A 105,127-nucleotide genomic window follows, 5' to 3' on the forward strand; every position below is an offset into this window, starting at 1 on the left:
CTGTCTTATAAAAATGTAAACATTGGCAATATTTCTTTCATCTGTTGATTTGTGTTCATTCAGTTTTGTACAGTATTTCATAATTCTGAGGGCAGATGCTTGTATTATAGCGCCCCCTTCTGTCAGTCACTGCCATTCACTGTATGGCCAATGCAGGGTTTGGCACAGATTATGACCATGTGTTCATTCCCTTCAAATATTCAAGTGGCTCAACAGCAAATATATACACAAAAAATAGATTTAAATTTGGTGAGATTTAAAAAGAAAATGCTGAAAACATCATAAAAATATCCCATTAGAAATTCATCTTTAAAAGGTCTGACCAAGAACCTGTTTATGAGATATTACCCTAATATGCAGTGTATTTTCATGTCCCAAAAATATACATATTAATATATTGAATAAAATATTAACTATTCAAATTTAATTTTAAAGATGAAAATTTGTTGTCTTTATCAGAAAAATGTAAACACGGGTGATTTTTAAATAATTTCAAACAAAAAATATTTAAGGCTATTTCTTTAGATTGAGACATTTCAATTTTTGACACATTTTCATTACATTTAATTGTGTAATCATCATCATTTGTCAAATTAAATTAATAAAACTTTAAATATATATATTTTTTTTAATTTGATGGAAATTTGTTAAGAAATTGAAATGTATCAATCTAAAAAAAAAAAAATAAAAAAAAAAAAAAATTATATATATATATTAGTACAACTGCTACTGGCATGAAAAACTTGCAGTTTACTAGGAAATATGAACACACTTGGTAAAAAGCGAATACAAAACCACTACTTTCAAGTCTTTTGTGGTTCAGAATTTGCCTATTGCATAATAGGATTATTTGAAGGCCTCTGCTCTTGTTAGACATTCATAGTCTGCATTTCACATTAGAATTTGCAGCTGATATGGAGTGTCATTGTGATTCTTGTCCAGTAACAAATGTAGAAACGCAACTGACATAAGTCCTGTAGTCTTTCAGATCTAAAGAAATAAAATGGAGAGATAGACAGATAAAAGTTTAAAACTTCACTTGAATGCACTTTTCTAAGTGCCCACCCAGAAGGTGCCTTGGCCCATACAGTATGTACTTTTTATACTATACTGGAATGTCTGTGCGTGCAACGCTTTTTGGTCCTTTAGATTACTCCAATGTTCCAGCAGCAACATTTTCCATGTACAAAAATAAATTAAAGTTCTATGTCTCTGCAGGGTCCAAAATTATCACTTGCCAAGTCAAAAAAAAAGTTGACAATTGTCCTTTAACTTTATTAGAAACTGTAAAAGTACATGGTTCAAATTGAATTGTAAGAATGATATTCTGACCCTCACTGGTAATAAATTGCATGATTAAAATTAAACCGATCACTGAAGACAAAATCTGTTGTAACTTGCACATCTTCTAACAACCTTTCCTCATTGGAAAGTTTAGGATGCCTACAGTTTTTTTTTTTTTTTTTTTTTTCAAAGGTTCATTAAAAAGAATCTGTTCATAAGAGTCAATTGTTCGTGAATCAGACTTCACTGGTCATGCTGTACATCTGTTGTGGCATCTGACCAGCAAAGACAATGCAATATAAATTCTTGCTGTCTATTTATTTTCTTTGTATTATTTCATGGTAGCCAGTCTTCTCTCTGGCCAGACTGCAAGCTCACAACCTAAACAGCATTTCTTATGTAGAAATCTGCTGTGCTGAAATGTTCAAGAATTATTAAAAGAACCAAATGCCACCAAAATGATTCAGCTCCAGTTGTTTTTTTGTTTTTCTTATAATTAGTTCTGGTTTTTGATTACCACTATAGTCACAAACATGCGTGGGGTGGGTGTGGGTACCAATTCCGATGACATTTCCATTTTCATCGGGATAAAAATAGTTTTTGTTTATATAAATTGCAGATTTATCACCAGTAAGAAATATTTATGAAAGGTCAATTTTCTCAATTCACCCATTATTGGCAGCTGTGGCATAAAGTTAATTTTGGACCCTGTGTGTGTGTGTGTGTGTGTGTGTGTGTGTGTGTGTGTGTGTGTGTGTGTGTGTGTGTGTGTGTGTGTGTGTGTGTGTGTGTGTGTGTGTGTGTGTGTGTGTGTGTGTGTGTGTGTGTGTGTTTGTGTGTCTCAATGGTCCCTGCACTCAGGCAAAGAGCCAGAGTTGGTATTTGTCAGCTGGATTGCAGGGCACCAGAGAGGGGTTCTCATTTCGAGCAGTCAAACACTGTTTTGAGCCCTTGTTAAAGAACAGCTGATCCTGCAAAGAGAATAAAATAACAGAGCAACATCTATCAACACTGTAGACTCAAATCACCAAAGCAAACATTAGCAAGCATTAGACAGAGAGCCATAAATTACACCTGAAACTGAGAAGATTCATTTCTCTCTTGTCTTTGTCCTTTAATATGTGCTTCAGTTTAGCCAGCCCAAAAAGAACACGTTTGACTTTACACAGGCAAAACTCACAGGCTCTGTTCCAAAACCTAGTGAACCTAGTTTTTGATTTGTAACTAGTAGCACCTAATAAACCTAAAGCAAATAGTTTTCCTAAAAATGTATGTCCACATATGTAGACAGCAAGATTTTAACACTAAACTATAGAATTATTTCATCAAATTGTTTGTGTTTCCAGTTATTCATGTTTTTGAGACATTACAGACATTACATCAGAAAGCAGCATAATTAATTCTCATTCAAAGTAATGTCCAGCATCATCCAATCACAGCCAACCATGTTAAAATAAAATGTAGCATTATAAAGTTCTGAATCTATGTACTGATCATCATTGTCCCAGGTCTGCCAAACATGTTGAGTGGAACAAACATCATCTGCAGCCTGAAACTGAACTTTTGGTTGGATTTTAGGATTGAATGTACTTAGCTGAATAGAAAAATATAGGATGATCCCTTGCTCCCTATTTAGTGAATGATTTAACCTCCAGTGTGCTGTCTGTCTTTACTGGTCTCAGAACAGTTTGAAATTAACTAATGTTAATGAATAGAACCATATTGTACAGTGATAAAATAAAATATAACAAAATGTATATTAAAATGAAGCAAAATTACCCACAGATGTGATTCAAAATAACGAACATGTTTTTCTACTTTTGAGGAAATGTGGTACGAGTTTCCACATATGTGGACATCACGTTTATCAGGGCACTGGCGCAAAAAATGAATAGATTTTTTTAATGCGGTATATCAAACGAAACTAGAGACTCTCCTCTTTACAACCAAACAGGTTTCAATAAAAAATAAATACAAAAAAACATAGAAATTTCTTACCAGAGGCACTTTTGTTGGCGCTGCATCCATAGGAGCGCTTCAAGGAAATCGACAGCATGCTGTTGTGTCACACTACTCGGTACGGCCGAAGTTAACCCTTTAAATGACAGTCTAGAGTCTTGTGAACATTATTCGGTTTTTATTCATTTAAATTATGCGTTGTGTATAGCAAAGTCAAAATACAATGTCCATGCATGTGGACGCGAGATTGCACGAGGTTAAGCTGGTCTGATGGAGTCACGGCGAAATCGTTCACGATCGTTAATTTAATCTTGATATTCGTTGGAAATTTTGCCTATGGTGTCCACATATTGTGCTAAAACCATGGAGGGTGTGGTAAGGGACCGTCTGAAAGCATCAGCCATAGACTGTCCCGTATTTCAAAAGTGGCAACCCTAGTATCATGTTGATAGCTTAGCAACATGCTAACACCAAACTCTTTCCTTTTTACAGCAATCTAGCAAACTATTTTTCTATTGAAAATGTTTTAATTTTTGTATGTAAATTTATAACATAATTCCTTATGATTAACAAAGCTGCTGAGGGAGTGACAGTAAATTGGGTATCTTTCACTCTTCTGACTGCCATAATCCATCTCGCATGGCCGTCCCCCTCAGTAGCGATCGCCTTCACTCCTTCAAGTGATCGCAGTGGATTTAAAATTATTCAGCCATGACTTCCTGTTTCACAGGGGTATAAATATGAGGTAGCACACAGGCCAAATTCCCTTAATCATCAATCACAGTGGGTTAGACAAAAGAATATAGTTCTGATGTGTGGCAAAAGGTTGTTGAGCTTCACAAAATGAGAAGTGGCTATAAGAAAATAGCCAAAGCATTGAAAATACCCATTTCCACCATCAGGGCAATAATTAAGAAGTTCCAATCAACTGAAGATCTTAAGAATCAGCCTGGAGGGGTGCCTGGGTAGCTCTGTAAACGCTACGCTGACTACCACACCTGGAGTCGCAAGGTCGAATTCAGGGCATCCTGAGTGACTCCAGTCAGGCTTCCTAAGCAACAAATTGGCCCGGTTGCTAGGGTGGGTAGAGTCACGTTAGGTTAACCTCCTCGTGGTCATATCTAATGTGGTTCTCGCTCTCGGTGGGGCGTGTGATGAGTTGTGCGTGGATGCCGTGGAGAATAGCGTGAGCCTCCACACGCGCTACGTCTCCGCGGTAACGCGCTCAACAAGCCACGTGATAAGATGCACTGATTGACTGTCTCAGATGTGGAGGCAACTGAGATTCGTCCTCCGCCACCCAGATTGAGGCGAGTCACTACGCCACCATGAGGACTTAGAGCGCATTAGGAATTCCAAATTGGGGAGAAAAGGGGAGAAGAAAAAAATGAATCGGCCTGGAATAGGACGTTTGTCTATATTGTCTCCACGCACAGTGAGGAGGATGGTTAGAATGGCCAAAAAATCTCCAAGGATCACAGCTGGAGAATATCAGAAATTAGTTGGGTCATATCAGACATCACCTACATCACCACAAGTTGTTTGGGAGGGTTTCAAGAAAAAAAGCCTCTGCTCTCATCCAACAACAAACTCAAGCGTCTTCAGTTTGCCAGACACTACTGGAACTTCAAATGTGACCGGTTTCTATGGTCAGATGACAAATAAAAAAGAAAAAAAGAGCTTTTTTGGCTGCAAACACCAGAGTTGTGTTTGGCGCACACAGAGATGAAGAAGTCCCCAATGCCCACGGTTAAATGTGGTGCTGGATCTTGTGGGGCTGTTTTTCTCCCAGAGGTCCTCGACATCTTATTCGGATACATGGCATCACGGACTCTATCAAATACCGACAGATAAAAAAATCAAAACCTGACTGCTTCTGCCAGAAAGCTTACAATGGGCCCTGGTTGGATCTTCCAGCAAAAAAATGATCCAAAACAAACATCAAAATCAACACAAAAATGGTTCACTGACCACAAAATCTAGGTTCTGCCATGGCCATCCTAGTCTCCTGACCTGAACCCCATAGAAAATTTGTGGGGTGAACTGAAGAGGAGAGTCAACCAGTGTGGACCTTGGAATCTGAAGGATCTGGAGAGATTCTGTATGGAGGAATGGCCTCGGATCACTTGCCATATGTTCTCCAACCTCATTAAGCATTACAGGAGAAGACTCGGAGCTGTTATCTTGGCAAAGGGAGGTTGCACAAAGTATTGAATAAAAGGGTGCCAATAATTATGGCCAAAGCATTTTGGAGAAAAATATTTATTTAATAATGAGATATTTCCCATTTCAATTGTTTTACTTCAATTAAAGCTGTCTGTCTGTGGTTATGATCCAGCAGCAGGTTTTGGCTACACATACACAGAATCTCGAGAGTATCTGTGGTTTATGACATAGAAGACCAGCATGCTAAAAGCCTAGCAAAATGCCTTCAGTCTTAAAGTAGGTTATATCGAGGTAGCAATTTATTTTTTATTTTTTATGAAAGATCAAAAGTATAAGCAATGCAGATTTTTTTCACTGCCGCCTTTGCTCATATTTACCAAGGGTGCCAATATTTTTGTTGTGTGCACATATATATATATATATATATATATATACACATATACACACACACACAGTTAATAAATAAATAAATAATAATAAACAGCAGTGCGTTAATAAACGTGAATAAAGTGCAAATATTTTTTAATAGCTTTTATTTCCATATTTCAAATGTAGTGGAAATATTACACATTCAATTCCAAACCAAAGCATTAACAAATTTTATCAAGTCTGCATTATTTTTTTACAGGGAGCAAAGAAAAGGAATATTAATCTGTTCAAAAAAATAGCAGCGTCAACATTTTTCTCTTCAAACTCAATATATAGTTGCATAACCACTGTTTTTGATAACTGCTGCGCATCTGCGTTGCATCGAGTCAACCAATTTCTGGCACCTAGAAACCGGTATTTCAGCCCAGGACGAACAAACTACATTTCACAGTTCCTGTGAATTTTTGGGTTTTGCTTCAGAAACTGCATTTTTAGTGTCACCCCACAAGTTTTCAATAGGGATGAGGTCAGGGTATTGAGCTGGCCACTCCATTACCTCAATCCTTTTTGTCTGGAACCAAGATGTTGCTCGCTTACTCGTGTGTTTGGGGTCGTTGTCTTGTTGAAACACCCATTTCAGAGGTATTTCCCCTTCGGCATAGGGCAACATAATCTCTTCAAGTATTCTGATGTATTCAAACTGATCCATGATCCCTGGTTTACGATAAATAGGCCCAACACCATAGTATGTAAAACAATCCCATACCATGCTTTTTGCACCACCATGCTTCACTGTCTTCACAGTGTACTGTGGCTTGAAATCAGTACCCGGGGGTCGCCTGACGTACTGTCGATGACCACTAGACCCGAAAAGACCAATTTTACTCTCATCAGTCCACAGAATGTTACGCCATTTCTCTTTAGGCCAATCGATGTGTTCCTTGGCAAATTTTAACTGATTCTGCACATGCCATTTTTTTCAACAATGGTGCTTCACGGGGGCTTCTCGCTGATCGCTTAGCTTTGATCAAACGTCTTCTGACTGTAACAGTACTTACAGGTAATTTTCTGGAGGTGATGACTGGCTGAATCTTTGCCTTTCTGACTATTCTTCGATCCGTTTTAACAGTAGTTGCTCGTTTTTTTTCTGCGTGTTTTGGGTTTTTGTTGCCATTTTAAAGCATTTGAGATCATTTTAGCTGAGCATCCTATAATCTGCTGCACTTCTTTATACATTTTCCCCTCTCCAATCAACTTTTGAATCAAATTATGTTGTTCCTCCGAACAATGTTTGGAACGGCCCATTTTACTTAGCAATTCAGAAGGAAATATATTTTATAACAATGTGTGAAACATTTGCTTCCCTTCTCCCTTAATAAAGGACAATTAATGACACCTGTTTTTTCACAGAATGAATGAATTCTCTAATTAAACTCCACACTGCTATTATTTTGAACACGCCCATTTCAATGAATGAGTCAATTACTCCGATCAAGTAGCATGCATGTCATGACAGTTGGGTCTGTAGTTTTTCTACTACATCTACAAGTAAATTATTTGCAATGCAGAAATATCACTACTACTAATAACAGTGGTTCATCAGGTTGTTCTGCTATTTTTTTTAACACAACTGTGTGTGTGTGTGTATATATATATATATATATATATATATATATATATATGTATATATATATATGCTATGGTCTTCTATTCACTACTACAAAAGATAACCCCACTATGATTCGCATTCCTAGGGTTGCTAACTGTCCCGAATTAGCTGAGACATCTCATAATTTTTCTGGAATAAAGATGTCCCGTATAAGATACCTATTATTCCATATTTTAGCAGGTGGCGAATCGTCCCATATTAAAGCAGAAAAATGCTCAAATGTCCCATATTCGTGTCGCCATTTAAATCAATTTTAATTCAAGTCTCCTCTGTGATTCCTGTGAGGAGTGCTATTTGAGTTGCTGTCTTGGTCACTTGTGAAGATACATCATGATTAGGGTGCTGCCTTAGAAGTTAGCTGCCTACTTAGGTAATAGACAAGGCATCTCACTAAGTTTTGGAACACTGATTTTGCTAATTAAAATAAAAAATGAACAAGCACAACAAGAGACAAGCCTCTAAAGACAATGTTGTGTTAAGAGATGAGTGAGTTATGAAACAGCACTGCCTCAGGCTGTTTTGAAGTCGTGTTTAAAGCAAAGATCAGAGTCTTCTGAAGAAGAGAGAAAGAATGTGAGAAATATCGAACCAGAGAGAGAGAAAAAGAACTCCACATGGCCTTTAAATGTTCTTGTACCTCTCTCAGCTCCCATTTCTGCTGAGGTCCTGTCATGGTGTTGTAACCTTTATACTGGCACTCCTCTAATTTGACGATTCCATCGGTCGTGTGCAGACACAGCTCCTTCTGAATATTGTGTCGTATTTCATGATGGGTCGAATACTCGAAATACTGTATAATCAGAGAAGAGAGAAGACCTTCACCAGAGGGAAAACATTTACATTTACATTTATTCATTTGGCAGATGCTTTTTTTTTATCCAAAGCGACTTACAAAAGAGAAATAATACATCATAAGCGGTTTCATCTTGAGACAGCGGTACGAAAAGTGCTGAATTAAGTTTCACTAGCATCAGAATAGTAGTATACAAGACAGATTAGAGTGCAACAAGAAATATATATTTATATATATTATGAGTGCATGGCTAAGTGCTCATGGAAAAGATGTGTTTTTAGCTGTATTTTGAAGACAGAGAGTGAGTCTGCTTCACGGATTGAGTTGGGAAGGTCATTCCACCAACATGGTACAGTGAAACTGAAAGTCTGGAAAAGTGTTTTGGTGCCTCTCTGTGTTGGTACAACAAGGTGCCGCTCATTAGCCGACCGCAGGCTTCAAGTGGGCGTGTAGCTCTGCAGAAATGATATTAGGTGCACTGCAGCAGACCCAGTGACTGTTCTGTATGCCAGCATCAGAGCCTTGAATTTGATACATGTATCAACCGGCAGCCAGTGGAGAGAGACAAGGAGTGGTGTAACATGCGCTCTCTTTGGTTCATTAAAGACCAAACATGCTGCTGCATTCTCGATCATTTGCAGGGGTCTAATTGCACATGCAGGGAGGCCTGCAATGAGAGCGTTACAGTAGTCCAGTCTAGTTATGACAAGTGACTGAACAAGAAGTTGTGTGGCATGTTCAGAGAGGAAGGGTCTTATTTTCCTGATATTATAGGTATCATGATCGTGCTGAATTTAGTTGGTTATCGATGGTTACCCCTAGATTTCTGACCATTTTGGACATATCAAGAAATTTACGCAGATATTCCTGAGAGCTACTGGCAAACTAAGCATTCTAATTAAAATTATATTAGTGAAATCATACAGGCCACGAACACACTGCAATGTTTTGGGAGAGACAACTGCATTCACTGTATATGCGGAGGTAAACTGCCTTAAATTATCATTCTGTGTGTGTACAGAATACAGCAGATAGATGCTGTTCAGACCAAACTTGTTCTTGCGTTATAAAAGCTAGACGCCATGCAACAAATGGCACAGAATGCAGGTGAGCAATTGAGACCAAATTTCAAGACCAAGTTCTTTTGACTACACAGTGTCTTAAAAATGTGACGTTCCTGCAAAATGTGACCAAAAATGTCCGTCTAGTGCATGTTTACATCAAACATAATTTTTGCATTGTTTTTCAATAGTTTTTCTGTCTGAACGGCCCCTTATTATTGAAATTGCGATGGTTGACATGGTGATGAAAGAACTATGCCAAAGAATGATTCGCTCACATATTACGTCATAAAGGCTTTTAAGTAATTTTTTTACTTAACATTTTTACTTTAATGTAATGTACGGTAAGCCTACAATAATGTTTTTACATGAGAACTGTCGGGTTAAATTTGGCAGGAAATTTCAGGCTTCCGTTATTTGTCCCTGTGTTTGTTTACGTCATGTTGGTAAAAAAACAAAACAGTGAGCCCGTTTACTTGCATATCTATCCATAGATTACTCCCAAAAATCAGCTTATTTAAAAAATCAGACAAAGCACGAAATCCGTGTTTACATGACATTTAAAATAATTGTTGTTATTCTCTGCATTTGATGTCAAACTGTGAAGAGGCATGCGCACAACACTTGCGCACATTGGATAAGCCAGTAAGAACGCCGGTTAATGTGTTTACATGCAACGATGTGTAATGGGCAAAAATCTTCCTGTATCGATCGGTTTATGCTTATGCCGTTTATGACCTTACACAAATAAAGGAAAGCTGTTTAATGCATTGACATGACCACACATGTTGTCGGCTTATTAAGCATAATCGGCTTAAGAACGCGCATGTAAACGCACTCATTGTTCCTCCGCAATTAACTTGCTATTTCATATTTCAACCACAGATGTCAATAAAAAGCCCAGAATTCCATAGAGTGCCTTTTATTCATTTCCATCACTTTTCCAAACCCTGATATTTCCAGGTTGTCCCTAACTGTTACCACTAAAGTAAACATTCAGTATGGAACATTTCCAAACTAATCTAAATTAAAAATAAGCAGTCTATATTGTCTTTTTATCAATTCCCTTGATTCACTGACAGGTCACACTGTTTGCTCTGGCAGTACCTGGTTTCCTCCCATCCCGTGGCAGGGGTACATGATCAGAGACTTCCCTCCCTCATTATTCTCTCCAGCGTCCAAACAAGCCTCCTTCCCCACGTTCTTTATCTGGAGAGAGACACGGAATGTGAGACAGTCAGAGGGAAGAGAGAGAAATAGAGTGGGAGGGATGGAGTAGGAAATGGGATGGATTGTGGCGTCGTAACATGAAAGCTATTAAAACACGGAGGCATGCACTCTCCGAGATCCGCTGCATGGTGGGAAACCACAGCCACCAGACACAACACACTGCGGTGTGGGGAGAGAGAGAGAGCTGAATAGAAAGAGAAAAAAAAGAGGGAGAGGTGTTGGGGAAGCCACTTGGAAACTGTAGCTTCCAAATACAAGTTCCTCATAATTTAAAGTTAAACTACAGTCAAACTACTCTAGCTATAATTTAAAAAAAAAAGCTAACTACACATCGAAGCTATTCAAGGTGGCAATATCTATAAGTCTGTATATAGTATCTATATTCATATTAAAACCTATAATATATTCAGGATTTACACTCATATATTCAACATTTTTATTTTCAGGTTTATATTTGAATATTTTCCTTTATATATTCAGGATTTATAACTATATATATATATATATATATATATATATATATATATATATATATATATATATATTCAGATTTACAACTATATATTCAGATTTTATATAGTTATTTCCTGTGTGGCAAACAAATATTCATTTGTAATCAGAGCACTATTTATATGGCACAAACAACAATGAGGATCTTAATTAGGGTCACATCATTACATTGAAAATCTAAATGTAGAGTAACTTTTTCTAATTAATTTCTATATCGGAGTAGAAACATGGTGAACAGCAGCATTAAATACACAAAAGACGATGTAAAATACTTTACAGGGATTTCTGTCCAGGTGCTCAAATCGTAAATTTACACGAACCTTCCGAACGAACTGATCCACTAAAATGAATCAGACTTTTTTACTATCATCGAGGACAGTTTAAAAGTGTGTATTTTTTCAACTCGCTTGGCTGCAAAGCTGTGTGCGCAATACAATATCTAAAGAAAGAGTTTTGTCGCTTTTTACACACATTTAGGCCACTCATACTGTAGATTCTTCACTATTTTGAAAGCAGCTGAGCTACAATACTGAAAAATGTAGTTGAGTTAGTACTGATGGTACTCTTAGTAAGTTATTCTTTAACACTGCTGCCAGTATACACACACACACACACACACACACACTCACCGCGCCAAAATGCAGTGGATTGAGATCGGGCATGAAGACCTCCGGATAGACGTTCTTCAAATACCAGGAAAAGCTCTTACACTGAAGCTTTTCCCGGAGATCTACACGCTTGGAGACATCACCAAACAAATGCTGTGGAGAAACAAAGAGAGATGGTTGCTTCATTACTCAAACTGCTTTGAATTATATATTCAAGCATCCCTCAGGCTGTCTGAGGCACCACTTTAAAGCTGTCTGTCTGTGGTTATGATCCAGCAGCAGGTTTTGGCTACACATACACAGAATCTCGAGAGTATCTGTGGTTTATGACATACAAGACCAGCACGTTGAAAGCCTAGCAAAAGGCCTTCAGTCTTAAAGTCGGTTATTTCTGAGGTAGAGTTGCATTTTCTCGAAGGTTATTTAAGATCTATGCATGACATAATTTTGTATTTGGGCTCTTTTTAATCAGGAGCATCTGCTGGTTTTATATTCTGTTTATGTTTTAAGAAGTTAAAAGCGAAAATGCACAAAAAGACACATCTGTTTACATTAACATTAACATTTATGCATTTGGCAGACACTTTTATCCAAAGCAACTTACAGTGCACTTATTACAGAGACAATCCCTCCCGGAGCAACCTGGAGTTAAACGCCTTGCACAAGAACACAATGGTGGTGACTGTGGGATCGAACCGTCAACCAGTTCTGTGCTTTAGCCCACTACACCACCACCACATCTGTTAAGCACTTTAAACTCTGGACTCTTACTCAATAAATATTTGGTATGTGAGAGACAAAATATTTGTCGTATTCTACTTCAGACGCTTATGATCTGTATGATGTTTGACAGTATAGTTTACAGCAAATAATCTTATTTGAAACTATACTAATTTGTCAGCAAAGTAAAAAGCACCTGCTAAGAGTTGTTTATACCAGGACATTTTCAAATTGGGGTCCAGGGACCCCCAGGGGGCCACATTACTCAAATATTGGGGTGAAAAAAGTAACACTGTCAAAATAATACAAAGTAGGCTAACTATTTTCCAGATAATTAGGGATCCACCGATATTAATATTTTTAACCAAAACAATACAGGTTTTAACAAAAAAACTAAAGGTCGAAACCAATATTTTGCCACTTATCTTATCTGGACATCATATTACTGTTTTGCTAAGGATTATGCTTTAAAAATGTACAAAGAGGTACAAAAGCTATTTTATCATTCTAACAATAAATAACTTCCATTGTGGATTGGATCTGTTGACAGACATTTTATGAAAATCACAATGAAAGATAAATACAAATAAAAAATATAACATGACAATTTTCTTTTCTTTTGAGGAAAGGGTAAAAAATAGAACTCACATTTTACACATTATGAGAGAACATTATATATTCATATCACAAATTACTATATTCGACATTCGACTTTTTCTAGATTTCATTTGTTTTGGTAGGTATTTATATTACACACATAAAAAGTATTGTAAACTTAATACAACACAATACATTCACATATAATTATAAATAAACCATCGGATGGTTGATATTGGTGGTTTGTGTTGATAGTTTTAATTTTGGTCAATAATTGCCCAATAAATATGGTGCATCCCACCAGTTAATAAATACGGTGGCCGATACATCGGCGCGTCCCTACAGATAATATTTTAATAATTTCTTTTGGCATTTGTAGGCTAAAATAACAATATAAAAGCTATGTCTATGAAATCAGACTTAAAATTCATCTTGATTTCGCTCTGTTCTTTATGCACAAAAATATATAGCGACTTTTTATGTTATTTATTAGGGGGTACCTCGCAAGGGGATTGTCATATTTGGGGGTCCTTGGCGTTAAAAAGTTTAAAAATCCCTGGCTTATACAGGTAAAAGCTATATGCATTGTAAAGTTCAGCTTCTTAGCTTTAAAACAACACCTTTTTTGTGTTGGTCATGTGAGTACTTATTTATTTATTTTTCAGAGCGGTGCGTCAAAGTGTACCAAAATATGTATTTAGTTATAAGCAACTTAAGAGTGAGCATACAGTATATCTATGATTTATTTTCTCTCTGCATGGCAGCATAACATGTAAATGAAAAAACATGTATATAAAAATCTCAACATGTTCACATACTTTGATGAACTTTTTTTAATGCTTCAATAATTAAATAAATCCTTTTGAATACACAAATTACATTGCTTTGTTTATTTATGAAATGTATAACTATTTCAAAAATGAAGGCATTTTCATTTACGGCGTTTACGGTGTAGGTTCAACGCAGAAGTATAAACCGGCCTTAAAGGTGCTATATGTAAGATTGACAACAAGCGTTTGAAATGGGTACTGCAGTCCAAAATCAAAATATTGGAGAGTTGTCTGCCCCGCCCCAGACTGCCAGAATGTTGACACGCAAATTAGCCAACTCCGCATCCGTTTTAAAGGATTTCTGGGCTTTAATCTGTCTCCATCTTCCAAAGGCATCTCCATTATTTATCCTTGTTTTACTATGCCTCTGGTCATGGTGGTTTTTTAGACAGATTGCGAGGCTTTTTAGGTCAGGTGGAATTTGTTGTTATCTCTGATCCAGTTTCGTTTGCTGGCTTCCATGGCTGCAGCACGCAGTGTTGTTTGCCAGCTAACTTGTTCAAATCTGGCAACCCGGAGGTGTCAAAATACTACTGGTGAGTGGGCAGTGGGCGGGATCACAAAGGCCAAAACAGAAACAGAAACTTAAAGTAGAATATACTGGCTGTAGCATTGTTATCGGAGAAGCCAGTATTTCAACTTAGCATGTTTCCTAATCCTCTAATGACATATTATGGTCATTTTATGATTTAGTACAGTAAAAATATTACATATAGCACCTTTAACTTCACACTTACAGCAACAAAAATCCAGGCATAACCAATTTGGCACATACTGTAATTATTATTATTTTAAATAAGCAAACAGATTATACAACAATAGTGTTGTATAATAGTCTTGCATAGCTAGACCCTTGACTAACGACAAAGTCTGTCACATTGCAGCTTATTCTGGCCAAGAACTGCCCAGTTAGACAGGAAGAGACTGTATGACTGATATGAAATGCAAACAACCACAGTTTGCTTTGTTTAGGGGTGAGTTTACTGTACCTGAAATTGATTGCACCACAATAGTAGACTGGTGTTAAAATAATGGTGCAAAAGTAATAAATACCGATTATTTCACAGATACGAAATATCTCAAAAACATAGCGGAAAATACATTTCTGTGTGAGGATATCTAGTTGCTTGCAGGTTAATGGCATTAGTTATTTTTCAATCAGGGACCTTTTAAAACCTGAATTTATTTCCAGGCAGATAAAAAAATAAATAAAAGAAAATCTGATTGGAACCGGTTGGAATGCATTTTTTTGCACTGAAATAGATAGACACAGCTCAATGAATAGAACAGAACACAGGTGTCTTGAATCAAAAACATTTTTAAAGTTGACGTACAAGATACGCAGGTCTCCTGTGCGTAACTCTATGAAAACAGTGAGATGCGGTGCAATGGTCAAAGTTGTCAGACGTCTAGCACGTTTACGTAGAAAAACAATTGAAAAACAGTGCAGTCAATCACAAAAATGCATTTGGTGAGAATGGTTCCTTATTCTGTACCAGCTTATTTGCTTAAAAATGTGACGAGGTCACAGCATGCCACGGCAGTCTGTCTTCTGTTAACCGTACCCAGAACAGACATGCATCCTCACACTTTACATTACGTAACTGGGGCTGTCAACCATACAGTCATAAATATATCCTCCACGAGGGTGTAAAGACTAGTCAATGGGAGCTACACAAATAATAAAATAACTACATAAACAAAATCCCTATTTATCTTGGAGTTCAATATTAGTTGCAACAGCTTCTACACACAGACTATTAAAATGCTCTGTGGGTGAGTAAATATACCATGAAAAAATGACTTTCTGCTTGCAGCTCAAACACAAACATGATATAAGAGTAGTCTATGACAATCCTCAAAGTCTGGCCCACATCGCAGTTTATTCTGGCCAAGAACCGCTCACTTAGACAGGAAGATACCTTCTGACTGACAAGAAATGTGACGAATCACAATTAATTTTGTTTCCACATCAAGTACAGGTCTCTGTGGAACAGTAATGGGTGTTTTCAAACCAGGATGGGCGTTTCTAAACTCTCCAATGTAAGTAGGGAATCTCAATGTAGTAATCAGTGGGCGATTCCAAACCAGGATGGGCGTTTCTAAACTATCCAATGAAAGTAGGGAATCTCAATGTAATAATCAGTGGGTGATTCCAAACCAGGATGGGCGTTTCTAAACTATCCAATGAAAGTAGGGAATCTCAATGTAATAATCAGTGGGTGATTCCAAACCAGGATGGGCGTTTCTAAACTATCCAATGAAAGTAGGGAATCTCAATGGTTTGAAAACACCCACTGATTGGGAAAAGCCCATTTTTGTTCTGCAGAGACATAAGTCTCATCCACATGCTATTAATGGCAGGTTTATCTAAAAAAAAAAAGATTTTACTTAATTATTTTAAAAATGGCGTGGTGGTTTTTGCAAACAGTTGAACAGAAAGAGGTGAAAAAAATTTCTGTCCATCTAAGTAATAAGTACTGATTATTTCACAGACTAAAACAGTTCTGCTTGTGGATATCTAATTTACTTGCTAGAAAATGCCTCAAACTAAGCTCTTTCAAAGATTTGCTGCCATTAACCTTGCATCAAACTTTTCCAAAATATTAAAGAAACAATCATCACGGTTACAGTTAAATACATTTTTGTTACCTCTTTGGCGATCTGAGCCGCCTGCTGGTTTCTCCTGTAGAAGATCTGTTTATAATCATCCATCCAGACCTCAGCAAGTCGCACCTGGTTGCGAGCGATCACCTGTGTGCCTTTGGGGAAGGTGTGAGGGCTCTTTGTTCGGAACACATGACCAACGACAGAGCAGGGGATGATTTCCAGCTGCCCACCACACTGCCACACCTGAAGGGGGTCAGGACCAGAAAAACACCATGAGAATGAATATGAAAGGAAATATCGACCTTAACAGAGCATAACATTGCCCGACCACTTTTTAAGCCATCTTGGTTCCGAACATATTTTTTCCATAGGGATTTCATAAAATCTTTCATAAAAGAGTTGTGAGCCATGAACCACACCAACCAGCTCCGAGGTGAATCACAACATTACAAACTTTGATTAGAAGCTAAAAAGCATTTGAAAAACACAGAAAAAGACAAAGACTGTGTACTTAACATCTTTCATGAAGTAATTCAATTGTTACTGTATTAAAAACTATGGAAAAATATAAAACTATTGATTTAAAGTTGTTGATTATAAGTATAGAATCAGTATATTTTAAAGTTTATTGCAAAATATTCAGATGTATACTGCACAAATCAGAGCTGTTGAAATTAGCGAGTTAACGCAATTTAAAACGTTTAACGCATACATTTTTCTTCATCACAATTAACACATTTACTGATTTGACATTTTATTCAGCTCTGTGTGATAAAGTAGAATTTATGTGTGCAGTGCCAGGGCTAAAAGCAAAACAAGAGGTACTCTGCAAGCGCTTTTCATGTGGAGTTCAAAATGAAGCGAATCATGTACTGTAAATGCAGCTTCACGATTGCTGTAGCAAAGTGAAGAGCCATGATTAACTTTGTGATGGATGAGAGTTTAAGAGATTTAATGCCCATTGCAATGAATACTTAACCTAGTTCTTACAGTCAACCTCCCACTTAGACTTTGGAAAACGTTTAATATTATTTGAATTGGTGAAATTTTAGTGTATTTCTGTCTATATATTGTAGAATACTTTGTTTGGGAAATGTTAATAAAACATTAGTTACATATTGTTTTCTTTTCTAAGAAGAAAATAAATAAATTTTGACAAGTGTATATACACTGACATCACAGGTCAAATAAACTACAACACATAGAGATTGTATCACCTAGTTATCACATAGAGACCTAGATATCACATAGAGAAATTCTGCCGCAGAGTGATGACATCTCAGATCATTACCTCATATATTGTTTGCTGCGATCAGCTAATATTACTCAATCTACACCACGCTATCGTTCAGGTAGAACTATTCTTTCGACCTCTAAAGACAGCATCACTTATAATCTTCCAGATTTATCTCATATACTCAGTAAGCCAAAAAGTCTTGAAGAACTTGATTAAAGAAAATTAAAGAAAAAAGCCCTCGCACCATGGTACAATGATCACACTCATGCTCTCAAGAGAGCAGCTCGGAAAATGGAGCACGAGTGGAAGAATACAAAATTACAGGTATTTCGCGATTCATAGAAGGATAGTGTCTGTAGCTCCTAGAAAATAACCACAAGAATCCTAGGTGTTTATTCAGTACTGTGACTAAACTGGTTAAGAATAAAGCTTCGACTGAACCGGATATTCCATTGCAGCACAATAGTGATTACTTCATGAATTTCTTTACTGATACAATTTAAATAATCAGATACAAAATTGGAATTATGCAATCGTATGTCACAGTACCTCAGAAAACAGTGTCTCATCATTTTCCACATGAGCAATTCAATCCTTTGCTGTCATAGGTCATGAAGAGCTAACAAAATTTAACGAAATATCAAAAGCCACATGTATGTTAGATCCAATACCAACTAAGCTCTTAAAAGAGGTATTCCCTGTAATCTCAGAACCTCTTCTTAATATTATTAACTCCTCGCTATCCTTAGGACATGTCCCAAGAAACTTTCAAATGGCAGTTATCAAACCGCTTATTAAGAAGCCACAGCTTGATCCTGGAGAATTGGCTAATTATAGACTGATTTCAAATTTCCCGTATATGTCGAAAATACTAGAAAAGGTAGTGTCCTCCCAACTATGTTCATTTCTACAGAGAAATAGTATATATGAACAATTTCAGTCAGGATTAAGGCCCCATCACAATACAGAGACTGCATTTACAAATGACTTGCTCTTATAAACTGATCACGGCTGCATTTCAACTTCAAAGACATTAGTCATTCATCTTAAAGTTCATACAAAATCTTTGTTTAAACACTGGCCCTTAACACTTACTTAGTTTACACATTTTAAACCATGACTTGCACTGCACACAAATAACTAATATTGGCAATGCTGTTTAGCCAAAGGGGAACTGGCCCCCACAGTGAGCCTGGTTTCTCCCAAGGTTATTTTTCTCCATTAACCAACATCTTATGGAGTTTTGTGTTTCTTGCCACAGTCACCTTCAGCTTGCTCACTGGAGTTCTAAATACAACTAATATTTAATTATTTCATTTCTATACACAGTTTACGATCATATTTAATCAAACTACACAATGATCACTCTAAGACTTAATAGATATTACGGTTTCATTTTCTGTTAATGCACGATTTTCTGTAAAGCTCTTTTGAAACGATGTATGTTGTGAAAAGCGCTATACAAATAAAAATGACTTGACGACTTGTATATCGAAATATGCGATTAATTGCGATTAACTATGGAAAAACATGCGATTAATCACAATTAAATATTTAAATCGAGTGACATCACTAATACAAATATATAAGTACTTTGAAAGTGTAGTAAGGTCGACTTGATTGTGTCATTCACAGTGCGTCATGGAAGTGAGAAGTCGCTGCAGAGCTCTTTTGCCGCAAGTTGTTAGCTGCGATACTCTGATTGGTCGATTTTCCCTCTTCAGAATCATGGGTAGTGTAGTTCTTCACCAGGAATCCCGCTATTTAACACAGTTTTTTAAAAAATGAAGTTGAAATAATGCAGACTGATGGCTTCAACAGAAGCATATACCATCAATTAACAACCTTGGAGCTCACGGTAGGTCTGTCTTTAAAGGTTTATAAGTTAGCATTAAAAATCAATTCACCTGTGGAGAAAATGAATGAGATTCAGTCGAAGCATGTCCAAACTTTGGTAGTCCATTTATGCTAAGACTGACTAAATGGTGTTGATATACCAAAGAAACAGTAGGATTGTGTGTGAGAAATTAATTTTCTCTCACCCTGAAGGACATTTCGATATTTTCTCCTCCCCAAATCTCCATTTCCTCATCATAGCTTCCAACGTGGTAGAAGTAATCTCTCGAAATGGAGAAGAGTCCCCCGGCAAATGTTGGCGTCCTGTGAGGGCAAATGCGATTACGATGTAAATTTTCCTAAAATTTAATGTTTTTTCATTAGACACAAAATGACTGAAATGAGACTGTGGGTGCTAAAATTTTTAATGGAAAACAATGAAATCCAATGCAGTTCTGAGAGTATTTCAAAATATACAGTATTTACTCTCTCTATCAAGTTATTTAGAAACAGTTCACTCAAAAAATTCTGCCATAATTTAATCATTCCTATGACATCAATGTTTCATGTGTGTCTTATCATTGATGTCAAACACATTTTGACAAATTATTTTATTTGTCATTTTTGGAGCTCAACAGCCTCAGTCTCCGTTCAGTTGTATTGTACAGAAAAGAGCAGCCTGGATATTCTGCTAAAAATCTCCTTTTGTGTTTTATGGAAGTCAAAACTAATTTTGATTTGGAACAACATGAGGGTGAGAACACAATTGCATCATTAACCTTTTTTGAGTTAACTATTCCTTTAATAGTGAGCAAGTGTAACTTGGATTATTGTAAACCAGCACTTTTTCTTACTTAATAGGGTACGTCTCATCTTTGCGCCTCTGTTTTTCGTGATCGGGAAGAGTCTCCCAGCCAAAGGACAGACCCCAGTCGAAATTTCCGCGGTTATGGTGCTGTCCGTAGGGTGATGGTTTCATGAACTCAAATGTGTTGAGGTCTATGGTGGTGATGTCAGGACTCACTACAGCTGTGGAGTTCTCTGCTATCCGAGCCAACAGGGGCTCAAGCCATCCGTGGAAGCATTCACCTGAAAAACAATCATATTATATTAAAAAAATGCTAAGCACAATGTTAGCTTTAGTCACCATTTACTTTCATTGCAATGAATGTCAAGGGTGACTAATGCTTACATTCTGTCTAACATCTCCATTGGTGTTCCACATAAGAAAGTAAGTCATACTGGTTTGGAACTACATCAGGGTGAGTAAATGATGACAGAATTTTCATTTTTGGGTGAAACTATCCCTTTAAGACTTTGAAGTCATTCATAGGAATTATGTAGAACAAGTTTCCTTTACTTGTTGCAATAGATACATTGATCTTAATCATAGAACAGAATAGAATATTATCGGAAGAAGTTAACCGGTTAAACTTGTTTGAATGCAGTATTGCAATAGGCCATCACTATGACACTGTTTACACCTGGTATTAAAATAATTTTCTGGGTTCAATACAAGTTAAGGTCAGTCAACAGCATTTGTGGCATAGTGTTGATAACCAAAAAAGTAATAATTTTGACTCGTCCCTCTTTTGCATTAAAAAAAGGTACTTACAATGTAAGTGAATGGTGCCAGTCCGTAAATGTTAAAATACTCACTGTTTCAAAGTTAAAGCCACAAGACATAAACAATATGTGTTTTAATGATGCCATTAAGACATCAACGTAAACCCTAAAAACGATTGTCAAAACAATGATTTAAAAACTTTACAGCTCAAATAATACATATGTTTTAAAAGAAGAATTAATGTAAGTGCTAAAATTGGCCCCATTCACTTCCATTGTAAGTGCCTCACTGTAACCTCGATTTTTGCCTTTTTAAAGAATAGAAGGGACGAGTCTAAATTATTTTTGTAGTAATCAGAATTATGCCACAAATGCTGTCGATTGAGCTTAACTTGTATTGAAGTCGGAATATTCCTTTAATATTCGTCTAGGGTGATATGATCACTAGGTGCTAGGTATTGATACAGATTACCAGATTTGATTTGATTCTGATTCACAAGCTCTTTTTTCCCAATGTTTATATGATTTGGTTCAATTCTGATTCATTTGGGAATATTTCAGATACAATGTCTACTTTGTTTACATATGAAAGAAATTATTGCTTGGTTAATGCTGTAAATAATACAGGGAACCTTTTAACTTGCTACATTACGAAAAAAAAAAAACAGGGCCCAAACTGTGCAGTCCAATTGCAATTCATTTAACATATATAATTAATCAACACAACGATTAAACAACCCTAACCCTAACCCCTAACCCTAACCCTGAAGTAAACTTTAAAGCTGCACTATGGAACTTTGGGCTCTTTAGCGACATTTGTGGTTGAAACATAAAACTGCAAGCAATTTTTTTTTACGTGAGGTGTTTCATCGCTGCTCTTCTGCGCGGATGAATCTCATGGTTTGATGTTACCTGGACTTTGCCTGTGATTACTCAAATATTTTCACCAGCAGAGCCAGAGTCATCATTACATGCCATTTTCACGTTGATTTTCATTTAAACAATTATAACAGAGATATTACTTGCTTTGAGGAAGATAGACAACACTCGACTAAAAACAGGATTAGGATTTAATAATGATGGGGATGAATTACTTAATTAAACATAAAAATAATATGCAGAAATATGCAATATAACAATTACAATAATAAACAGTTTCCTTAATCATTTCTATGGAAGTTATAATAAACACATTATCTATTAAAACATTATGAAGGCATGTTTCCCACGGTTTTTCACTAAATTAACACAAGGGAGTGTAAATTGTAATCACTGTCATTGATTTGCACATTTATACTTATATTTAACATACAATCATATATGGAAGCTTAATACAAATCTTATTTACCTTCATATATTTTTTACTAAAACATTTTTCTTTGTGAATGAACAAGGTGTGCAAAAACTACTTATTTTTTGGAAACCAGATTAATATTGCATAGTACTAAATTATTACTGTGGAACCCAGTCAAGTTTATTAATATTATATAATACTGTTTATTTATTATTTTAAGGATAAGATGTGTTAAAGATAAATTAATATACAGTTGCAATCGAAATTATTCAACCCCCCCAAGACAGTAGGGATTTACAAAGGTAAGCTTTTCTGATGACCCAGAATTTTTAAACTTTACATCTATATCAGTTGAGTGACACATTCAAAGTCATAGTGTGAATATATAACCTAATATTTCTAAATAGCAGGATTTTTAAAAATACAGCCATGTCATAATTATTCAACCCCTACTGCATGTAGCTGTTTCTTACATATGTAAGACTACACAAGTCATTGTTTTAAAATGAAATTAAGTCATCAATCTGCAATGGCACTTATTTAAGTTTTAAAATTTAAGTTTAGCGTTGTAAGCAAAAATGTATTTCTATGCAAAAAGTGCAATTAAAAATAAGCTGTCTCGAAAGCTAATAGAGGAGATTATTTCATTACACAAGAAAGGTCATGGCTAAAAGTACATTTCCAAGGCACTTCAATTTCCAACAGACAAAGTTGGCAGCACCAATCATACATTTTTTAAATATGGTACAACAGCAAGCTTCTTGGGGTGTGGAAGAAAGCAAAACTTCACCAAGGGAAATGTTGACTTGAATATTCAATAAGTAATTAGGAAAGACCTGTGGAGTCCTGGAAGAAGGTTTTAGAGACATATGACACTAAAATGAAAATGAGTTTTAGACCCATGGGTCAGCAGTACGTCTGGAGTAAGATGAAAAGGTAATGACAAGAACGACACCATCCCCACAGTCAAGCATGGAGGTGGGTCAGTCCTGTTATGGGGGTGTTTTGCGGCTGCAGGAATCGGCTATCCTGACTATGTGAGTGACACCATGGATTCTTTCAGGTATCAGGCCATTTTGGCATGAAAAATGTGATGCCTTCAGTGTGTAAATTGAAGCTCGGTGATCACTGGACTTTCCAGCAAGCAAGGATACATCCAAGTTGTCCAAAATCTGGTTCAGGGATACAGTAGGTCGTGGAATGTCCTTAAATGGCCCTTTCAGTCCATCATTTAAAATCCCATTGCAAATCTTTGTTGGGATTTCAAGGAAGCAGTGGCAGCACAGAAACCAAAGAATGTCAATGAGCTGGAAGCTTTTGCTCATGAGAAATGTGTAAAAGTTCTAATAGAGAGGTGTCCGAAGCCTGAGAACACTTACCTGAAACATTTATTTGCTGTTATTAAGGATAAAGGATGCTCCACAAATGATTGACTTTGGGGGTTGAATATTTTTGACATGACATTTGTGGAGAGAATTAGTTATTTTTTATTTTTAAATTGGGGTAAACTGAACTCTTTATTCTCAAAATCACTTAAATGTGTATTAAAAACTTGCTTTGACTGTTTACTGAGGTTTTAGTTGATGTGTTTTAATTCACATCACCAGAATGTCTTGCTGGTCAGGGGGGTTGAATAATTTTGATTGCAACTGTATTTCTGTCCTATTTATGTTTATTTCACCTTCACCAGGAGCTTTAATCATGAAACGGAAAGGGTCATGTTTGTTGGACAGTTATGAGTTTCGCATCTTGTGAACCGCTGTCAAACTCTCCTTTACTGTTCCACGTTTGTAGATTTGTATAATAACTTAATAACAGTTACTAATGTTTGGAATTGCGCGAATGCTTTAACCTGCAGTACTTCACAATGCAGGTGAACTGCGCTAAAAACACGAGGCCACGAGCCCCGCCGCCCCCGCACGTGCACACAGATCAACGTGTCCCCGGTTCATTCTGAAGTGCAGACAGACCATGTTTATCTGTCTTTAATCGCAGCCTTTGGCAGTTAAATAATCACATATGATCATATCTCCATTTTGATGTTATTTTGATGAACTATACAGCCCTGAAGGACTGTGAACTTAGTCTACTGATGCACTCTAAGAAACTTCATGGCCAAATAAAAGGCTCATTAAAATCATTGTGATATTCACGATAGTTACATTTTACATCGCCAACAAAATCATCGCGATTGTATCGTGGGTATTCGATGTATCGCCCAGCCCTACTATCTGCTAAAAGTGCAATGGAAAGTCATAAAATAACTTGTGCAAGGATGAATGATGTTCATAATACAGACAGCTCATAATAAAAAACATTATTGTAGGCTTACCGTAGTGAATCATGGTAAAACAAGAACAGGGTTTTGAAAATTGATTTGTTTTAATGTACTCACTCAAAAATAGTCTTTTGTTCATTTTAACCAAAAATAATCTTACGTAGTGCAGCTTTAACGTAAAAGATCGATCTAGGGATTTTAAGAATAAATACTGGGCTCGCTCAAATGAAGATCATTGCCTAAACATGCCTAACATGTAACAAACAAATGAAATGTTTCAAAGAGAATTTAATTTCATATGATCAGTGTCATTGCACTGCATTGTCAATATAAAAGGTGGTTAGAAATGGTTAAATATATTTATATATCAAAAACTTTAATCTTACATGTCTTGAAAAGTACAACATTAACTAAACAAACAACTAGATAGCACAATTAAGGTGGAAATGATCCACAAAACAAAGTTTGAATATAGTCTGTATGTTAAGCAGTTCGAGCTGAACTAATTGCAAAAGCTTAACACTTAGGTTTTGAACAAATCTAAGTGTTTCATAATATAAACAGAACTGTGTTCTGAACCAGTTTTAGTAATGATGAACCGCAACATCATGAACTCTGTCTGACCACCTCCCAGTCAACCAGCAGTGGACACAACAAACATGTTATAAATAACACCATGAATCATTAACAAGCCTAAACTCAGACAATAAAAAAGCATTACATTCTTTCCTATGGAGAACAGTTCGAACTGACCGCAGGTCTGCTTTTATTAAGAGACAAACCCAATGGCACAAGATTTCATAGTGGCTTTAAAGTGACTCTAGCACATTTGAGTAGGAGTGAAAGGCTTGGAAATGTCACATCTCTCATTTGACTCAATGTTTTCTCATGTCAGAGTTTGGATACTCACAGTGGGCATCCAGGAAGGTGAGGGTGTCTCCTGTAGCCACAGATGCCCCAAGAAGTCGAGCAGTGATGAGGCCTTTTCGCTCACGCTGACGTACCACATGGACGATGTGCAACTGTTTCAGATACTCATCCAGTTCGTCCTTTAATTGCTCTGTGAGAAACACAGAAATGTCAGAAGGTTGTTTGTGTGCAATGAAGGCATGCCATGTGCTTTTCTAGTTTTTGACTAATCGAGTACTTCACAGGTAAAACAACCAACTACTGCGAACTGCGCAAGCACTGCGAGGTCTGTCTGTGCTATTCTTTTTAAAATTGTTGATCTATTTCCAGCCTGATCTCATGAACATTACATGACTGTGGCTACATTTCTGCAAAACAAAATTACGTGCTTCATTACACGTTTTGTTGCAGTTTCCCAGTGAAATGTCCAGCGGGTGGCGCCAAAAGCGAGCGAAACGGTGCCGTAATCAGAAAAGGTTTTTAAGTTGAATGTTGGATGGAGGTTTTAATGAGTAAAATATGCATCCTTAACCTAAAACTTAAACCTAACCAAAAGTGTTCTATAAAAGCAAATGCTACATGAAAAACACATTTTCTGTTGCAACCACGTAATTTCATGTTGCTTCTAAGACACTTTCGTCTCACGTGTCAGCTTGCGTCTTTGGCTGGGTTCGAGGTACGGTCTTCCGAGTCTAAAGTCCAACACTCTATCAGGTGAACTACCGTGGAAGCTAATCACATTGGAATAAGTGTGTAAATGTAGGTGTGTCTATCATAGAAGCATTAAAATGTATAGTTTTTCAAATTATGCTTTGGAGTTAAAGTGTTTCAATATCATAACACCAGTAAAAGTGCAAAAAATAACTGTTTATAAAGTCATTATCAGCTGTTGTAGTCGTGATTTGTTTGAAAGTGAATTAAATGCACAGTTGTTGTAGCGCCTCTAGTGTTCATTTCAACAGGAAACGGTGTCCAAACATAGAACACGGCATGTAAAAGTCAGTTTGCAAAAATGTTGTTATAGTAACGTTCATTCTATGAGACTAGGTCAAAAAAATATTTTAACCTATTTTTAATATTGCATTTCAATTTCATAGCAAATTTCCATCAAATTGAATTGTGTAATTTTTAACAAAATTAAATTAATAAAACTTTAAATATTTTTATTTTTTTATTTTTTTTAAGATAGCTCAATTCAATTTGATGAAATTTTGTTTTGAAATTGAAACGCATAAATCTTTTTGCATCGGATGGATGTCTTTGGGCATTCAATTGTGGCTCAAGGCATGCTTTAAGATGCGGTGTAGGATTGTAAGTGTTTAATTTCTGCGCAAAAATAGTGATGTTTCAAACACTCTTAAAAATTATGTGGAAACTATGGGAATTACTGCATGTTGTGACCAAAATAATGGTAAACAAATACTAATGTTGTATGATTTTGTATTTATTATCCCAATCTGGTCTAACAGAATCACTTTGCAATACCTACATTTTTGTGAAATGACTTTTACGTGACTCATTGTACATATCGCAGCAGTTTCCTAGTGAAATGAACACTACAGGCGCAACAACAACAATTACTTTTATTCACTTTTACACAAATCATGAGTAAAACATCAGATAATCAGTTCATAAACACTTATTTTTCACCCTGTTCCTCACACAATGCTATCTTATGAGATCTAAACACTTTTACTATAGTGCATGACTTGTAAGGGGATACATTTTAATGTTTGCATTACATTACCAAGTACATTTTCAAGCTTGTTGGAGTATGATCAAATTGCACAGAAGCTCAACTGATAGAGCACTGCAATTGCGTTGCAAAGGACTGGGGTACGAGTCCTGAAGAGCACACAAGTCGACATGTGAGCCGAAAGTGTCATATAAGCATGACAAAATTATGTGGTTGCTTCAGCAATTGCATTTTTCATCTCACATTTGCTTTTTATGACACTATTGGTTAGGTTTAGGTTTAAGGTTTAGGGTAGGGAGGTTGGTTTTTGTGGATTTTAAACTCAATAAAACATTAGCCTTAAAAACCTCATCTGTTTGGAGAAACAATTAACTAACTTTTAGCGCCACACAGTAGACATTTCACCTTGGAGCTGCCGCGTTACATGAAACGAACCACGTAATTTTATTTTGCAAAAAAGTTGCCACATTCATGTAGTTTTCATGTGATCAGGATGTATGATCCTCTTCAGAATCATTCTGAGTCCTTCATTAGTAAAGATATAACCCTTAAACAGCAACAATCTTGCACCAGTTGAAATGAGAGCCAGCAGCACAGCAGGTTGTTCTATAGGTTTTGGCTCAGTCTGATGGTGAGCGTCGACAAACAGAACACTGGTCTTTCTCAACGGAAGCTGACAGTGCATGAAAAAGAAAGTAAGTGTGTGTGTGTAATTAAATTAAAAGAGAACGGTACAGAGGTAGCTGAAAGTCAGTTCCTTGGCTTTCATTCTCAAATGGCAAGCCGCCAACAGAGGAAGTTCAATCCCTGCGTGATCATGTCAGGGGACCGACTATTCCCTCACTGACTATAGACCAGGTGTACTCTAGTGCAGCGATTCTCAACTGGTGGGTCGTGACCCAAAATGAGTCACAGGTCTGTTCTGATAGTTTCATGAACAGCTGGGAAAAACAATGCCAAATGGAAATAATAAAATGCAACTAAGCACACAATTGTGCTTTGTAAAGATATTGAAATAAATAGGTTTATCAACAGAAGCGGGTCGTGACCACAGGTATATGTGGGGAAGATTCTTGCTCTGAGTGCAATAGGTTATGTACTGTATAACTGCAGGAAATTTTACATTATTCAACTCACCGAACACATTCATGTACTACCTGACAGAACATGTCCTTGCACTCTAAAATTGACTGGGAGATGTTACAAGAATGCTTTCATTTTCATAGTACTTTGGTTGTTTTGTACAATATTGCCAAAATACCAAAACAAAAGCAGTGATAAGAAGACATTATTATTATTATTATTATTGTTGTTGTTAATGATAATTTAATAACAATATATTAATAATATATTAATAATAGCATTTATATAACAATATATTATTATTATTATTAAGTATATAATATTATATTTTATTAATAATAATAATATTTATAATAAAATACAATATGTTATTAATAACAACAATAATAATTATTATTATATAATAATATTTTAACAATAATAATAATAATAATAATAATAATAATATGGTAATGCTTTACAATAAAGTTTCATTTGTTAACATTAGTTAATGCATTAGGTATCATAAACATATTAACAATAGATTTACGTATTCATCATTTATAAATCATGTTAATGTTAGTTTATAAAATACTATTGTTCATTGTTAGTTCATGTAAGTTCATAGTGCATTAACTAATATTAACAAATACAACTTTTGATTTTAAAAATGCATTCCTATATGTTGAAATTAACATTAAATTAAATAAGATGAATAAATGCTTAATAAGTATTGTTCATTGTTAGTTCATGTTAACTAATGTTGTTAACTGTTAAGAAATGGAACCTTATTGTAAAGGGTTACCAATAATACAAATAAAAAGTGCCAGTAATGGTAAACCATTTTACCATTTAACAAGACATCTTAGAACGAAAACCTAATGGTGTTTCTTAATGCAAAATAACCTATTCTTTAAACAGAGGATGACTGAATGATTTAAGTACCGGTTACAATCTAATGATGTTTTCAATAGAAATGTAACGCTGTTACACACACACGTCCATTGGTATTGCACACCATGTTCACGATCTGGCACACACTATTAGTGCGGACTAATACTGCATGTTACCTACGTGGCACTACGTTCAGCTGCAAGTGGGCCTCAGTTAGGGCTTGCTGCAATTCCATATTTGACCACAGATTCCCACTGGTAAAAAAATGAGGGGCGCTGTTGAGTTTGGGAAGGCAGCAGAATCTCAGCCCCACATTAGCTAACATACTGTACAAAGGTGTAATGGAGGATTTTGCTACATTACGACTTAAAAATACTATAAAAACTTATAATAGATACATGCGTCAGTATTTTGAACACATTTACGGGTTAACAAAGATTACATCATGGTATTGATCTGTTTTCAAGTGGATTAATATTTTGCCCATATAGACGTGCTGCGGCTGCTTATCAACTTTTAAAAGGGACGAGAAAATGCTTCAACAATCTTTGTTGTTGACATCAAAGGCCGTGTGTAATTATTTCTGCAATTATGTTTACATTTACATTTATTCATTTGGCAGACGCTTTTATCCAAAGCAACTTACAAAAGAGGAAAACATGTGCGAATCATATTAAGGAGACAGTGGTATGAAAAGTGCCATATTACAAAGTTTCACTAGCATCAGAATAGTATCCAAAACAGATTTTTTTTTTTTTTTTTAATGACTGGTTAAGTGCTCATGGAAAAGAAGTGTTTTTAGCCATTTTTTGAAGACAGAAAGTGAGTCAGCTTCATGGATGGAGTTGGGAAGGTCGTTCCACCAACGTGGTATGATGAAGCCAAAAGTTCGGGAAAGTGTTTTGGTGCCTCTTTGTGTTGGAACAACAAGGCGACGTTCCTTAGCCGACCGCAGGCTTCTAGTGGGCGCATAGCTCTGCAGAAATGATTTTAGGTATGCTGGAGCAGACCCAGTGACTGTTCTGTATGCCAGCATCAGAGCCTTGAATTTGATACGTGCATCAACCGGCAGCCAGTGAAGAGAGATAAGGAGTGCTGTAACATGCGCTCTCTTTGTTTGATTAAAGACCAGACGTGCTGCTGCATTCTGGATCATTTGCAGGGGTCTAACTGCACATGCAGGGAGGCCTGCAATGAGAGCGTTACAGTAGTCCAGTCTAGTACTGACAAGTGACTGAACAAGAATCAATGTTTTGTGATGCCGAAATTACAAACCTTTGTGTTTACGTTTGTACAATAGACAAATTTGGTTCTGTGTACGGTCGCCACTTGATGTCAATGTTTGTAAGGCGCCTTCATGCTAATTTATTTCCTTTCTCATTTTTTGTTCTCTTCGCCTTGTCAGAGATCTGGTTTTTAAGAGTCCACTTGTAACCCCCCAACTCAAATCCCCTCCACATTCTGAGCAACACTCCTCTGAGAACTTTCCCAAACAACTCTGTTTCCCGTAGTAACATTTTTCACGAGCCCAGCCTCGAGCAACCTGGTGTCAGCAGGCTGACAAGAATTCTGCAAAACGGTTAGCTTGAGTGAAACCGGACGCTCATTAAAACACACGAGCAGTCCCGCGGGGCTATGCTCTGGAGGTGAGTTACCATCAGTGCTGGCGTCATCTACAAGGATGATCTCTTTGAGCAGGAGTGCAGGGGAGGTGTGTAAGACAGAGTAGACGGTCCGCAGTAGTGTGCTCCACGCCTCGTTATGGAACACGATGATCACACTTGTGGTTGGAAGGGGTGGACAGCGTCTGAACGTCTGCTCGATGCATCTGTAAGAAGAAAAGCGTGGGATAGACGCAGATGGAGAGAGGAAAGGGGGAGATATTTTGTTCAGGACTAGGGATGGGCGATATATCGTTACATATCGAATATTCATGGTGATTTTGCTGATGATATAAAATCAAGCAGCATCAAAATCATTTTAAAGCATTTTTTATTTGATCACAGAAACATCACTTAAATTCACAGGGCCCGGGAAAAAAAAAAAAAAGTCTTATAGGTTGGCCCCCTCTCAACCTGTTTGGGGCCTAAATTTTCCTAAAATGACATTAAACCAGCAATACTTCCTTGTCTTGCAACTTACAAGAATTAGAGCGTTAAGGCAAATATGTTTAAATAGTGTCTCTAATTTAAACTTCTGTAGCATTCATTTCAATTAATCAGTTCATAATTTCATTCAATTATTTATTTGCGTTGTCACTTAAAGGAATATTCCGGGTTCAATACAAGTTAAGCTCATTCAACAGCATTTGTGGCATAATGTTGATTACCACAAAAATTCATGTTTATGTTCTTTAACAATATGCGTTAACATGATTTTAGTGTGACAAAAACACTTACTAACCTTTTCTGTGTAAAGTTATAGCCAATTTTACAACTTCATTGCTATGACAACGTAGCTCCAGAATTTGGCTTCAAAGACCCCGTGCACATCCGTGTCCCACATGAAAAGCATATTTAGCACTCATTAAGTCAAATGAATGTAGTAAGGTTGCTTCATCGCCTGACGGAAATGCGTACAGACGTGGCTGACATGAGAGTATTAAAATAAAGGTACATCTTAAAAAAAATGTCTATATCAATATTTACACGTTGTATCGATAACATTGGATCATTGGTCATTGGATCAATGCATCGATCCAGACTGATGGATCATTACACCCCTACTGTCAACTGAGCTTATCTTGTATGGAACCTGGAATATTTCTTTAAATAATGCACACGGAAATCTTAGTGTGGAATTTTACTTTTTTTTTTTTTAAATGTTCAATTAAAGCATGCATGTAGTTAATATTTCTGTTAATTGTTACATTGGTGCATTAAAGTGAAAATCATTAAATATCATTCTTCCATATGTTCTTTATTAAGTGAAAACATGTCTTGACTTTCATTTTGGTTACATTTAAATGATGGTTGGTAAGTGGAAAAAGACCCTTTTAAGCCATTTATAGCAAATATATAAATAAGGAGACTTGTATCAAATATTATCAGAAGGCTAAAAAATATTGAGCTAATTGTTTTAGCAATATCGGCAGGTCCTAACAGAGCACCGGCCACTTTTTCAGCTGTCTTGGTTCCGGAAGTGTTTTTCCCATTCATTTCTTCCAAAGGGATTTCATAAAATCCTTAATAAAAGAGTTCTAAGCCATGAACCAAACCAACCAGCTCTGAATTGAATCACAAGATTACAAGCTTTGATTTGAGGCAAAAAGTATTTGGAAATCAGACAAAAAGACAAAGGTACAAGACTGTGTACTAAACATCTTTCATAAGGGAATGAACTACAATCCCATGAAACACTGCAAATTATGTAAATCAAATGGAAAACAATGGAAATGTATAAAACTATTGATGTAAAGTTTATATAAGTTTATACCACAATTGTACAGAGCGGTTATCTGAGTTAACGTAGACTTTGTCAGTTCGAACCAGTCTGGCTATTCTCTGTTGACCTCTCTCATCAACAAGACATTTCCGAACGCAGAACTGCCGCTCACTGGATGTTTTTTTGTTTGTTTTTGGCACCATTCGGAGTAAATTCTAGAAACGGTTGTGTGTGAAAATCCCAGGAGATCAGCAGTTACAGAAATACTCAAATCAGCCCATCTGGCACCAACAATCATGCCACTGTCCAAATCACTGTGATCACATTTTTCCCCATTCCGATGGTTGATGTGAACATTAACTGAAGCTCCTGACCCATATCTGCATGATTTTATGCACTGCACTGCTGCCACACCATTGGGTGATTAGATAATCGCATGGATGATTGTTGGTGCCAGATGGGCTGGTTTGAGTATTTCTATGTACTCAATGTAAGGCATATTTTATTTACCACAGAATCACACCAAATCTTAACTATTAACCAAAACGCAGAATGAGATGTTTTTGTCTGCAAGCGCTTTTTAATGGTGAGTTCAAAGCAGCGCTCGACGCTGGCGTTGACGCTCTGACATGAATCATGAATGTGGCTTCACGATTGCTGTAAAAAAGCAGATAGCCACAGTCTACCGGCAGATTAATATGGTGGAGGATGAGAGTTTAAGAGATCTAATAATGCCCATTGCAATGAATATCCAACCAATGGGGAAACTAGTTCTTTCAATTAGTCAAACTCCCACTTAGATGTTGGGAAATGTTTATTGTTAATTGAATGGTGATATTTTAGTGCATTTCTGTCTTTATACTGTGGAAGGCTTTGTTTGAAAAATATTAATATAGCATTATATTGTTACATATTGTTTTGTTTTCTTTCCTAAAATGGAAATAAATGCATTTTAACAAGAAAAAAAAGTATATATAGTGTCAAATTTCAGCAATTCTGTGATTAATCATGATAAACTACAAAAACATATGCGATTAATCGCAATTAAAAATTTGAATCGACTGACAGCACTGGTATATATATTATAAAATTATACATTTAAAATAAAGGTTTTGAAAAATATTGGGTCTGTGGTTTTAAAAAATAAATAAAAATGTTTGAAGTAAAACGAAGAAGAAATATTGTGTATACTGTAAGATTCAGCACTTTTCAGTAGGGTCACTAATCAAATATAAGCAAATGGGTGACACTGACTACGTTAACTCCTCTGTACAAAAGGTCAGATTTTTTTGCTTCCATTGAAACCCCAAAATGCTCTTTGGGACATTCTCAAATCATGATCATCAGGTTTTGCACAAACTTGTGGAGTCCATGCCTGAGCTGACCTGAGACCTAACCAGCAATGTGACTAACCTCACACCCAATTAAATAATACTGCTTTAAACTGTGTTTGTTGAGGTCACATAAGCCAAAACGGCGGTACATACTCTGGAGGTCTCGTATCAGGCCCAAGGTCTCTGCTAAGTGAGATCCGATCACTGGCGTACAAGTTAAAGCAATGCTTCTCCTCTCCCCTCTCTTTCTCTTTCTGCTCAGCTGGACCCAGATTCTCAGTGTGAAAGGCCTTTCCGGAAGCCCCCGGGGCACTGGGGTTCTGCGGGGGTCTTTCCAGGACTGGTCTGAGTTCGGCGGCTGTGTAAAACCCAGATAGACAGGCCGTGCTGCCCTCGCCTTGCTGCTGCCTCATCGGAGCTTTAATCTGCATCTTTGGCATAGCCTCACGGAAGTTATTCATCGCGCCCATCACCATCCCAAAAACAGCGTCCCGTTTCACCGCAATCTCTTTCAGCCAGGGATCGTCTTGGGGGTTCTGACTGACCACTTCTCGTTGCATTAGAAACAGGAAGGTCACAAATACTAATGCCACGATGGCAAGCTTCCATGGGTGCAGTCGTCTGCGCAGAAGTCTGCGGAAAAATGTCATTTTTTTGTGGCAGAGCCAAATGGGAGCGTCGGAAACAAAGGTTCACCTGGCACACACCCTGTGCATAACATCACCGGCTCTCACACCTGTGAATGGGAGAGAAAAGTGATGACACATAGATTACACTGACATATGAGCAGCGTCAAAACCTGAGCAGACTACTGCGAACACTTTAAAAGCTAAACACTTCTGACAACTGGTTTGCAGATGGAAAAATCTTGAGACAGTTTTACTCCAGTTCCAGTTCTGAACGTCCAACTTCAATATTTGCTTTGATATATGTAAGGCCCTTTTAGATGGCTGGGTAACCATTCTACACATGAGAGAAGTAATTTTGTAAACTTAATTTCTTTAAAAACATCCCCTTGAAATAAATTTAAAAAGGAACTTTCCAAATAATAAGCTATTTGGTGCTTTTAACCATCGGAAAAATAACAGTCAAGTGTTAAATATCCTTACAATTTTAGACTTGACAGCTCTATCTTTTTAAAAATCTAATTTTAACCCTAGAATGCATACAGGCGTCCAGTTTTTTGGGGGGATTATATTTTCATATTAAGTGCTTTTTTTCATCTGAGAATTCCTCAATTACGGCATGTTTGCTCATTTGACCCAATTGTTTTCACATTAAGTTTGCTACTTTATATTTTTTTCTATTTTACTTTTATACTATCCCAAGTTGACATATATGTGGGTCAAAGGTGATATATTTCTTTTTTTTTTTTTTTCACCTGTTAAAGGCCTATACATATGTAATTACATTTAGGCAATGTTAAATATTATGTTCATGCTCAGACCTATATTTAGTAATAAATAAATAAAAGTAAATAGCAAGTTGTCATTTGGCAGATGCTTTTAACCAAAGTGATTTACAGTATGATACAGTAAGCCTATATGCAGAATAAACAGTAAATTATGAGGTTAAGTAGCCTACACACCAAAAAAAAAAAAAAAAAAAAAAAAAAAAAAAAAAACAACAACAAAACATATACACAAACACACACTTACACAATCAAAATGATCATTAAAATGTATTTTCATTGACAAAACATGAAGTGTTCTAAACAATATGCATCTAAACGTATGCATTTTTGGGTTAAATTAATCGCTTTAAGACTACTGATAATTTATTATTATTATTATTATTTTATTTTTATTTTATTTTTTAAATCAATTTAAGGACTATAACACGATCTATACGGTCTAAGAAACGGTTTCATGCGAAATGTTCATATCTCACCTCAAAAGAAACATTATCTAGCTCAGACAGTGGATAAAGTGTTGGACATAACCTACCGTCGGCGCTTGAAAATAATGCAAGTAGGGCCTACATATCCAAAATGTCTTTTGAACTTCACAGAGACTCTCGAAAAGTTGAGATGTAGGCTGTATCTGATTTCTGCCGTGAATCCAAAGTGTAATAATCTCAGCCGGACTTCCGCTTCGTTGGATCCAGGTGCGCTTCTCTCAGGTAGAGGGGCGGAGCGTGCGTAAACGCCACATGTTCCTTTCATTCATCTCTCAGAACCCTTCTACATAGATTAGCCTACAAGTTTAGCATAAAATAGCATAACGCGGCAGTCCCATAGACATACACTTGCGAGTAGACAAGAGGCCGTTTTTTTTCAATGGATGTCTATGGAGGAATTACTTCATTACGCTGAAAAAACTGCTTTTGTGAGGAAGCAGCTCATCTCTTAATAAACTGACCGCCTGTCCACTAATCTTCAACAGGTTTTACACTAAACTACCCTTTTGGAGTGAACTACTTGTTAAGCTGACTACGATAAAATTGCTGTTTTAAAAGAGAAGACGCGGAAATTTTTGCGACAGGTAGGTGTCAGTTTACGACTCTCCCCTTTCGTTTGTATGGTATCCGCAAACGGTGACTTACTGTCGTAACACGCTATTTATTAAAAACGCGAAGGTTGTTATATTTTTCATAGAAGATCTCTGATCTCAAGGGTGCGTCCAGCAACTTCAACGCCAAGCATTTAAACAATGTTGCCATCCCACATTTAAGTTGCCCAATAAATAACGCTTCAACAATACAATAGTAATAAAAAATCAAACAGAATAGGGGAAAGGGATAGTTTACCAAAAATGAAAAGTGTCATAATTTACGTACCCTCATGTTGTTCCAAACCAGACTTTCTTTCCTCCGTGCATGAACACTTTTTGCATCCATCAATGCTGTTTCTCAATTGTTTTCCCATGTAAATATGTACTAGACAGACGTATTTGACCATTGAGCAGTCGCGCTTCGTTTTTAGACACCATGTCAAGTTAAAAAGAACTTCAGCTGTAAAAAATGCGAGATACCTGCGTTCGTGGTGCTATGTCTAGATTTCGTTTTGTTTTTTAAGCGCAAAAATGCGCTCAGTCTGAACGGCCTTTTAGGGAGTAACCATTCACTTTTGGAAGAAAAAAAGTGAAAAGTCAAAAAAGTGACTGAGGTTGATATTCTTCCTAACATTTACTTTTGTGTTTCACGTAAGAATGCAAGTCATATGGGCTTGGGGGTGAGTAAAGGATGACTGAATGGGGTGGGGGTTAATTGAGGGGTGAATTAATAAATAGCATTTAAAACAAAATGCAAGGACTTAAAAAAAAAATCAACATAAAAATATTTAAAAAAACAACAATAATAATACAATAAATAAATATGTAACAAAAACAAAATATTAAAAATACATTGTTCGGCTCTTAGAGAAAAGAGGATGTGTGAGTTTTTGTCCACGGATTTTAAAGTAACCAGATGAATCTAAAAATATAAAATGCTAATAAAAATAAAACCAAAAAGATCATGAATTTGAATTAATAAAATCACTTAATAAAAATAAAAACAAAACACGAAGGTTATTTGTATGCAACAATAAAATAAACCTATTAAAAATTAAAAATAATTAATTAAAAAAATAAAAAAGTAAAAACAAAAAAAAAAAAAAGTCCGGAGCATTGTTGGTCTCCCGGAGAACGGAAAATCTGTGAATTTAGCTGGAAGTTTTTTTTTTTTTTTTTAATCCCATTGATTTTAACAATCGTAAATGGATTAATCTAAAATCTTATTAAAAATTAAACAAAAAACATTATTAATTACCAAAAACTATTACTTAAAAATAAAACAAAACACAACGATTATTTTTATTCAACAATAAAATATAAGTATAAAAATACAAAATAATAAATAAATATAAACAATAATCAATCAATCAATTAATCTCCCAGAGCGTTGTTCGTATCCGAGAGAACAAAATCTGTGAATTTAGCGGGAAGTTTTATTTTTTTTATCCCATTGAGTCTGACATCTTAAAGTAACCGGTTTAATCTAATATATGAATAAAAATAAAACAAAACCGATTGTTAATTTCCAAAATACACTTACTTAAAAAACCCCGGAAGGATTATTTTTTATTCAACAATAAAATAATATAAAATATTTAATGAACAAATCTAAACAATAATAAAAAATAAAAAAATAAAAAATAAAAAAAAAACTCCCGGAGCGTTGTTCGTATCCAAGAGACCGGAGGATCTATTGTTTTTCTAGAAGAGTCTATTAAGTTTTAACCGGATTATCGCTCCGCAGCGATGTTGCTAGGAGACGCAGAACGCGCTCGAACCGCATCGAATCACTGAGAAAAGCGTCTCAATATCAAAGGATACATGTAATACGTTATCTGCAGAGTTATCCACAACCAAAGGGTCCCATAAATGAGATTAACAATGTAAAAATAGATATGACCCATCGCCGGTTTTCTTCTTCTTCTTTTTTAAAGCGGTTCATCCGTAATCACTTGGACAAAAACGTCGTGCAACATCTCTGACGTCGGTGATGTGTGACATTTGAGTTTGCAGCGATGTATAACTCTCTTAGTCACTCACTTGAAGCTGTTACCACAAAAGTTGCCCCTATTAAATAGAATATAGATGTGGAAAACGTACTTACCAGACAAGTTCAGCCTGCGAGGATGTTTAATCCACCGTGTCCCGTGCACATGGGCTTCATAAAGAGCGTCAGTGTTTGTGGGGCAAAGAAAAGAAACCGGACACGAGAAGAATACCGAGGCTCAGAGTCCTCATCTGCAGGGTATAGCCCTCAGCAGACAAGGATACCGACTTAAAACCTTACTTTCCCCAACCCAGTGTCCCTTTGTGCTGAACCTCACTATATACTGTAGGAGTTAAGTGAGAATGACTTCTGAGTTTGACATGTGCTTCTGGTGATGTCTGAAAGTTTATTCATTTGAGGGGTTTATTGCACAATTTAAATTCTTGAATGTAACCAGGCCATGCTAAAGTTTACTGTGTAAACCTTACAGAAAATTCCTGTCTGTGTGACTATTTGTTCAATAGAATTTAACCCTCAGATGCATGGATTGTTAAATTACAAGGGGGGAAATCATTAACTTTAATAGAATATATTCATTCATAATTATGTATTTGGAGAGTTACACATCTGTCCACTGCAACAAAAGATATAATGGTGTTCATACATTCAGTTGTTACATTTCTGTTGTCATAAATCCAAATATAAAAAAACACAGTATTAATACAGAATATAAATAAGGTACAAAGGTATCAGCCATGTTGGTTTGGATGCAACAGCACACTCTGAATGGTAAAAAAAATGGCTTTTAAAGATCTGTCCAGATGTTTTAAAGGAATATTCCGGGTTCAATACAAGTTGAGCTCAATCGACAGCATTTTTGGCATAATGTTGATTACCACCACAAAATAATTTCAACTCATCTCTCCTTTAAAAAAAAAAAAAGAAGAAGCAGCAAAAATGGAGGTTACAGTGAGGCACTTACAATGGAAGTGAATGGGGCCAAATTTTGGAGGGTTTAAAGGCAGGAATGTGAAGCTTATAATTTTATAAAAGCACTTATATTAATTCTTCTGTTAAAACTTGTGTATTATTTGAGCTGTAGTCTTTTAAATTTTAATTTTTACAGTCATTTTTGGGTTTCAGGGTTTACGGTGTTACGTCTTCATGGCAACAATGTTGTAAAATTGGCTATAACTTTACACAGAAAAGGTTAGTAAGTGATGTTATCACAATAAAATCATGTTAACACACATTTTTTTTTAGGTCTGTCAATCGATCAAATTAATTACATGATATACCGATTAATCGCAATTAATCGCGTACATAAATATTTGCTGAGAAAGCTCCTCAAATAACGATAATTCAATATATAATGATTAAATAATATATATATATTACAAAAAAATTATACAGATAATTAAAATGCATTACAATATTTAGGCACACAAGTCGAGCATTAAAAAAAGACAAAACAAAAAGTGGCTTTAGAATGCAAAGTATTGTTTATTTCCATATTACTGACCATAAGCCAATCATTGGCCTACAGTTCACAGTAATCCATTTTGCGATTGAATTCGTCAGTCAGTCTGAGATTTATTATGAGGGCTTGTCTAAGAACATGTCAATGTACACCTGCGTCAGACGGACGCTTTTGGAGCGTCTCAGTTGCGTTGCGTCATAAACATAATGTTTTTAGGTCGCTGTGTCAAGTTAAAAGAAGTCTGAAACTTAGAAAAATACGTCTTGAGATCCCTGCCTTCAGATTTGCACTCCACCAAGCTGTGTTTGTACGCAAGTACATGTTCTCATCTCGTGCTGTCTGCTCTTGGTGAGTGTGGTTTGTTCTCTGTATAAGCTGCACATTGCCTATACAGTGAGTTTCGCTTACTGCCCCCTGGAGAAAACAGTTGGTACTCCAAGCTTGAATTGCTCAGATATAAGGAATATACCTTATTACGGTCCAGGGACATGATTAATTCCATTCCTTTTTTTAACACGTTATATTTTATAAAATAGACAGCCCTAGTTTATTTATTTTAACTTTTGAAATAGTTATTATTTTAACGTTTACGAATTGGCCCCATTCACTTCCATTGTAAGTGTCTCACTGTAACAGATTTTTGCTCTTTTAAAACAAAAAGAGGGACGAGCAGAAATGTATTTTTGTGGTAATCGACATTATGCTACAAATGCTGTCGATTGAGCTTAACGTGTATTGAACCCAGAATATTGTTTTAAGGAGCTGTTCATTTGTGATGAGCAAATAAATGGTGCTTTAATTCTGCCCTCAGTTCAAGGAGGAGATTTTGGGACGAAATCCATTTTGAAAGTTAACATCACTATGCCCTATTACTCACTCTAGTAGAAGACTTAAAGTGAGCACTATGAAGGGAGCAGAGAATTACTCATACTTATGTGTTTACAACACTATACGATTATGAAGCCATATGTCCCTCGCACTGTATTTTCAATTGGAATTTTACCTTGATAAGTTGAATAATCAATAATCAAATAATCAAATACTTCAAAATGTGCCTCTTTGTGTCTTTAATTCACATTTATTAAGATTTAGGTCATATCTCGCTGTGGTGTTTGATAAAAACAAACAAATAAGCAAATATGGAAGTATTGCAAGGACTCAATGGGTGCAAAAAATGCCATTTGGAGTTAAGAAGTCAATTGTTATTAAAGGAGAATTTGTTCAAAATTCAGATTTTAATTTTAAAGGTGCTGAAAGCAATTTTGCAGATTACCACAAATAAAATGTCTCAAACTGACAGATATTACTGAAATAGGTGTGCTGAGAAACACAGCTGTCTCTGTGACAGAACAAGGCTTATTAAAAATAAAATCCAGGTGAGTGGCCCACCCTCTTCTTGCTAATCAGAAATGCTTATTTTGCATATTCAGCTTGGCTGACATTGGATTGGCTGACATGTCTTTGGAGGGCGGTGTTTTGGAGAGAGAGCTCCAAACTGCTTACAGCACTTCGTAACATCTACATGTCTGAAAATAATTGCACCATTATTAATGCTTGTTTTTAATAATAAACACTGCATGTAATCATATCAACACGTCTTATACTGATGCTCATCAAAGCACTTGATATGAAATCATACATATAATTACATTTAATCAACAACACTCATGCACGCACGCACACACACACACACACACACACACACACACACACACACACACACACACACACACACACACACCACATTGGTCATTAAGTATATCATGAACTTAATTGCCGCTCTTGCTTTGTCCAATATGTCTTTTCTTATCCGTGGGTAATCTGGATGTGCGTCCAAGACCTGAGTGTGCGAGACATTAACACTTTATAAGCTCAAAAAGGAACATAATATAATGTATCCCTCTCACAAACTGCTTAGATATCAGAGCTCATTGAAGGTCAGTTTGTAGAGATACAAATGTACAAGACGATTTCTCAAATACTCACCTTATGACATACATCTATTGCATCCAATTGCTATACAATTCTATTGTATGACTTCAGAAAAAATAATCAATTTTATTTACTTCAATTTGGTATTACAATTTCTCATTTTATTTCTTTCCATTCTCTCTCTTTCTTTCAATAATGCATTTTATTGATAACTATTCTTTCTTTCAGTAATTTATTACAATTCAATCTTTCAATAATTTATTACAATCTTTATTTCCTTTCAATTATTTATAGCAATTATTTATTACAATTGTTTTTCAATTATTAAATGTTGTCTTTCAGTTCTTTCAATTTATTACATATTGTTCTTTCTTTCATTCAATTACTTGCTATAATTCTTTATTTCAGTTATTTAATTTAATTATTTATTAAAACAATTATTTCTCCTCTTTCTTTCTTTCATTCTCTCTTTCTTTCAGTTATTAATTACAATTCTTTCTTTTCTTTCAATTATTTATTATAATTATTTTTTTAATTATTTCAATTATTACAATTTTTTCTTTCAATTATTTATTACAATTCTTTTAATTATTGCAATTATTTATTACTATTTGTTCTTTATTTTTGTCTTTTAATTATTTATTACAATTCTTTGTTTTCTTTCAATTATTTATTAAAATGTTTCTGTCTTTCAAAATTTTTAATTATGTATTATAATTAGTTCTTTCTTTCAATTATTTAAAAGATTAAGTTTATTTAACTTTCATTTATTTCAATAATTTATTTCATTTTTTTCTATTTTTCAATTATTTATTACAATTATTATTTTGATTATTATATATTTTTTTCTTTTAATTTTTTCAATGTATTACATTTTTTTCTTTCAATTATTTATTACAATTATTTTAATTTTTTCAATTATTTATTATATAACTATTTGTTCTTTTTTCTTTTAATTATTTATCACTATTCTTTTTCTTTCTTTCTTTCTTTCTTTCTTTCTTTCTTTCAATTATTAAAAATGTTTCTATCTTTCAATAATTTTAATTATTACAATTAGTTATTTTTCAATTATTTATTACAAGTTTATATATCAGTCATTTACTTATTTTAATTATTTATTTCATTTTTTCTATATTTTAATTATAAAATTTTTTTTCTCATATTCTTTAAATAATTTATAATCATTTTATGTATCTTTCAATTATTTATTTCAATTAGTTATTCCAATTAGTTATTTCTTTCTTTGTTTCTCTCTTTTTATTATTTATTACAATTATTTCTTTCTTTTTCATTAGTTCACTGTCACCTTGTTGTGGCGCAGGCATCTCTTCAGAAGCTCTCCTGCCATGTCATATTTTCCTGACTGGATGTAGGTGTCGGCCAGCAGCAGCCAGCTCTTTTCAAACTCATCTGCATCGATGATGTTCCAGTTCATCTTGCCAGTTCGTTTGAGCTGGTTGCGGGCTTGAGGTGTCTGCTTCAGGATCATGTAGGCAGTAGCCATGGCCAGTAGTGCAGGGACATAATCTTTCTGTACAGCACAAACAGTCAGCGGTGGAAAATAGCTGTGAAACATGCAAACCGAGGGTCTTTGTTGTGACATTGACATGTCTGAGGTTGTCAATTTATGTGTTTTACACACACAAAGCTATCGTGTGGCTTCAGTACACTTATTGAAGTGCATATTCTGATGGACAAGATATAGCACAAAATAGTGTTTCATTGAAGACATTTCATGGAAGAAAGTTATACGGTTTGGAATCATTTCTTGTTGCAAAAAATGTTGCTCAGAAAAAAGACAGCAAATGCAACTTAGAACTAACAAAAGGTTACTGAATATCATCTAAGTTTGCCTTAAGGGTGTGAGTCCAGGTAAATACAAAAGGTGTGTGCATGTGTGGGTGTGTGAGTGTATTTAATACACACAACCTCACTGTTTGCGATCTTGATGAACACATTAAGAGCTCATTCCACGTTTTCTGTTTGGTGGCCAGACAGCAGTAGTTCTCCAGGATGCGCAGCTGCACATGCCCTGCAGGAGTCTGCGGCTTCAGCTCCTTTAAGAGCTTCTCTGCTGTTCTCACGGCCAGCTGCTCAGACTCCTGCTTCTCTGTAGAGTTCCTGATCACAAACAACCAATCGCACCATTAGTGAAACTGGCTGATTTTTAAAATATAGTAAAAAGTATCAAATGTGCATTTTGAAGTGTCAATAAATGAGTGTATCGTAAAGATCAGATCAGGACTCACCCCATGTCTCCGTCCAGATTTTCAAACACCTCTCTTCCAATAGTCTCATTATCAGGGTTGAGGCAAATCTCGATCATGTTGTACACTGCATTCTGACCCCAGTCGTTGTCCTTACGAGCTTTGTTAAAGTGACGCAACCCATCGTTAGGTTCACAGGTGTACCTGAGAAACAGAAGAACAATATTGGGTGAATTATGGTTTTGTTTTGCGTTGTGATATTAAGCATAACCCTGCTAATGGGATAGTTCACTCACCTTCATGTTGTTCTAAACCTGTATGAGTTTCTTTATTATGTGGAACACAAAAAGAGATGCTTTAATATTGATCCCCTTGCGTCTTTGCAATACAATGGCAGTGGATAGTGACTCACTTTAAAGCTTAACTTCGTGCGACCCCACGTCCACATGTGTGGACATTGTATTTTGGCTTTGCTACGCAACTCATAGTTTCCAGTTATTTCATTTAAACCGACTGATCTCAGTTCAGGAGACTCTGGGCTGTCAGTAAAGGGTTAAACTTTTGATGTACAGAGTCATGTGACAAAACAACATGGCGCTGATCACAGCGGAGTTGATCTTTGGGAGAAATGCCAACAAAACTACATCTGGTAAGAAACCTAATTAAGTTTTTACATTGAAACCTGTTTGAGTCAAAAGATTAGAGTCTCTAGTTTCATTCGATATGCCATTTTTTTAATTTGAGTGATTTATTGCGAAACACCACACTGTTAAACACAATGTACACTAACATGGACAACAGCACTAGGCTTTCATTAGAAATTTTATATTTACAGTGCATTTTCACATTAAGAAAAAACAATATCAGAGGCTTTATGTGGATGAAAATAAAGTGCATTTCAAACTGTTTTGAGACCAGTGCAGACAGACAGCACAATGGAGGTTAAGTCACTCACTAAATAGGGAGCCAGGGAGCATCTTATAGCTCTCTATGCAGCCAAGTGCATTCACTCCTAACATTCAGTCAAAAGTTCAGTTTCTGCTCGTGCGTCACATTCCAAGTCTTCTAAAGACACACGATAGGTTATGGTAAGAAACAACCTGTAATTTCAGTCATCTTTCTGTGAAAATCTTGACGTCCGTTGCATGTTCATGAGTTTTATGAGAGAAGCTCATTTAAAGTGGCACGCGTGTTTACACAAAAATTTACGTTGTTTATCGCTAAAATCACCTTAAGTTCTTGGAATATGACACACGAGTCACATTGACTACTTTTATTATACTTTTGGGTTGTTTTTAAGATTCAAATGAGTCAATATCCACTGCCAATGTTTTGAAAAGACAGACTGGAATATTAGTTAAAATATTTCCATTTGTGTTCTACTATTTTCTGTAAAGCTGATTTGAAACAATGTGCATTTGTAAAGCGCTATACAAATAAATACTTGAAAAACATGACTTGCCTAAGAAAGAAATTTGGAAAGACATGAGGGTGAGTAAATAATGACAGAATTTTTATTTTTGGGTGAACTATTCCTCAATTATCATCATTCTCCAAAAAATAAATAAATAAATAAAATACTTTCCGACTTAACAAATATTAAGATTTAAAATTCAGTTCAGTTTTCGCCCATAAAAGCTGACGGTAAACATTTTTAACATCTTGACATTGTTTTTATTCATAACGGAAAACTTGACTGTTGTTCACGAATGAAGCAAGTGTTGTAACACCAGTGATGATAACAGCAGTGACAAATTCTCTTAAAAGATTATTTTCTATGATGGTGTTAATAGCATCACAAAACATACACCACTGATCAGACTAAAATAAAGAAATCATACCATTAAATACATTTTCAATAAAAAATATTTCACATGAAAATTAAACAATGTAACACCAATGACATATTTAAATGAACCATGTTAAAATGCAAATAAATAACCTTCAACATGGTGGGAAAATCCCTATATGCAAATTTGAGCAGCCTCGTCTTCCTCTGAACTTTGACCTTGAAAATTATTTTCCACAGTGTTTTGCTTTTTAACATAACACAAATGACATAAAATCTAGGGACAAACATTCTTTTAAATTATTTGAATTATTGTTCTGCTATTTTGCACACTTGTTAGGCCTTGCACTAATACTTGACCTTGTTAAAATGAGTAAGAAATAAACCTAAATAACTGCACATTTCATAGAAGTGGTGTATCAGATGAATGGGGAAATGGTTTTTCAGGCAACTGACAAATTCAAATACAGTATATTTTCTAAAAAATGTGTAAAAACAATATAGAGTCAAATAATTTCATATTAAATAATAAAATGTTAGGTTATAGAATGATGCCTTTTAATTCTTTTTTATAACTGAAAAGTCAAGAGACATGTTTGTCACCATATTTTGATAATGACCCATTAATTAAATGCATGAAAAAACATATTGTAAAGTACATATCACTGAGGTTTTTGTTGTACTGCCTCTAATTTATTTTGATTGAATTTTTACTGTAATTCAGTAAAAATGTGCTTAAATGTGCTCAATTGTCATGAAAATAATGTCATAATGCAAAACAATCTTAATGGTCCTAAAATATAGGCCTCATGTTCTTTATGAAATTTGAAACTTGTTTCAAAATGTTGATTAATACTCTAGTATTTTATTTTGTAGTCTTACCACAGATAAAGCCCCTTGCATTAGTTGTATCCAGGCTCAGATTTGCCCTCTGTGAGTGTTTCTCTGCCATCTCTAAGAACCGTGAAACATCCTCCAGTTTCCCAGCTCTGCACAGTAGATCGATGAGGCGTGACAGTGTGGGGTAGTTGTCTCGGGAAGAGATTAATTTAGTTCATTGAGTTTCCTGTTTGCTTGGTTCTCCCCACCAGTCTAATCAAGATCTGGAAGAAGAGCTAGATGGCTAGATGTCATAAGATCATGATATGTCATGAGGTCATGAGATGAAGGTCACACCTGGTTTTCTCTTCAGAAGCTGTTGGAAATGAAACACAGCCTGTTCATAGTCCTGCTTCCTGAACTGGATCTGCCATCATCTAACAATAAACACAGAAGTACGCAAAATATCACCAAACGCATGCAAAGCCATCAAAAAGACTTATGTGTATATATACGTATATACGAATGTGACGACAATATAGTGAAGAGCTTTTTAAAGAGGTCATATCATACATTTTTATTATGTAAAGTTTCTTGCAAACCTGTAATAATTTAGTTTTTCATGACTAATTCCTCTCGGCCATGTGAAATGAGATACAGCGCTTGTGTACTTGCAAGCTGCAGGTATTCTGTCAAATCTAATATACAGGTATTTTTTAACTGCCACATCCTTCTGAAATGTGCCGCTCAAACTGGGAAGATCAGATTGAAATTATTAGGGTTCTTGTTAAAAATACACTTCAGTCGCTCGTTTCTAATTTTGGGATTCTTCAGAAGGATCTGCAGAGCGGCAGGTGCTACACACAGCTAGAAAAAGCACAATATTTGATGAACTTTCACATATTTTTCTTTTATCATTAGCTCTTCTGGCATTTAGGAATAATATCTATCCAACTCAGTGTCAGAAATGTACTTTTACATTAAAAAGGCAATAGTTCCCCCCTGAATTTGCATTTTTTGTCTAACCATTTAAAACAGACTCATTCGAACTCATTTATGTCAAATATGTCAATTTAATCAATGAATTAATACATATTCTCATTTATCATATTTATTTTGGATTTTGTTTAGTCACAACATAATTCCCATAGTTCCATTTATGTTATTCCATAGTTTTGATGACTTTACTATTATTCTAAAATGTGAAAGAAAAAAAAGAATGAGTAAGTGTTGCAAAACCTTTGACCGGTAGTGTGTGTGTGTGTGTGTGTGTGTGTATATATATATATATATATATATATATATATATATATATATATACATACATACATACATACATACACACATACATATACACATATATGAATATATATACAGGTGCATCTCAATAAATTAGAATGTCGTGGAAAAGTTCGTTTATTTCAGTATTTCAACTCAAATTGTGAAACTCGTGTATTAAATAAATTCAGTGCACACAGACTGAAGTAGTTTAAGTCTTTGGTTCTTTTAATTGTGATGATTTTGGCTCACATTTAACAAAAACCCACCAATTCACTATCTCAAAAAATTAGAATACATCATAAGACCAATAAAAAAAACATTTTTAGTGAATTGTTTGCCATCTGGAAAGTATGTTCATTTACTGTATATGTACTCAATACTTGGTAGGGGCTCCTTTTGCTTTAATTACTGCCTCAATTCGGCGTGGCATGGAGGTGATCAGTTTGTGGCACTGCTGAGGTGGTATGGAAGCCCAGGTTTCTTTGACAGTGGCCTTCAGCTCATCTGCATTTTTTGGTCTCTTGTTTCTCATTTTCCTCTTGACAATACCCCATAGATTCTCTATGGGGTTCAGGTCTGGTGAGTTTGCTGGCCAGTCAAGCACACCAACACCATGGTCATTTAACCAATTTTTGGTGCTTTTGGCAGTGTGGGCAGGTGCCAAATCTTGCTGGAAAATGAAATCAGCATCTTTAAAAAGCTGGTCAGCAGAAGGAAGCATGAAGTGCTCCAACATTTCTTGGTAAACGGGTGCAGTGACTTTGGTTTTCAAAAAACACAATGGACCAACACCAGCAGATGACATTGCACCCCAAATCATCACAGACTGTGGAAACTTAACACTGGACTTCAAGCAACTTGGGCTATGAGCTTCTCCACCCTTCCTCCAGACTCTAGGACCTTGGTTTCCAAATGAAATACAAAACTTGCTCTCATCTGAAAAGAGGACTTTGGACCACTTGGCAACAGTCCAGTTCTTCTTCTCCTTAGCCCAGTTAAGACGCCTCTGATGTTGTCTGTGGTTCAGGAGTGGCTTAACAAGAGGAATACGACAACTGTAGCCAAATTCCTTGACACGTCTGTGTGTGGTGGCTCTTGATGCCTTGACCCCAGCCTCAGTCCATTCCTTGTGAAGTTCACCCAAATTCTTGAATCGATTTTGTTTGACAATCCTCATAAGGCTGCGGTTCTCTCGGCTGGTTGTGCATCTTTTTCTTCCACACTTTTTCCTTCCACTCAACTTTCTGTTAACATGCTTGGATACAGCACTTTGTGAACAGCCAGCTTCTTTGGCAATGAATGTTTGTGGCTTACCCTCCTTGTGAAGGGTGTCAATGATTGTCTTCTGGACAACTGTCAAATCAGCAGTCTTCCCCATGATTGTGTAGCCTAGTGAACCAAACTGAGAGACCATTTTGAAGGCTCAGGAAACCTTTGCAGGTGTTTTGAGTTGATTAGCTGATTGGCATGTCACCATATTCTAATTTTTTGAGATAGTGAATTGGTGGGTTTTTGTTAAATGTGAGCCAAAATCGTCACAATTAAAAGAACCAAAGACTTAAACTACTTCAGTCTGTGTGCATTGAATTTATTTAATACACGAGTTTCACAATTTGAGTTGAATTACTGAAATAAATGAACTTTTCCACGACATTCTAATTTATTGAGATGCACCTGTACATACATACACACACACATACACATACGTAGTGCAAATCTAAATACAAATCAGTTATGTACAGTGCAAGGGAATGTAATGGCAGAAGAGGTAGGATGTGTTGGATAATATAAAAAGACTAAGCTGTGTATTGCACATTAATTATTGCTCAAAGGGGCAGTTTTAACTGTTCATGAGATGGATAGCCTGGGGGAAAAAACTGTTCTGGTGCTCAGAGCTCTGAAGCGTCGGCCAGAAGGCAACAGTTCAAAAAGGTAGTGGGCAGGGTGTGTGGGTTCCAGAGTGATTTTTCCAGCCTTTTTCCTTACTCTGGAAGTGTATAGTTCTTGAAGGGAGGGCAGGGGCAACCAATAATCCTCTCATCAGTCCGAATTGTCCTTTGTAGACTTCTGATGTCTGATTTCGTAGCTGAACCAAACCAGACAGTTATTGAAGTGTAGAGGACAGACTCAATGACTGCTGAGTAGAACTGTATCAGCAGTGCCTGTGGCAGGTTGAACTTCCTCAACTGGCGAAGGAAGTACAACCTCTGCTGGGCCGTTTTCGCAATGGAGTCAATGTGGGTCTCCCACTTCAGGTCCTGTGAGATGGTAGTGCCCAGGAACCTGAATGACTCCACTGCTGCCACAGTGCTGTTTAGAATGGTGAGGGGGGACAGTGTTGGGGTGTTCCTCCTAAAGTCCACAATCATTTCCACCGTTTTGAGCGTGTTTAGCTCAATGTTGTTTTGACTGCACCAGACAGCCAGCTGTTCAACCTCCCTTCTGTATGCAGACTCATCGTCATCTCGGATGAGGCCGATGACAGTGGTGTCGTCTGTTAACTTCAGAAGCTTGACAGAGGGGTCCTTGGCAATGCAGTCATTGGTGTAGAGGGAGAAGAGTAGTGGGGAGAGCACACATCCCTGGGGGTCACCAGTGCTGATTGTACAGGTGCTAGAAGTGAGTTTCCCCTGTCTCACAAGCTGCTGCCTGTCTGTCAGAAAGCTGGTAATCCACTGACAGATAGACGTGGGAACAGAGAATTGGTGTATTTTAGTCCGGAGAATAGCTGGGATGATGGTGTTGGAAGCCGAACTGAAGTCCACAAAAAGGATCCTTGCATATGTCCCTGGTCTGTCCAGTTGTTGCAGGATATGATGCAATCCCATGTTGACTGCATCATCCACAGACCTGTTTGCTCGATAAGCAAATTGAAGGGGATATAGAAAGGGTCCAGTGATGTCCTTCAGGTGGGCCAGCACCAGTCTTTCAAATGACTTCATGACCACAGACATCAGGGTGACAGGTCTGTAGTCATTAAGTCCTGTGATTTTTGGTTTCTTTGGGATGGGGATGATAGTGGAACGTTTGAAGCAGCATGGGACTTCACACTGCTCCAGTGATCTATTGAAGATTTGTGTGAAGATAGAGGCCAGCTGGTTAGCACAGGATCCAAGACATGCAGGTGAAACGCCATCTGGGCCCTGTGCTTTCCTTATCCTTTGTTTTCGAAAGTCACAGCTCACATCATCTTCACAGATCTTAAGTGCAGGTTGAGTAGCAGGAGAGCGGAGGAGGGGGGTTGCAGAAGGTGTTGGTGTTTGTGTGAAGTGAAGGTCAGAGTGGTGTGGGGTGTGACATTGGGCCTTTCAAATCTGCAGTAGAACACATTCAGGTCGTCAGCCAGTTGTTGGTCCACCACAGGGTTGGGGGTAGGAGTCCTGTAATTCGTAAGTTGTTTCATGCCACTCCACACCGATGCAGGGTCGTTAGCTGAAAACTTGTTTTTCAGCTTCTCAGAGTATCTTCTTTTAGCCACTCTGATTCCCTTATTCAGTGTGTTCCTGGCATGATTGTACAAGACTTTATCCCCAACTCTGTAAGCATCCTCTTTGGCCTGACGAAGCTGCCTGAGTTCCGCTGTAAACCATGGTTTGTCGTTGTTAAACGTTAAATAAGTCCTAGTAGGAATGCACATATCCTCTCAGAAACTGATATATATGATGTAACAGTATCTGTGAGCTCGTCCAGGTCTGTGGCTGCAGCCTCAAAAACACTCCAATCCGTGCAGTCAAAGCAGGCTTGTAGTTCCAGCTCTGATTCATTGGTCCATCTCTTTACAGTCCTTACTACTGGCTTAACATATTTTAATTTCTGTCTGTAGGTTGGAAGAAGATGAACCAGACAGTGATCAGATAGTTCCAAAGCTGCTCTAGGAAAAGAGCGATATGCATCCTTTATTGTTGTGTAACAATGATCCAGTATATTTCTGTCTCTGGTTGGGCATGTAATGTGCTGTTTGTATTTGGGCAGTTCACGTGTGAGGTTTGCTTTGTTAAAATCCCCAAGAATAATAATAACTGAGTCCGGGTATTGTTGTTCTGTGTCTGTGATTTGATCAGCCAGCTGTTGCAGCACGGCATTCAAACACGCGTTTGGCGTGATATACACACTCACCAGGATAAACGAGGAAAACTCCCGTGGCGAGTAGAAAGGCTTACAGTTAATAAAGAGCGCTTCCAAATTAGGACAGCACATCTTCTTTAACGTTGTTACATCTGTTCACCAACTTTCATTGATGTAAAAGCATGTTCCACCGCCTCTCGTTTTCCCCGTTAACTCCGCGATGCGATCTGCTCTGAACAGCTGAAAGCCCGGCAGATGTAAGGTGCTGTCCGGAATGGCTTCACTCAGCCAGGTTTCTGTGAAGCACAAGGCAGCAGAGGTTGAACAGTCCTTGTTTGTGTGGGTGAGGAGATGTAGTTCGTCCGTTTTGTTAGGAAGAGAGCAGAGATTTGCTAGATGAATGCTCGGCAGCGCTGTTCGAAAGCCCTGCCGACGGAGCTTGTCCAGCGCACCTGCTCATCTCCCTCGCCTGCGTCTCATAGCGTGTTTAAACAACACAGCCGCGCCTCTGACTAAAATGTCAAATAAAACGTCCGAATATTCAAAATCCGGGAAAAGATTGACTGGTATATGCTGTCGAATATTCAGCAGTTCGTCTCTGGTAAAACTGACTGGAAAAAGATTACTAAACACAGGACAAACAAACAAAAACTACAAAACAATAGAAGCGCTCCACACTGAGGCGGCCATCCGTGGCGCCATCATGATAAGAAGTTTTTGCCCTAATATTAAAGGTCTTACTAGAAAAAATAAATTATGATCCAACGTGGATTTTCTTGATAAAAAAATATGATCGTGTCTGGTAACATGTGCATGTAAAATGACTAGAAATAGCATTTTAGCTTAGCGTAAAACTGACAGTTTACACAAGGTTTATTTTTATTTCTTCTGCTCCAAACTTACTTCAAACTTACTTCTCTGTCTGCTCGTATGAATGTAACACATCATAAGAAAGTGTTTCACCGCTGTTCAAATGCACTTTGGATCACATCATTTATATGTATAAATGTTTTCCATCTGAAAGGACTAAATATTAAATGAAACAAATGACAATAAAATGCAAAGTAATCTCTTCAGTAATCAAAATACTTTTGAATGTAACTGTATTCTGATTACTAATGATTTAAATTGTAACTGTAGTGGAATACAGTTACTTATATTTTGTATTTTAAATACGTAATCCCATTACATGTATTCTGTTACTCCCCAAGCCTGAATGTGGGTGGTCATTAGGGCTGAAACGATTAGTCGGTGTTATCGACAACGTCGACAAAAATGTTCATTGTCGAATAGTCATTTGATCTCATATAATGTAACATGAGCTCAAATGAAACTCTAATGATGGCACGTGAGAACGGCACTGCAGCTCGCGCCTGACTGAGGAGAGGAAGAAGACACAACTCATCATCCAGTTGCACTCTAAAGTTTCCAAACAGCTTCAGGTGATGTAGATTGCAAAGTTTGAGGGAATTATTCAAAAAAAAAAAATAAGTAAATACAGAAGCACTCTCGTTGTGAAATACAGCAGAGCCGGAGTTGCCATTCCACTGAAGCAAAACTTGCGTGTCAGAGCGTCTTTAAAGGAAACACCCCGGCGGTGTTACATCTTAAATGCAGTTATATTTAATGCGTTATAGCTTTATTAAAGTTCAAATAATACAGAAGCAGGTCATGTAAATAACTACAAACTCTGAAACTGGCATTTCTCTGTGCAGTCAGTGCCTCTTCTATGAGTTGCACAAAGTGTCCCGATCTAAGGGGGAGAGATTGAAACTGCACCCGGCTGATGCACACTCTGTCACGTGGACGCTCATCCCTTGAGCGTGCATGCTTAATGCAGCTAGATTATAACGTGATGGCTTGCGAATTATTGAATCATAATATATGTGTCACTGTGTTTTTCTTACCGTGAAGAAAATTGGCAATATGCAGCTTTATTAATAAGAGAGAGTTTGAACTGAAGTGAACAAAAAGGTGAGAAAGGTTGTCTTCGCCCCATTATACACTGCAACAAAATACATTTTTGATTTGTTTTGGCTTGTTTCCAAAAATAATATCTAAAATTAATTTAAAACACTGTACATTTACTTTAGCAGCTATACTGCAGAAAGTCATCTATTCATGAACTTACCAGTGTGGTGGCCTGTTGACTGCGTCGTTCCTCAGAATGGCACTGCACTGCTGCTGACAGGCCTCAACATCATCCAGAGTTAGATATAACTGCGCCAGCTCCAACATCACCTGATTATACACACACACACACACACACACACACACACACACACACACACATACATACACTTCCATAGCCGTTCGACAAGAGGGACATTAAAATCTGCACTTCTTTTTAAAAGTATTATTATATTCTGTCTGTTTGATATGGTTTCACTCAGTAGCATTAACATTTTATGCAGTAATGTATGCTTTTTTGTTATTGTTGTTCGATATATTACCTTGCATGTTAAAATAAAGAACCGCAAAACTAGAAGGCAAATATCCTTGCAGCAAGATGTATATACTAGCCTCAGCCCACAGCCTGATGCACAATCTGTAAATTTTTTCAGAGATTTTTGTTTTAGTCTTTTGACGAAAATGTCCTTTTAAATTAGATAATGTTTTTTTCATGTAATATTAATTAAATGTAGTCAGATTTAATGGCATATAATTTTAGTCAAGGAAAATAATTATATATTTTTCTTGATGATAATGTGCAAAATAACAAAAACATAGCAAAAGACCAAACTTCGATCAAATATTCGATATATATATATTTTTTTTTTTTTTTATTTAAACATGTATCAAACATATAAAAGATAGGCCACATAGAAAACTGTACAACTGTCCTTGCTGTGAAAACCAGAGCTCATAAAATAAAAGCATATGAGTCAATGACGTGACGCTAAATTTTTTTGTCCACATCTAATAAATTATTCAAAAATACATTACAAAAGCAATTCATACAAATGATGAACAAGTTTTCAATTACTGAGTTCAAAGTCATATTTTTTTCTGGGGCTTAAAGTAACAAATGTCATGTCGTGCAACCGTCTGGAGATAGTAAAAAAAATTAAAAGCTGAAATTCTTGAAAAAATAAATGTTGACATGAGTAGTGCAGAATAATCTATTATTATTATAATTTCTTAAAAAAAAAATGCAGTGACATTTTTTATTTTAAAATATGATCAATATTTGTCAAATGTCTGTCAACAAATCAAGGTCATGTGGTGTAACCAACATGTAGGTAGCAATTTTGTTGTTATATGATAAAAATGATGAAACAGATTATTAAAATACACACGTTTCCAATAATTCTTTGTTTTCTGTTCAACTGATCGTAGACCAACACTAATGTCCAATTATTTGAGTTTTTCTGCATGGGTTTATTATTGTGGTATCAACTATTTCAGATGAACCCACCCCTGAACTCCACATTAAAACAAAATGAATTGTGGCTGGTCGCTTTATATGTCATTTAGACCGGGCAAACAACAAAGTCCCTTTCAAGGCAAATTAGTCCACTCTGCGTGAATCTTTGAAAGCTCATGAGCAGCTATTTTTTTAAGGATACAAGCAGCATAAAAGTACAGCTCCTATCTACTTGAATGGGGAGATTTCTACTGAAATCTCCAAAATGGTTGGTCAAGATTATGATCAAAGAACATATTTCAAATCAGCAGTTAAGTCTGGCAAAAAAAACTGTATCATAAATTGTGCTTCTTTAGCTCAGATCACGCCAATAATGCTATTTTTCAGGCTGGTCCAGCTAATGTGCATGCGCGTTCTCGAGTTGATTGACAGGCAATGTCTGTATCTAAAAAGGTAATTGGCTCTTTTACCTGTAAGGCGGGACTTCCATTTCTACATCCGTCATATTTGATGGTCCAATTTCTCCCAATCATTTTATTACTAGAGCTCTGTCTCGGGCTAAATAGTTTCTGGCGAACAGGCTTCTTTTAATTCTGGCAAAAAAAACAAAAAAAAAATATGACGAAATTCACTGACCTTTTTGTTTGGCTAAAGTGTTCACTTGGTGAAATTTCTCCGGTTCTTGGACATTCTTGACCTAGAGAACTCGGCTAATCGAAGAGTGTTAATGATTGAGTTGACAACCTTCCGTTACGTCACCCACAACAAACTCATTTTAAAACACTGCTGCTAGTAATATAAATGCAGCATAAGTTTTGGTTCTTGGCGAGAATAAGCTGCAATGTGGACCAGAATTTATGCTGATAGTTAAATGTTTGACAAAGTAGCATAATGACAACATAATATGTTAAATATTAGATACAATCAAAAATATACCACCACTACTTTAGACAAATTTACAGAAATACAGAGGTACTTCTAAGAGGTAGAAATACCTCTTCTGGCTTATCACCAGGGATGTAATCTTAATGTTTTAAATATACTGCACTGTGTGATTATTTGCAGAGCAAAGAAGCAGGTCAGTGCTGTTTAAATGCAGCACCACACACACAACTGAATCGCAGTTCCAGCTGCAGAGAGAGCGACACACTGGACTCACTGATGCGGCTCTCACTGACCTTGCTGTCACTTTCACAGTACACAAGTGCCTCTTTGTAGAACTTGACGGCTTGTTCGTAGCCGCGCTGGCTGCTGCAGTGTTTGCAATTTCAGCACAGATTTCTGCGGCGAGCTGCTTCTGCGCGGGCGCAGAGTCAGTGCTGCTCTATCTGAACGTGCTTCAGAACCTTCGCCTGGACATCTCTCACCTGACGATCACAGACAAGGAAGGTGTTTATGGACAAGATGGCCTACAATTTTAGAACAATAACATCAATTACTATAGGCGAGAAATTGAAGGAATAGTTACTCGATCTCATGTCGTTTAAAACTCATATGCATAGTGTTTTTGTGGACACAAAGGGAGACATTTTTAAGAACATTCAGACAGCTCTTTTTTATGCAATGACAGTTCATCGTGAAAACGGCTGTCGAGCTCCAAAAAGGACAAGAAAAACAGCATAAATGATGCATTCCAAATCTTCAGGAACAGACCAAAATCTATGTCATTATTCACTGAAAATCTTCCACTCTACAGCAGCTCTCAAATCTATGACTTCAGAAGACTTGGAATATATAGCACACATGTAATATGGGCTACTCCTATGGGGTTTTTGATCCTTTTTGGAGCTTGGCATGGTCACTATGTATGAAATATATTTTCTTCTTTTGTGTTCCTAAACAGCATACACGTTTGGAACGACATGAACGTGAATAAATAATGACAGAATGTAATTTTTACAGTGAACTATTCCATTATCGCAGAAATAAATGAACATAATTCAGTCATTTTTGAGACTTTAACCTTGTGCGACTCAGGGTTGTGAATTTTGTGTTAAAATGTGTACCTGACATGACAAGTCTACTCATAATTACACATGCAATATGAAATTAGGATAGAGGATAGAATAGGCTACGTGGAATTTGTAAATGAAAAAAAACTAAAATGTGGTTAAATAGTGAAAAACAAAATATTAAATAAAATATACATTTTCACAAACTATATATTGCAGAAGTTTGCATACCTCTTTTGTTTCAGGCCTATACGTTTTCACACCCCTTTCAGAATGTATGCAAATATAAGAGCTAAAAGAGTATATATTTTATGTAGTACTTCCTTTCAAAAGCTACATTACACAAAATGTACTGTAATTTACACAAATCATCCTGTTCAAGCGTTTGCATCCCCTTGGTTCTTGTGTTGCCTTCTTGAGCATCAATGAATGTTTGCACCTTTTGTAATAGTTGTGTATGTGTCCATCAATTGTCCTAAGTGTCAAAAGCTGGATGTCTATACCATTTAGCCACTGTTGGGAAGAACTCAAATGTGCAGAAGATGCTGGGAAACCAAAGACTGTACAGTATTTTTCTTAAGAAAAGTGGACAGCTTCAAAGCTCAGGACAAAGCAGGGACTCATGAAGAATTATTGCACAAACAGTCATTAATCATTGAGAAAGCAACACACCATATTAAAGGGTTTGCTCTCGTGCCAGTAGCTCTAAAGCTCACGTGCAGTCTGTCTCATGAATGCACAAAGGAGATCAACGGTCGGTCAAGAGTTTCACTTAATAATACATACATCAGATTACGGTTTGTTTCTCACCAGACCTTATCGTATTCCTTGAGAACAATTTTTGAAGCTTGAAGAGGTGGTCACCATAAACTGCCATTGTGTGACATCACTGAGCACAATCTCCCCCCCCCCCACAATTTCTACTTTTGTGTTAAGAAAAAGAATGAAAATCATATGGAGTTATAACAACACAGGGGTGAGTAAACAATGACTGAATTTTGATTTTTGGGTGAACTAATCCTTTTAGAACAAAGGGAATGTAAACTTTAGAACAGGATCACTTGTTTAAATTCAGTTACCATTTTGTCTTGTGGAATATATTTGAGTATCTGTTGTCAAATAGCTTCTTCAAGGTAGTACTAAATACATTTTTATGATACCTCTTATTTTTTTAAACAATGACACACGGACGCATCAGGGTTTTAGATGCACAAGCAGTGCGTAGAACTGCCCCACGTTTTCCATGAATTAACAATCATGTCCGTGTTAAATGGCCCTAATATTAGCAGTGGGCTTTACCAGTGTTTTCGAATGTAGAATTTGCAGTCAAGTCGTGAGATGTAACTTCTCAGCGAGTGCTAATTACTACTGGGTTGACTCATTATTTTCCCAAACCAGTCATCAGATAGAGACAAAAAAGAAATCTCATATATATTATATATATAACCTATCGTATATATTACTTCTTTAGATAGGGATCATTTTCGATAAAACTAAACTGAAAGGACACATTGAAAATGAAGTAGACATTTTTTTTAATTATTATTAAAAACAATAATAACTCTGGTTTTAATGACTAATGCAGCTTTCACTTTCTTTAGTCTATGTTTGAGTGGAGGGGAAAAATCAACAAATAACTGAAATGTCAGCAGAACTCAATAAGAAGTGTGTTGAAGGACAGTTTTGTCTTCATACACCTAAAGCATATGCTTTCATTCTGAAACCACTTTGAAGTTTGTACAGCAGGAAACTAATCACAAAATATGGTGTTTTTGTTACATTTATATTGACAATTGTGTTTTTTTAGTTGTTAAAATTAAAATAAGCTTAAAATATTGATGTTGAGTTTACGGTTACAATTTGAATTCAGATTCATGGACAGATTCATTCGGACTCAACTCGAATTCGGCCTGTTATGACTCGGCCTTGAGTCCGACTTGGCCCCTTTTGGACACGGACTCGATTGTTTAAAGACTCGGACTTGACTCGGACTCGACTAAAGAGGACTTGAACCCAACACTACAAAATACTCAATTCAGTCCAACAAATCAATTGATTGTTTTATCATTATTAGTTGATGACAGAATTTAAAATGTTTGATGATCCCTCTACACTATCCCAACATACATGGGAACAGAAAATATGGGGGGCGTGGTCATGTGTCTGTCTGTGGGAGAGGGAAAGTGGTAAGTCTCGTCACCTGGGCTGTAATTACTCTAACACCTGTCTTTCATTATAGTGATGCCGGAGGGAGACCTGATAAGGCTCGCCAGAACGTCAGAGCGGGGGAGAGAGTGTGGCTATGAGCAGTGGTGTCTGGAGGACCAGCAGCAAAACCCAGAGACTGCCTATATTGAAAAGCCCTGTTTGAGTTGGCCACTGAGAGCCGTTTCTTTTTTTGTGTTAATCTGAAGTGTGTGTAGAGAATAAATACTCAACTGTTCGCTGTCTCCTGACTCCTCCATTGCCAACGAACTTGGATCTTTCACAGTATCCCTCTCCATCTTATCTTAATTTGTGTACGTGGATGCACTTTGTCTGTGTATTGTGTTTGTGTGTAAGACAAACTACCATGACACAACATAACTGCGCTTATGGGTTCTTCAGACAAAAAGCCCTACGGTTCTAATGATCTGTTAGGCATTATACAATGTAAAAATGTTAGTTCCAGTACTTTAATCTGATTGGACAAGCGGTGTTCCAAGAGTGCTTTTTGGATCACTCCGCTTGTTAGCACTGTGTAAAAGAACTAGTTGACAAAAATGATTCACTTGAGCCCCTGCGCAGCCTTAAAGGAACTTTGCCTTCTTTTTTGAAGCTACATATTTTGTTAATTGCTGCTGTTTATCGCTTCATTTTGATTCCGTTACGGTATATATAAAATAGGGGGGACTATTTCCGCAACCGCGCTAGGTCCAGTGCAACATGCAACGTTTTATGTAATTTTCATGAAAGCTCTAATTCTAAGCATAATTTGCATGCCAGCGCAAAGCACAAGTGGGCGTGGGTGGAAGTGTTTGATCTATCTGTTGGCACATGCGCGCAAACTGTTAGTGTATTGTATGTTCATTAAGAGGTGCAAAGCGCAATTGCTAATTCTTTCTAGAGTTCATGGTTTATTTTTCAATTATTATTATTAAATTAACAACTGTATTTATGATCTAATTTGTACGAATATTTTCTACCTGTTGTCGTAGAGTGATTTTTAAGTCACTGCAAAAGGGGCCGGTGGAAGAAGTTGGAGAGAGTAAAATGATTGGATTTTATGGGAGGTGGTTATATAGGATTTTTTGACCACTTCGTTATTTTGATTATATTTTCATTTACTCTGGGCCCGTATTCACAAAAAATCTTAAGGCTAAAAGTAGCTCCTAACGCAGAAATTTAGGAGCAACTCTTAAATATTTAGGGGCGTGTCACTCCTAATTTTAAGGCTGGTAAAAGAGTAATTCATGAAGCATTTTAAAGCTACAAAACCTAAACCCACAACAGCTTAGAAGTCCTCCTGAGGACTCCATAAGAGTGACTCACAAATGATCCGAAGCATAGCTGCTGTCGTCAATCCACATTAAAAACAATATATTAAATATTATTATGACATTGACTGTTTAAAATGGCATAACCTGACTGGATGCATTTTAATAACATAATATTATAAATATTATAACGTTGACATTGACCTTTAAAAAAGGTATCGCCTGAATCGCGAGGGTGTTTTCATTATTGTAAACTTGCAGTTACCTCTCCCAAAAACTGAAACAACCCAATTACACCAGAGATAAAGGTTTTAAAAACTCTGCGCTCCCTGGCCACAGGCAAAATAAAACCGTGTAGCGTGGATTAATTCTGGTTCTGTGGGTGATTTAAAAGAGCACGGCAATTAAACGTGACGTCATCCATAGCAATGAGGTCAACTCTGCCTTACTCTTATCTTAAGATTTCCTTAGTAAAACATTCTCTTAGCGGTTTTGTGAATAGGTTTTAAGCAAAAACTCCTAGCTGGGAACTCTTTGGAACTCCTATTGGTAAGATAAAAATCTTTGTGAATACGGGCCTTGAAGTGTAAGTTGAATTTAGAAATATTTGTATTTTAATGTTTTTGTGTTTCAATAAATTAATGTAATTTTTAAAGCAAAATCAACCAGTAGAAGTGAAGTGCGTGCAAAAATCCACAGCTTAACCTGGAATCGCTGTTAATACTAGCCATGATTTGTATGTCATTTGATCAATATGATTAACAATACTACATTCTCTATAATTTAATGGAGCCTACATCCAAATTCTGTCACCATGCGTATAAAAGGAGTGCATCACTGTCATAGAAATATGCCTGACATTGAACAAGAATGCAGTTAATGCACAAAGGAACGTGAGTCCATATGTCTATTCTTCTAATTCATTGCATACAGTCCATATACACAACCAACTTCTTATGAATGTGCTGTCTTTGTTTAAATCAGTGGTAGTTGACAAGGATTGGACACTATAATAGGATGCAGATGGTGCAATATCTGGAGAAGAACCTTAGAATTAAACTGCACTTGAACCAGCCCATTAGCGTTTTGCATGTGCAATTGCGCCAAACCCACTTGCACCTAGACTTAGCGAATGCTTGCACAAAAATATCAAAACTTCCTGGCCATGCCCATTGACTTTGCACATATGACTTATCGCATAGCGCAGCGTTTAGCGCTAGCGCTCTTAAAATAGGGCCCAGGGTGTTTTCTAGTTTAATGAATGTATATTAAGTATACATTTATGTTCCATTTAATGTTGTTTAACCCTTACGAAAACAAACCATGGTTTTACTATAGTAATACTGTAGTAACCTTGACTGGTTAATTTTGTGGTTACTATGGTTTAACTACAAACATCATGGTTAACTACATTTTTAAAAGAGTAGTTTGACTATAGTTGAACTTCTTTAAGTTATGAATAGCTTGTAGCTTGAAAAGCTACATTTCAAAGTACCTTCCCCAAAACTTGTTCTCACCAGGATCATGAGTGAGAGCTTCCTGCAGAACTCTTTCACAGCGTTCATACTGTCTGAGCTTCAGGAGCAGGTCGGCCAGATCACACCGCAGGAAACTCTGCTGCTCGCCCTTCAGTGCTGCCTCGTAATAGTTAATAGTCTGGGAAAACTGGGAAGAAAGGGAAAAATGCATCTATAAAGCAACCTTTCCTATTTAACATGTTTTTGCATTTAGAAAGAAATACTCCTATCTAAACAAATTTGGATAGGATGGCGAGATTACCTTTATATAGTTGTGGGTCTTGACAAGTGCTTTTCCAATCTTACTGGCTACAGCTCCATCTTTAGGGTTTTTCTTCAGGTCTTGTTCATACACCTCAATGCCAACTCTGGCTGTCAGTAGAGGTCATTATATTCATAAACACATGCATGACTGTTGGCACTGAAGATGAAACTTGGCATTGTGCTACTGCAAATATTGTTGGCTTTTGAATGACAAATTGCTTGTGATGTTTTGTACTACAGTAGTTGCTTTGGATTAAAGTGAATGTTTTCTCAAAGGACTATCATGATTACTAGATAAGGATTTTTACAAATAATTTTACAGAGACTGCACTCAGAAATTAAGCTATTTTTCGCCCAGCATAATTATAAAAATGTATATTCACTTTTGAAATTCACATGACTAGAATTGTATTCATTTCCATGACTTTTCTAGACCATGAGCTCTTTTTTTTTTTTTTGTTCTTTTGATTTTGGGGTGACAGATAAAGGGAAAACAAATAAAGGGATAATTCACCCAAAAATGAAAATTCTCTCATCATTTACTCACCCTCATTCCATCCCAGATGTGTATGACTTTCTTCCTTCTGCAGAACACAAATATTTCAGCTCTGTAGGTCCATACAATACAAGTGAATGGGGTCCAAAACTCTGAAGCTCCAAAAAGCATATAAAGGCAGCATAAAAGATCCATAAAAAAATCCATGTGGATTGATTGGTTTAATCCATGTCTTCTGAAGCGATCCAAATGGTTTTGGGTGAGAACAGACCAAAATGTACTCAGTTTTCACAGTAAATTTTGAAAATTTTGGCGATCATTACTTCAAGCTCAGTTACACTTTCTAGCACCATCTAGAGCTCTGCACATGCGTCAAGCACTAGGAAGTGTAAACGAGCTTAAAATCATGATTGTGTCTAGAGACTGCAATGGCAAGATGAACCCTAAACCTACTGGATCACTTCATAAGACATGGATTAAACCACTGGAGTCTTAAGGTGGCTCTACACTAGTTGATTTTTCCAATGATTTTCAGGTGTTAGCTTCATGAACATAATCACCGGCCAGGGAGAGGGAGACAGAGCACCCATTAGCACCTCTCAGCGGGAGGTGTTAATCACTTGACTGAATTAAAAAATAATTCTGTCACTGAGAAGAACTGACAGGATGACAACCTGATCTGAACTTTTTTTTTTTATCACATTCAGCTGCATATCATCAGAAACGCTGATTAAAATCCATAGTGATTCTGTCATTCTGCAGAAATAATGCAAAAGAAACTAATGATGGATAAAAATAACCTTGACGGACATTTGACAGTTTTGGTGCATTTTAAAATATAACCTTGCGAAAGCCAACTGAACCATAAAGAAAATGTAACATTGTAACTATTTTAGCCCCTGTTTCGGAATACTCAAGCAACCTACAAGTCTGAAAATACCCCAAATCACTCTATTGCAATTGCAATTTTACTTATGTTATTTTGTCAGAGAGAGATAGTTGCGGTGAGTCATTATGTGTGTCACCCCTCCACCATTTTTATTGTATTAGAGTATTTTTTAAATTACTGTATCATAGTACTGAGAATCTACTGAAAATCGCCTTTGAGAATAATGCAGAATAAAAAAATAAAAAAAACATCAAAAGAAAAATGTCTGGATGCTTTCCTGTAATGAGAATTTTGGCAGAAATATGCTTAATTGACATGAAAATAAATTTATAATGCAAAATATAATTGTATCTATTCGTTTATTTATTTATTTTTAGATTTTTAGATTTTGGGGTGAAATGGGACCTGGATATGAAATTCACCTATACTGACAAAAACTAATTCTATAAGCTACAATACATAATATGTAGTAAATTAGAGGAGTCAAGCTGACAAATAAACAAGTTAGCTACTTTATTTCTGTAATTACCTGTAGCAGCTCATGTAGAGGCATTTCTCTTTCCTGTGGTTCAGGTAGATGTCTGCCATTTTTTCTTTGGCTTGTATGTAGTACGGCTGCTCTGGCGTGATGTTTCTGAGAATGCTCAGCGCCAGCTCAATATCGCCACACATTAGCGCGAGGTCTGCATTGGCGATAGTAACTCGGAGCTCCTCCGGAGTACCTGTAAACTCATTTATGCCATCTTGCATCACTTTAGCTACCTTGTGCTGGAAGCCAAAATAACATTTTAACACCAAAAACAAAGCAGACATCTGCTTTTGAAAACAATGTTTATTTTTGCAATTCCCTTTGGTGACACTAGTGTGGCAGAAATTACACACTTCAGCTTTAACTGACGAAATGGGACGAGACCCATGAATAATAACAGTTTTAAAAAAAAAATCATTCAGAGAACATTAAACGTCTTACTGTGTCTAAGACAGGTCAGACAGGTTAAATGCACATTTTTTGGAAGAAAGTTGTCCACTCACCTGCTCCCCATTTAGCCAGAGAGCTTCAGCTAGCTCCAGGAATACGGACACACAGTCTGCTGAGCTGAGCTTGGCTCTCTTACTCTGCCGTTTGGCTAAAGAACCGGCTCTCTTCACAGCACACAGACTCATGGCCATCTGCAGTGTTTGAATGGCCTCCTGAAGCTGCCCCATCTGAGCCCAAGCTGTGATCAGGTGATACAGAGGATGCTCGCAGATCTGATCACATGGAGAAGAGAAAGGTTTGGCATGCACTGGTCACAGTTTTATGTTGTTATGTTAATATCAGGTGTAAACAGGGCCTAGTATTCAGAGAGAGTAATGACTGGCTGGCAGTGATGTTGCAGCACATGGTGTCTCACCTCAAAGTTGTGGCTGAGGCAGAGTTCCAGAGATTGGGACGAGAGCTTGAAGTTGCCCTGGATGAGATGGATTTGAGCCATGAGGAGATGAGCATCAGCATGAGCTGGGTTCTGATCCAAACAGTGCTGCAGGCTGCTCTGAGCTGCCTCGATGTCCCCTGTACGAGGACGAGAACATATGAAGAGAACACAGACTAGGCTTACTGGGTGAATCTCATTAATGCAACCATGCTGGAGTGCAGTGGTGGCTCAGTGGTTCAGGCTCTGGGTTATTGATCAGAAGGTTGGGGGTTCAAGCCCCAGTACTGCCAAGATGCCACTGTTGGGCTCTTGAGCAAGGCCCTTGACCCCATCTGCTCCAGGGATGCTGTATCATGGCTGACCCTGCACTCTGACCCCAGCTTAGCTGGGATAGGTGAAAAAAAGAATTTCACTGTATATGTGAAAATTATTTTTAAAAAAAATATAAATGCTAAAAATCATTTAATTAGATTATTTGTTACTATACTGTAAAACAAATTATTATTTTTTTATATAAATCAGCATAATTAAAGGCAGTAGAACACATACTACCCTTAAAGGAATATTCCGGGTTCAATACAAGTTAAACTCAATTGAGAACATTTGTGGCATAATGTTGATTACAACAAAAAATGTTTTCGACTCGTCCCTCCTTTTCTTTAAAAAAAGCAAAAATCGAGGTTACTGTGAGGCACTTACAATGGAAGTGAATGGGGCCAATTTCTGGAGGGTTTAAACAGTAACGTGAACCTTATAATTTTATAAAAGCACTTACATTAATTCATCTGTATTATTTGAGCTATAAAGGGGTTTAAATCATGGTTTTTGTGGGATTACAAGGTTTACAATGTTATTTTGTCCTAGCAACGAAGTTGTAAAATTGGCTATAACTTTACACGGAAAAGGTTAGTAAGGGATTTTATCACACTAAATCATGTTTACATGCATATTGTTTACGTCTTCTGGCTACACTTTTGCAGAACTGAGTATATATATATATTTTTTCCCTTTTTCTCCCAGTTTGGAATGCCCAATTCCCAATGTGCTTTTTAAGTCCTTGTGGTTGCATAGTGATTTGCCTCAGTCTGGGTGGTGGAGGATGAATCCCAGTTGCATCTGCATCTGAGACCGTCAACCCGCACATCTTATCACGTGGCTTGTTGAGCACGTTGCCATGGAGACATGGCGCGTGTGGAGGCTTCACGCCATCTACTGCGGCAACCACGCTCAACTCACCACGCACCCCACTGAGAACAAACCACCTTATAGCGACCATGAGGGGGTTACCCCATGTGACTCTACCCTCCCTAGCAACCGTCCAATTTGGTTGCTTAGGAAACCTGGCTGGAGTCACTCAGCATGCCCTAGGATTTGAACTAGCTAACTCCAGGGTTGGTAGCCAGTGTATTTTACCACTGAGCTACCCAGGCCCCTTATTAGAACTGAGTATATTAACGTTTACGGATTGACCCCATTGACGTCCATTGTAAGTGCCTCACTGTAACCCAGATTTTGCGGTTTGGATCACGGTCTTTATGTTAAACGGATCGGGTTGAGTACGGAATTAAATTAGCGCTGCTGTCGGATAACGGGTTGAGTGTTCTGTAAAGTACTGTGGGTGCAGGGCGGGGGCAGGTTTACAAAACAGGACCTGTGCAGGTCTCTTTAAACAACTTTACAGCTCTAATAATACACAAATTTTATGAGAAAAATGAATGTGCTTTTATAAAGCTTCACATTTCTGCATTTAAACCCTCCAAAAATTGGCCCCATTCACTTCCATTGTAAATGCCTCACTGTTACTTTGATTTTTCCTTTTATTTAAGAAAAGGAGGGACGATTTGAAATTAGTTTTTGTGATAAACTTTTTACTGAAAAAAAAAATGTGGATTACGCCTGTGAGTGCAAGAGGAGTCAGTGTTTTTGGTCTGTTAATTTTTTAAGGAATACAACTAGTAAAAGGAGAACACATAACCACAAGAACACCAGTTTTAAGTTCATTTAAATAAATGACTGAACAGCAGTCTGACTGTATATGAGACTGAGGGGCGACCTTGGCGGGAGACAGTGCCAAATATTCCTTGGCGATCTCCAGCAGGAAGTCTGGGTTAAGTTTCTCAAAGTACTCAACGTTGAGCGTCAGCCCCCGCAGAGCAGAAAAGTGCGTGTCCACTGCGTCATTCAACAGGTTGGTTGCCTTGTCTGGGGGTCGTCGCTTTTTTACAGCCACACACAAGCAAAGTTCAAAGTTAACAAGAAATCAAACTTGGCTCTATTTGCTATCTTAAAGGAATAGTTCACTCAAAAAATAAAAATTCTCTCATCATTTAGATGTGTGTGACTTTCCTTTTTCTGCTGAACACAAACAAAGATTTTTAGAAGAATAATTCAGCTCTGTAGGTCCATACAATTCAAGTCAACAGGGTCCAAAACTTTGAAGCTCAAAAAAGCTTGTAAAGGCAGATAAAGTAATCCATATGACTCCAGTGGTTTAATCCATATCTTCAGAAATGACATGATAGGTGTGGGTGAGAAACAGTTCAATATTTAAGTCCTTATTTTCTCCTCCCTGCCCAGTAGGTTGCGATATGCCGTTGTCAGTAAAAGTGGAGATTTATAGTAAAAAAGGTCTTAAATATTGATCTGTTTCTCACCCACACCTATCATATCACTTTAGAACATATGGATTTAGCCACTGGAGTCATATGGATTTGGACCCTGTTGAATTGCAATGCATGGACATACAGAGATGAGATATTCATTTTAAAATCTTCATTTATTTTCAGCAGAAGAAAAAAGTCATACACATCTGGGATGGCATGAGGATGAGTAAATGATTAGAGAATTTTCATTTTTAGATGAACTATTACTTTAAAAGTGAAGGATGCAATTTCAAAGCCTTAAGCAGCACCAAACAAAATTGCAAATGTAGTAGTTTTCCAATTCTGTTAGGTAATGGACACTGTAATAGTATAAGGATGGGCAAGGAGGAGGCGGGAACCAGCTGAACAGTCAACATAAAGGTTTAATGATAAAAATGAACTTAAAACAACATAAAACATAAACGAACACAGACACACATGCAGCGCGTGCGTCTCTCTCTCGGACTGGTGCCTCCGGCTCCCCTTTATCTTGCTCTCCCACTGATCAGCTGATTCAGTACCGGCCGTGCACCATCACGGCCCGGCCACGCCCTCCTCCTCATCACACTCCTTTCCCGCCCGATTCAGGCCGGGGCGCCACCGGTCTGACTAACCCCCCCCCCCATCTCTGGAGGGGAGACGCTGCCATTCCAGCCGTTCTGTCAGCCGGTGGTCCACCCCGCCTACTGTGAATCTGGGGGAGAGATGAGGGGAGGTGTGGGGAGAGGGAAAGGGCGAGCGGAGACACACACAGAGAGAGAGAGGAGAGAGAGAGAAGAACTTACTCGCCGGCTCCCGGACGCGCTGTCGTCCAGTCCTCAACCGCTCCTCCACCCTATGGCGGACGGCAGCTCGCTCCTCCCCAGCGGCTGGCAGCAGCCCCTCCATCCCCAGGGAGACGGCCGCAGCTGCTCCCCTGGCGGATGGCAGTGGCGAGGACTCCGCGACGGCGCATCCCTCCTCCTTACCGGGTTTCGGCACCACTGTACCAGTATAAGGATGGGCAAGGAGGAGGCGGGAACCGGCTGAACAGTCACCATAAAGGTTTAATGATATAAATGAACTTAAAACAACATAAAACATAAAAAAACAGACACACATGCAGCGCGGCCGCATGCGTCTCTCTCTCTCTCTCTCTAACTGGTGCCTCCGGCTCCTTTTGATCTTGCTCTCCCGCTGATCAGCTGATTCAGTGCCGGCCGTGCACCATCATTGCCCAGCCATGCCCTCCTCCTCGTCACAGACACTTTTCACAATCCAGTCAATTCCCGATGGATATTTCTTTTTTTCTCACTGACTATCATGTTCATTTTGAATATCTCCGAAATACATCAGATTATTTAATTAAAGTGGGCTGTGAATGCCATTTCAAAGACTTTTTGTAAACAATTTTTCATATCCATTAGGGAAGATGTGCTAAGCTATGTGTACTAATGGCTTGTGCAGTTTATTCCCTTTTCAAGCAAAGCTGAAGATAAATAAGATAAGGATTTCTCTGAAGGGTTTTGTTTGTGTTACACATTTACTCATGTAGAATCATTACAATACGACGTAGCACGACAGCTGCTTTTTGCTAAACAGATACAGTATGTCTGTTTCTGCAAGTGTGTTCTAAATCTAGCTTTTGTGTAAACAGGCCGTTTTATGCACAGTTGATTACTTAGCAAAATTGGATAAATAAATCAGGTCTCTCTGTTGAATCAGAATTAAAAAACTCACAAAAAAAGAAACACTTCTCTTTCCATTTCATTCTTTATTCTATGGAAATATTCTGGAAAGAGTCTGTAGAGAATAGATAATATATTTACAGTGCTCATGTTAGTTTTTTTAGGGTAGATCTTTCACCCTTGACTTGCCAATGGACTGTTGAATCTCTGTTAGGAATTACAGCTGCTGTTCTGCATCCTCTATGTGTCCTTCAATGAGCTGACATCTGATAATACCTGTACACAAACACAACAATAATACACAAGAACAGACCTACAAAAACAAAGAAAGCACGCTGCTATAAATGCTCTTTAGTAATGTATTTTGAACTCTGCACAAAAGTTTCATGATTGAACTTCAGCTGTTTTTATCAGTGCTGATTTAAAATAAAGCAAAAATCAAACAGCGCAAAAGCCAATTTTTTCCTCCCAACATATGGCCATGAAATAGTATTTTGCTTTATCTATATATTTAAAAAATACATATTTGTTCCTATGAAAAAATATGTGTTAACAGGCTTTTCTTGAGTTTTGATTTACTCACATTTTCGTTTTGGTGGCTTAATCTTGAATTTAAGTCTTTAGAAGCGCAAATCGCAACAGATGTTTTTTTAGTAGATGGTTTGATTGTCACGGTCCTGCCACCTTGTCAGGTTGGGTTTCTGTCTGACGGGACCGTGGCATTATCGTTCCCTGTTTGTTTTGTTACAAGTGTGTTTACGTTTTTGCCCTCATGTGTTTCAGGTGCTGCTGGCATGCATAATCAGCATTTCCATGGGAACCCTGATTGTTTCCATGAGAACGCTGATCATGCAAACTTTCAGCTGCGAGTGGCACCTGCCCCTTGTTTGTTCTTGCCTTAATTCCTTGTGTGTCATGTCCTTTGCTGGATTGTTGAATGTTAAATGTAGTTTAATGCTGAATGTAGTTGGTTGCCGTTTGTATTGTGTTTACATTATAGATAGCTGTTTTATTTTGAGTACTCTCTCTGCCTAGTTGGTCCTGTCTCTTGTATCAGTTGGTTGCCCGCGTGTCGGAAGTGTTGATGCTTTCCACTTTGCTGCGTGTCAGCGGATCTTCCACAGAGGATATTTTGTCTCTGCCCGTGTGTCGGGAGAGTGGATGCTTTCCAGTGTACTGTGTGTCAGCTGGACTTACACAGAAGATTCCACAACTCAGTGACTGCTCTAAATTGTTGTTAATAAATCCTTTGAACTGTTTCTCTGCTCTTGGGTCTGTTGTTCTCGCTATCACTCGTTACAGAACAATCCAACCAAGTATGGACCCAGCGGTGGAATCCACTCTTTGCTCCACCCTCTCTCAGCAGGGAGTCTTACTGGGACATCAGCAGGATAAATGATCATCATGATGGCGCCGCGGATGGCTGCCTCAGTGTGGAGCTCCTCAGTTCTTTTGTTGTTTTTGTTGGTTTGTCCTGTGTTTAGTAATCTTTTTCCAGTCAGTTTTAACAGAGACGAACTGCTGAACATTCGACAGCATGTACCAGACAATCTTTTCCCGGTTTTTGATATTCAGATGTTTTGTTAGACATTTTATTTGGAGGCGCAGCTCTGCTGTTCAAGAGACGCAGGCGAGGGAGACGAGCCTGTGTGCTGGTCAAACTCCGTCGGCACGGATTTCGAACAGCGCTGCCGAGCATTCATCTTGCGAATCTCTGCTCTCTTCCTAACAAAACGGACGAACTACATCTCCTCACCCGCAAAAACAAGGACTTTTCAACCTCTGCTGCCTTGTGCTTCACAGAAACCTGGCTAAGTGAAGCCATTCCGGACAGCACGTTACATCTGCCAGGCTTTCAGCTGTTCAGAGCGGATCGCATCACGGAGTTAACGGGGAAAACGAGAGGCGGTGGAACATGCTTTTATATCAATGAAAGTTGGTGTACAAATGTAACAATGTTAAAGAGGATGTGCTGTCCTAATTTGGAAGTGCTCTTTATTAACTGTAAGCCTTTCTACTCGCCGCAGGAGTTTTCCTCATTTATTCTGGTGAGTGTGTACATCGCGCCAAACGCATGTTTGAATGCGGCGCTGCAACAGCTGGCTGATCAAATCACAGACACGGAACAACAATACCCAGACTCAGTTATTATTATTCTTGGGGATTTTAACAAAGCAAATCTCACACGTGAAATGCCCAAATACAAACAGCACATCACATGCCCCACCAGAGACAGGAACATACTGGATCATTGTTACACAACAATAAACGATGCATATCGCTCTGTCCCTAGAGCAGATTTGGGACTCTCTGATCACTTTTTGGTTCATCTTCTTCCAACCTACAAGCAGAAATTAAAATCAACCAAGCCAGTAGTAAGGACTGTAAAGAGATGGACCAATGAAGCAGATCAGGAACTACAAGCCTGCTTTGATTGCACGGATTGGAGTGTTTTTGAGGCTGCAGCCACAGACCTGGACGAGCTCGCAGATATTGTTACATCATATATCAGTTTCTGTGAGGATATGTGCATTCCTACTAGGACTTATTTAAAGTTCAACAATGACAAACCGTGGTTTACAGCAGAGCTCAGGCAGCTTCGTCAGGCCAAAGAGGATGCTTACAGGGGTGGGGATAAAGTCTTGTACAATCAGGCCAGGAACACACTGAACAGGGAAATCAGAGTGGCTAAAAGAAGATACTCCGAGAAGCTGAAAAACAAGTTTTCAGCTAATGACCCTGCATCAGTGTGGAGTGGCATGAAACAACTCACAAATTATAGGACTCCTACCCCCAACCCTGTAGGGAACCAACAACTGGCTGACGACCTGAATGTGTTCTACTGCAGATTGGAAAGGCCCAATCTCACACCCCACACCCACTCTGACCTTCACTTTACACAAACACCAACACCTCCTGCATCCCCCCTCCTCCCCCCTCCTGCTACTCAACCTGCACTTAAGATCTGTGAAGATGATGTGAGCCGCGTCTTTCGGAAACAAAAGACAAGGAAGGCTTCAGGCCCAGATGGTGTCTCACCAGCGTGTCTTCGATCCTGTGCTAACCAGCTGGCCCCCATCTTCACACAGATCTTCAAAAGATCACTGGAGCAGTGTGAAGTCCCATGCTGCTTCAAACGCTCAATCATTATTCCTGTCCCAAAGAAACCAAAAATCACAGGACTTAATGACTACAGATCTGTCACCCTGACGTCTGTGGTCATGAAATCATTTGAGAGACTGGTGTTGGCCCACCTGAAGAACATCACTGGACCCCTTCTAGATCCCCTTCAATTTGCTTATCGAGCAAACAGGTCTGTGGATAATGCGGTCAACATAGGATTGCATCATATCCTGCAACATCCGGACAGACCAGGGACATATGCAAGGATCCTTTTTGTGGACTTCAGTTCAGCTTTCAACACCATCATCACAGCTATACTCCAGAATAAATTACACCAACTCTCTGTTCCCACATCTATCTGTCAGTGGATTACCAGCTTTCTGACAGACAGGCAGCAGCTTGTGAGATGGGGAAACTGACTTCTAGCACCTGTACAATCAACACTGGTGCCCCCCAGGGATGTGTGCTCTCCCCACTACTCTTCTCCCTCTACACCAATGACTGCATCACCAAGGACCCCTCAGTCAAGCTCCTGAAGTTTGCAGACGACACCACTGTCATCGGCCTCATCTGAGATGACGATGAGTCTGCATACAGAAGGGAGGTTGAACAGCTGGCTGTCTGGTGCAGTCAAAACAACCTTGAGCTGAACATGCTCAAAACGGCAGAGATCATTGTGGACTTTAGGAGAAACACCCTAACACTGACCCCCCTCACCATTCTAAACAGCACTGTGGCAGCAGTGGAGTCATTCAGGATCCTGAGCACTACCATCTCACAGGACCTGAAGTGGGAGACCCACATTGACTCCATTGTGAAAAAGGCCCAGCAGAGGTTGTACTTCCTTCTTCCTTCGAAAATCAACCTACCACAGGCGCTGCGGATACAGTTTTACTCAGCAGTCATTGAGTCTGTCCTCTGCACTTCAATAACTGTCTGGTTTAGTTCAGCTAAGAAATCAGACATCAGAAGACTACAAAGCACAGTTCGGACTGCTGAGAGGATTATTGGTTGCCCCTGCCCCCCCTTCAAGAACTATACACTTCCAGAGTGAGGAAAAAGGCTGGAAAAATCACTCTGGACCCCACTCACCCTGCCCACTACCTTTTGGAACTGTTGCCTTCTGGCCGACGCTTCAGAGCTCTGAGCACCAGAACCGTCAGGCATAGGAACAGTTTTTTTCCCTCAGGCTATCCATCTCATGAACAGTTAAATTGCCCCATTGAGCAATAACTATGTGCAATACACAGTTTAATCTTTCTTATATTTATCCAACACATCCAACCTCTTCTGCCATTTAATTCCTCTGAAAAAAAAACAAAAAAAAACATTTGCACTGTACATAACAGATTTGTATTTGCAATGTACATAACAGATAACAAATTGTATTAGATTTGCACTACCCATGTGTATGTGAGTATGTATGTATGTGTGTGTCTGTACATATGTGTATAATTTGTTTTATTTTTTATTATTATCTATGTCTTGCTGCTGTTTTTGTATTGTTTTTGTATTGTTGTACACTGGAAGCTCCAGTCACCAAGACAAATTAATTGTATGTGTAAGCATACATGGCAATAAAGCTGATTCTGATTCTGATTCTGATAAAATTGCTGCCTCGAACCAGGCGTTAGAGATGATGGCTTCACAGTTCGCCGAGCTCACCTCCTCTGTCCAGCAGCTCTGCCCATCTGAGGAAGCTTCTTTATCAGCTCCGATGGTTCCTCTGGCACCTGGATACTTTAAAGCCCGCATCCCCCCTCCAGCCCCATATTCAGGTGAGGCTGAATCCTGCAGTGCATTCCTTTCGCAATGTTCCTTGTTCGTCACGTCACAACCCTCTGCCTTCCCGTCGGAGAGTATGAAGGTGGCTTACGTCATCCTGCACCTCACCAGAAGGGCCGCTGCTTGGGGAACTGCTATGTGGGACAATGGATGTGCTTGTTGCGCATTGTTTTTGGCATTCATCACGGAGTTCTGCCGGGTGTTCGATCCAGCCCTGCTGCTGTGTCATGAACCTGTCACTGCCCAGAGGGGACAGAGAAGGAGCCAGGCACCTGCTCCTCAGTCGCTGACAGCATCCACGGCCACGGAGGCTGTTCCTCTGCTGCTGCCAGAGCCCAAGGCCATGGAGGCCATTCCCTTGCCACTGCCAGCGCCCATGCCTGCCACGGCCAACTGGCCAGCGCCCATGCCTGCCACGGCCAACTGGCCAGCACCCATGCTTGCCACGGCCAACAAGCCAGCGCCCATGCCTGCCACTGCCAACGAGCCAGCACCCATGCCTGCCACAGCCTATGAGCCAGCACCCACGCCTGCCATGGTCAACGAGCCAGTTCCTGAAGCCTCTTCCGTCCTAGAGCCAGCATCTGAAGCCTCGTCCATCCCAGAGCCAGCGCTTAAACCCACGTTCGTCCCAGGGCCAGCGCCTGAAGCCTCAGCCTTCCCAGTGCCAGCATCCTCGGTCATGATGGCCGCTCCCACAGCAATGCTCCCAGCTGCCTGGAAGAGGAGGAGGAGAAGGACTCCTGTTCCCCAGTTGCTGCCAGCGCTCCCGGCCACGGAGGCCGTTCCCTGCGATTATCTAATAAGCCAATCGTGTGGCAGCAGTGCAGTGCATAAAATCAAAGTTAATGTTCACATCAACCATCAGAATGGGATTGTTGGTGCCAGATGGGCCGGTTTGAGTATTGAGTATATGTTGGAAGCTGGGAACCATGCATAGCTCACTTTTCACAATAGTTTCCAATTCCATTTGTTTCTAAGTCTGATAAAGGGCATTCTGCCCTTCATTATGTGAAATGTATGATGAAAGTACATCATGCTATTGAACATAAATAAATGCATTGTGAATGCTGTTTCATTTAGTCTTATAAGAAAAAACAACTCGGTGTAACCCCGGTGTCCTGGCCAAATTCCCCCCATTGGCCCGTATCAATCATGGCTTCCTAATAATCCCCATCCATTAATTGACTCTATCACTACACACTCTCCTCTCCACCAATAGCTGGTGTGTGGTGAGCGTACTGGCGCACTATGTCTGCCGTCGCATCATCCAGGTGGATGTTGCACACTGGTGGTTGAGGAGAGTCCCCTGTTCACTGTGTAAAGTGCTTTGAGTGTAGTGTCAGAAAAGCGCTATATAAATGTAACATTAATTCATTCATTATATGGCAGATAACATTGCCGAAAAGCAAGAATCTTGAATTGTGACTACTTTATTCTGTGCTTGTGTATCTGTGAGTATTACCACTCGAGTGAAAGCTAATGACATCCTGTAGAAGAGTTCTGGATTGTTCAGTTCTTGAATGTCCAAGTTACTGATAATATTTGATAGCTGGTTTACAGACAGTGAAAAGACAACAAGATGAAAGATGCATAAGCTAATTCACATTCAAAAAATACAATTCAGATCTATGTAACATAATTTACATTCTCAATATATTATTCACAAACAAAACCTAATTCACATTCATAAAATATGATTCACAAATGCAAAATACGATTAAAAAATTAATCGTCAGGGGGTCTGGGTAGCTCAGCGAGTAAAGACGCTGACTACCACCCCTGGAGTCGTGAGTTCGAATCCAGGGCGTGCGGAGTGACTCCAGCCAGGTCTCCTAAGCAACCAAATTGGCCCGATTGATAGGGAGGGTAGAGTCACATGGGGTAACCTCCTTGTGGTCACTATAATGTGGTTCTTGCTCTCGGTGGGGCGTGTGGTGAGTTGTGCGTGGATGCCGCGGAGAATAGTGCGAAGCCTCCACACGCGCTATGTCTCCGCGTTAATGTGCTCAACAAGCCATGTGATAAGATGCGCGGATTGACGGTCTCAGGTGTGGAGGCAACTGTGATTCGTTCTCTGCCACCCAGATTGAGGTGAGTCACTACGCCACCATGAGGACTTAGAGCGCATTGGGAATTCCAAATTGGGGAGAAAAAGGGAAGAAAAATCCAATAAGTAAATAATTAATCGTCACATGTTTGTAGATTGCCTTGGATTTTGTGGAAATTTAGCAACGTTTCTGGCAAGTTCTGATTCACAAGTACATCCCTCTTTAGCCAATCAAAGGAGACATTTTCAACCAGTCAATCACAGTATGACTTTGTTTAACTTATGTGTCTATCATGTTGTGTGTCTTCTGTGCAGTGTCTTTTATGAAAAAGGATTAATTTGTGCCATATTGAAATGTAATAATTACCCAGAAACAAATGAAAACAAGAGAATTGTACTTTGTGAATATATTAATTTACCTTTTCGATGTCTCCCCTGCAAAGCGAGTGCAGAGCCAGCATCCTCAGAGCCTCCAGGTTATTTATCTCTCTCTGAAGAAGCCTGAACAGATTAAAAGAATGTGGAAGTCAAGAGCAAAGTTTGTTTATTTGTAAAACATATGTTCCATTTTTGTCTTTATTTGAGGCAAACCTTACTATTTGAACATCTGGATGCAAATGTTGGATTTTTTCTTACTAAATAATCATACTATACTTGTGTGCTTGTTTGAAGGACACTTTTTAGTAACAGTCTGCTGATCGACTCACATACAGCATCTGTTCTACTCAAGAACACTTTAGAGTCAATGACAGATTGATGTACCCGTCATCTGTTGTTATTACAGGAGAAAGCAATTATATTGTGCTTTTAATGTTAGATAACGAGGATACCCAGCAGACTACATCAGCAAAGACGAGTAGGGCTGGGCGATTTATTGACTATTCACAATATATTTGTGATGATTTTACTGGCTATATGGGTAACACATTCGTTTATATTTAATTAATCATTTTTTTATTATTGTTTCTACATTATTAATACATTAATACACTAAATACAAATAGTATGTTATCTTATATATTTACTTTTGCAAACAATTTTTTATTGTTTGATACTGTAAGTTCATATATAAGCAATGGTTTTTCATCTTTTACATCCATTAATAAATGTTAAATTAGGCATATATAGTTCTCATTTTAAATTTGATCACAAAAATACTTGGCTAGCAGTTAGTCAGTGCTTTATTAAAACCTTTATTTAGCATTACTTGCTTTAAAAGTACCGGTAAGTGTTCCTAAAACACATAAATTAAGCATTAATATACAGTATGTCCAATTCATGGCATATGTAAATGTATAAATAATTTCTTTATTAATTATAGATTTATGCCTTCTTAATGTTTTCATAAACACTTCTTTACCACTGGTTTGCACCAACTGTAATAAATTAGTAATGTATTGTTAACAAGTCATTTACTAAGGATGAAAAACTATTATTAAACTGCTTATATATTAACTTATTCAATAATAATAATAAATTGTTTGCTACAGAAAATATGAATGAATAACATGCTATGTGTATATACTCTATTATAATGTATTAACAAGGTAGTAACAATTATGTATAAATACTGAATTAACTATAAACGTATGCTTTACAAACACTTTATACCACGATATGAAATGATGGAACATGGTGAATATTACAATGAATTAAATGCGTTTTTGATTTGGCCATTAGGTTTCCTAAAAAACGTCATTAGACTATTTTTGTGATCCTTGCTTGTCTTGCAACTTGCGGGTGTTAGAGCATTGAGACAGACATGTTTTAATTGCATCTCTGATTTAAACTTCAGTAGCAAAAACAGAGATAGAGTTGGTATGTTTGATGAATGCCTATGAATCAGTTTAAACTGTCTGTTTCAATGTACTGATTCATAACTTGCTGGATGGGATTTTTCATATACAGTATTAATTGTATTTTTTTATAAATATGTGATATTGCTGTTTTATTATTGCTAAATTGGTTCATATTAATACAAATTATTAAATAACACTGGTCCTTGCCCAGTTAGTGAAAAACTGTGTAAAACATGCCTTTAGATTATTAAAACTATATTTTTACTTTATTTTACTTCATGTATTAAACATTTTGAATCTACTTGGTTACTATGGCCGTTTGGTTTAAATTATGGTTCCATTGACTGTCTGTCAGTCTATCCTTTATCATAGAGGTTGTCCTCACAGTAGCTTGAGTTTCCACCACTGAGCTCCACCTGAGAGAAGAGTTACCTTTCCCCTCAGAGCAAAAATGTCACTTTTCTCCTTCAGTGCCTCGTCAATGTATTTCCCAGATTTCTTGGCATAAGCGTCTTTATTAGATCTCAGATCGATCCATCCTTTCAGTACAATTCCCTACATAACACACAATAATCCCAGTATTGAAAAACAGCAAAATAAGAGGAATAATAATAAGCAAAATAATAAGTCTGACATTTCAATTAGAACAAACTGAGTATGGCCTAATTTATCATAAATACGTAATATAGCATAACATATACTGGCATCCTGATCTATTTGTTTCTCATCATGGAATGTTCACTAAAGGAGAGGCATCAGAAGATCAGACCTCTTTAGCTCCACTGGAGATCTTGATCATTCTGTCTACATACTCTCTGGCTTTCTCACTGCAACCCAGCAGCCAGAGAAGCAGTCTGGTGTAATACAGTGCTTTAGGACTCGCCGTCTTCCTCTCTTCCTTCGCTCTTCCATCCAACTCCTAAATCAAATCACGGTCTGCAGGCGAGCGAAGGAAGACAAAGGTGAAGATGACATAGAGTGTGTGGCTGTGAACTATTGATTTAAAATGTGGGTACCTTTCATAACCGAAGAAAAATAAGAACTCTTGTCATTATTTACTCACTCTCATTACATACCAAACCCGTACTTTTCCATAAAATGACAGCTGATAGTGACCACAGCTGTCAAGCTCCAAAGTGGGACAAAAAAACATTAAAGTGTCTAATAAGTCATAGACTCAAGCTCTGAAAGCTCTGAGTCATATGGACTACTTATATTATACTTTTGGTGTTTTTGTTCTTTTTGGAGCTTAACAGCTGCCGTCACTATGAGCTGGTGCTGTATGAAAAAGTGCTGCATTAAGATTCTTACAGCATACAGGCTTGGAAAAACATGACATTTTTTTGGTGAAAGATTCCTTATACTTTTGCTTGGCCTTTTGCTTTTGACTTGGGCAATTAAGCAGCCACCTAGCAACGCCCTAACATCCAACTAGAATAGCCTAACCAATCTTATGGTGCAATAGACCAACCAACCAGGGTTTGGTCTTTTCTTGTGGGCATAAACCAGTGCCATGAGAGCACACAGAGAAAAATCTCTCTACTCCTTCAGCTGCTCCAACTCCTGAATGGCATCCAGCACTTTATCTGTCAAAAATAAAAGAAGAAAAGGCTTTAACCCTCCTATTGCGTTCAGAATCTGCATACACCTTTTGCATCCGCGGGTCAATTTTGACCTGGTGGAATTCAGGCTTATAAATCATCCATAACCCGATGTTGATATTGAAAGTCATTAAGAAGTCCTTAACTGTTTATACATGTAAAAATATCAATATTTTTGGAATGTTAACTGACAAATATAAAAGTTATTAATTAATATGACATTTTTTTATTTTATTAGAAATAATAAAATGGAGAATTTTTTTACATTTCAAAATATACATTAACTACAGCAAAACCAGCATGATACATGTGAAGACATCTTTTTTATCAACCTTTCAGTGAAAGTGCATCTAAATATAACATAATATACAATTTATATTAACATCTAATGTGAGAATTACTAGTAAAAAGTTATGAAAGCAACGTATTCTTAACATCTAAAACATCATCAAAACAACCGAACTACTCAAGTATACAACATTAATACTTCTTTACTATGTCTCCCTCATGTTTTCCAAGGACTCTTATTTTGAAGTTTTCCCCTGGACTACATTTCCCACGGTACACTGCCCTCATCAGCCATCTGTTCCCCATCATCCTCACCTGTTCTCCATTTCCTCGTCAGCACTTTTTGTATAAATACCCTCCAGTTTTTTTTTCATCCTTTGTCAGTTCTTGTCCATGTAACACTTATGTTAGTCAGTAGATATGGTTTATGGTTCTCCACTGTGTTTTATATCTTCTTCATTAAAAGCCTGCATATTGATCCATCGCCTCTTCATCATCACTACCACAATACGTGACGGAGGAACTGACCGACAAAGATGGATCTACCGCCTGTAAGAATCCTCCTCCTCGAGCAAGAGGACCATCCCGTTGAGGATCACGTGCGTGAGTTTCTCCAGCTGGCAAATTTGGTGCACTATGGAGACCACTCTCTTGTGGTCTCTTTAGTGCACTAAAGGAGCTAATGCCTCCGGCGGATCTTCACTGGACGCTGCTCGAGTTTGTGGAGGTGGCTCTACAACTTAGCGGCTCTCCTTTCACTGTGGGTATGGAGGATGAGGACTTGGAATCTCCTCCCACAGTAGATGCCCCCAAGCCTTCCACGGCTCCTCCCTTGAAGCCTGCCACAGTTAACGAGCCAGCACCCATGCCTGTACCCTCGACCGTCCCAGTGACTGTAGCCCCATCTGTCCCAGAGCCTGTTCTCTAGGAACTTACGGACCTTGATTCCATTTCCACTGTTATGCCCACCCAGTGTACTACTCCTCTGCTGGTTCTGCCCAGCATCATGGACACCCTGGTTCCATCCAGTGCCCTGGCCCTTCCTCCTCCCTGGCTCCACTCAGGACATCTCCTCCTGGTCTGCCGGCTCTTCCCAAGTCACCGACTCGACCATCGCCACTTGCAATTTTTCTCTGACAGGAGGAACTTCAAACCCTCCGACTCCGCCTAGACCCTCCGAGCCCTGGACTCCGCCTTGGCCCTTCGTTCCCTCATCACCTCAGCCCTGTGTCCCCTCGTCTCCACCGTGGTTTGTCAGCCTATCGCCGTCACCAGATTTCACCCTGGCCCTTCGAGCCGTCGGCTACTCTCCGGACACCAAGTTCCCTGGCTCCATCCACGGTAGTAATGTCACAGTCTGTCTCCATGTTTTCCAAGGACTCTTCTTTTGATGATTTCCCCTGGACTACATTATTAATTAATAATAATAATAATAATATTTTTCACACATTATACATTTGCACAGGTACAGTGCAATTCTTTTTTTCACATATCCCAGCTAAGCTGAGGTCAGAGTGCAGGGTCAGCCATGATACGGTGCCCCTGGAGCAGATAGGGTCAAGGGCCTTGCTCAAGGGCCCAACAGTGGCATCTTGGCAGTGCTGGGGCTTGAACCCCTGACCTTCTGATCAGTAACCCAGAGCCTTAACCGCTGAGCCACCACTGCCCCAAACGGTACACTGCCACCATCAGCCATCCTCGTCAGTACTGTTTGTATAAATACCCTCCAGTTTTGTTCATCCTCTTTCACTTCATCCGTGTAACACTTGTGTTGGTAGCTATGGTTTATGGTTCTCCACGTTGTTTAATATCTTCATTAAAAGCCTGCATATTGATCCATCGCCTCTCGCCTCACTACCACAACACGTGACGGCATGGTTCAATTGTGCTGTAGTGCATTCAAAGTTTACTATTTTAAGGAAATTATGAATCCAAAATGATTTTCTACCCCTATCTGGGGTGAACCAATTTTGTATGATTTCTTTGTGGATGTAAAACCAGCAAACAGCATTTTTTTTTTTTTATATATATAAAACAGAAGATCAGAGTTATCACTAAGGAGACACAGTTCTGGATTAGGAACATACAAATTTGAGACAATAGTTCACATGAGTCCATACTTTGCTTTTTTTTATTTTTTTATTATTATTTTGTTTTTTTATAAAAATCTATTTACTTGCATGAAGTGCCAAATGTTGGTGTGAGTATGCTGAAAGCTGGATGTGCATCAGATGGCTGCAGAGTAAAGTATGGACAATTTCTCCTTTCAAGCACTATTTAGACAAATGTGTGGTACATTTGATTAGTTTATTTGTTATGTTTGTTACATCTGTCATGTCTGTTTTGTACAGGAATCTGTGTGTGTGAGTGTGCAGTCCTACTGAGAGACAAAGTGTGTGAAGAGTTTAGGAAAGAGGTAAATGTAAGTGAAGTGTTATAAGTAAAAAATCTAATTCATAGATGTACAAAAAATTCTACATAGTGTGTAAAGCCACAATTGAAACTGATGTACGAATGTAAAAGATGTAACTTAAGTTATACCTCTTATTAAAAAAAATCTGAAATTGTCTTGCGTGTATTTTGATAGTCTTGACAAAGTCACAAAGTTTGGTTCCTGTACTAAAAACTATGTGGTATTAATTTTATCTACCTCTCCCGGGTCAAAAATGACCTGAATGTAATAGGAGGGTTAAATCCTGTCTCTTGTAGATGCTAAGGAATTCAGACAGTGAAGAATGGGTTTTCCTCACCTTGCATGAGCAGTCCATATGCAGGGAGAAATGTGAAGATTGGATCATGGCTGAATTCCCGTTGAGCTTCACTGGTAAAAATCTACGACATGACTGGAGTATTTTTCCTGGCAATAGAATAAGATAAGGCCTGGAAAAGACAATAGGGTCACTCTACAGTTGGCAGATTCTTTGACTCGCGTTTGGATGGCAGAAAGTCACACTGCAATGTAAACAATTCCAATCCTTAAACATATGCGAGTAATTTTGACCCTGAAACACATTTGAAGTTTAATGCATGAGTCTAAGCTTTCTAACGACATAATTGTAATGTTTACACTCCAAACCATTGTCGAGATACAATAATTTTAAATGCTTTCCATTTTACTTTAGTGCATAAAATTTAAAAATGTGTATCTGGGACAAAATGACAAAAATGAGCAAGTCACATATACATATTAAAACACTTTTGAACTCTAACTTGATTTATTTGATCTAATAAGTAATATTTAGGATTATATTAATTTTGATAGTCTCTCAGTCACTGCTCCATAATCCTTTTAATTACAGATTAAAAAATTAATAAAAGAAGCAAAAAAGATTTGTTGTGTCTGGGCACTCATTGAAATTAAACTAAGTTAAGTCAATAATATTTTATTTAATAATTTACATAAAACCTAAGAACAATTTTTTTCTATTTTTTTAGGAGTTTCTAAATGTTTGTGCATGTGCGTTTGCTTAAAATATTATTTTGAACCAAAAAAAGTTTTGTAAGGAAATATATATATATATATATAGTACTGTGCAAAAATTTTAGGCACCTGTGAAAAATGTTGCATAGTGAGGATGTCTTCAAAAATAATGACATAAATAGTTTTCATTTATCACTTAATGTCATACAAAGTCCAGTAAACATTAAAAAAAAAGCTACATCAATATTTGGTGTGACCACCTTTGCTTTTAAAACAGCACCAATTCTCCTAGATACACCTGGACGCAGTTTGTCTTGGTTGTTGGCAGATAGGATGTTCCAAGCTTCTTGGAGAATTCGCCACAGTTCTTCTATCTATTTAGGCTGTCTCAATTGCTTCTGTCTCTATATGTAACCTCAGACTGACACGATGTTCAGTGGGGGGCTTTGTGGGGGCCATGACATCTGTTGCAGGGCTCCCTGTTCTTCTATTCTAATCTTTTCTATTTGCAAAAGTAATGTTTGGGAGTCTAACATTTATATTTCCTATTGACACACTAAAGCTGAAGATAAATAACCATCTTAAGACAAATTATTTTGTGAATATGTGTATATATATATATATTGATTCAAAACAATATTATTTAAAAAAACTGCTTTACAGTAAGATGAGGTGATGTTGTCAGTGCATCAGTGGTTATACCTGTTGAATTTACACATTTACACACATATGTGTGTGTGTTCAACAGGTATAACCACTGATGCACTAACAACATCAGCTCATGTTACTGTAAAGCTGATTAGTTGGATGAAGAATGCATAAAACGTACAATGTCTTCCTAAAACATGTTGCATTTGTGCGGCAATGACGCTAACACATTTCCCTGCTTTAAGAATAGCGGATCAGTCTTGCACAGATGTATCTAATACATCACAAAACTAAACGCATGTCAACAAAACAGAGATTTAACATTTTATTTCTGATGCATGACGTCCAGCTGCATCATCATCATTATTAGTCTTATTTGTTCAATTTCTAAAAGCAGTTTCCTATTTTCATCACTTACAAAAGTTGACTCCTCATCCTTGTGTGTTAGCACACACCGGTTGTTAAAACATCTCTGAAAAGACACAAAAAAAGCGGTGAACTGTATACTTTGTATCCGTTTCTCGCCATTATTGGTGATGAAGCTTCATAGTAACCAAATAAGGGCCACTATTTCCGCTTGGAAACCAGAAAGAGACGAGAAAGGGGTTTGACTAAATCAAAACTGCGGCGCCCATTAGTACCACAGGGTGGCGCCACACTCCACTATTATTTCGTGATGGGAGAAAGGTGCCTCTGGTTGTTCCTTGTAGGGTACTCAGCCTTACAGGCTCCATATGGATAACATTAGGGTGTCTTCTAACTCCCAGGAACAAAATCAGGTCTATTATATTCATGAGCACAGAAATAAAACCCTGTAGAATGGCGATTAAATGACACTGGGGCTACAGATGGGCGAGACCTAGTGGTAAGGTCATATTTGTCTCCTATTTTTCTATCTTTCAAGCAATAACCATGCTGTTGAACAAGTTGTATTTTTCTTTTTTGTTTTGCAGTGTAGAAACTTCATACATAAGAACAAATTTCTTGATTATTTACCCATATTCGAAGTTGCTTCAGTTGAAATATCTAATAGCCTACAATACAATAATTATTAATAATTTATTTAATAGTAATTCTAATTTATTTTGACCTTTACAGATCTGTCTATATTTTTCTGACACATTGGGCTTTTCCCCTTTTTACTTTATTTATTTAGTGCAGTGCTCAATTATCTTTGTTTATGCAATGTGCAAAATATTTTAAAAAAAAAATATTATGTTTTATTTTTATTTTATTTATTTGTTTATTTTTTTGTTCAAATCATGTTTTGTATTATCCTTATACAAATAAATAAATATATAAATAAATACAATTTACTGTTTAATAGTTCAAAATCCTGTTAGTAATTATCATGAGAGTATCTATAAATTCCAATATCTTTGAGGACCATTTAAAAGAGGCTTCTGGTTGGTAAATTTACATTCATGGATGTTAAATTTAATTTAAAGCTTAATCATGCCAGTTTATGCCTCCTTCTGCAAGAAGCGAAATAATAAGAGAGCTATGCATCTTAATGGCAGTTGCTCGGCTCATTGGTCACTAGCAAAACTTCTATGACAATACTGAAGCACTCGCAATTTAAATGTTGCTTGCCAGAAAGTCTTAGTCAAAATGCATGGCTGCTTTTCAATGGCTATCCATGGAGAAAGATGCATTGTGCTGTGCCCCTAGAATGGTGTAGTCACTACATCTACCAGCAGGTGCTTTCTGGACCATGTGAACCAACCAATCCCTGACCCCTTTGATATTTGCATCAAATGAGCCTCTCACTGAGTCAAAGTTCACAAGGAGGGAGCTTCAGTGTAACCTGAGGCCTGATAATAATAATATTGCATAATCTCCAGAAAATAACATTTGATCCCTTTCATTTCGATTACCATGTAAATCAATTTATAATTCACTAGTAAAATGCACAGAAGACTCTAAAATGTAAGGCTCCATCTTAATCCTGTTTTCTAAAGTTATTATAACTTAATGGGCTTCACATGCTGAAATATCTTTTGTGCTAAGATAATACCTGACTGCATTTCCCCCCTTTGCATTGATCTGCATGTAAAAGTAAGGTTGGGCTGTTTTGAATACATGCAAACAGAACTCTGCTACCGATGTGGTGGTTGGTGCTGTCTGAATCGCTTGAGTGTATAAACCTCATGACATGACTGAACTCTGGTTGCACAGATTGCAGTTTCTTTCATAACCTCCTTCATCTCAGTGGGCTTGTACAGGGTTCTCCAAAGCGACCCAATGCAGGACAAAAATGGATTATTGTACAAAAGTAAACAAAATGTCCCAAACATTGATATTTATTAATATTACCATGAACTGCATAAGACCAACTATATGCAAACATTACTGAGTGTTTAGTTTCTAAATGTCTCTTGAATTTTGATGGTTTCGTGCTCCATGCAGCCAATAATTCACAACGCAAAACAAATTATGGTCAACACAAACCATGTTTATCCTTGCTGAGTGAAGCTGTATTTAAAATAGTCTGGTACATATACATATTTTTGTTCGTGGTTTTTGAGAATTAGGGCATATCGCGCAACCTGTCTGTGTTGACTTTGGTGTAATTTGGCTAGCTTTACCAGGTAACAAATACATTTGAATTAACTTTTTTATTTTATTTTTAAAGTTTTAACTTTTTATGAATGAACTAGTGATGGTTTATTTTGCTATACCAACTGTGCACAATTATATGGATGACTGCATTATATATTTGCATTTAACATTGTTTTTTCCCTTCTTTTCTATCAGGACAGATCTGCAACCCATACCTGAGTTGCGACCCACCAGTTGAGAACCGCTGTGCAAAAAGTACAGGTTGATGTAAATAATTGCCAACATTTAATTTAACACTCCCAAAGAGATATAGAAAGCTACATGTGACTCACTCCCAGTCAGAAGAATCTGAAGTGTTTGAATGAAAATTCCAAACTATGATTTGTATCTTTGATAACTGAGTTGCACAATTTGACATTATATATCTCAGGGTGTAGATAAGGTTGCGCCGAAAAACTGATTTTGCTTTGTTCCCAATCATGTCACCTGTAACCAAGTAACATTTGTGTTGATATGGCAAAGCAATCAAAAGTTGTGTCCAAAAACATCTTGAAGTGTCCAAAAGCCTCTCCAAACAAATAAAACATACTGTAATAATTGTATATAAGAACTAATTACACATGCAATACAACGACTAAAGGTATGCTCTCTCTCCAAAACATACAGGCATGGTTAACAAGATCTCATTCAGTTCCATTCTGTGTCATTTGAGTCATCATTGAGTCTGTGTACTTGGGACCATCTCCTGGTGGCCATATGTAATTACAGTGAATGATCCTCTCTGCCCATATCTGGATGACTTCCATCTCTGGTTGCAGCGATCTGAATCCTTATACGATTGGTTTAGCGTTCCATGACACTGGAATACATACTGCGTAATTTCAGATGAAGTCTGATCTATAATGATCTATCCATCCGATTACGTTGTGTGTGGGCTTGTTTTAAAGATAATCGCCTCCTCGATTAAAATAAAATGTGATGTTCAAAATGTGACATTTTGTGACATTATTTTGAATAATTTGTTTAATGTGTATACTTTTCATCGATATTAGTTTTAGAAAGTAATGTAATAGTAATTTTTAATGTCATTACTTTTTCATTAAGTAATCATTAAAGTAATCTGATTACCGTTTTAGAGAAGTAATTAGTTATTTGTAGTTTACTATTTTATATTAATTTATACAATACTGGCCATCATCTACTCACCCTTATGACAAACAAGACTTTCCGTGTAACACAAAAGGAGTTATGTTAAATATCTCAGTTGCTCTTTTCTATACAATGGAAATGCATGTATAAATATTTTTTTATACAGTACTGTGCAAAAGTTTTAGGCACTTGGGAAAAATGTTGCATAACGAGGATGTCTTCATAAATAATGAAATAAATAGTTTTTATTTATCACTTAATGTCATACATAGTCCAGTAAAAATAAAAAAGTTAAATCAATATATTCGGTGTGACCACCTTCGCTTTTAAAACAGCACCAATTCTCCTCCGTACACCTGGACACAGTTTGTCTTGGTTGTTGGCAGATAGGATGTTCCAAGCTTCTTGGAGAATTCTCCACAGTTCTTCTATCTATTTAGGCTGTCTCAATTGCTTCTGTCTCTATATGTAATCTCAGACAGGCACGATGTTCAGTGGGGGTCTTTGTGGGGGCCAGGACATCTGTTGCATGGCTCCCTGTTCTTCTATTCTAATCTTTTCTATTTGCAAAAGTAATGTTTGGGAGTCTAACATTTATATTTCCTATTGACACTAAAGCTGAAGATATAAATAACCATTTTAAGACAAATGCTTTTGTGAAACATCTTATGTGCCTAAGACTTTTGCACAGTACTGTATATATATATATATGTATATATATATTACATACTGAACAGGGGACTCTCCTCACCCACCACCAGTGTGCAGCATCCACCTGGATGATGCGACAGCAGCCATAGTGCACCAGTATGCTCACCACACACCAGCTGTTGGTGGAGAGGAGAGACTACAGTTATATAGCCAATTTAGGGATGGGGGATTATTAAGAGGCCATGATTGATCAGGGCCAATGTGGGGAATTTGGCCAGGACACTGGGGTTACACCCCTTTGTGAGAAGTACCCTGTGATTTTTTGTGACCACAGAGAGTCAGGACCTTGGATTAACATCTCATCCGAAGGACGGTGCCTTTTTACAGTATAATTTCCCCTTCACTTTACTGGGGTGTAAGGACCCACACAGATCGCACTCCTGCTGGCCTCAATAATACCTCTTCCAGCAGCAACCTTAGTTTTCCCCAAAAGGTCTCCCATCCATGTACTGACCAGGCTCAACCCTGCTTAGCTTCAGTGAGTAACCAGTCTAGTGCACCAGGGTGATATGACTGCATGCTCTCTTTGGCTGCACAGCATTTGAAATTTAATGTTCCCTCATCCTCATCAGCGTTAATGAGATTACACAATTACACAACACAATTTGAGCTCATTGATTATGAAATCAGAGCTGGGTCTGTCTCAAGTTGCTCGGGACAGTGCTGTGACCTACAGATCAACATCCAGAGCCCTGAGCCAAGCCTAAATACAGCCACTGCGCCCTATCCTAAAGAGGAACTTTCCCAACCCAGCTTGTCTGATGCCATTCCATATACACAGAGACAGATAATCATTATCAGAGTAAAGTAGGTTGCTATTAGCACATGGCAGTTTGCTAGTGGGACATGTAACAGAGGTATTCCACATACAACGGACAAGTTGATGCACAACACGATGCAACAGCTTGGAAGTGAACGTTCAAAATGATGTGTAGTGCTAAAACATTCAAAAAAATGATGAAGTGCTGAAATCCTATTGTTATTGTCAGGATTTTTACTATTATTATTCTGCCCTAAATCTGATCGTGCAGACCAATCTGTAAGGCCTGGAGACATGACACTTATGTACAGGGTCAATCTGAGGACACATGCAAAATTTTGAATGCCTAGGCCTACTGTGTGGCTATAACAATGACAAACCTAAAAATAGCTCTAACTATGGAACCGTTAGTCCGATCAACTTGAACTTTATCCAAGGTGGCATTCAAGTCAATGAGGACAGCTGCATTTCTTGAAAAACATGGCCGCCATCGACCAGTCAACTTTCAGCAGCTGTTAGACAAGTTAACAAAGGATAATTGAAATGAAACATGGTAGGCCTGTTTGACTCCCGGCCTAAGAGGTTTGTGCAAATAAAAAATAAAAAAAGGCTACCAGGAGGCGCTATCGCATTTTACATGTGTTTACATGGTTGTATATTCTGCGGTGTTTCACATAGTCACAGATTATGACTATCATATGATAGATCTCCTCATTCAGAACAACTTTGCCTCAAGAACCATAGGTGTCAATCAAATACTTCGTCAAATAGATTATTTTAAAAAGACTTACACTTGCGAACTAGTCCTAGGTTTTTCTTCCAACATCAACAAAACCTACAAAGGAAGAATTTGTGGACAGCCTAGATCAATAATTATATATCAAAAAAGGACTTTTTACTTTGTATGGCTATAACAGGGTACTTTAAAAATATGGCCATGGTCTAGATTGCCTTAAAGAAATAGTTCACCCAAAAATCAAAATTCTCTCATGATTTACTTATCTTTAAGCCATCCCAATTGTGTATTACTTTCCTTCTTCAGCAGAACCGAAGTGAAGATTTTTATAAGCACATTTCAGCTATGTTTTCCATACAATGCAAGTAAATGGGTGATAGGGCTGTCACAGAGACAGTTGTGATATTTCACAAGAACTTTTTCACTAATATCTGTCAGATAACAGGCACATTTCTGCATGCATTCCATAAAGAAATCATTCAAGCACCTTTAATGATGAATAAACTTCTTCAAGTCTTGGAAACTAGAATTTTCTCAGGTGAAACATTGAGAGGCTTTGGTGGTGAAGGACATTGCAAGAATTCTGGCTTCATTTGTTGGATAGCTTACTGTTGTGGATTTCCTGTATTTATCCTTATTGATTAATATGATAACCTCTACAGAACATATTGTAAACCCGCTGTTGAGTGTCTACTACTGTATGTACAGTGCAAGGTACCATATCAGTATCACTGTATCAATATCAAAGTGTTTTATATACATTTAATTAAAATGTCCTAAGTCGCTCCCAGCATTTAAATGGATCATTGAATACATATGCAATAGAACATTTATGACTCATACTTGACATGCACCAGTCATTAAGCCCTAAACTGCTTTTTTGAGTGTGCCTGCGTAGCTTTGCAACTGTGGATTTTTGATGGCATATACACGGTTTGTCTGTTTGAGGAGTATTGCAAAAAGTGCCATAAAAGGCGCTACATTTACATGTCCTCAATGAAACTGCAGTGCTTTCATTTCCAGTGTGACAAATGAACTGGTTGACTTATTACTTGAAGTGTTAAGGTCCAGTGTTGAAAAAATATTTTTTTTATGAACTGTAAGATTAATGACTGTCTTTGACATCCATCCTGGGTTAACTGCAGAAGTTCACATAGATGCATTGTCCTTTATTAGTTGGCTGATGAAGGCTTCTGTTGGCAATTAAATGATTGTTTAAATGATTGATTAAATTGATTTCAAGAGTGTAGTCCATCAATGGACAAAGTTGATGCAGGCAGAGATCAATGAGGTGCCTCGCAGTTCAACCGGCAGGTCATTTCGGTGAGGTTCGGTGAGGTGCATCCTAAGTCCAAGGTTCAGACAGTGGCATATGAAGTATCCTATGTCTTACAGTTGGAGTTGGCATCAGTTCACCCTCTGAAGTCCATTGTAAAATTCTTAAGTGATGTCTGGCTGGCACCGGCTGTAGTTTGTCGTCATCACTCAGCGACACATAGCAGTAGAGTCCGACACCAAGCAAGAACGGAGCTGGATCTGGCCGGCTCAGGTAACCTCGGGATATGAATCATGTTGAGACATGGAAACAAATAGAATAATATTAGCGTAGATGCCATTCAGTTTTATGCAGAGTTATAGATCATGATAGATGTTTCTGGTTCCAGCAGGCCTAACTAAAGCAGCCTAATTGTGAGTTGATGGATAAATTAGGTGTATGCTGGCTAAATAAAACTCAGCAAAAAAAGAAACGTCCCTTTCTCAGAACACTGTATTTTAAAGATTATTTTTTTTTAAAATCCAAGTAACTTACAGATCTTTATTGTAAAGGGTTTAAACAATGTTTTCCATGCTTGTTCAATGAACCATAAACAATTAATGAACATACACCTGTGGAAAGGTCATTAAAACACTAACAGCTTATACATGGTAGGCAATTAAGGTCACAATTATAAAAACTGAGGACACTAAAGAGACCTTTCTACTGACTCTGAAAAACACCAAAAGAAAGATGCCCAGGGTCCCTGCTCATCTGCGTGAACGTGTCTTAGGCATGCTGCATGGAGGCATGAGGACTGCAGATGTGGCTAGGGCAATAAATTGCAATGTCCGTACTGTGAGATGCCTAAGACAGCGCTACAGGGAGACAGGAAGGACAGCTGATCATCCTCGCAGTGGCAGACCAGGCGTAACAACACCTACACAGGACTGGTACATCCGAATATCACACCTGCGGGACAGGTATGGCAACAACAACTGCCCGAGTTACACCAGGAATGCACAATCCCTCCATCAGTGCTCAGACTGTCCGCAAAAGGCTAAGAGGGGCTGGACAGAGGGCTTGTAGGCCTGTTGTAAGGCAGGTCCTTACCAGACATCACCGGCAACAACGTCGCCTATGGGCACAAACCCACCTTCGCTGGCAAAAAGTGCTCTTCACTAACGAGTCACGGTTTTGTCTCACAGGGGTGATGGTCAGACTTGCGTTTATCGTCGAAGGAATGAGCATTACACCAAGGCCTGTACTCTGGAGTGGGATCGATTTGGAGGTGGAGAGTCCATCATGGTCTGGGGCGGTGTGTCACAGCATCATCAGACTGAGCTTGTTGTCATTGCAGGCAATCTCAATGCTGTGCGTTACAGGGAAGACATCCTCCTCCCTCATGTGGTACACTTCCTGCAGGCTCATCCTGATATGACCCTCCAGCATGACAGTGCCACCAGCCATACTACTCATTCTGTGCATGATTTCCTGTAAGACAAGAATGTCAGTGTTCTGCCATGGCCAGCGAAGAGCCTGGATCTCAATCCCATTTAGCACGCCTGGGACCTGTTGGATTGGAGGGTGAGGGCTAGGGCCATTCCCCCCAGAAATGTCCGGGAACTTGCAAGTGCCTTGGTGGAAGAGTGGGGTAACATCTCACAGCAAGAACTGGTAAATCTAGTGCAGTCCATGAGGAGGAGATGCACTGCAGTACTTAATGCAGCTGGTGGCCACACCAGATACTGACTGTTACTTTTGATTTTGATCCCCCCCTTGTTCAGGGACACATTATTCCATTTCTGTTAGTCACACATCTGTGAAACTTGTTCAGTTTATGTCTTAGTTGTTGAATCTTTTTATGTTCATACAAATATTTACACATGTTAAGTTTGCTGAAAATAAAAGCAGTTGAAAGAGTGAAGACATTTCTTTTTTTGCTGAGTTTATATGAGTCTTTATTCTAGACTTGAACACTGTGCAGCTAGACCATTCAAAGATTTGTATGTAGTTAACAGAGTTTCAAAATGATTACGAAATTTAACAGTTAGCCAATGTAACAATGATAAAATGGGGCTAATATAATCATATTTCTTGGTTCTAGTCAGCACTCTGGAAGCTGCATTTTGAACCAATTGAACTTGCATTACATCCTCCCAGTAATGCATTACAATAATCTAGTCTTGAGGTCATGAATGCATAAATTAGTTTTTCGGTATCAGCAACAGACAGCATGTGTCAACTTAGCAATATTTCTGTGGTGGATGAATGCTGTTCTAAAAACATTGGAAATTTGATTTTCAAAGGACAGACTGGTATCAGATATAACACTTAAGTTCTTTGCTGTAGAAGATGACATATCAGTACATCCATCGAGAGTCAAATTATATTTTAGCGGCTTATTTTTAGTGGTTTTTGGTCCAATAATTAGTACCTCTGTTTTGTCAGAATCGAGTAGAAGGACATTTCTGGCCATCCAACCTTTGATTTCATTGATACACCGATAAATTGGAAAACTGTGAATTTTCATTGGGTTTAAAAGACATATAAAGTTGAGTATCATGGTGGTTCTTTAACGTTATGGAGCTGTTTTTACGCCAGAGGTCCTGGACATCTTGTTCGGATACCTGGCATTATGGACTCTATCAAACACCAACAGATAAAAAAATCAAAACCTGACTGCCTCTGCCAGAAAGCTTAAATGGGCCCTGGTTGGATCTTCCAGCAGGACAATTATCCAAAACTGCCATGGCCATCACAGTCCCCTGACCTGAACCCCATAGAAAACATGTGGGGTGAACTGAAGAGGAGAGTCAACCAGCGTGGACCTTGGAATTTGAAGGATCTGGAGAGATCCTGTATGGAGGAATGATCTCCTATCCCTTGCCATGTGTTCTCCAACATCATTAGGCATTATAGGAGAAGACTCAGAGCTGTTATCTTTGCAAAGAGAGGTTGCACAAAGTATTGAATAAAAGTGTGCCAATTATTGTGCCACACATATATTTGACAAATATATTAGTTTTTTTGATAAAACTTGTGTTGTGTTTGCTATTGATTGATATCCATTATTAGAGGATAGATTTTTGTGAATATTTTGAATGAAAGATCAAAAGGATAAACAATAAAGACATATTTTTCACCGCCTTCTTTGAAAGGGTGCCAATATTTTTGGCCACAACTGTATGTTGCATACTGCTGTTTTAACATTTAGGCTATCATTGCATTGTGTGGTCTATTTCACATATTGTTTAAAAATTAGTAGTAGGCAGTATACAGTGTGCAGTATTCAGTAAGTGGTCACACTTTATATTAGGTGGCCTTAACTATGTACTAATATTAAATACATACAAGACTTTGAATTTACTGTGTAAATACATGTTGTTCTGCAAAATGCCCACATTTGCTGCTACTGAGGTTGAGGTACGGGTAGGCTTGGGAGTAAGGGTAGGATAAGGGTTAGGATTGGGGTAAGATTTAGGTTTTGGGGTAAGGGTTGGGTTAGGAGTAAAGTTAACAGTGTAACTACAAATGCAACTAAATGCAAGTACTTTAAATGTAATTACAATGCAACAACATGTATGTATATAATAAGTACATTGTATCAAATGGTTAAGAACATAGTTAAGGCCACCTAATATAAAGTGGGTCCCAGTAAGTAGTGAGCTAGTTTTCCATTTAAATCAAATTCCTAATAACTGTGCAGAGTAAAAGTGGCTATAAATGGTTAAAAAGATGCAGGACAAGAGCAGTAACAATTTGTGTGTAAAAAAGATACTTGGAATTTAGTATGCAAATATTTTGATGCCACTGTTGCTGTTGGTTATCAATGGGAGATTTTTAAACTTAAATTAAAAATTTTGCTAAAACATTCACAAAAAATAAAAATAAATAAATAGATAGCAAACCTAGGTTTGAAAAGAGTCTGTACGTTAAGCAGTTCACGCTGAATGAATTGCAGAATTTGAACACATTTAGAACAAACCCTAAAACAGAATGTTTGAGGAATATCATGCTTTTAACAACGAGAGAGGAAAAGGACAGGTTCTTCATTAGAATTCTGAGAAACCAAGGCCACGTGATCGGTCATGATGTCACGTTACCATGCAACAGCACAGAAACTGCAGCATCAATTTTCATTTGATTAAGTATCTCGGACCAGAGCTTCCTGGCTGTTACAGGACCCATTAGCTTCTGCAATTACACTTACTAGGACTACTACAACATCTGTTCTGTGACAGTATTGGTCACTTTATGTTATACATGGTATGGCATGTCTCTTGTAAGGAAACATCTTGCTTTATTGTGTTTTTCTGAAATTATAAAAATTATTGTCATACTGATGGGGTTCAAATGTAGGACAGCCTGTAAATGTAATTGAATCATTCTGCATTATCTAAAATGATTCTAAATGGATAACAGAAATAAACACCACAAATGACACAATAACAGGGTGTGGTAAGTTGCAAAATGAGAACGCTAAAGAGGTTTATTGAATACCCATAAAAATTGAAGTTTTTTTTTTCTTGAATGTCGGTCAGGTGATTGAGTCATCCTGAGATAAAAGCTCAAATTAATAATTAATCAAATATTAATAGATTCCTCCCATAGTCTCTGAGTCATTTAAAGACGACTGTCTTTATGATCTATTGTGTGGCCAAATGTGCGTATTCAAATATGTTCAAAAATGGCATAAAGAAATAAAAAAAGTCAATACAGAACATACAACATATGGAACATTTATGTGGAAATGTATAGTAGCATGTAAGATTAAATATCAGTTTAAAATTTTAACGTAGGCAGTGCTTACAAAAACAAATGTTGTATTATTGATTCATGAGGAATATTAATATTAATTAATTTGCTTAATGGAGAATAATTAATCTAATTAGTATAATCATTGATTCTGGGAGTCTCATTATATATACTGTATACAGCAGCAAGAAAAAGTATGTGAAAGTATTTTTCTTAAAATTTGGTTTGATCTTCATCTACAGTAAGTTACAATAATGAACAAACAAAGTCTGTTTTAATTAATAACACACAAATTATTGTATTGTTCTTGTACATATTGAATACATCATTCAAACATTCACAGTGTAGGTTGGGAAAAGTATGTGAACCCCTAGGCTAATGACGTCAACAAAAGCTAATTCTATTTAGGACTAGGTGATACAATCCCTTGTTTGTTTCACATACCTTGAGCCCTTGCTGATATGAGTGGGAATGATGATGACATCTCAGGGTTTTCAAGTGGGCGACCTCCTTCCACAGCGTTTCACTGATAAGCCCACTACACCTCCAGAGGGTTCAGCGATGAGGCCTGGCGTCCCAGGCTCACCCCCCTCGATGTCATCTCATTCTTGATGTTATTTTGGAGCCCAGGTGTTGTCTCTCCTCTTAATCCAGAGCCACTGGCTTGCCCTTTCAGCCGCACTGGAGAGGGCTTTGATGGCTTGACGTTGGGCCTGGCCTCAGATTCCCATGTCCTTAAGCAGCCTGGTAGCTGACATGTCTATGAAGCCTCTGCAGCCAACTTCCACTGGAAAAACCTTAGCTTTCCAGCAATGTTGTTCAGCGTCGGCTGCCAGCTCAGCATACTTAAGCCTCTTCTGTTCATAGTCCTGGTCCACAGCATCCTCCCAGGGCACTGTAAGCTCTATGATGTAGGTGGTGCGAAATGAGGCAGACCAAAGCATGAGGTCCGGACTGAGGTTGGTCGTGGCAATCTCAGTTGGGAAGCAGAGCCTCTGTTGCTTGTTTCTGCCACACCATCTTCATCAGTATCCACAGAAAATGTAAGATGTCTGGTGCGTTTTTGTAGAACCTGTATGGGACCTCGTTGGGCCTAGGGGAGGATAAGGCTCTTGCCCGACATACAGTTTTTCCACTTCAGTCCACTTAGGATGGCTGACATCCAGCTGGTGTTCTGGGGGATGTATTGGTGGCATGTCGAGTGGAAGGGTGATCTGTTCCTGCCGCCAGCTGTCGGTGTGGGTTCTTTTTAGGTGGGCTTTGAGTTCTTTCTTTGATGTTTCGAGTTTGCCACTTTTCTCCTTCATGAACAGACCCTTCACAAACTTGAAGGGGTCTTTGAAGAAGCTTGACCTTGTCCGTTCCTTCTTCCTGCACCTTTTTCTCAGGTTCTCAGCTCTCCTCAATGCTGTTAGCCGGTTTTTATTTCTAACTGCAGCAGGTCTATTCCCTCCTTCTCCTCCTCTGAGGCCTTCCTCCACTGCTTCTTCAGCTGCCTTCTCTCCTTAATAAGTCACTCTAACTCCTGCTGCCTCCTGGACTTGGTTGGGATGGATGATGTGTTCTTCCTCTTCTCCACAGCTCCAAAGCGTTCGGCTCCGTAGCTGTAGATCAGTTCTCCCATTCTCTCCAGTTTCTTCTCTGCAGTTCCTCCCAGTTGCTCCAAAATTTTGCTGAGGTCTGTGTTGACCATTTCCCACTCCTTTTTCTCATAGGATTTGGGCCACTTGATTAGCGGCTTTCACCCCTGGATCTTAGTCTCGGTTGCAAGTTGAGGTAGGCTAGGCTCGTGGTGCTCTGCTGTGCTCGATTCCTCCTCCTCCTCTGGGACAGGGGGATTGATGTCCTGTGGACTTTGGTTTTCAACCTGCCACTGAACTTCACTTGACTGACTCGGCTTGCTTCTTAGGAAGTAGTGGTCGATGCGAGGTCCCTGTTCCACCACCTTCAAGCACTTTTTCTTGCCTTGATGTATTCTCAGGCCTGCAGTGGTGGTTACCTTCGCCCAGCCACAAATGCAGCTCTGGAGCTTGTTTCCAGGTGCAGGTGTTGTAGTCTCAGGTATCGTGCTGATCATCAAATTCATTGTCTGTTCCGTTCCTGGGTCATTTGCCATGTTGTCTTCCAGTGAGTCATCTTCCGCCCCCGCTCTCGCTGACTCTGGGGGTATTTTCTTTGTTGAACTTTTCGTAGCCAGGGGTGGGTGGACCTATACACTAACAGTGCTGGATTCCTCATACCACAGGTAGCTAGCCCATGGCAGGCCCAGTGGGGTCTGTTTACTCCTGTCAGCTGTCTTTCCAGGCTGTCACAAGGTCTTTCCCTAGTTGCCAGCCGCTCTTTCACAGCAGTCACTGGTTGACTCCAGATGATCGATTCTATTTAGGACTAGGTGATACAATCCCTTGTTTGTTGCACATACCTTGAGCCCTTGCTGTTATGAGTGGGAATAATGATGACATCTCAGGGTTTTCTGGAGGGGGCTTTGATGGCTTTACGTTGGGCCTGGCCTCGGATTCCCATGTCCTTAAGCAGCCTGGTAGTTGACATGCCTACGAAGCCTCTGCAGCCAACTTCCACTGGACAAACCTTAGCTTTCCAGCCATGTTGTTCAGCGTCGGCTGCCAACAGGTAAATCAATTACAGAATGGCTTTAAAAAATGAAAATCCACCTTTTGGAGTGGTCAGAGCCCAGTCAGAGCCCAGACCTTAACCCAGTAGAGATGCTGTGGAATGACCTCAAAGAGCCGTTCACACCAGACATCCTAAGAATATGGCTGAGCTGAAGCAGTTCTGTAAGGAAGAATGGTCCAAAATTCCTTCTGAATGTTGTGCAGGTTTAATCTGCAGCTACCTGAAACACTTGGTTGAGGTTGTTGCTGCCAAAGGAGGATTGACAAGTTATTAAATCCAAGGGTTCACTTACTTTTCCACACACTGTGAATGTCTAATGGGATGTGTTCAATAAAGACATGAAAGATTATAATTGTTTGTGTGTTGTTAGCTTAAGCACATTTTGTCTAAACTTGTGACTTTGATGAAGATGAGATCACAATTTATGTTATAACTGATTAATGCAGAAAACCAGCTAATTTCAAAAAGTTCACATACTTTTTCTTGCCACTGTGTATAAGAATAAGAATATTTAAATAAAATATAAAGAATGTCATCATGGGGGCCTGGGTAGCTCAGCAAGTAAAGATGCTGACTACCACCCCTGCAGTCGTAAGGTCGAATCCAGGGCGTGCTGAGTGACTCCAATCAGGCTTCCTAAGCAACCAATTGGCCCGGTTGCTAGGGTGGGTAGAGTCATGTTGGGTTAACCTCCTCGTGGTCGCTATAATGTGGTTCTCGCTCTCAGTGGGGTGCGTGGTGAGTTGTGTGTGGATGCCATGGAGAATAGCATGAAGCTTCCACACATGCTAGGTCTCCGCAGTAACGTGCTCAACAAGCCATGTGATAAGATGTGTGGATTGACTGTCTCAGACACGGAGGCAACTGAGATTCGTCCTTCGCCACCCGGATTGAGGCGAGTCACTACACCACCACGAGGACCTAGAGCGCATTGGGAATTCTAAATTAGGGAGAAAAATCTTTGCTATTGAGCCTGCTAATAAACAGTAGCATTAGACTTTTATATGTGGTCAGACACACGTGCACTCACAAAACCAGAGGAAAAGAAAATGAAGAATTTTCATTTAAATGCTCATTAGCAGAGAAACTGTGGCCTTTTCCGGAAGTGTCTCATACCTTCAGCTGATTGCGGTTGAGTTAAAATGATCAAAGTTACGAGTACTCTAATGTGCTCCTCATTAGATTTAGCAATCACATGAGACCAAAGCTGTGTCCATAAAAATTCTCGCTCCCTGAGAAACATTGACATGCATTTTAAGAACAGACTTTATAGTCAGGTGTTTATATTTTTGCACTGCTTCAAAAATAGGTTCCATTAGGTCGCATTACCCAATAATGTATGTTAAAACATCATACTATAAAATATCCAGCATTGCTCATTTAAAATTGATATAGATAATATTTGGTTAAATTTCATATCAGACAATGCAAGCAAAAATGATTTCCAGTTTTATCAAAAAAAAAAAAAAAAAAGCTATAGTCTTTTATATCTGTCAGTCAGTAGCTTGCACAGTAGTACAAATTTGTTACCACTTAAAAATAAGCTTTCATTTGTTAACATTAGTAAACATTAACAAAGATTAATGACTTCTGTAAAAATATATTGTTCATTGTTACTACCTAATGCATTTACTAATGTTCACAAATGTAACCTTATTATAAAGTGCTACCAAAAATTCTCAGTATTTATGCTAACTTTTTGACAATATAAATCTAATTATTTATTGAGTTTGCTCTGAAATGGTTAACACAAAGTTGATTTTGTTCAATCAGAACAGCCATTGTTGCCAAGTAGATTCTAAACTAAAATATAATAGAAAATCTAGTTAAAAATGATCAAGGCTGTTTTTTTTAACACATTTAAATACCTGAAAAAATGCAGTGCGGAGACTTCTGTTTTTGAGTTTTGAATTGATTAATTAAAACAATTGGTTTGAACTGATTAACAGTAATGAATCGAACTAAACAACACAAATGTCTTTTATGCCACAAAAGTGTGTAATTTATGCGCAACTAGCGCCACCAAATGGAACTGCAAAAATAAACATTGTTTTTAAACAGTTTTCTAAATACCATACGCCCTTCATCTGCCATTGGTCAAACTAACAAATTGTCCCACCCATGGCTGGGTCTAGGGGGGGCTTATACCTGCCCAGAAACATCCGACATCCCCCTCCCAGTCCAACAAAGAGACAACCACTTGTCCACCCAAAAGACTGGTCTGGAGTCAACACCTTTGTGTGAGTCAGTGTTGTTGTGTCTGGACAGAAAGTTGAAAGTGGCACAGAGTGGCACATTGTTTAAACTTTTTGAGGAAATCTACCAACAAACTATTTACTTTTAATTGTTTCTGCATATTAAAATGGGACAAAGTATTTGAACATCAACAAAATGACACACTATTTAAAATTTCTGTCTTAACATTCTCATTCCTGGCAAGGAAGACAACGGAAGGATCCCAAAACTTGTCTACACTCTTCAGGAAACTCAATGGCCAAATAAAAGTGCATAAAATTATCAGCAATATATTGTGAATATTCAATATTATAACCCAACTCTATTTCACACCATGCACATCTGTTCTCGTGGCAGCAGTGCTGAATTTCCTCAATTTATCAATCAAATGTCATAAAGAAAAAATACACTAGCACGTATGAGGTATGCGATGAGTTTATTATTTTGGCTTCAAGAACAGACTGATATCTTGCATGCAGTTTAACTCACAGACTATAAGCATGATGCATAGGCTATAAAAGCTATGTTTTTTGTTTTGTTAAGCTACTTTGATATTTTTATGTATAAATTCATAATATACCTATAATTCATTTTCTCAATACATGTCACATTCACATGGAGCAGTTACACAGACTGAATTGTATAATAGTGTTAATGTGAAAAATAAAATGAAACTGTCTCTTTGAACTAAATGAAAAATGATAAAATTCATGACTATAAAATGTAAACAATACAGGAATTCTGATGTCACACAATTCTTCGATTATAACAAACAGTCGGCTCATTTAAGTCTTCTGTCATCGCAAAGATAGATCTGCATGCCAAAGCAAAAATCAGTTGAAAAAATAAATAAATATAATCAGAATTTCACATAATTTTATCCCAACCATTCCTTAATTGGTGAAAAATGTAGTAAACAAAAGTGGTACACATTTCTTATAAAGTTATTAATAAATAAAATACATAATACAAATAAAATGGCCCTATTTCACAATTTCATGTCAGCAAAATAAAAAATAGTTACATTTCCCATATAATTTTAGCATGAGTTCTAGTTTTGTCATCTTTAGTTTTTATGATGCATAACCTTTTAGTTGAAACCTTTCACATTCCCTATATAGTTTACAATTCGTAATTAAAGTTTTGTAGAAATTATTTAATAGATTGCATATTCCTTCAAAATATTTTCATATATGAAGGTCCGTTTCTGAGATTAAATGTTAAAATCGCAATGACGTAAATGTTTAAAGACAAATTTATGGGTAAAAGATGACTACAGTTTTGGCTTCAGCGTATGAAGACAAAGTAAACAAGGTCCAGATCACCAACATGGTTCTAAAAGTTCATTAAAGCTTTTTCATGTGCAGGATCCTCTTAGAGTATGGGAATAAGACACTCTTATAAGAAGCTTATAACACTCTTATAAGAAATAAGAAGCTCTTGACCGAGGCAGATGTAGGGAAGGCACGTGTGCGAATGGCTTTCTAGCATGTTTAAGGGACCTGAGAGGCAGCGAGTCATTGTGAAATACTGAGTGGCCTTTGTATATGACTATAGGTGTGCATTCATGCATTTACAACTACTTTTCGATTGACAACCAGGACAGACTCACTGGTTCGACTGTAGTTATTTACGGTCAATTTTTGTATGTTGAACCTTTAAAGAAATACATTAAGTCTCAAGTAACATAGGACAACACAACACGACAATCACACACCCTTGTTAAAAAAAAAAAAAAAACATTTTCTAGTGTGTAATTTCTGCAACACTAGAGGCAACAAACGGAATTTAAATATGCATGTTGGAGCATACTTGCATACTGCCATCTTTGCTCATAGGCAAAATATTATTTTTTTTTTATTCAATCACCTGAGCCATAAATCATTACTCTGGAGCTGTAGGAAAATGATGTCAGGGGAAACATGTAGGCACAGGTAAAACATCTACTACAATACAATTCAATATTTGTAATTTATATAGAGGTGGCAAAAAGTTTGGAATAATGTGCAGATGTTGCTGTTTCGGAAGGAAATTGGTACTTTAATTCGCCAAAGTGGCATTCAGCTGATCACAAAGTATACTCAGGACATTACTGATGTAAAAAACAGCACCATCACTATTTGAAAAAAGTCATTTTTGATTAAATCTAGACAGGCCCCATTTCCAGCAGCCATCACTCCAACACCTTATTCTTGAGTAATCATGCTAAATTGATCATTTGGTACTAGAAAATCACTTGCCATTATATCAAACACAGTTGAAAGCTATTTGGTTCGTTAAATGAAGCTTAACATTGTCTTTGAGTTTGTTTTTGAGTTGCCACAGTATGCAATAGACTGTCATGTCTTAAGGTCAATATTAGGTCAAAAATGGCAAAAAAGAAACAGCTTTCTCTAGAAACTCATCAGTCAATCATTGTTTTGAGGAATGAAGGCTATACAATGCTTGAAAATGCCAAAAAACTGAAGATTTTGTACAAAGGTGTAGTAATTTAATTTTTCATGTTATTAATGTCCTGACTATACATTGTGATCAGCTGAATGCCACTTTGATGAATAAAAGTACCAATTTCTTTCTATAAGAGCAAAATCTGTACATTTTTCCAAACGTTTGGCTGCCAGTGTATGTTGCTAGCAAAAATTGTATTCAGTCAGAATATACAGGTACTTTTGAATGGCTGTCAACTAAAAAAAGATTCTTTTTGCTCGCATAATGACCCCATTTACATGCATTTATTCCAGGATTTTTGCAGAAAGCGTCGTTCTGAAATGTCATGTAAATGCAATCTCTACTTTCTGCGTTTAAGGGATCAAGAGAAAGCGGTTTAACGCACCAAGTTCTCTGCCAGAGAACACAGCTTATGAGGCCATGTAAACACATAAGCTGCATTTCTTTGTGTTTTTGAAGATTTGCATGTGCATATACCCTCAAGTGCGCTGGGGGAATTCCAGAGTATGACATAGGAGGAAAACCCCACTACTGCAGAACAATGCCGCTAAGTTGTGGATGTAGTCACCATACACACAAACGTTACGAAGGTTTTTTTACTTCTTCAAGAATGAACAACAAAATGATGTTGATAAGTTTACAGGTTAGTGTATGAAACTGGTGTTACTGCGCAAACTGAAAGATTATAAATTATTATGAAATTTCTCTGTATGTAGCTTTCAAGAGGTTTCATTCAATCTGTCAAACCACAAAAAGACAAACTTGTAACTGAAAATACATTGTGTAGGCTATATGAAAGATACATATACACAATACATCATCCAGTGATGGCTAGAGTAAATAATGTTTGTCCTTTGATAATGATTTGGGTCAAATTTAATGGAAAATTATGTGAGTTGAGTTCTGTGGCGCTGCAGAATTATGAGCAGCCTCCGGAGACGGTTAGCGGCAGCGGTGTGCATAACTTTGTAGAAAATAATTGTTTAGAATTTTAGATGCGCCATGTCGTCCACCAGATGTGTCCAGTGTGCGACCCTCTTCAAATAACCCTATTGCTAACATTTTACCAAAGCTGTGTTGAGAAATATGTCTGAGTTCAGAAATATGTCTTAAGAGAAAAAGACTATTGTGCAACAAGCAGCCCTATTTATATTGGGAAAAATGCATATATATATATCGATAATCATCTGGAAAATGTTCTAATTACGGATGCGTGAAAAAGGCATCGATTCCAAGCCTAGTTACTTCATTAATGTGTACTGACTGAGCTGCATGTAAAGAGTACACCACTCATACAGTGCATGTAAATGCCACTTTTGTGTCTGAAGCAACTTTCTAGCAATGAACGGCTTTCTGTTGTCCATGTAGACGAGCTTGCTGGTATTGTTACGACATCTACCAGTACAGTTGCAGTTAAAGCTAACCAGCCAAATCTTGACCCCCTGGGTGAGGCGTTACAACATTGCCTCAACCAATGTTGTGAACTTGAGCTATCTGTTTGACCAATGGCAGATGGACAGAGTCT

At 37.8% G+C, this 105,127-nt stretch overlaps 1 protein-coding gene and 1 pseudogene across 2 annotated transcripts; both read right to left on the reverse strand.

Annotated features, from left to right (window-relative positions):
* Positions 1 to 1,993: 1,993 nt before the first annotated feature.
* Positions 1,994 to 38,643, reverse strand: LOC127447642 (polypeptide N-acetylgalactosaminyltransferase 3-like). 2 transcript variants are annotated; one of them, XM_051709599.1, is made up of 11 exons: positions 38,496 to 38,643; positions 34,050 to 34,632; positions 30,834 to 31,006; positions 25,528 to 25,677; positions 20,334 to 20,568; positions 19,686 to 19,803; positions 16,449 to 16,649; positions 11,671 to 11,802; positions 10,409 to 10,510; positions 8,085 to 8,237; positions 1,994 to 2,255 (listed from the first exon to the last, which is right to left on the reverse strand). In XM_051709599.1, exons 2-11 carry the CDS (start codon positions 34,544 to 34,546, stop codon positions 2,142 to 2,144), a joined length of 1,875 nt encoding a protein of 624 aa, XP_051565559.1. In that variant the 5' UTR covers positions 34,547 to 34,632; positions 38,496 to 38,643; the 3' UTR covers positions 1,994 to 2,141. The 2 variants fall into 2 exon arrangements, with proteins under 2 accessions (XP_051565559.1, XP_051565558.1); XM_051709598.1 differs by lacking the exon at positions 38,496 to 38,643 and adding an exon at positions 35,843 to 35,968.
* A 661-nt stretch (positions 38,644 to 39,304) lies between these two features.
* On the reverse strand, positions 39,305 to 85,354 carry LOC127447607 (tetratricopeptide repeat protein 21B-like; annotated as a pseudogene).
* Positions 85,355 to 105,127: the final 19,773 nt, after the last annotated feature.

Source organism: Myxocyprinus asiaticus, chromosome 10, assembly GCF_019703515.2.
Source record: "Myxocyprinus asiaticus isolate MX2 ecotype Aquarium Trade chromosome 10, UBuf_Myxa_2, whole genome shotgun sequence".
In the NCBI taxonomy this organism is placed as follows: domain Eukaryota; kingdom Metazoa; phylum Chordata; class Actinopteri; order Cypriniformes; family Catostomidae; genus Myxocyprinus; species Myxocyprinus asiaticus.

What these genes read in the sequence shown, in the direction of transcription:
- LOC127447642 (XM_051709599.1), bottom strand. Translation starts at nt 34,546, where the DNA reads ATGACATTTTTCCGCAGACTTCTGCGCAGACGACTGCACCCATGGAAG. An exon ending in CACCTTCCTGGATGCCCACT is followed by an intron (nt 20,569 to 25,527) that starts GTGAGTATCCAA and finishes ATTGTTTTTCAG; the next exon opens with GTGAATGCTTCCACGGATGG. An exon ending in CGGCTCAGATCGCCAAAGAG is followed by an intron (nt 11,803 to 16,448) that starts GTAACAAAAATG and finishes GTTTCTCCACAG; the next exon opens with CATTTGTTTGGTGATGTCTC.